This window comes from Mobula hypostoma, chromosome 1, assembly GCF_963921235.1.
Source record: "Mobula hypostoma chromosome 1, sMobHyp1.1, whole genome shotgun sequence".
Taxonomy (NCBI): Eukaryota; Metazoa; Chordata; class Chondrichthyes; order Myliobatiformes; family Myliobatidae; genus Mobula; species Mobula hypostoma.
Window position 1 is genome coordinate 47929081 of NC_086097.1, and position 144179 is coordinate 48073259.

The 144179-nt window shown below is 41.7% G+C and overlaps 1 protein-coding gene across 2 annotated transcripts; it reads left to right on the forward strand.

Annotated features, from left to right (window-relative positions):
* Positions 1-8092: 8092 nt before the first annotated feature.
* On the forward strand, positions 8093-108905 carry aspg (asparaginase homolog (S. cerevisiae)). 2 transcript variants are annotated; one of them, XM_063048044.1, is made up of 17 exons: positions 8093-8111; positions 9678-9966; positions 27859-27985; positions 35341-35452; positions 36540-36665; positions 41871-41954; positions 42066-42192; positions 49295-49407; positions 52118-52303; positions 56331-56444; positions 58615-58734; positions 61851-61946; positions 67019-67182; positions 73842-73928; positions 79325-79424; positions 79646-79711; positions 107984-108905. In XM_063048044.1, exons 2-17 carry the CDS (start codon positions 9693-9695, stop codon positions 108038-108040), a joined length of 1953 nt encoding a protein of 650 aa, XP_062904114.1. In that variant the 5' UTR covers positions 8093-8111; positions 9678-9692; the 3' UTR covers positions 108041-108905. The 2 variants fall into 2 exon arrangements, with proteins under 2 accessions (XP_062904114.1, XP_062904121.1); XM_063048051.1 differs by lacking the exon at positions 107984-108905 and adding an exon at positions 85538-86740.
* Positions 108906-144179: the final 35274 nt, after the last annotated feature.

Consider the following 144179-nt stretch of genomic DNA (forward strand, 5'->3'; position numbering starts at 1 on the left):
AGTCCTGACGAAGGGTCTCGGCCTGAAACGTCAACTGCATCTCTTCCTAGAGATGCTGCCTGGCCTGCTGCGTTCACCAGCAACTTTTATGTGTGTTGCTTGAATTTCCAGCATCTGCAGAATTCCTGTTGTTTGTGTTTTTAAAGCTGCTGGCACTCATACAAAATGATACGTGGACGGTAGCAAGGAGTTCAGCAGTCTCACAGCCTGGGGGAAGCTGTTTCCCACCCTAACAGTTTTTGTCATAATTCTACAGTACCTCCTGCCTGATGGCAGGCAGTCAAAGAGATTGTTGGACAGACGGGAGTGTCATGGTCTGGTCCGTGAAGTCTACATTCCGGTTCATGGTCCAGTCTGTGGACTCAGGACTCTGGATCTTCCAGCTGTCCCTTGTTTCGGTTGGGTTAATCATAGGCACCTGACTCCCATCTTGGGGCTTGGAATGTAAGTAGCCTAGGGGTTGAGTGTGGGCTGCTGGTTTGTCTTGTCAAGATCCCCTGGGAGCAACCTGCCGGAGGAAGGCTGGAGCAGCCACTTGCCATCTTTAGGCCGCGTTGGAGAAGCATCGCTTCATGGAGCCTTGCTGTCGGTAGTCGGAGCGGTCCTTGCGGTATGGATTCGGCCGTTTCCTGGGCCAGCTGAGGGGCCATCAGCCACTCCGAGATAGGTAGGGATCCGGCTGTTTCCATAGCCAGCTGAGATTGCTGGCCGTAACTGTGACTCAGAGCAACCCCAATGCAGAGATAGAACTGTCTGTCATTCTTCGGTGTTTGTCTCTTCTTGTCCTCGCCTCCGTGGGGTAAGTCAGGCCATTCTGCAGTTGCCCTGCGGGGGGATCTGTCTTGTCTTGTCTTTGCCTCTGTTGGGTAAGTCCGGCCATTCTGCCGTTACCCGATGGATGGACCTGTCTCACCTTGATGTGGAGATAAAGTTGAGTCCCGGTTTGTCTTAGGATAAGTCCAGGCTCTATTTCTATGTACTGTCCAGTCTCATGTTAGTGTCGTGTTAAAGGTGAGTCCTGGCTATTCAAAGGATAAATCCTGGCTCTATGTTAATGTACAGTTCCCAGTCTGTCTCCGAGCTCCAGCCTCCGAGTTATCAGCTTCCACATTCCAAGACCCCAGCTTCCAGCCTCAAGCCTCAAGATCCCAGCCTCAAGCCTCAAGCCTCAAGATCCCAGCCTCAAGCCTCAAGACTCAAGACCCCAGCCTCAAGCCACAAGACTCAAGACCCCAGCCTCAAGCCTCAAGACTCTAGACCCCAGCCATGTCCTGTCCTGTAGCCATGTCATGTCCTTGCCTAGTTCTGGGGTCCGAGCCCGAGGCAAGACCCAGGTTCTGGGTCCTTGTCCAGTCTCTGGCTCAGAGTCCAAGCACAGGCTCCTAGTTCATGGTTCCTTGTCCTGGTCCCGCTTTCCCAAACCCAGGCTCCTAGTCCATAGTTCCTTGTCCAGATTCCCTGTCTAGTCCTTGTCCTAGCCCAAGTCTGTGTTCTTGTCCCTGCTCCTTGTCTGTATCCTGTCACCTCCTACTCCAGTCAAGTCCTGTTCCTAGTACTTCAGTGTCTATGTTTTGCATTTGGGTCCGTTCCCAGCGCCCCCCCCCCCTTGTGTTAGGGAGGGATTATTGACAATGCTAGGGGCCCTGCATTCCTGATAAATATTTCAGAGAGACCCCAATGATCTCAGCAGTCCAAGTCAAATGCCTTGCAATTCCTATACCAGATGGTGATGCAGCTGGCCAGGACACTCTCGATGGTAAGCTTGTAAAAGTTGGTTAGAATGGGGGAGGGGGGAGTCTCACTCGCTTCATTCTCATTAGGAAGTGGAGAAACTGTGTGATTTCTTGAGTAAAGAGGTGGTGTTGAGGGATCAGGTGAGATCATCTATTATATGCACTCTCTAAAACTTGGTGCTCCTACCTCCCTTCATGGAGGAGCTGTTTATGTGTAGCAAGCAGTGGTGAACCTGCACCTTTTTTTTGTTTATCTCAACAAAACGTTGTTGATTCCAACCATGTTACTACACTGACGCTCGTTTTAAGATCAAAAAAGTCTACATTGAGGCATTCTTCTTGTCACAAAATGCCAAGAAAACTGTCATTGGAGAATCCCTAAATTCTTCTAGCACTGACTTAATGTCTTTTCAGCGTGGCTCTTACAAGAAACTTGCTGACTCTGCTTAGAAGTTGTTTGGAAGTTGTTCTGTTTTAGTCTTTCTCCTTTGCATTTACAGTATATTGGATGACTTTTTTAATTTTACATATCTTGAGCAATATGGATTTTCCCCTCAGAAATCCATGTATGTGATTCACAGTCTTGCCTCATCACTGAAATTTTCACTCTTGCTATAGATGCTGTCAAGTGAACTGAGAATTTGAAGCATTGTTCTTATTAATTTAAAAGACAGGCATTTTACTTCAAATTTAAAATGTTTGTGAATAAAGTTAATGTTTTTTTTCATTTTTATTAATTTTGATATATATTATGTAAATAAATAGACATCCGTTAGTCTCGTGAGACCATAGATTTGCGCCTTGGAAGGTTTCCAGGGTGCAGGCCGGGGCAAGGTTGTATGGAAGACAGGCGGTTGCCCATGCTGCAAGTCTCCCCTCTCCATGACACTGATGTTGTCCAAGGGAAGGGCATTAGGGCCAATACAGCTTGGCACCAGTATCGTCGCAGAGCAATGTGTGGTTAAGTGCCTTGCTCAAGGACAAAACATGCTGTCTCAGCTGAGGCTCGAAATAGTGACCTTCAGATCACTAGACTGATGCCTTAACCACTTGGCCATGCGTTGACACATATTACGTGGTGGCAGGGAAATCCATATTGGCCTTTAAGTGATTTTTACTGTTGCATTTTTGGGTAATTGTTCTTTTATGACCTTCTGCATTATGCTCATTGTCTCAATTTGTGTTCAATTATATCAAGCAAGGTTTTAAATTGTTGAATTAAAAAACAATTAAATGAACTATTATATATTCATCTAAATTTACAGACTTTATTTAATGAATATAAATAGACAATAGTTCACAATGAATCTGTGCATCATTGTTATAAAGCAGTGCAAAATTATTGCTCGCATTATACACCAGGGTGCTCTCTTCAGTTACCTGATGAGGTAACCATAGCCTTTGGCCAGGAGCAGATGTCATTAGGTGGTGCCCAACCTTCATAAAGTGTTTTGACTCATAACCACTACACTCTCCTGCTGGTGGTGGCCAAGCCACTGCCCATCTGCTCTTGAATTGCAGCTCAACTCCTCTCGCCTGCTCCATATCCAGCAAGAAGCACTTTCTGCTTCCACCCCCATCCTGCGAGCTGCTTGGTTCTTGATCTTTTCATCAAGACCCAGTGCAGACAGCAACGTCCATGCTGACCTTGCCGGAAACCCTCTATTTCCGATCTCCACTGGGAATAGCCACGTCAGCCATCCTTTGTCCCTGCACTCCTGGACTAAGGACTGGTACTTCAGGGCCTTCCTCTCATGAGCCTCCTTACATCCTTCCTCCCATGGTACTGTGAGCACCATCAGGATGATTTTCTTTGTACAGATAAATCCACTCTCTATTTGATGTTAGTTGATGAAGATTTGCATGCAATGGTGCATTTTGGAAGTTATGTAACAGAGAAGGAGGTGAAAAACTGGGAGGCAATACAAAGTGGCGGAAGATGGGGGAAGTGGTTTGTCATTGGCAGAAGACTCATGGATGAACTTCAGTTTATAATGGTGGAGTAAGAGCTAGTAACCAGTAGTGTGTTGCAATGATCTATTCTAGAGGGGTGACATGTGTACATGAAAGAGGGTTTCTGCAGAGGAGCTGAAGCTTGGATGGATTTTGGCTCATTTATGATGATGGCCAAGGACAGATATGGATAATTGTCCATGTTTGCTGGGTCAAGTAAATGGTCTCATTCAGCCTCAGGCTTTTGCCAATAATGAGAAGGGAGTTGGTGACTAGAGAACATTTTTTTTAATTGTGGAAATCTAAGACAGTAGTTTCAATCTTTGATATTCAGATAGAGGAAATTTTAACTCATCTGGTGCTAATTTTCAAACAGTCTTACCAGTGAGAGAGTAAGGAATGAAAAAGCCCAAAGACAGTGCTGAGTTGAGTGATGAGGAAGTTCGGGTTAGCAAGCTGGCTTGCAGTCAGAGTGGGTTACCAAACTGATGATTAGGTACACAGAGACAAGTGGAAGTGAGCCAAAGGGGGATAGAGGGTCTGAAGAGTACGAGTTATGCAGAATTGATCACAGCAACAGTAAACAATGCATTATAGTTAAAGATTACTATAAATTTGGGGGTGATGGTGAAATATTGGTCAAGCCATGAGCAGTGAAACCCTGGCAAAGAAACCTGACTGCAGTAAAAACTTTCCGATAGGAAAGTCATCAGCTCAGGAGTTGGCAGCTCTTCAGGAGGGTGGATTGCAAGCTAAACAAAGTACACAAAATTCTGCAGGAAATCAGCAGGCCAGGCAGTACCTATGGAAAAGAGGGAACAGTTGACGTTTAGGGCCGAGACCCAGATGATGCTTCTCTTGTTTGTGAAACTAAACAAAGTTCTATTACAATTTAAGCAACTGCCCAGCAGATACACGACTAAATAGCTGAGCATTGCATTTTTGCAGAACACAACAAAGCAGAGGATCTACATAATAAAGACCATAACTAGGTTACATAGAGTCGGACAGCTTGGAAACCGGCCCTGCAAATGATTCATGCCAATAAAGTTGCACCATCTAAGCTTGTCCTGTTCGCCGGAATTTAGCCCAGTGATTCACAACAGGGGCAGTTACATGTCCTAAGGGAGTGTTAGGGGAAATAGAATTTGTTGGGGGCATTCCAGATTCTTCGCGGGGGAGGGGGACATTAAGCTGCAACCTAACTTGAGGCACAAGACCTGACTGTTAGTAGAGCAGACTCTTCCAAAACAAAACGGATGAGGCACTGGAACATAAGAACCAGAGCTCTGTAGGTGGTGAAATAGAGCCAATTAGTAAACCTGCTGACCCCGAGGATTTCTCTGAGTTGTTCAAAGCGACCTTGGCTTCATATGTGTGGTCAAGAACCATCTTTGAGGATTACCAGACCCTATATGTGCTAACTGGAATAGTCTAAAGGTAGCTTGCCGAATACCAGTCCTATCCCAACTGACCCTCAGATTCCAATCTGAATCCCTGTCAATGTAATGTTCACTGTTGTGATTGTCTTCACCTTTGCCTCGCCGTTCCTTTACATGCTGCTACTGTCATTCCATCCATGTCAACAGACTGCCGTTGATGTTAACCGATAGGCATTCCCAGCTTGTGTTAATTTTAAATTTTAATTTAGCCCCATTAATGATGGATAAATACGTACAGTGCAATCTCTGTGTCCGAAGGCAGTGAAGCCTTGAATTTTAATCCTGCTAGGAAATAGAAACTACAGAAAGTGCATCAATAAAATGTTACATACCTGGAATGTGGTTTTATTCCATTCCCGTCAGATTAGTGATGCCCCATGTGTCTTATTTGTAATGCTGTACTGTCTAATGAAGCTATGAAACCATCAAAATAAAAGATACCCTGAAAAGGTTACTTATGGTATTACTCAGTTCCAAAAGCTGAAAGAAGCAAAATTAGTGAGACTTGGAGTATCAACTATGCACAGAGCTACAAAAAACTCAATTTGGGTAACAACTGGATGAGTCAACTGTGCGAGACAATGGAAAAGTTTATGAAGTGATTCTCTTTTGTTAAAAAGTTAAAAACAAGTGTCAATAGAGAATCAATCTACAATTAGCTCATACTGTATACTGAGGATAAAAGTATTGTGATTAGAAACATGATTTCTTGTGCAACAGATGGCGCTCCATATATGACAGGTTGCCATGCGGGTTTAATGGCATTTATGAAAAAAGAAATTTCAAGTCTGTTTGCCATCCATTTTGTAATTCATCATCAATATTTCACAGCCAAAAACCTCAGCCGGTGACCTTTTTCAAGCATGAATTTTGTAATATCTGCTATCAACAAAATTAAAGCTCATCCATTAAATAGAATATTTTGCCAGTTATGCCAAAATAATGATGAAGAGTTTGAATGCTTGCTTCTTCACACTGAAGTGCAGTGGCTGTCAAAAGGCTGCTGCTTAAAACATATATTTGACCTTTTTGACACCGCAGTTGAATTTTTGCTCAAAGTTGACAAGAGCTTGGGAAACAAGATTGAACTTCTATGTCGAGATGTGACATATCTAACCAATCTGTATGAGAAAATGAACATTTTGAATATGAAACTGCAGGGTGAGAATTTCAATTTAATCTAGGCAAATTGTGTCCATTTTTATTGAAAAATTGGAAATGTGTAAGCAAAACATTGGGAGAAGAATGTTTTCATAGTTTCCCCGCATGGAAAGTATGGCACTTTCTTTCACAGATGGTGATTTGCAAGAGTCCTGCTCACACCTTCAGTCACTGAAGAAGGAGTTTCAGAATGAATTCAAGGATTTGAACGATCTGGAAATACCTAACTGGGTAATTAACTAATTTCTTTGCAATGTGGAAACACAGGAAGAGAATTTACAAGAAGAAATAATCAAAATTTAGAATGATGAAGAAGAAAAAATACTTTTCAAAAATGGTGGCTTTTGTGATATGTGACTACATTGTCATACAAAGTTTCCTGGTTTTTGGAGAAGAGCCAAACTGCTCTTCATTGTATTTCCATCCTCCTACCTTGTTGAAAGAGGCTTCAGTGCAGTGAATCACATACTCACAAAAAACAGAAACCGCATGTACATTGTTACACGTGGGGACTTAAGGCTTTTGTTGTCACAACTTGAACCAGGGATTTCAACTCTTGCTAGTAACCATCAAGCTTAAGGATCACATTGATATTGAAGCTGCTGTACAGTACACATATGGTAGACATGTTTTTACTCTATGGGGGTGCCAGAGAGTATATCATGCCTGAGAGGGGTGTTGGCAAGTATGAAGATGCTTTATGGGGCTGTTGGCAAGTATGAAAGTGCTTCAGGGGAAAATGGGCTAAAAAAAGGTTAAGAAACATTGGTTTAGTCTGTAACTTTCTAAACCTTTCCAAGCCATAAGACACAGGAGCAGAATTAGGCCACTCAGCCTATTGAGTCTATTCTGCCATTCCATCATGGCTGATCCCAGATCCCCCTCAACCCCATACACCAGCCTTCTTGCCATATCCTTTGATGCTATGACTGATCAGGAAGTTATCAGTTTCCACCTTAAATATACCCATGGACTTAGCCTCCACTGCAGTCTGTGGCAGAGCATTCCACAGATTTACCACTCACTGGCTAAAAAAGAAATCCTTCTTACCTTTGTTCTAAAGGGTTGCCCCTCAATTTTGAGGCTGTCACCTCTAGTTCTGAATACTCCCACTATAGGAAACATCCTCTCCGTACAACTGCTCTATCCAGTCCTTTCAACATCCAGTAGGTTTCAATGAGATACACTGCCCCCCCCCCACGTGGCATTCTTCTAAATTCCAGAGCGTTCAGGCCCAAAGCTCCCAAATGCTCTTCATATGTTAACCCCTTCATTTCTGGAATCATCCTCGTGAATCTCCTCTGGACTCTCTCGATCCTTTCTGAGATATGGGGCCCAAAACTGTTGACATTTATCTGTCCAGCAATAATTTAAAACATATTATTGTACCTCCCTCTACCAGTTCTTCTGGCATACCACTCTTTGTGTAAAACAAAAGTTGCCCCTCAAGTTCCTGTTAAATCTTAGCTCTCACCTTAAACCTGCGCCCTCCAGTTACCTGATTCCATAAATAATAGAGAACGCTGTTACACAATAGAATAGCTACATAACAGAGAGCTGAATGTGTGATATTTAAGAACAGTATGAACCATAGGAACATCCAAGAACTGAATAGACAGTTATGAGATATGATAGGAAGTGAATGCAATTTGTGTCAACAAAGTTTTTTTTAAGTAGTTTCTGATTGGCTAAGTGTGTGGCAACTCATCCAATAAGAGGAAAGCAGTATTAAGTGGAGGGCTATTTTAGAGCCGCCGTTGTGCCAGTAGCAATTTTAGTGCAGTGATTCTGCATATAGCAAGAAGGCATAGGTGAGAAGCAGGTAAGAATGAGTGGGATTTTTGCTTTCCTATGGATCTGTGACTTTCGAATTAGTGTAGACAATATGGTAGTGTGGCTAGTGTAATTTTCCTGCTGCAGTATGTGGGAAGTCAGAGAGTCTCCTGTTGGTACAGTTGGATGCACTCTGGATTATCTGGGAGGCTGAGAGCTTTTGTAAGGTGATCATAACTCGGTGCAGGCTACAGTTAGATGTGTGACCACCAGGAGAAGTGAGGGGAGTAGGCAGATGATACAGGGTTCTGCAGAAGAGCGTCAATGGCTGAGAGGAAACCTGATAGAGGCTCTTAAATTGAGAGGCAAAAATAGTTTAGATCAGAATTTTTTTCCCCGGGTAGAAATGTCAAACACCATGGGATATGCTTTTAATTTGGGGGAGGGGGAGATTATAAAGGTGACATGAGGTGGAAGTTTCTTTTAATGCAGAGAATTGTAGGTGCCTGGAGTAGTTTGCCAGGGATAGTAGTGGAAACAGGCAGTTTGGTGGAAGTTAAGAGACTTTTACATTGGCACATGGATGTGAAAGGAATGGAGGGAAATGGATAATGCACCGAAGGAGGATATTTAAGATAAAATTGGTTTTATTTGTCACATTTAAGTGAAATGCATTGTGTGCGTCAAATCAGATCAGCGATAATTGGGCAGTCCGCTATTCTAGCGCCAACATAGCACGTAGACAACTGAAGAGCAAATCTGAAGATCCTGGAAATTAAAGCAACACACACAAAATGCTGGAAGAACTCGGCAGGCCAGGCAGCATCTATGGAAAAGAGTAAACAATCGATCTCGGCCCGAAACGTCGAATGTTTTATTCTTTTCCACATCCACAACTCACTAGCCATAACTGTACGTCTTTGAAATGTGGGAGGAAACCGGAGCACCCGGAAGAAACCCACACGGTTACAGGGAAAACCGGCAGCGACAAGAATCCTGACCTGACGCTGTGAAGTGTCGCGTTAACCGCTACGCTGCCGTGCCGCTTTATCTTGGCATACATTAGCATCAAATTCGGCTTATTATACGCCGAATTGTCTTTCTGGTGCAATGCACACAAAATGCTGGAGGAACTCAGCAGGTCAGACATCATCGATAAAAATGAATAAACAGTTGACATTTCGGGTCCTGATGAGGGGTCTCGGCTCGAAATGTCAAGTATTCATTATCTGCAGAATCTCGTGTGTTTGTCTTTCCGATGCTGTGTTGTTCTGTGAAGGACGGATTTAATTTGCAATTGAATGTCCTGTGTCAGAGCTGACTTTTTAAAAGAGAATTAGAAGCTTGGTGTATATTAGAGTAAGTTTTGCTGTCACAAACTATGATAAGAAACAGTATTACTTGAAAGCAGAATGAATATCTCGCGGTTTAAATTGACTCCGCGATATGTTAGAGACTAGTCTATCGTGAACAACAGATTCTGTGATACAGATTAGAGTTTTCTAAACACGGGATGTGTGTGCTCTGCACATAGATAAGGGGTGTGGCGGTTGTCTGTGACGTTGCGCTCTGGCTTGATTGGCTCTGCACACACCACCTCCTTTTCCTTCTCTAGATTGTCCTTGTGCTGATGGCGGAGACCGATGTCGTGCGAAGCTCGGCTTCGAGTTGTAGCATTTTGTCGCTCTCCAGCGCGCTGTCGAACACCCGGCTCGACTTGCTGGAGTCGGAGTGCTCCCCCAGCACCCTCAGCGGCTTGCAGATGTCTCGACCGGCTTCTAGCAGCCGGCTGCGCCGAAGCAGCTCCCGCAGCTACAGCGTGGAATCAGCGGACAGCCCAACCGAGGTTCGAGTGCTGGTGATAAACACCGGAGGAACTATTGGCATGATGTACCGAAATAATGGTGAGTACGAAGCCAGCAGGCAGATTTTATACACGCGTGACACTCCGCACACCATAAGGGATTGTATAAACTCCAATAATACTTAAGGAATTGGATAGAAAACGCTTAGAGCGGTTTGGGCGAAACAGAGACAAATGGGACTGATTCGGATATACGTATTCACCGGCGTGGACGAGACATTGTAGGGCCCATTGTCATCGGTGTATAACTTTCTATAACACCGACCAGAACACGAGGCCATTCCGCCCTTTGAGCACGAGCAATCAAATCGCAACTGACTTTATCACAGCAGCCTTTCCCTGCCCTGTTCCCATACTCTGATATGGAATAACGTCGACTATCCCTTTGCCTCAACAACTGCTGCTTATGTGATAGTTTCCTGTGCTGTAGATTCCAGCATCTGCATTCTACCTCTCGTCACTATCCCCATATCCCCCATTTGCTCCAGAGTCCAGAAAACTACTGGTAGTAGTTTTGAACGCACTGAAGCTGCCAAAACACGCCAGAGTTCCAAATTCATCATCCTCCGAGTGAATACATTTCTTCCCATTTTAGTTCTAAATGGTTGATCCCATATTTTGAGAGAATGATCCTGTAGTTCCGCATTGTTCCACCTACAGTTTCCTTTAGCCTGTATAAGAGTGTTGAGGCCTTTTTTTTTGTATCTTTCAGTGAGGTCACCGTTTTAGTCACCTGCATCCTAAACAACAGGGGACTTGATCTCTCCTCATTTTCTCGTGTTACTTTGCTAGGAATCGTTCTAGTGAATGTCCATTGCACACCATCTGTGGAAAAAATCTACAGAAGTGCTCCTCCCAAGCATATATCTGCTAATAGTAAAACTTGTGTATCCTTGTACTGATAACTTTTTAGTTGAGTTTAAAAAAAACTTTTTCACAATGTGCTCTGCCGTTTGTTTTGCTGTCTATGCACTCAGCTTGTCTAAATTCCCTTGAAGCCTCTTGGGAACCTCAGCTTCATCAAATAACATAAAACCATTTAATTTGGTTACATTGGACTAATTGTTGATCAGTCCAACACTGATCCCTGTTCTGTTGCACCAGTCACAGCCTGCCCACTTAAGGGTATGCTTAACCAGCTATCTTAATGCATGTTACCCCCTCCCCCCGACCCCATCTACTGCAATCTTCTTCACACGTCTCTGGTTTGACCGCGATTCCCTTCTGAAAATCTATGATGATCCTGGTCAATTGTATTATTTTCTATTGGCTGTGAGATCATACACTTTGTTCCAGATGCCAGCATTTTTTTTCCATCTACTGATATCAAGCTAACAAATAAAGTCCATTTTGGACAATAAGACAAAGGAGCAGAATTGGGCCTTTTGAGTCTGCTCCGCCATTCCATCATGGCTGATATATTATCCCTGTCAACCCGATTCTCCTGCCTTCTGTCTGACAAATCAGGAATTTATCAACAGCTGCTTTAAATGTACCCAGTGAATTAATGTACCCAGTCAATTAATTCCACAGATTCACCACCCTCTAGCTAGAGAAATTCCTCTTTCTGCTCTAAATGGCCATCCCCCTATTCTGAGACTTTTCCCTCTGGTCTTGGACTCCTCCACTATAGGAAACATCCTTTCCACATCCACTCTATCTAGGTCTTTCAATGTTCAATAGGTTTTTAAGATACCTCTCTCATTCTTCTAGCTCCCAAGTACTGGCCCTATACCATCAAATGCTCCTCATACATTAACTCTTTCATTCCCAAATCATTCTTGTGAATCTCCTGTGGATTTTCCAATGCTAGCACATTCTCTCTTAGAAAAGGGGTCCAAAATTGCTCACAATATTCCAAGTACTGTCTGACCAATGTCATGGAACCTTAGCATTACATCCTTGCTCTCGTAGTCTAGTCCTTTCAAAATGAATGATAGCATTGCATTTTCTTTCTATACCTGGGACTCGACCTGTCAGCTAAAGCTTTATGGAGTCCCACATGAGGACACCCAAGTTCCTTTGTGCTTCTGATTTTTGAATTTTCTCCGTATAGAGAATAGTTTGCACTTTTGTTCCTTCTACCACAATGCATGACCAAATACTGAATGCTATATTCCATTTGTCACTTAAACTGAGTCTTTTTGCACACCTTGCTTCCTCCATGTTATTGCCCTTCACCTATCCTTGTAGTGTCTGCAGACGTGGTCAGAAAGTCATCAATTCTGTCATTCAAATCACTGAAATGTAACTCGAAAGCTGGCCCCAACACAGACTCCTGCAGAACACCACTAGTCACTGGCAGCCAACTAGAAAAGGCTCCCTCTATTCTTTCTCTTTGCCTTCTGCCAGTTAGCCAATTTTCTATCCATGGTAGTATCTTTCCTGTAATACCATGGGCTCTTGTTTAGCAACCTCATGTGCCGCACCTTGTCAAAGGCCTTCTGAAGATCCAAGTACACAACATCCACTGATTCTCCTTTGTCCTGCCTGTTGTTTCCTCAGAATTCCAACATTTTTGTCAGGAAAGACAAAAGGAAAGGAAACCTATTGGCCTGTTTCATCCAAGTACCCTGAAATCTCGTTCTTAATAATGGACTCCCTGAAATCAGGCTAACTGGGCTATAAATTACTTTTCTTTCTCCTCTCTACTTAGAGTGGAGTGTCATTTGCAATTTTTCAGCCCTCTGGAACCATTTCAGTATCTAGTGTATTTTCTCCTTCCCTCTTCCTTTAAAATGTGGGATCATATTTTCTCTTCACCAATTTGGAGACCTTTCCAGAATTTATAGTATTTGAAAGATGATTGCTAAGCATTTACTATTGCATAGCCTTCTTTCTTTTTTAATCTTTTTATTAATTTTCAAGTTCATAAACATAATAACAATAGTGATACAAGGAGATTGGAATTACCTTATTGTTAATAAACATATACAAAAAAAAGACTACAAATAGTACAAGTGTAATAGACTTCCAAATTCTTGATATAGTTAATCCTGGAGAAAAAATAAATAAAAAGAAAAGGATATTGCAAAGAAAAACCCCAAAAAAACTAAAAAAAAGTAATGACTAAACTCAAACAAAAAAAGCAAACAGAACAAAACAAGGCTGAACCAATATATTAGATCGAATACATTCATTAATGTCGTCAACTCTGCTCCTCTATTTGTATATTCTAAGTTAATAAAAAGGATTCGGAAAAGGTCAGACTACATCATATGAAAATGTTGAAAAAATGGCTTCCAAGTCTCTTCAAATTTAACCGAAGGATCAAGAATGACACTTCTGATTTTTTTTCTAAATTTAAACATGATATGGTTTGGGAAAACCATTGAAATGTATTGGGGGGGGGGGGTTAGTCTCTTTCCAATTCAATAAAATAGATCTTCTGGCCATTAGTGTAACAAATGCGATCATCCGACAGGCTGAAGAGGACAAAGATCTATGTTCCATCATTGGCAAATCAAAAATTGCTGTAATAGGATGGGGTTGTAAATCAAAACGCAAAACTGTTGAAATAATATCAAAATATCTTTCCACAATTTTTCTCAGAGAGGGCAGGACCAGAACATATGAGTCAACGAAGCCACCTCAGAATGGCTTCTGTCACAAGTAGGATTTATATGGGAGTAAAAACGAGCTAGTTTATCTTTAGACATGCGGGCCCTATGCACTACCTTAAATTGTATCAGCGTATGTTTAGCACACATAGAGGAAGGGCTAACTAATTGAAAGATTTTTTTCTCATTTCTCTATAGGTAGGCCAAGTTGAACTTTCCTTTCCCATTCATTTTTAATTTTATCAGATATACCTGGCTGTATTTTCATAATTGTATCATAAATGGTGGCTATTAATCCCTTCTGATAAGGATTTAAACCTAAAATGTCTGATATCTAATAGTGTGTGAAATCAGAAAGGTAGGCAGTGTGGTATTTAAAAAGTTTTGTGTGTGTGTATGTATATGTATGTGTATGTATGTATGTAATTATTAGTTATCTAATCAATATAACTTGCCCAGATCATATTTTTTATATATATAAAAAAATATGATCTGGGCAAGTTATATTGATTAGATAACTGTTCAAAAGACATGAAACAGTTATTCAGAAATAAATTACGGAAACATGTTATACCCTTCATTTTCCATATCAAAAAGGCTTGATCCATAACTGAGGGTTGGAAAAAAATTAGATATAATAGGGCTTTAATATGAATTTGTTCAAACCAAAAAATTTACGAAATTGGAACTATATTCCTAATGTATGCTTAATTATTGGATTAACCAATTGTTTATTCAATTTAGAAAATACAAAGGGAAGTGACGTTCCTAAAATAGCAACCAATGAAAACGCTTGTACAGAGTAACTTTTGAGGTTTACCCATTGTGGACTTGGAATTATATCCCAATCTTATGTCCAAAATATTAACTATCGAATAGTAATTGCCCAGTAATAGAATCTTAAATTTGGCATTGCTAAACCACCATCTTTCTTGGACTTCTGTAAATATCTTTTATTTAACCTGGGATTTTTATTCTGCCATATATAAGAGGAAATCTTAGAATCAATAGTATCAAAAAAAAGATTTAGGAATAAAAATTGGTACTGCTTGAAATAAATATAAAAATTTAGGTAAAATCATTTTAATGGCGTTGATTTGGCCAATCAGTGATAGAGACAATGGGGACCATTTAGTGAGCAATTGTTTAACCTGACTAATTAACGGTGAAAAATTGAGCTTGAATAGGTCCTTATGTCTCTTAGCAATTTTAACCCCCAAATAAGTAAAATAGTAATCAATCTGAATGGGGATATTAGAGGAAGGTTTTTTGGGGATAATAGAGGAAGGTTTTTTACTCAGAGAGTGGTTGGTGCGTGGAATGCACTGCCTGAGTCAGTGGTGGAGGCAGATACACTAGTGAAGTTTAAGAGATTACTAGACAGGTATATGGAGGAATCTAAGGTGGGGGCTTATATGGGAGGCAGGGTTTGAGGGTCGGCACAACATTGTGGGCTGAAGGGCCTGTACTGTGCTGTACTATTCTATGTTCTATCTATAAATGGGAACCTGCATATTGAATGGAAAAAGTTCACTCTTACCAAGATTAAATTTGTAACCAGAAAAACTACTAAACTGAGCATGTAAAGATAATACTGCCGGAATGGATTTCTCAGGGTTAGAAATACGTAATAGTAAATCATCTGCATATAGTGATAATTTATGTATCTCATTACCACGGGTAATACCAAATATATTAGGAGAGTCACAAATAGCAATTGCTAACGGTTCCAGGGCAATATCGAATAATAATGGACTAAGAGGGCAACCCTGCCTAGTACCACGGAATAACTGAAAAAAGGGAGACTTTGATTATTGGTAAATACCGAAGCCAAAGGAGTAAGGTATATCAATTTAATCCAAGATATAAATATTGGACTGAAATTAAATTTCTCAAGCGTATTAAACAAATATGTCCATTGGACTCTATCAAAAGCTTTCTCAGCGTCCAATGAGATGACGTACTCTGGAGTTCTAGGTAAAGAAGTATAAACAATATTCATTAATCTCCTAATATTAAAGAGTAATGATTTCTAATAAATCCAGTCTGATCAACAGAAATAATTTGAGGTAATACATTCTCCAATCTTGTTGCCAATATTTTAGAAAAAATTTTAGAATCCTCATTCAGCAAAGATATAGGCCTGTAAGATGCACATTCAGTAGGATCCTTATCTTTTTTAAGAATTGGGGAAATAGAAGCTTGATTAAAAAGATTGAGGTAATTTACCTATAGATGCTGCATCCCTAAAGGTTCTATGTAACCAAGGAGAAAGTATAGTAGAGAAGGATTTTAAAAATTCTACTGTAAAACGGTCTGGACCAGGTGCTTTACCTGAATTCATTGAAGAAATAGCATTTTTTATTTCTTCTACCATAATAGGTACATCTAGTTTTATACGTTCATTGGGTGGTAATTTTGGAATATTCAATTTCTTTAAAAATTTGTGCATTAAAGTGGAGTCATCAGAAAATTCTGATTGGTATAGAGAGGTATAAAATTCTTGAAAGGATTTGTTTATCTCATCATGATCAACCGTTAGAGTACCATCTTTTTTACGAACCTTAACAATCTGGCATTTAACCGAAGCTGATTTCAGTTGATTAGCCAGTAGTTTCCCAGTTTTATCACCATGTATATAGAATTGACCCCTAGTTTTAATTAATTGATTTTCAATCGAAGATGATAGTAATAGACTATGTTCCATTTGAAGTTCGACTCTCTCTTTAAAAAGCTCCTGATTAGGAGTAATAGAGTATTTCTTCTTGATTTCTTTGATCTTGCCAACCAGCTTAAGTATTTCATCATTATTTCGCTTTTTCAGTCCAGCAGAATATGAAATAATTTGTCCACAAATATATGCTTTAAAAGTGTCCCATAGTACCCCACTGGAAATTTTTACATCTCCTTGTGATGTATCAGTTTCAAGACATTTTAACTTCAACTTTTCTAGTATTTCTGTTAAACTTTTCTTTTCCTCAGTCACTCTGGGCCCTTGATTCTCTGCATTTCTAGGACTGTTCTTCAATGGCTCCTTGCATATTTCCTTGGAAGTAAGTGGATGATTACATTGATTAACCAGTGGTGCAGATGGATTGTTAGCTCTTGTATTAGGAGGAATGCTGTATAACAAGAGTTATACAGCATTTAGGGAAACTCTGTTAAACCACACCTGTTCCTGGAACAATGCTGCCCATACTAGTTAGGAATGCACAGGAACATTCCCTTCAGCACACATTATGCCAAACTAATTAGATTATGATTAAATGTCTAAGCACACCTATCCCTTCTGCCTTCACAATGGTCATATCCTTCAATTTCCTGCATCTTTGTGCCTACCTAAGGGCCCCTTAAATGCCTCTATTGTATTTGCCTCCACTATTGCACTTGACATTGTGCTGCAGATACCAGCCACTCCTTGTATTTAAAAAAAAATGTATCTTACCCAATCAATCTCCTTTCATCTTGGTTTCTCACCTTAAACGTATTTCCTCTAGTATTAGACATTTCAACCCAGTGGGGGGGGGGGGTGGGATGTACTAGCTGCCCACTCTATCTAAGCTTCTATAATTTTATAAACTTCTAACCAGTCTCAACCACTGTTTTTGGGGAAAACAACCAACGTTTTTCTAACCTCTCCCAGTGTCCTATAATGCAGGCAGCATCCCTGTAAACCTCTGCATCAATTTCAAAGCCCCTATATCCTTAATTGAATGTAATAATATAGGGGTGGCCCAACTAGAGATTTATAAAGCTGCAATGTAATTTCTCAACTCTTAAACTTGATGCCTCAACATCACTCAAGATGGTGATATTGGCATGGGGGAATTTCGATCTGGAACTAACCCTTCTATAGCTGTTTAAACTTAGAAGATTAATAGTGATTTGGTTGAAGTATTTAAGAAAGGAAGTGGAACTGGTAGAGTAGAAAGGCCACTCATAATTGAGGCATCTACTTGTGGAATAAGTAGGCAGTTTCCAAAAGAACTACTCCATTTTAGTACCTTCTATGCGCAATAGATGGCAGAACTTCTGAAATCTCTTTAAAAGCCAGTTGATGCCATGGTAAATGCAGATTTTAAAATCTGAGATTGATAACTTTTGTTAAACACAAATGCTGAGGAATATTGAGCAAATGCACGTGCAGAGGCTACATAGGTTAGGGAAGAGGTGACATACTGAAACCTAATTTTATACAATTTCTGCCTCATAATGTTTTGTGAGCCTTGCAAATAATATCAAGGTGTTCCATGGTGTTCCTGAACAACTAGATAGAGTATGTTTCATTAGTTTTTACCTATAAAATATTGAAACTCTTAGTGGACATGGAGAGGATATTTCCTATAGTGGGAGAATCTAGGACCAGAGAGCACAGCTTCAGAATAGAAGGACATCCCTTTAGAACAGATGAAGAATTTCTTTAGCCAAGGGGATGGTGAATTTGTGGAATTATTGCCACAGCTGACTATGGAGGCCAAATGATTGGATATATTTAAAGCAGAGTTTGATAGGTTCTTGATTAGTAAAGACATTAAAGGTTATAGAACATGGAAATCTACAGCACATTACAGGCCCTTCGGCCCACAATGTTGTTACTTTGGAAACTGCCTAGAATTTCCCTACCCCATAGCCACCGATTTAACTAAGCTCCATGTACTTGTCTAAAGGTCTCTTAAAAGACCTTATTGTATCCGCCTGTACCACTGTCGCTGGCAGTACATTCTACCACTCTGTGTGGGGAAGAACTTGGCTCTGACACCCCCCTTGTATCTACTTCTAAGCACCTTAAAACTATGCCCCCTCGTGTTAGCCATTTCAGCCCTGGGGCGGCGGGGGGGGGGAAAACCTCTGACTATCCACACGATCAATGCCTCTCATACCTCTATCAGGTCACCTCTTATCCTCCGTCACTCCAAGGAGAAAAGACCAAGTTCACTCAACCTAATCTCATAAGGCATACTTACTCCAATCCTGGCAACATCTTTGTAAATCTCCTCTGCACTCTGTAGTATCCACTTTCTGCCTGTAGTGAGGTGAGCAGAAGGCCGAACGGGGCTGTGAGGGGTAATAAGGCAATAAAGTGATGGTCCAAAGGAACTAATTCTGCTCCAGTGTCTTTCGGTTTAATTTAGTAATGGGTAGTTCTAGGGTGAACACAAGATATTTAAAGGAAGGCAAATATTGTCTAAAAACTGTGCAAGGTAATATCAAATGAGAAGCTATTAAAAAAAACAATAGAAGCATAATGCAGTATTAAAATAAAATAACATACATCAAAGTTGCTGGTGAACACAGCAGGCCAAGCAGCATCTGTAGGAAGAGGTGCAGTCGACATTTCAGGCCGAGACCCTTCGACCAGTCTCAGCCTGAAACGTCGACTGCACCTCTTCCTACAGATGCTGCTTGGCCTGCTGCGTTCACCAGCAACTTTGATGTATGTTGCTTGAATTTCCAGCATCTGCAGAATTCCTGTTGTTTGCGTTAAAATAAAATAAACTAGGTGAAGCTCAACTCTTTCACAGTTTTTGTTAATCTGGTTTTGTATTCACTTGCCTAACTATTGATGAGACCCAAAACCAGGAGATGGAACAAAGCTGGAACTCGAGCTAAACCCTTGTTCAGTAAAACCACACAACTACAAAACTACAAAAACAACTACAGAAGTCAAACTCATCCCAATGAATGACTATTTGAATGGTTTATCTAAGAGCGTTCGAGGCATTGATACGATCAATAACCATCAGTGAAAGTCAGCCTAGAATTAGTTGTCAGCTGAGCAATAAACAATGGTGGTTTTGGTTTGCTGTAACACCTTCCTTTTGAATGTGGTTACCTGCAGGATTTGAGCCTGGGGTTGATGCGGGTTAGAACAGCTGGTGATCAGTCCTTTGTTAGTGGTCCCAGGCTGTTACTTCCTTGTCGCAATGTTGCTTATGGCTATACTGGCACTAGTGGATGGTTCAGTCGGGGTAGATTGAACCCTTCCAGGAGGAGATAAAGGTTCAGCTCTGTCTCTGCTGATCTGCCTGATTTCAGATCTCCCTCGTGTTTGCCTGATTAACTTGTTGGGCCTTTAGGAGTAGATGGCCACAACAGGCTGATGTGGCAATACCAGCAATTTCTGTCTATGATAAATCTGTAGAGCAATTTAACCATTCGTTTGACAATCTAACCTGGTGTCCAGGAGTCCATTACAATACTGTCTGTCCTGAAGTGCAGCTCAAGACATGAATGACTTCACCCTTCGACCAAGATCAGAATGGTTCCTTTTGTGCACCTGTCCATCTGTCTCGGATGTTGGACACTATCAGTATTGTATCCAACACCGTGTGGAGTTTTATTCCCAAAAGCACTTTGGCTGCAGCTCCCCACAGGCTTGGATGTGGTGTAGCTCAGTATGTCAACAGAAATGTGTTGAGAGCTTCGGTTGATGCTCCTTCCCCTTTTGATTTCAGAAGTGACTGAAAGTATCCACAACCTCTCTGCTTGGCTGTTGGACTGTGGAGTGAGGGGATGTGGATAACTCTGTTCTGGGACAATGTGGCAAACTGCTGTGAACTGAATTGAGTGCCATTGTCAGAAACAAGTGTTTCTGGCATGCAAAGCAGTTGACGATCTGCTACAACTGTTGAATAGCAGCGTCTGTCATTGTTGATTTCATAGGTAATACATCTGGCCATTTCAAATGGGTATCATTCAGGCCAAGGTCGGGACACCTGTTGACTGGATCATTCTTGTCAACATGTGCTCTACTCCATGGGCTAGTAGCCTGAAGTTCTGGCTGTGGATCGGCTCTACTCGGGTTCTTTGCTGCCACAGAGCACTGAGAATGGTGCTTGCACATGTATGTACCTTCTCTGCCTATCGTCTGAAATGTGTGCCAAGCATCTCCAAACATGTCCACAGTTGAATAATGTATTAGGTTGGTAGAAGGCTATGACCTTTTCCTCAAACTTGACTAGCCATCCTTCAATGAAGTATCGGGAAATGTGCTGAAGAAGCGGATCTGCAGCTATTTCTGCTCTGATCTTGTCAACCGTGACCAGAAGATCTTCAATGGCATCTGATACAAACTGGTGGACTTCACAATCAATTAAAATCGCTCCCCATCTCTGATCTCCACAAGGCAGCTCTCCGGACCTAGCATAGCATTGGAGCCTTTGATCGATTTCCAAACTGTATATCACAGGCTCCAACAGTTTCTGTAACACAAACAAGACAAAGAACAAGCAGAAGGCGGAAAGTAGTGACCATCATTCAATTTTACGAATAAATTTGCCAAAACTGGTAATGAGTGCTGGTGTGTCTCTAAAGCTAAATTAAGATCAGTTGAGAAGGCAGCAGATGGTCTCATAGTACCATTGGCTTTCTTGATGATCACTATTGGAGCTGCTCAATGTGAGTAGTTGACAGCTTTTTATCACACCAGCTTGCGGTACGTGATCTAGCTCTTGCTCCATGATTGGTAAGGCTGTGTATGATACCGATGTTTTGGGACAGAAGACTGGCTTTGCCTCAGGACGGAAATGGAGTTTTGCTTGCCGTTTGGTGCAGCAACCTAAACCTTGAAACATTTACTGCCTAGTGCTGTTGCTGTTGTATGGTGTCAAGTACTGATCGTAGAATGGCATGAACTGACTTGAGCTGAATTGCCAATGTCTTCATAGAGACTTCATCTAGAGGGATGCTCCAGAGATTAAGCTTGTCTATCTAGTGAGTTTGGATCAGGCTGCTTTGTTGGGTAACACGCACAGTTCACTTAGTTACCATTCAGCTTCCCCATGAGGTTCAGTTCACCAGTCAGTAGGAGGGTTTCACCCGGTTAAACTGCACATGGAATGATGAGTTGATTTGACTGGTGTGGACCTGAGAGCTTGCCATGTGTGTTTAGAAATGACGGTGATGTCTGATGCCATATTGAGTTGTAGTTGATAAATAAACACATTGATGTAATGCCTCCTGGGGATGAAATCAACTTTGAACATGACCATTAAATTCACTGTAGATTTTCGTGGTTTTTGAAACTTCCTGAACTTGTATTTTACTGGCGTAGATGACAGTGGAGGATGGCAAATGCTCCCTGTGTGACCATAAAATTGGTATTTGCTGCAAGTATTTCTTGTATTGGCAGTTTCTTCCATGATGCCATGCACCACAGTTCTGGCAAGCTGTGTTTATCTGCTTGGAGATGTGCGTGATGTCTGGGCCATTAGACACTGCATTGACCCTGGTCTGTTTGACCAGGTTGGAATCGTGTTTCAGGTTGATCAAATGCTGACATTCTTGAGTGGCAGCTTGAAGAGTCATACCAGCGTCTTGCTCCCGTCTGGCCAGGAGCTGTTGCAAATGCCTGCATTGCCTGGTGCCTGAAATCCACAAATAAAAATCAGACTCTTGAACTGCGATTCAGTCATGTTACCCAGCTTGAGCTTTTCACACTTGTGATTGATGATACCTGAATATGTAACAAACTCATTGGCATCATGCTTAACGAGTTTTGGGCTTTGGTAGCAAACACCGAAGAGATGACTATTCTCCAAAAATGCTTGTTAGCTATCAGACAGTTCCATCACATAAGTCGCACATGTTCTTGGGCAGAATTAATTTGAAATAATGCTCGTGTACAGCTGTACACAATTTTCAGAGCAAAATCCACGTCTTGCACAACGCAACTTGGTTGCGTTCAAACGCAACTCTCGAAGCAGCATCAAACTGAAAATTGGTATGGACGCAGCAACTGAATCATCTGAATTCTGTCCAGTGTTTGACATCAATGTCATTGGACTCACTGATAATCAAAACCTTAATGAGCAAGTTAACTTCAGCTGGGCTACCTCAAATTGAGTTTGCCTCTGTTGTATTGTGGCTAAGCCTTGCTGAAATTGCCATGTCGATATAATACAACACTTCACAGCCAATTTTGTGTTTGCTCACCTGTTACTAATGAAACCCAAAGCCAGGATTAGAGCAGAACCAGAACTCAAAATAAACCCTTATTCAGTAAGACCACCCAGGTTTCAACTCAAAAGTACGTACCAAAGCAGGACTATTTAAATGGTTTATCCAAGGCCCTTGGATGTTGAGAGGAATGAGGACCAATCAATGAAAGTCAGCCTGGGATTGGTTATCAGCTAAGTCCAGTCATTGGTTGTTTCAGCTCGCCATAACAGATTTTTAGCAGAAATTGTTCATTTTTGACTCCAGGAAAAAGTTGGTTGGCATCCCATTCTCAGAATGCAACCCATATACAGACATCCCACCTCTCCTGGAAGTTCCGGAAGTCTCCCGCATATTGATAGTGGCTCCCTGACGCCCGGAAATTATATACAATATCCCGGAAATCGATTTTTATTCCCCCCCCCCCCCGAGAGGGAGAGTGAGCATCCTGATAGGTCTACTTAGCACGAGGAGAGACCAGTCAGTTTTCTCTGTGTATGGACTTTACAGTCGACCTCAAAAATGATGAGTTTTGTCCGCTGCACTGTTTGCAACAGTGACTTTTCTATTGCCCATGGTGGGTTAAAATGTAAAAGACATTGAGGTGAGTTTAACAGGTGTCATTTGTTCATTAGCATAGCTGATGTTATTTAAACTAGCTGGCTAGTTGCTAAGGAGCTACTCTATTGATGTCCTACATGATGAGGCCAAACTCCCTGTAGACTTGCTTAAAGTTGTAATAGAATAAACATGATAATATAAGTACATATTTTCATGTAACATTTTCTGCATATACCCAATTTGGTTTACAGATTAGACAAAATCACAAAATTATTACATACACCCTTGGAGGTCGACCAGGGGGTGGGGGAGAGGGGGAATATGGGGTTGCGGGGGGGGGGGGGTTGCAAGGATTCTATCTCCCTGAAATGGTGGTGCTACTTCCCTGAAATGAGTTTTTGCAGGGTGGATGTCTGTATATATAATTTAATGACAGGCAATTTAAGCAAGCCATCGAAGATTTTATTGAAAGGTGTGTTAGTTTTAATGAAGCTTTCTTTTGTTTGCCATGCTATAACCTGCCAGGGTTATATTTTTAGGGATTTGTATTCAGGATTTTCAGGATTAATTGTATAAGATGCAAAAGCTATAAAAAGCCATATCTAGTTAAGGTGGTTTAAATATAACCTCGACCTTGAAATGTTGTATGATTGTTTTCATGCATCTTAAAATTCATGTGAAATCAAAAGGTTAAATAGAGTAATTTTTGTTAGTGGGGCTTTAGAGTTATTCCAGGAACTTGCCTAATTATGTCTGGGGGCATTTGATCCTGTGCCAATCTGTTTTTGCGCATCGTTCACATTGCACATGACTGCCTCTCAGTAATGCAATGGGCCAAGTAGAGTTACAACTCCAGGTGTGTAAAATCTAATCTTCTTGTGATATACAACTAAAATTCTTATGGCCCTTTATTTCCACATCCTGGAAAAGGTTTCACTGTTAATGTAATGGTCTCTCTCTGTACAGAAGCAGTGTTTGTGTTATGGTTAGAGATAACTGGTGCTTTGGAATGTGAGCTGTCCAATCAGGGGAGTGGGTATTTGTGCATCTGACACTGGTCTGAGGTGAAGAGAGAAGACACTGCAGAGAACTAGTAGGATTCGACCTGGTGGGGTCCTTGATTCGCTGGAGCACTACTGAGGATCGGTGAATATGATTTTCAGAAGAGTTGACTCCAACTTATGCACATTTGACTGTTTCATTATAATGAGCCCTGTTTTTTTTTTCCCTTTACTAACCCATAACATCCATTAAATATTTCTTCAATCATATGCAGTGTGCTATCTGTTATTTCTTGGCACAGAGATATAACAGGGTAACAAATCACACAGCATTCATATAAACCAGGATTTGGGGTGGGAGAGCCATCCCATTCTCATGGATTTACTGGGACCGGAGTGTGTATTCCCGAGATGTACCCGTATCAAGGAAACCAGAGTTTGATCAATATTTCCTGAACACTGATCAGTTAGGCTACTTTGTATATAACTATGAAGGCAGCCTCTCCAGTTCTCCAGACTTGCTGGGTTCTTTCTCTCCTTTTTCTCTACCATTTTATTATTGTAACCTGTAAGGTGATTTGAATCAAATATGTCTCCTGGACTAGAGAAAGCAAGATTTCCCGGTGGCCACACATTTTAATTCCACGTCCCATTCCCATTCTGATACGTCCATCCACGGCCGCCTCTACTGTCAGGATGAAGCTACACTCAGGTTGGAGGAACAGCACCTTATATTCCGTCTGGGTAGCCTCCAACCTGATGGCATGAATATTGACTTCTCTAACTTCTGTTAATGCCCCCCTCCCCTCACACCCCATGCCTTATTTATTTAATATATATTTCCCTCCCTTCTCTTTTTTTTCTCCTTCTGTCCCTCTCACTATAACTCCTTGCCTGCTCTCCATCCTCTGGGCTCCCCTCCCCCTTCTTTCTCCCCAGGCTTCCTGTCCCATGATCCTCTCCCTTCTCCAGCTCTTAGCTGTATTCCCCCCCCCCCGTCTTCTCCTATCATTTTGGATTTCCCCCTCCCCCTCCCACTTTCAAATCTCTTACTATCTCTTCTTTCAGTTAGTCCTGACGAGGGGTCCTGGCCTGAAACATTGACTGTACCTCTTCCTATAGATGCCGCCTGGCCTGCTGCGTTCCACCAGCAATTTTTGTGTGTCACCTAGACCGTTTCTTTCGAGCCCATGTAGGGATGTCAAATGTGTTCACCCCTGGTCAACAGCTCAGTTTAGGAAATCCCCACATGAATCTAAATTAATTCACAATTTGTGCTTAACTTGTGTGTTTAATTATGTAAACATAATGTTGACTCCAGACCATCAAGTTGGATTCAAAATGTTGCTATTCCTTTTGTAGCAGTCATCACCAAAAACACACTTAAATCTACAGTAACACGAGGAATTCTGCAGATGCTGGAAATTCAAGCAACACACATCAAAGTTGCTGGTGAACGCAGCAGGCCAGGCGGCATCTCTAGGAAGAGGTACAGTTGACGTTTCGGACTGAGACCCTTCGTCAGGACTAACTGAAGGAAGAGCTAGTAAGAGATTTGAGAGGGGGAGGGGGAGATCCAAAATGATAGGAGAAGACAGGAGGGGGAGGGATGGAGCCAAGAGTTGGACAGGTGATTGGCAAAAGGGATATGAGAGGATCATGGGACAGGAGGTCCGGGGAGAAAGACAAGGGGGAGGGGAGGAAACCCAGAGGATGGGCAAGGGGTATAGTCAGAGGGACAGAGGGAGAAAAAGGAGAGAGAGAGAGAAAGAATGTGTGTATATAAATAATGGATGGGGTACGAGGGAAAGTGGGACATTAGCGGAAGTTAGAGAAGTCAATGTTCATGCCATCAGGTTGGAGACTACCCAGACAGAATATAAGGTGTTCTTCCTCCAACCTGAGTGTGGCTTCATCTTTACATAGAGGAGGCCGTGGATAATTCCACATCCCTTTCCCATTCTGACATGTCTATCCATGGCCTCCTCTACTGTCAAGAGGAAGCCACACTCAGGTTGGAGGAACAACATCTTATATTCTGTCTGGGTCGCCTCCAACCCGATGGCATGAACATTGACTTCTCTAACTTCTGCTAATGCCCCACCTACCCCTCGTACCCCATCCGTTATTTATTTATACACACACATTCTTTCTCTCTCTCTCCTTTTTCTCCCTCTGTCCCTCTGACTATACCCCTTGCCCATCCTCTGGGTTCCCCCCCCCACTTTCCTTCTCCCTGGGCCTCCCGTCCCATGATCCTCTCATATCCCTTTTGCCAATCAACTGTCCAGCTCTTGGCTCCATCCCTCCTCCTCCTGTCTTCTCCTATCATTTTGGATCTCCCCCTCTCCCTCCCACTTTCAAATCTCTTACTAACTCTTCCTTCAGTTAGTCCTGACGAAGGGTCTCGGCCTGAAACGTCGACTGTACCTCTTCCTAGAGATGCTGCTGCCTGGCCTGCTGCATTCACCAGCAACTTTGATGTGTGTTGCTTAACTCTACAGTATTGAAATAGGGAATCTCCAGTTGCTCAAGTGATTGAACTATCTTCTCTCTGTTTTGGGCATGGGGTCTTCTTTACAACAGTTTGTCTTCAGAATTCTTGCTGAACTACACCCAAAATACTTCATTCTTATACACATCAGCTCTGTGTTGTCATGCTTTGATTCCGTTGGACTTGTGTGAGCCTTTCATTGGTTTTGTCCCAAGGCAACAGAAAGGAGAAGAGCAATAAAGTAATGCTAAGTAACTATTTGCCTCTGTCATTCCCTTGCTTCTCTTTGAGTCAGGGCAATTCTAATCGGTTACAATCAGTACGGGCCAAGCACTGGGCACTCAGGTTAATTTAATTCCAATACTACTGCCTTTCCTTACACTACAGTTCTCTTCCCAAAGAGCAGTTCATAAGCAATGTATTTGGAAATAATCTCTGATTTAGCAGCATTAGTAGGGACTTCACTCTGTTCACTTTCAGTTGTTCTGATCCAGCCATTCCTGAGCAGAGATACTACATGAAACATTTCACAAAATGGTTGCACGTGCAGGCTTTCAAAATGGCAGCCTTCATTTTTCTTACCAATTGGCAACAGCAAAGACATTTGTCTACTTCCACTGTCCTGGATGTACGAGGAGTGATTGATAAGTTTGTGACCTAAGGTAGAAGGAGTCAATTTTAGAAAACCTAGCACACTTATTTTTCAACATTGTCCCCTCCTACATTTACACACTTAGTCCAGCAGTCGTGGAGCATACAGATCTCTTCTTTGTAGAAGTTGTCATCTTGGACCTCCAGAAAGTGGTCCACAGCAGGGGTAATTGATAAGTTCGTGGCCTAAGGTAGAAGGAGATGAGTTACACAGCTCTCGTTACATGCACATGCAGGTCAACTCTGAGTGATTATGCAGAAAGTTTGAAGTTAATAACCCATCTCTTTTTACTTTAGGCCATGAACTTATCAATCGCCCCTGCTGTGGACCCCCTTTTGGAGGTCCAAGACACCGACTTCTACAAAGAAGGGATCTGTATGCTCTACGACCGCTGGACTAAGCGTGTAAATGTAGGAGGGGACTATGTTGAAAAATAAATGTGCTAGGTTTTCTAAAATTGACTCCTACCTTATGCCATGAACTTATCAATCACCCGTATTCCAGTTGGCTTTTACAGATTGTAATTTCTTCATGGCCTACAGTTCAAAATTGTCAAAGAAAATCAAAGAAAAACAATGTGTCAACCTGAAAACGCTATTAACAATTGTTTTGATAAGGTGGTTCTGTTTGTCAGACACTAATTATCTCAGCCTTCTGGAGTTCCTCAGGTATATTCCTCTTCATTTGTTGCCTTGGAATTAACCATCTTTCTTTCGTTTATCGTTAGTACTGGCACCAAAAGAAAATGCTTTTATCAGTGCTCTTCGAAAACAACCGGGCTTACATGATGAAGATTACGCTATAAAAACCAGGCTTTATGAATGTGATGTACCAGAAAATACTCTGGTGCTTCCGTAAGTAATTATTTATATGTCTAATTTAAATTTTAGGAAATGCTGATCTATAGAAACGTGGATAACAAATTGAAACTCTAGGCTCAGCAATGTTGGATGGATTTCTATTAACTTGGACCACTATGGTGCAAGTAGCCATTTCACAATACTCCATCACGAGATGTTTAGTTCCCCTTCCTAGGAGTTTAATGTGAAATATGGGCTGATACTTTAATGTAATATTGCTGGTGTTGGCAAACATTAATGGAGATTAAAAACATAACCATTATTGCAAAGTAGGAAATCTGGATGCCAGTTTCTGTAAATAGCAGTGATAATGAAGAGATAATCAGATTTTGGGTATTGCAATAAAATAGATATTTTCCAAGACCATGGGGATAATGTCACTGCTGTTCTAAAGGTTGGTTTTCATGTCCACTGTGACCATGGGACTGTGGGTTAAAGTCTCATCTGAAATTCAGAATCTGCAGTGGTAGTGCACAATCTCAGTACTATATTGAGAGTGTCAGCTTAAGTGTTTGGGCTCAATTTGCTAGAGTGGGACTTTATGCATAATCTTTTGACTGTAATGTGAAAGACCTAATAAGTAAGCCATAGCTCACTAAATTAAGTCTTGTGTCTGCAGCCAGTAAAACATTTATTTTAAAAGAAAACCTGCATGTGTGTGTACACTTGGTGGCCACTTTAATTATAAAAGAGTGGAACCCAGTGGTCTTCTGATGCCGTAGCCCATCCACTTCAAGGTTTGAAATGTTGTACGTTTGGAAATGCTCTTCTGCCCAAAACGGTTGTAACGTGGTTATTTGAATTACTGTTGTCCTTCTGTCAGCTTGAACCAGCCTGGCCATTCTCCTCTGATCTCTCTCATGTGGGGTGCTTTTGCCCACAGAGCTGCGGCTCACTGGATATTTTTCTTTTCTGTACCCTTCTCTGTAAACTCTAAGGGACTGTGTGAGAAAATCCCAGGGGATAAGCCGTTTCTGAGATGCACAAACCACCCCATCTGGCACCAACGATCATTTCCACGGTCAAGGTCACTTAGATTACATTTCTTCCCCATTTCTGATGTTTGGTCTGAAAAACTGAACCTCTTGACCATGTCTGCATGCTTTTATGCGTTGAGTTGTTGCCCCATGATTGGCTGATTTAGATATTTGTATTAATGCGCAAGTATACCTAATAATGTGGCCATTTGAGTGTATATATTTCGCCCTGTTCTGCCCAACAGTTTAATTCAGTCTGTGTCTCAAATTCAAATAAGTCAATTTTTTTCTTTTCCATTTGTAACCACATTTTGCTTCACTACTGTTTGCAAAGCAAAACACAGCACTTCTTTGTATCTGTGACTGGAAAATACTTGTTCAGAGCTGACCTAGGATTTGTGCTTCCTTCTCAAGTGAGCCAGGAACCCATAGTCTTTGACTTAAAGTCAAAAGTACTGCCTACAGCTGACAGAAGGAAATATCCATTAAGTGTTCATGCTTTGGGTGAATCATTGTACATTAAGGTGATTCTTTGTTAAAAATGCACAGAATTCTTTTAATGTTCTGGCGCGTATTCACTCAGCTTCCATCCCCAGAAATGGAATTAGGCAGTCGTTCCTGGTTTTGACACGGCCACAACTTCATTAACCCCAGGCAAAGCAAAATCCTGCAGTTTCCTCGACATTTTCACGTTATGCATTTTCTATGCAAAGAATACATTCTTCCTAATTAGAAGGTGGCTTTTGGTATCGCCTAGTCCAGGGTGCCTTAAAGGAGGGCAAATTAGTATGCAACCTTCAACCTTAGCTGGCCGTTGAACTCCATACAGTGCTTTCTCTGATCATATTGCTTTTACTGCATAAACAGCTATATAAATCATGATGACCATCTTGTTTCGAGAGATTATCTTGCATACATACCAATCAAATTCCAAGTTGGCTTAACAGAGCTGTGTCAGGTTATTGTCAAAACATTTGAATGTGACTGAAATTTAAAGTGCTTTCTCATTTATCACCAGGGCATATTAGTTTTCAATCTTGATGCCAAAGAAAGTATGCTAATCCACAGGGCACACATCAAATTCCAAATGGGGCAGAATTTGATTTGTGCTTCTAGGAAGGTTCCCTAAATTGGTATTAAATAGTCCAATTTGACTTGAAGGCCGTACTGGCGCTGACATGGCCAAGTGATTAACCAGTGGAGAAACAATGGAAAATGGTGATTAGTTTTAAGATGACTGTGAATAAGGACACGTATGGATCTTGCGCAAGATTATTAAGTTAGGGCAAGGAAAATTAAGAGCTCTAGGGAGAATTAATCAGAAGTAGCTGGCTTTGAGCAATTCAAGGATAAAGGAGGAAATGTGCTGAGAGAGTGGGGTCCTGAATGAGCATTTTGCATTGATATTAGTCAAAGAGGACATCAAAGTTCAGAGTAAATTTATTATCAAAGTACTGTACATATGTCTGTATATCCTACCCTGAGATTCATTTTATTCCAGGCGTTCGCAGTAGAATCAATGAAAGCTCGTCTGTCAAACAATGTTCAAAAGAAGTCGATCTGTGTAAGATGGGGAAAAAACCCAATAATGATTTTTTTTAAGTAAATAATATTGGGAAAACTTTGTAGAGATCTTGAAAGTGAGTCCGTAGGTTGTGGAATGGGTTCAGAGTTGAGCTGAGTGTGTGTGGTGGACAGAGATCAGAGCTAATACACTAGGGCATTTTGAGATGGATAAAGAGGGAGTGTTGCATTTCTTAGACAATGTTAAGTGAGTCAGATGTTTGCTGTATGCCCAGGTAATTGTATGCAAGTACAATGGGAAATCCTGCAGCAGCATCACAGGTATATCGCATCATATAAGCAACATTCACAGGAAAATAAGTTAAATGTTTAATCACTGTTTTGACAAACAGCACAGTTACAACTAAGTTCAAAGTGGTCATCGAGTTTGTTAAACTAGTGGTGATTAAGGTTTTGCTGGTTAGTTCAAGAACTGAATGCTTGATGAGCACTAGCAGTTCATGAACGTGGTGGTGAAGGATTGTTCTTCTCTCCCTCCTGCAAAAAAAAAAGTCATGGCCAGGATGGTGGGGATCTTTGGATATTGCTTTGAGGCATTGCCTTCTGTAGATGCTTCTGATGGTGGAAAAGGGATTCTTGTATTCCTGCAATTTGAAGTGCTATTCCAGATCATGATGCAACCAGTCAGTATTTGGTGACAAACCGAGCCTCTATCTCCTCCTGGGCTGGTGCACTTTCCTTGTGATTCGAATCTATGTGCTGGTCCGGCTCAAATGAGCTACCATGGATTTAAAGCTGACTCCAGACTGCTTGTTTTTCCCCAGAGCAGTCTGGTCCTGATGGGATATACCCCAGGTTATTGAGAGATTTCTGGGACCTTGACCAACACCTTTCTTTCCTTTGATGTCAGGCTGAGTCCCGGAAGACTGGCAACTACCTAATGCTGTCTAAAGCAAGAAGGGAAATGGGGAATAATCCTGGGAAATACTGTCCTTACATTAGAGGTATTTGGGGGTGGTGGGCAGCATATAGTGTAGTGACACTCACAACACGCTGGAGGAACTCAGCAGGTCGGGTAGCATCCGTGGAAACGATCAGTCAGCGTTTTGGGCCGGAACCCTTCAGGACTGAAGAGGGAAGGGGCAGAGGCCCTATAAAGGAGGTGGGGGGAGGGTGGGAAGGAGAAGGCTGGTAGGTTCCAGGTGAAGAACTAGTAAGCAGAAAGATAAGGGGTGGGGGAAGGGAAGCAGGGAGGGGATAGGCAGGAAAGGTGAAGAAAGAATAGGGGAAAACACAATAGGTAGTAGAAGGAGGCGGAACCATAAGGGAGGTGATAGACAGCTGGGGGAGGGGGCAGAGTGACATAGGGATAGAGGAAGGGAGGGGGAGGGAATTATCAGAAGTTGGAGAATTCAATGTTCATACCAAGGGCTGGAGACTACCCAGATGGTATATGAGATGTTGCTCCTCCAACCTGGGTTTAGCCTCATCATGGCAGTAGAGGAGGCCGTGTACGGATATATCTGAATGGGAGTTGGAAGCAGAGTTGATGTGGGTGGCTACTGGGAGATCCTGTCTGCTGTGGCGGACGGAGTGGAGGTGCTCGACGAAGCAGTCCCCCAATCTACGTCGGGTTTCACCGATGTAGAGGAGGGAGCACCGGATGCAATCGATGACCCCAACAGACTCTCAAGTGAAGTGTTGCCTCACCTGGAAGGACTGTTTGGGGCCCTGAATGGTGGCAAGAGAGGAGGTGTAGGGGCAGGTGTAGCACTTGTGCTTACAGGGATAAGTGCCAGGTGGGAGATCCATGTGGAGTGATGTGTGGACCAGGGAGTTGCGGAGGGAACGATCCCTGTGGAAAGCGGAGAGGGGTGGAGAGGGAAAGGTGTGCTTAGTGGTGGGGTCCTGTTGAAGGTGGCGGAAGTTGCGGAGGATAATGTGCTGGATCCGGAGGCTGGTGGGGTGGTAGGTGAAGACAAGGGGAACTCTGGCCCTGTTGTGGTGGTGGGAGGATGGGGTGAGGGCCGAAGTGCGGGAAATAGAGGAGATGCAGGTGAGGGCATCATTGATAACGGCAGAAGGGAAACCACGATCCTTAAAGAAAGAGGACATTTGAGATGTCCTGGAATGGAAAGCCTCATCCTGGGAGCAGATGCAGTGGAGACAGAGGAACTAGGAATAGGGAATGGCATTTTTGCATGTGGCAGGGTGGGAAGAGGTATAGTCGAGGTAGTTATGAGAGTCAGTGGGCTTGTAGAAGATGTCAGTGGACAGTCTGTCTCCAGAGATGGAGACCGAGAGGTCGAGAAAGGGGAGAGAAGTGTCTGAGATAGACCAAGTGAATTTGAGGGCTGGGTGGAAGTTTGAAGTAAAGTCGATGAAATTAATGAGCTCAGCATGGATGCAGGAAGCAGCACCAATGTAGTCATCAATGCAGTGAAGGAAAAGTTGGGGAGCAGTACCAGTATAGGTTTGGAGCATAGACTGTTCCACATAACCGACGAATAGGCAGGCATAGCTGGGGCCCATGCGAGTGCCCATAGCTGCACCCTTGGTCTGAAGAAAGTGGGAAGAGCCAAAAGAGAAATTATTAAGTGTGAGTACCAGTTCCACCAACTGGAGGAGGGTAGTGGTGATGGGGAACTGGAACTGTCCAGAAAGTAGCGGAGGGCTTTGAGGCCTTCTTGATGGGGAATGGAGGTGTATAAGGATTGGACGTCCATAGTGAAAATGAAGCGGTCGGGACCGGGGAACTGGAAGTTATTGAAGAGGTGGAGGGCATGGGATGTATCCCGGATGTAGGTGGGGAGGGACTGAACTATGGGTGACAAAATGGAGTCCAGGTAGGCAGATACAAGTTTGGTGGAGCAGGCAGAAACTATGGGTCTACTGGGACAGTCAGGCTTGTGGATCTTGGGGAGGAGGTAAAACTGAGCCGTGCGGGGTGTGGGAATTGTGAGTTTATCGGCTGAGGATGAAAGGTCTCAGGAGTTGATGAGTGTTGCTTTGACCCCAGCATCTGCAGAATATTTTGAATAGTGTAGTGATTAGCACAACGATTTACAGTACCAGTGACGCATGTTCAATTCCTGCTACTGTCTGTAAGTAGTTTGTATGTTCTCCCTGTGATTGTGTGGTTTCCTCCAGGTGCTCTGGTTTCTTTTCACAGGTCATTGTAAATTGTCCCATGGTTAGACTTGGGTTGCTGGGCAGCATGGCTTGAAGGGCTCATTCCGTGTGGTATCTCAATAAGTAATAAGTTGGAGAGGATTCTTAGTGACAGGATTTATTAGAATTTGGGAAAACATTGCCTTAAGGACAGTTAGTGTGGCTTTATGTGTGGCAGGCTCTATCTTGCTAACTTGATTTGAGTTTTTCAAGGATGTGGTGAAGATGATTGAGGTTAGTGCAGTGGATGTTGTCTGTATGGATTTTAGTAAGGTGTTTAACATGGTCGCACTAGGTCAGTTCATCCTGGAGATTAAGTTGCATTTGATCTGCAGTGACTTTGCCATTTGGATCTGAGATTGGCTTGCCAGAGAGAACGCAGGGTGGTCATGGTCATGGTTAATGGGACTTGTTCTGGCTGGTATTCCAGTAGAACTACTAGGACTTGATGTTTCAATCCCTATGGTAAGTTGGCACTCTCGATGTTGGCAGTGGGTTTGGAGTGGTGACAAGGAGGGAGGGTAGGTACGTCATCGGGGTCATCAGGTGGGCACCCTCCTCCTTTGACGTTTCGTTGATAAGCCCACGATGTCTCCAGAGGGTTCAACGCTGCTACCTGGTGTCCCAGATACACCCCCCCCCAGTTCCATACCCTCCTGTCTTCATCTCGCAGCCCAGTTGTTCTCTTTCCTTTTAATCCAAATCCAATTGCTGTGTTCTTCTGCTGCATTTGACAAGGATTTGGTTGCTTGTTGGAGGGAGTGACCCCTCACCCCCATCTTCTTCAATAGACTGGTCGTAGATGTAGCAACGAGTCCCCTGCATCCCACTTCTACAGGGAAAATCTTGGTCTTCCTGCCATTCCAGGCAGCTTCAGTTGTCAGTTCAGAGTACTTGGTCTTTTCCCTCTCATAAGCTTCTTCAACACCATCTTCCCATGGTACTGTCAATTTCACAACATATGCCAGCTTGGCTGTTGTGGACCACAGGACCATGTCTGGCCAGAGTGTTGTAGCCGCAATGTCTGGGGGAAACACAAGCTTTTTCCAAGTCCACGTCCATTTTCCAATCCTGAGCAACCTCCAGAATGCTTACACCTTTTGAAGTTGTGTGGTGCTCTGGAGGTTGACATATAATTGACTTGGATAGAAATGTAGCTTGGGTTATTGAATCCACAAATGATACAGGTTTGTAGTGTTGTAGGTAGTTTAAAAGATTGCTAAAATGTAGAGCAGGGTTTAGATCAGTTGCAGATATAGGATGGAGAAATCACAAGTGGAGTTTAATGTGGTCAAGTGTGAGGTATCAGTTTGATAGACCTAATGTAGAGTGAAAGTACGCAGTTATTGGCAAGACCCTTAATAGTGTGGATGTAGAGGGATCTCGGTGTCCAAGTTCATAGCTTCCTGAAGGTGGCTGTGTAGGTTGATATGTTGATAAAGTATGGTATACTTTATTATATTTTAAGCATTGAGTTCAAGAGTCAATAAGTTGCATTGCAGCTTTGTGAAACTCTGGTCAGGTTGCATCAGAAGGGATTAGTTTAAGTTGGTATTTACTTACTAGTTTAATAGCATGGCACAACATGAGCTGAGTTTCTTCTCCTGTGTATCATCAATGAATCATTATAGAGCGCATATATTTGTTAGAAATGAAGTATTGGTGTTTGTTTTGCAGTTGTACAAGGTCAAACAAAAGGATTGTGTACTCAGTAATTGAATATTCACCTTTGCTGGACTCCTGTAACATGACCACAGATGACTGGGCTAAAATTGCTCTTGATATAGAGGTAAGTTGAGACTTGAGTCGGGTATTTCAGAGAATTTTATAGGACCAATAAGTAGCAGAGGTTTAAAATTCCTGCATTGAGGGAATGATTGTCTTGGGGCAGATCTCTTGCTGTCTGACAGGAATTTGGCTCAAAACCTGGATCTGATCAGTTTCTGCTGTTTAAGCTCTGAGTGGGCTTTCTCTCCAAAACTGATGAAGTTATAGCCGCACAAAGGTAACCTAGTCTTGGGTCAGATTGCCTTTAGTCAGTAGAAAGCTGGTATTATTGGGATTGCGGTTTTATTTTTGTATGGTGTTGGCTTAAAACCACTTAATATTTGCAGACTTAAGTACTGATGTATCCTGCTTTTCTGTTCCATTTTCAACTTAAGTGGACATAATTCAACATACAATGATTCTGATTTGGGATTCTTGATTGACACAACAGGAACTGATGCAGGAGTGTTCCTTCAAGTTATCAGAACTGTTTCCTCTTAAATAATTTGTTATCATAGCATTAAGCTCATCAGTTTCCTGGTTTAAAAACAAAATCAGTGTGTTAACAGTTTAGTACTAGAAATGGCATGGAATTTCCTGGATGATTTGTTTAACATTTTCAAAGCTCTAAGGTAGTATTAAAAGTTATAAAATCATACATTGCTGTTGTTGGTCAATATTGCTGTCAAGAGCTTTGAATGTACCAGTAAATTTGCGAACGAGCTTGGGTTTCCAAATTTCCATTGAACACTTTGGACTATGAAGTGTTGGAGATTTCATCATTCCTGTACACTGGCCAGTGATATTGAAGGGTGGGGACAAATTAGACTTCAGAAAATCCTGCTTTGTATCAGATTAAAACACTTCAAGTGGGTAACATCAAGCACTCTAATTTCCTGTGCTAGTTCTGTCACTGCCCTTTCAGCAGCATGATAGGAATGATTCAAAATGCCTGGCATATAGAATAGAAGATATAAGTGAGATTTACACTGTTGAGGTGAAATTTGATATGTCTGTTCCTCACAAATCAACTTGCAAGCCATAGATCGGAAGCCAGTCTCATAGCTCTGCAGTTTTCTAAGCTTTGTTTTCTTTTTGTGTATTGCCAGGCTCGCTACCAAGAATACAGTGGCTTTGTGATTCTTCATGGAACAGATACCATGGCTTACACTGCTTCTGCCCTTTCATTCATGTGTGAGAATCAAGGAAAGCCCATCATCCTGACTGGTTCACAAGTAAGTTGTAGTGAGTCAGATCTTTACAAGGAAAGATGGTGATTTAGATTTCGCGTACTATGTTAAGAACAGTACTCCTGGAATTTGTATAGGTCTTTAAAAGGTATACAGTAGATAGAAATTGTTTAGTTCCTGTAGGCTTCTGACTTGGTTTAATTTTCAAGTGCCACCTTTATTAACATCCAAGGACACACCTTGTATTGGAAGAACAAACAGGTAGGCAGGGTGGGCTGGATCAGTTGATAAGAAATTAAATCACATCCTTGGAAAGAACTGGCATAGGACTGGAAGATGTAGAGTTAAGAAGCTACAAGGGTTAAAAACTCCTTGATGGGGAGTTGTATACAGGCTTCTGAACAGTAGCCAGGATGTGGGATATAAATTTAAACAGGAAATAGAAAAGGCATGTAATACGGGCAATGTTACGATAGTCATGGAGGATTTCAATATGCTAGCATATAGGAAAGCCAGATTGGTGCTGGATTCTAAGAGGGAATTTGTAGAATTGTCGAGTTGGCTTTTTAGAGCAGCTTGTGGTTGAGCCCACTAGGGGAAAGGCAATTCTAGACTGGCTGTCATGTAATGGACCAGATTAAATTAGGGAGTTTAAAGAAAAGGAGCCCTTGGGAGGTAGTGATCATAATGATAAAATTTACCCAGCAGTTTGAAAGGGAGAAAATAGATGTATCAGTATTGCAGTGGAGTAAAAGGAATTAGTGGCTTGAGTGAGGAGCTGGCTAAAGTTGATTGGCAGGGGACACTAGCAGGGATGGTAGTAGATTAGCAATGGCTGGAGTTTCTGGGAGCAATTCGGAAGGTGCAAATTGATGCATCCTAAAGAAGAAGAATTATTCTAAAGGGAGGATGAGGCAACTAGGTAACAAGGAATGTCAAAAGACAGTACGAAGGCAAAAATTAGCTTATAATATTGTCGAACTTGGAAGTTAGAGGATTGGGAAGCTTTTTAAAAGCCAACAGAAGGCAACTTTCGTAAAAGAAAAAAAAACAACACACGAACCACATTTTTTTCCAGATATAAAAGAATAAGGGGTGAGAGTGGATTCTAGACCACTGGAGAGGTAGTAATGAGGGACAAAGAAATAGTGGATGAACCTGATAGACTGATGTCTGTGGAAGACACTAAAAGAATGCCAGAAATTTGAGAGTTGGGGGCAGAAGTGAGTGTCATTACTATTACTAAGGAGAAGGTGTTTTGGGAAATGAAGATAAATAAGGCACCTGGATAGACCCCCCCCCCCCAGATTTCTGAAAGAGGTAGCTGAAGATATTGTTAGTAATCATCTTTTAAGAATTACTGGATTCTGGAATGGTATAGGAGATCTAGAGAATTGCATATGTGTCTCTCCACTCTGAGTAGGGAGGAAAGCAAAAGAAAGGAAATTATAGACCAGTTAGCCTGACTTCAGTGGGAAGATGTTGGAGCCCATTACTAAGGATGAGGTTCTAGTTACTTGGAGTCGCATAATAAAGTAAGCCAAAGTCAACATGGTTTCCTTCGGGGGGAAATCTTGCCTGACGTATCTGTTGGAATTCTTTGAGGAAGTAACAGGCAGGACAGTCAGTGGATGTTGTGTGCTTAGATTATCAGAAGGCCTTTGACAAGGTGCCACACATGGGGCTGCTTAACAAAATAAGAGCCCATGGTATTACAGGAAAAAATCTAGCATGGATAAAAGACCGGCTGATTGGAGGATACAAAGTGTCAGAATAAAGAGGGCCTACTCTGGTTGGGTACTGAGGACTTGTGGTGTTCTGTAGAGCCCTGTACTGGGACTGCTTTTCTTCCATATTATATGTCAGTGATTTAGATGATGGAATTGATGGCTTTGTGGCTAAGTTTGCAGACAAAGGCAGGTAGTGTTGAGGAAGCAGGGAGTCTGCAGAAGGACTTGGACAGATTGGGAGAATGGGCAAAGAAGTGGCAGATGAAATGTAGTGTCTGAAAATGTATGGTCATTCACTTGGGTAGAAGAAATAAAGGTATAGACTATTTTCTAAGTGGGGAGAAAATTCAAAAACCAGAGGTACAAAAGGATTTGGGAGTCCTTGTGCAGGATTACATAAAGGTTAACTTGCACGTTGAGCCAGTGGTAAGGAAGGCAAATGCAATTTTAGCATTCATTTCAATAGGACTAGAATATGAAAGTAAGGATGTAATGATGAGGCTTTATAAAACATTGGTCAGACTGCACAAGGAGAATTGTGAGCAGTTTTTGGCCCCTTAGCTGAGAAAGGATACGCTGGCATTGGAGGGAGTCCAGGGGAGGTTCGTGAGAATGATTCCAGGATTGAAAGGCTTAACCTACGAGGAGTGTTTGACAGCACTTGGCCAGTACTCGCTGGAGTTCAGAAGAATTTTGGGGGGGGGGCGGTGTTGGAGGAGGGTGGGAATCTTATTGAAACCTGCCGAATATTGAAAGGCTGAGATAGTGGATGTGGAGAGTGTAGGGCCAGTGGTGCGGCCACTGAATAGAGGGACATTCATTTGGAACATAGGTGGGGAGCCTGAGGGTGATGCATGTGTGTAATTCATTGTCATAGATGGTTGTGGAGGCCATGTCATTGAGTATATTTAAAACAGGGGCTGGCAGGTTCTTGGTTAGTCAGCATGTCAAAGGTTACAGGGATAAGGCAGGAGAATGGAGTTGATAAGGATAATAAATCAGCCATGATGGAATGGCTCAGCAGACTCGATGGGCTGAGTAGACTAATTCTTCTCTCATATCTTATTGTCTTATAATATGAAAACTTATTAATTTACCAAATTAGTAATTGAAATGCCAAACTTTTATTATATTAAGTTCAAATACTATCACGTAAGTGGATAATTAGACACTTCTATATATATAAAAAAAAAGAATTCTGGTATCAATAAAAGAAATAGACATTTTCCCATGACCTATGAAATTGCAATAAGCGTTCAGGAAACCAGTAATTCTAATTAATGGGCTTTCAGTGCTGTTAATCTGGATAAGGTATAGGAGGGGAACCTTGTTAGTTACTTTAATTGGGTTGAACTTTCAGCATGATGCAAATCCATCTGTCATTATGTTGATAAATCAAAATGCATTGAATTTTTCGGGGATTAAAATATCACATGCAAAATTCAAATTGCATGCTCTGCTTTTCTGTGATGTACTCCAAAGTGCAGGAGCCCTTCTTAGCATTGGATTTCATCTGCCACACTGGCACCATTCACTTAGCTCGTCGGTGTGTGCTTGAAACCTCTCCACCTCCTTCATACTTGTAATCCCCCCTAATCTTTTCAGGGCACAGATTTGCAGGAGCAGAATGGGTCAAAGTTTAACCATATTCCAAATGTTTTAAAATTTGTTATTTTGGAAACTAACTCAATTGAATCATGTAGAATTGTCTTGCCTCTTCCTACCTCTTTCTCCCCCCTCCCCAGCAGCATCTGCAGCCTTGTGGGGCCCATAAAACTCGGGTCTTCATTACAGTAGGCATCAGGCAGCACGGAGAAGGATGCAGTCAGTGACGACCCTTGGGCAGTGGATCCTAAATCCTACACCGACCCCAAAGCCCTTTTGACTGCTTGCTGCCATTGAAGGTCATTTGACTGCTTCTAAATGATGGTCAGAGACATTTTGAAATGATTGAAATATTCAGAAATTGTTTTAAAAAGTAAAATACAAATTAATGCAAAACATGAGTGATATCAGTTCATTGATAAAGTGGAGGAGGGAAAAAATTGTATGTACGTACATTTCAATCCGTGTCAGTGATCCCATTCAGGTAACAGGTAGAATCTGAAGGGTTTGGTGCAAAGTGCTTCTGGGGTCTCATCTTCGACCTGACTCCAAAATTGGTGTGAGAGGCAAATTATGCAGTCATTCGACTACAAAAGCACCATGCCAGCAGTCTGTTGGCAAAATGTTAGTATATTTAGATCAATTTTTACAACTCTTATTTGTCTGTTTAAAGACTTTAATTCTGTAACTTTGAATCTTGCATTCTTAAATGTGCCTGATGTTTGGCAATACTATAGCAGAAGTTGAAGTACCTGGATTTGGATACATTCTGGAGCAAGCTGGAATGAGGGCTTTAATAAATACTAATTACTGAATTTTATCATCCATCCCTAATGCACACAATGGAACACTCGCAGAGTTTTCTGATTTTGTAACAAGTGCAAGTATATTCATTTATGAAAGCTGAAAAAGATATTGACAGAGGTAGAACTTTTACAGAGAAAGAACAGGTAATGAGAAGCAGAAATTGATCCTTGGATTCTGTGGATGTCATGTGAATGCAGTTGTGAAGTTAAAATTCAAGCTGAATAGAGTTAAGTTGTTCTGTGTCCACCCCATTTAAATTTCACCTTGTCAGATTAACTTAAGTCCTTGACAATTTTCTCAGAAGGGAAGAGTATGTCCCTGTGCTTGCTGGCTGTCAGGATGTGCCCCCCGCCCCCACACTATATTGCCTGAAGCCCCAATGCTTGAGACTGCACTGCCTGACTCCAGGGTATGAGAGCCCAATGAGGTTAGCTCTGTGCACCAGGCCTGAAAGCAGGCCGAGTCCAGAACACTTCAGTCCGTAAGTATATTGGGAAGCTTTTTGGTCATTGAGGTTCTTTGTCACGAAGTGCATAACATACTGCCTGTTCCTTCTTGTCCATATCCTAGGGAATATGCAGGATTTTCCACAGTACCACATACACCTGCTCTACCCTATCAAAATAGACAGTTTAAGTGTTTACTTGATGGATACAAGCATGCAAAAGGAAATCTTAGACACAGATCCTAAAAATACACACCTTTATACATGTATGAGGTGGACAATATTTAACAATTGAAATATAACAAAGTACCAAAACATTAGTATTGGTTCTTGTATTCCTGGCCTTCTGAAATTCATATTTTGGTCAAATATTCCTTGAAGCTTGTCTGTTGCATCTATATCCCTGGACTTAGTCACTTATGAAGGATTTTATCAAGTGCCTTTTGTATGACCAGTGTCTTTTCTAACAGAGCAAAACAAATTCCAGCAGTCATTAGGTTGGCCAGTGCAATGCGGCAGGAGGAAGATAAAATGCAATGAAAGGAAATGGACTGCAAAGTTTTTTCAAAAAGAAATTAATTCACTCAAATTCAAGTCATCGAACCAGACTTTCTTTATCAATTTCCTTTAATCATTTCTGTTTTTAACATTGCATTGTTTTAGGTTCCCATCTATGAGATGAGAAATGATGGCCACGATAATTTACTTGGGGCGTTGCTGATTGCTGGCCAGTTTGTGATCCCAGAGGTAAGCATGCAGCTTCTGATGAAATGAAGGGTCCAGTCTGGTTGACTTGGTAATTTGAAAACTGATATTTTTACTAATATGCATTACTGATTTTTGTGTTAAATTATTTAGGTTGGTCTCTACTTTCAACACAAGTTGTACAGAGGAAATCAAGTGACAAAAATAGATTCTGCAAGTTTTTCTGCATTTACCTCACCAAATATGCGGCCACTTGTCAATGCTGAAGTAGAAATTAAAGGTAAATGCATTTGTTGTAGCCCAATTGTTTATCAAGTTTATGTACTCTGTACATAATTTTTAAATGTCAATTCCATATTGGGTGTGATTTAGTAATGGCATTATTTTTGCAAATGTGGAACACATAGAAAATCTTTGAATCGCTTGTATTATGGATTTGCTGAATGCAAGTAGCTAATGTTAATAAACATTAAAGTAACTAACTTAAATACCTGCCATTTTTTTTAGTAACTGGCAGAGTAAACTAGACAGATAGTCCAAGTGCATGCTGCATTTATTATTAGACAAAATGGACAAATTAAGCATATATTCATCATGCAGGTATATATTTTTGAGTGTGTCCCATGATACTTTAATTATGACCTAATTCGTATGAAATCTCAACTAGCCATCCATGACTAGTGCTTAATATAAAGAAATATCTAGTTATGTTTTATCAAGTGGTTTCATGATACAAAACTCAACATTCATTTGAGAGTGTAGTTCTCTAGGACTGAACCTCTCCAAGAGAATCTGCTGCTTACAGACTTTTCCTGATCCTCTTTCATTTCTCCTCTCAAGTTTTGTTTTTAAGAAGAGGAACTTTAGTTTATAACTTTTTGTGTTAATTTATAAATATGCAAACAGTTATTTAGCTGAGGAATTCACCTGGTATTAAGGTAGAAGTAAAGATGTAGTACATTAGAGTACACAGATATTATCTGGTGTTAGTAGGGTTTCCTTTTTGGAACAGGGTAACTGGAGAATGTACACTGTGGCTATTTTGTTAGATACATAAGGTACCCAATAAAGTGTCCAGAGTGTAGATAGCATACTGCAAAAACAACTGCATGACCACAGCAAGATCAACTATAGATTTTGTCCTTGACAGTGGGTTCAAATAACCTCTCCAAGCAGGTATTAACCTCCATCAAATATGAGTACTTAGCAGTCTATGGAAATCAAAATGTATATTTTAACTTGATCTAATAGTTTTTTAAAAAAAAGTCCATCAGTAAAAGGAAATGTAAAACAAATCTTCAAGAAAGGGAAGATAAATAAGAAATTGTTATCACTAACACATGCAGGGGAGTTATCTGAATTTAAAATAAATGCAGATATTAACAGAACTAAATGCTAAAACGGAAAAGTAACACCGATGATGGAAATCTGAATTTGAGCATGCGCTGTCTAAACAGCTGTACATGTGGAGCGAAGCAAATAATATTTCGGGGCAGTGATTTGATGACAGGTCATTAACTTGAAATATCAATTGGTTCCCTTTGTTCAGAGGCTGCTTGTTGTGCTAAGTGTCCTGAATTTTTCGGTAAATGCTGTGAACTATGAGCAGAAGGGTGGAGTACAGAAGATTTGTGTTGGATTCTATGCAAAGCTACAGCAGACATTAACCTCTTGTTTTTGGATTTTTCCTATACTAGTCCCACAGTTATGGACTGCTGCTATGATTGCAGAGTTGGCAGTTTTTAATAAACCCTTCCTTCCCTCCTCATCAATTAAGCCAGTGTAATATTTTTACTTTAATATTTATGTTTGTGGTCTTCTGCTGTTGTAGCCCATCCACTTCAAGGTTCAACATGTTGAGTGTTCAGAGATGCATTTCTGCACGACACTGTTATAATGTGAGATTATCTGAGTTACTGTCACCTTCCTATCAGCTTGAAGCAGTCTAGCCATTTTCTGACCTCTCTCATTAACAAGGCATTTTCAGAACTTCCGCTCACTGGAGGTTTTTTGTTTCTCGCACCATTCTCTGTAAATTCTTGAGACTTGTGCATGAAAATCCCAGGAGATCAGTTTCTAAGATACTTGAACCACCCCGTCTGATACTGACAGACATTCCACAGTCAAAGTCACTTGGATCACGTTTCCGATTCTGATGCTTGGTCTGAACAACAACTGAACTTCTTGACATGTCTGCATGCTTTTAAGCATTAGTTGCTGCAATGTGATTGGTCAATTAGATATTTGCGTTAATGAGCAGATGTACCTAATAAAGTGACCCCTGAATGTATATGGAACCAGTTAATAAATTTGAAACTGGTTATGACACTTAGAAAAACTAAGCTGAGCTAGATAGAAAAAATATCCTCTTCATGCCCTCAGCATTTCAAAACAATTTGTTCAAAGTCAGTGGAAAGAAGCAATTCTAAATCTTATTCATTTCCCTTAAAAAATCAATGTAGTTACTTTCTCTTTTCTGTGTAATGCCTTATTATTAAGCTACTTATTTTGTCACGTTGCTGACAAATTGATTATCAAATTTGAAGGCTGAGAAGACAGCAATTAAATTATAATCCCAAACTTTGTATCATAAGATTTATTTGTTTGAATCAGTTTTGGCAGATTTTTTAAATCTTGGCCACCGTTGGATTTGTAATTATCTCCCTTGCTACTCTCCACCCCAACATTCCAAAAAGTGTCTGTTTCCTTCTCCTTAAAATTGTGAATCGGTGAACAATGTGGAATTTTGGATTGCCACCTGTGGCAGAAAATTAAATCTCTTATTTGTTTTGTTCTCTACGAGGCTTCCTGTTTTCAAAAATGGGGAGTCAAATACTACCAATACATTCAATCTCCTTGGCAGCAAACTGCTTCTATTTTTTTTAAAGCAATTCACAAATTAAAGATAAAAGGCAGAGATCTTAAACTTGTGCACTGAAATCATTAGTGAACAGAATTACAATGACATTTATTTCAAAGCTTTATTTAGAAGGCATGGTTTAGGTAATCTCTTGTAATTGTGATCAAATTAAGTATGTTCTGTAATTGGATAAAATCCTAGAATTCGCATTTCTTTGCTATCAGAGATGATTGTCACAAAATAGCTTAATGGTAAGCCCAGAAATTGGGAAATTGCTTTCTGAACTCTCCACTCTGGAAATTGCACTAGCACATAATTCACCAAAAGTCATGCCATTGAAATACATGGACCTTGTGTAACCTGTAGTATCGAAACCCACTGAGTGTGCCAAAAGATGTTTAGATTAGTAATTTCTCAATGACTAGGTGCTTTGTCTATTGGTAACTGTTCTTTTTGGCCACAGAAGTTATGTATCACTGTCACATTTTAATTATTATTGGCAACTTTGAAAAAGTGAAGTACATTTTTAATAACTCCCTTTCTATCTCTCTCCTCCTCTCCTTTTATTTCCCTTTCTATATGATTTAGCTTTAGCTTACTTATTCCAAGTTCCACCTCCTGGTTGAGTCTAATTCTTAAGGCTAATGACTCAGCAACAAATATACAACTTAGTTTTAATTCCTCCCAGGTCTGATACAGAGTGCTGTAGCAAAATGAATTCTCAGTAAATTCTAATGCAAAAGCCAATAGTCTGTAGCAAATTAGTGTGTAATGAATGGCTTGAGCATATTATAAAATCCAAACTTTTATTTATACTCAAACATTTCTACTTTTTTGATTTGCTATTCATGGATTACTTTCATAGTATTATAAGCTTGGGTCTATCACAAACTTGTGCCAAGCCCTTCTCATAAACGGGATTCTGCTGATGCTGGAAACCTGGAGTAACGCACACACAGTGCTGGAGGAAGTCAACAGTCGGGCAGCATCTATGGAGAGGAATAAAAAGCCATGGCCCAAAACATCAGCGCTTTAGGACTGGAAAGGAAGGGGGAAACACCAGGATAAAAAGGTGGGGGGAGGGGATGGGTGAAGCCAGGTGGGTTTGAAAGGTAGAGGGCTGGAGAAGGAATCTGATAGAGGAGAATTGACCATGGGAGAAAGGGAAGGAGGGGCACCAGGGGAATTGATTGGCAGGTTGATGAAAGGGTTAAGAGGCTAGAGTGTGGAAAAGAAGGGGAAAGAGAAAGAGTTACCGGAAGGAGAAAGCTATGTTCGTGCCTTCAGGTTGGAGGCTTCCCAGACAGGATATATCCTTCCTGATGCAAGGAGACCAGAACTGCAAGCAGTACTCTGGATGTGGCCTCATCAGTACCATATTCAGTTGTCGCATAACCTCCCTGCTCTTAAATTCAATCCCTCCAGCAATGAAGGCCAACATTCCATTTGCCTTCTTGATAGCCTGCTGTACTTGCAAACCAACCTCTTTACGATTCATGCACACACACTCCCAAGTCGTTCTGCACAGCAGCATGCTGCAATTTATTTTTATCATTTAAATTATAATCTGATCTTCCACTTTTCCTTCCAGAGTGGATGACCTTGCATGTATCAACATTGTACTCTGTCTGCCAGACTGTTGCCCACTCACTTAACCTATCTATATATCTCTCTGCAAACTCTCTGTATCCTCTGTGCAATTTGCTTTTCCACTCAATTTAGTGTCACCAGCAAACTTAGATGCACTACACTCAGTCCCTCTTCCAAATCGTTAATGTATACCGTGAACAGTTGTGGGCCCAGCACCAACCCCGCAGTACGCTGCTCACCACTGATTGCCAACCAGAGTAACACCCATGTATCGCAACTCTCTGGTTTCTATTAGTTAACAATCCTCAATACATCACCCCCAACTCAATGCATCCTTATCTAATGGATTAGTCTTTTATGTGACACCTTATTGAACACCTTCTTGGAAATCCAAGTAAATAACATCCATCTGTTCCTCTCTATCCACTGTTCATTATATCCTCAAAGAACTCCAGTAAGTTTGTCAAACAGGACCTTCCTTTGCTGAATCCATGCTGTGGCTGCATGATTGATCCATTTCTTTAAAGATGCCTCTCGATTTCTTCTTTTATGATACCTAAATGATAGCATTTTCCCAACTACAGATGTTAAACTAACTGGCCTATAGTTACCTGCCTTTTGTCTACCTCTGTTTTTGAACAGTGGCATGATATTCACCTTCTTCCAATCTGACGGGACCTGCCCAGATTCAAAAGAATTTTGGCAGGTTGACTCAGTGTTTAAGAAGACATACGATGCATTGGCCTTCGTCAATCGTGGGATTGAGTTTAAGAGCCGAGAGGTAATGTTGCAGCTGTATAGGACCTTAGTGAGACTGGAGTACTGTGCTCAATTCTGGTCACCTCACTAGGAAGGACGTGGAAACCGTAGAAAGGGTGCAGAGGAGATTTACAAGGATGTTGCCTGGATTGGGGCGCATGCCTTATGAGAATAGGTTGAGTGAACTCGGCCTTTTCTCCTTGGAGCGATGGAGGATGAGAGGTGACTTGATAGAGGTGTACAGGATAATGAGAGGCATTGATCGTGTGGATAATCAGAGGCTTTTCCCCATGGCTGAAATAGCTAGCACGAGAGGGCATAGTTTTAAGGTGCTTGGAAGTAGGTACAGAGGAGATATCAGGGGTAAGTTTTTTATGCAGAGAGTGGTGAGTGCTTGGAATGGGCTGCTGGCGGCGGCGGTGGAAACAATAGGGTCTTTTAAGAGACTCCTGGATGGCTACATGGAGCTAAGAAAAATAAAGAGCTATGGGTAAAGCCTGGGTAGTTCTAAGGTAGGGACATGTTTGGCATAGCTTTGTGGGCCGAAGGGCCTGTATTGTGCTGTAGGTTTTCTAAGTTTCTAAATTATCACCAAGGCCTCAACTATAACCTTTGCCATTTCTTTCAGCACCCTGGGATGTATTCCATCAGGACCAGGTGATTGGTCTATCTTTAGGCCCACAAGTTTGCTCAGCACCACCTCTTTAGTGATAGCTACTATATCGAGGTCCTCACCTGGAAGTACTGTTTGGGAATGGAGGTGAGGGAGGAGGTGAATGGGCAGGTGTAGCATTTGTTACTTGCAAGGATGTGTACCAGCAGGGAGATTAGTGGGGATGGATAAATAGAGGAAGTGATTGTTCCCCATGGAAACCAGAGAGTTGGGGGGAGGGGGGCGCGGAAAGAGATTAAAAAAAAAAAATCACCAGAAGTGGAATTTCCTGGTGGTCAACCATTGTAATTCCAATTTGCATTCCTATTTCGACATGTTGGTCCATGACTGCTGCTTTTGCCATGATGAGGTCATTCTCCAGTTGGAGGAGCAAAGCCTCATTCTGTCTAGGTAGCCTGTCTAGGTGACCTATCCATTGGAGTTGGTGTGGCTTAATTGTGGTGGGAATGCTGTTGATGTTGGTCCTTTCCAGTACGCTGGTGTTACTGGGTCTGTCCTTCCAGCTGATCCTCAGTCTTGAAGTTCTTTGGCATTGTTTCAGGTCTTTCAGTTGTCTACTGTCGGTGGTCCATGATTCAGTACTATTGGAAGGACAAATGCTCTATAGATCAAATAATAGATGTGCAATTGCAATTGTTTGGATTCACTCAATGGAATCTGATGTATGAATATCTAATACAATGTACATGCAGTAATACCCATATACCTGGGTTATCCATCATGCTAAAATCAGGATGGTTTTCAATACCTCCAGAATTTCCTATCTCTTTATCTACTTGAGACTCATCTCACAGCATAGTTTCACAAAACTCAGCTTTGCCTTTTAGGAAGCTTTTGCTTGACTAAAATTTGTCTTTATCCCTTTGAGAAAGGGGACCAAACACTTCCCTGTAACATGCCTGATAATATGGTTGGCACAACAAAGGTTGCACTCTTGAAAGGAAATGATCGACGCCACCTCTTGGTCAGCTGAGCAATCAAAACAGTCCCATATTAATTTGTCTATCATGTTTAAAATGTAATATTTCAAGTACTGTAATAGTCTTTCCAAATGAGGTAATGAATAAATAATCTAATGTGTTAACAATCTTCAACTGCCTATGTTCAATGTTTCAATGCCAAGTGCTTGTAACTTGTGTGGAGAGGAACTTCCTCCTCTGTTCTCTAACAATGTTTAACTGTGACTCAGAACATCACCCTTGTACCTTTTCAAAGCCATTCACTTTCTTTTTGAAAATTTTGTCACGATCCCCCCCTCACCAGGAACTAGAATAAAACAATTCAAACACAGAATGTTTTTGGAACTTCCTGTAGCTATAATCCCTTTGGCTTGAGCTGAGTTGAAAGTAAAGGGCCAAAGGTGAAAAGACGGACTTACTGAAATAATCTAATTTGATTTAATTGTATTTTTTTCAAATTCCTTTCTTTAAACATGCTGTACTCTCCATGGAATAGAAATCAGTTTTATTAAACTGCAGTGAAATTGTTTGTTTCCTATAGTCAACTGGGATGATGTTTGGAGACCACGGTCAACTAAGAAATTTAGAGTTCACACTAACATGAATCGAAATGTGGGATTGTTACGACTCTTTCCTGGAATCACTGCTGCCACGGTAACTGCCCTCTTCTTGATGAATTAGCTAAAGACTCTTTTGATGGTCAAAGTGAAACATTAATTACTGATAAGAATATTGAATGGAAAAATTGTATATGTATAGTGGTATTTCCATAGGCGTAATGGTGGTGACATTTATAAATTATCTGGTTTGTTGGTAATATCAAGGTAAGGTATGAAATTCAACACCAAATTAATTCCTGGGAATATAAGGACAGTAACAGATGCATATGCAAGTGGATGGGCTGACAGATTTGCAATATTTACTAACAAAATGGATAAACTTTCAGCTTTGGGTCAAATTGCTTTCTGAAGTTATTGTGGAACTTGCTGAAGACAAGTTGATGTGAATAGATGTTGGAAATTTGAAACGAAAAGTAGAAGATGCTGGAAACACTCAGTCAGCGGCATCTACAAAAATAGAAAGTTAATGCTTCAGATTGATCCTTGTCTTTTCTGTTTAACTTACACTTGCATTATGATGTTGAAAAGCAGCTGATATTTTAGTTTCAAGATTTGTAAGTTGGGTGATACTCTATTGATCCCAAAGGAAATTACAGTGTCACAGTAGCATTACAAGTGCACAGGTATAAATATTAGAAGAGAAGTAGAAAGAAATTAAAAAGTTGCCACAAACAGTCTAACATGAGGTGGGGGGGGGGTGTCATCACTTTCCTGACTATAGATTGACTCTTAATAGAGCCAAATGGCTGAGGGTATAGCGCTCTTTGGAGCAGTGCAGTTGTCTTTGTTTCTTGCTAAAAGTGCTGCTCTGTTCAACCAAGGTGGCATGCAGAGGGTGAGATACATTGTCCAGAATGGCCAGGATTTTCTGTCGGGTCCTTTGTTCTTCCACAGCCTCCAGTGTGTCCAGTTTGACTCCTCTAATGCAGCCATCCTTTCTAATCAGTTTATTGAGCCTGTTGCTATTAGCTGTCTTGATGCCGTTGTCCCTGCACACTACTGCTTAGAAGATTCTACTGGCAGCAACTGACTGGTAGAACATGTGAAGGAGAGCCCTCCATACTCTAAAGGACCTCAGTCTCCTCAGGAAGTAGAAGCGGTGTTATTCAAAGACTCTGGTATTGTTTTATACAGCCAAAAACATGTTAAAAATTAATTAGACATTTTTAAATAGATTCTGTCCCGCAGCACTGTGGACAGAATTTTTGCAATAGAGCCAACTCCATTTAAGATTCTTTCTCGTTGAGATTTTATTGAGCTATGTTCTTTCTCGCACCCAGTAGCAAGTTACATAATCTCCAGTGGCTTAGACCTGGGGAAAATCTTTCTTTCTAAATTTAATACCCTTTTGATGCTTGGAGAACTTAATGAAGTGGGGATGGATTTTTATGTTTAAAAACTCTGTTAAGAGTGGGAGGGTTAATCTTGGGCACTTCAAGTAAGGCAGGAGTTTGGATCAGTACCTGGGTCTCTGTTTCCCAGTACAAGCAGAATTTGACCCAATTTCATTTGAGGAATGGGATTGGATGAAAGGCTTATTCTTATCTGTTTCCACCCCCCCCCCCCCCATTGGATTTGTGGACTGTCAGATACCTAAGGGATGGTCTCATGGGTACTTGGAAATTCCAAGTGACTATCAGACATTGTTGGGTGAAGAGGTAGCACGAGTTGCGACATTTCAGCTACATAATGGTCGGAATTGTTTCTCTGCCCACCCCTTAACTTTTTGGATAAATTAATTTTCGCACATTAATCTTTGACGATTCCACCTCCTAGTGGGTGTAGCGTGATTATAGTATGGTCATCAGCATTAAATGCAAGTTGACCCTCCAGTCGTTTGAATGACCTCATATTAGGGAACTAGATGCCATTCCATCACCCAAAATGACAAAGCTGGAACTTGTGATAAAGAAATGTAGGTATTTTAAATCTATGGATGCCATCCAATTTTCATTTACAACATTTTGAAGATAGTCAGATCACTGTTTTCTTCAAATGTCCCCACCATAGTTATGGGAAAGAAAGTTTGGATGTTCAGTATGCAGTTTACTGCTTTCCATAAAAGGTACATTTCTAGGCCATCCAGACATTAATTAGCATTTATTCAATAGTTCCATTTAATATCTGAGAACGTATACAATATACAACCTGAAATTCTTGCTCTTCGCAGACTTCCATGAAACAGAAGAGTGCCCCAAAGAATGAATGACAGTAAAAATGTTAGAACCTCAAAAGCCCTCCCCACTCTCCCTCCCACGCATAAGCAGCAGCAAATCAACGACCCTCCCCCACCTCCCTAACAAAAAAAACAACTCACTGATCGCGATGTTAAAGTCTACTGCTCTTACCCCCCCCCACCAAGTTCTCCAACGTGAGAATCAGCAGCAACTCCTTCCCCACCAACGAAAGTGAGCAATTTGCCAAGTACAGAGACCTCCGACAGCCGATCTGCTGTTCACAATACTTGTATTGGTATAGTTGAGTGCATTCTTTCAGATCCTATTGAGAAGGATGTGTGGAATCTTCTTGGGTGCCAGTTCTGAATAATAATTCAGAGTATGATGTAGATTATAGGATTAGCTGTTTATTAAGAGGAAAGGAGCAAATTTACTTCGATGGTGTGTAATTCTGTTTTCAAGAAATACATTAGTGGATAAGAGGAAAATTTAAGTTTTTGTAATGGTTAAGAGCTAATAAGAAAAAAATGTATTAAATTTGTGAGCTTTGCTGGCATTTGTTTACAGGTAAGAGCCTTTTTGCAACCACCAATGGAAGGTATTGTGCTGGAGTCTTATGGAACAGGCAATGCTCCAGATAATCGTCCAGATATGTTGGAGGAACTCAAGAAAGCTGTAGATCGTGGAGTCCTGATAATAAACTGCACTCAGTGCTTGCGAGGTTCTGTTACTGAGTCGTATGCCACAGGAAAGGTTAGTTGCTGATCTAATTAAAAATTTGTGCAAAGTTTTTTCAAGAATTTTTTGTTTATTCTAATGGATGGATTAACAATGCCTGAGGAATGCTGGAGTAGATGTTCTTCCCCATTGATCAAGGAATATCATAATTTGTTAATTTGTTGAATTAGAAAATGCTTCTCGGTATTATGTGTGTGTATGTATGTATGTGTATGTATATGTGTGTGTGTATATATATAGTGTGTGTATATATGTGTGTATGTATATAGTGTGTGTGTAATTTTTTTTTTGAAGTGAAATGAATAGATTTTCTGAGGTTATCACTACCAATTTTCCAAGTCTGGCCTCCATTTTCTGCTGCCACCTTCGGGTATATCAGTGCATAAAAACAGGAAGGTGCAACTGCAGATCCTGTAGCAAGTGAGGCTTTTTGGGTGGAAACGTACAACTGTAGCAGAAACAAGAGGCTTTTGTTGTCTGCCAGTAAATTGACAGTTAGTTGCAGGAATTTGTTCTTTTGCAAAATCTACTGCTAGTTTCGAGAAGTAGCATGACTATTGACCCCTGGGAACAAAGGCAGTTGGGATAAATGTAACTCTGCTTGCTTACATAGTCATAGTCATACTTTATTGATCCCGGGGGAAATTGGTTTTCGTTACAGTTGCACCATAAAATAATTAAATAGTAATAAAACCATAAATAATTAAGTAGTAATATGTAAATTATGCCAGGAAATAAGTCCAGGACCAGCCTATTGGCTCAGGGTGTCTGACCCTCCAAGGGAGGAGTTGTAAAGTTTGATGGCCACAGGCAGGAATGACTTCCTATGACGCTCTGTGTTGCATCTCAGTGGAATGAGTCTCTGGCTGAATGTACTCCTGTGCCCACCCAGTACATCATGTAGTGGATGGAAGACGTTGTCCAAGATGGCATGCAACTTAGGCAGCATCCTGTTTTCAGACACCACTGTTAGAGAGTCCAGTTCCATCCCCACAACATCACTGGCCTTACAGATGAGTTTGTTGATTCTTTTGGTGTCTGCTACCCTCAGCCTGCTGCCCCAGCACACAACAGCAAACATGATCACACTGGCCACCACAGACTCGTAGAACATCCTCAGCATCGTCCAGCAGATGTTAAAGGACCTCAGTCTCCTCAGGAAATGGAGACGGCTCTGACCCTTCTTGTAGATGGCCTCAGTGTTCTTTGACCAGTCCAGTTTATTGTCAATTTGTATCCCCAGGTATTTGTAATCCTCCACCATGTCCACACTGACCCCCTGGATGGAAACAGGGGTCACCGGTACCTTAGCTCTCCTCAGGTCTACCACCAGCTCCTTAGTCTTTTTCACATTAAGCTGCAGATAATTCTGCTCACACCATGTGACAGAGTTTCCTACCGTAGCCCTGTACTCAGTCTCATCTCCCCTGCTGATGCATCCAACTATGGCAGAGTCAGCAGAAAACTTCTGAAGATGACAAGACTCTGTGCAGTAGTTGAAGTCCACCACCCTTCAGTTCCTACCAAATGGCTGAAGTTTTTACACATGGATTCAGGAGGAACACCACCATTTAGTGGAGAATTGTTCTTTAAAACAACAACAAACAAACATCTGGGTTAATTTAACTGAGTTTTCAATAATCTCTCCAAGTTGCTATTATTTATGCACCTCTTTTTAGTACACAGGCATATGATGTACAGAATATATTTCACTGTGGAATTGCAGTCCATTCCTATATTCCAATTTGCATAGTACAAGTGATTAGATACCTGAAAATGTAATGCCTTAACCAATCGTCTAAAGGCTGCAAGATGTGGAAAAGCATAGATTGTTGCAAATTTGATAGTTGGACATGTATATATTTTTTTTTTCCTGATTTTGCTTCAAGAGATGAAATGATGCATCAATTAATCCAAACAGAAAATCTGCAGATGCTGGAGATCCAAGCAACGCAAAAAACTGCTGGAGGTACTCAGCAGGCCAGGCAGCATCTATGGAAAAGAGTAAACAGTTGACATTTCAGATGAAACCCTCCAGGACTGGAAAGGATGGAGAAGTCAGTAAGAAGGTCGGGGGACAGCATGAAGAAATAGAAGGTAGTAGGTGATAGGTGAAATCAAAGGAGATGAAGGGCTGGAGAAGGGAGAATCTGATGGGAGAGGGTTGAAGATCATGGGAGAAGGGAAAGGAGCACCAGAGTGAGGTGCTGGACAGGTAAGGATATAAGGTGAGAGAGGGTCACATCTACCCTTAAACCACCTCCTTCACCACCACTCAGGGCCCCAAACAGTCGTTCCAGGTGAGATGACACTTCACCTGCGAGTCTGGGATCATCTGCTGTATCCGGTATTCCTGGTGTGGCCCTCCTATATTGGTGAGACCCAGCATAGATTGGGAGATGGCTTTGCCAAGTTCCCAATGTTCTGTCTGCCCAGAAAAAGCAGGATCTCCCTGTAGCCACTCATTTTAATTTTACTTCCCATTCTAACATGTCAGTCCATGGCCGCCTCTACTGCCACAATGAGGCCACACTCGGGTTGGAGGAGCAACACCTTGTATTCCATCTGGGTAGCCTCCAACTTGATGAAATGATCGTAGATTTCTTAAATTTCCAGTAATTTTCCCCCATCCCCACCCCCCGATCCTTCACTATTCCTGTTTCCCTCACCTTGTCTCCTTTCCTGCTCATTACCTCTTTCTGTTGCCTTTCTTCCATGGTCTTCTATCCTCTCCTATCAAGGTCCCCCTCCTCCAGCCCTTTATCTTTCACCAATCAATTTCCCAGCTTTTTACTTCACCCCTCCCCCTCTTCCGATTTCACTACCTTGAGCTTCTGCCCTGCTCTCCCCACCCCCATCTTCTTGCTGTGACTTCTACCCTTCCTTTCCAGTCCTAAAGAAGTTCACGGCCCGAAATGTCGACTCTTTACTCTTTTTTTGACATAGCTCCTGCATGGCTTGCTGAGTTCCTCTGGCATTTTGCATGTGTTGTATAAATCAATCCAAATGCTTTTTATCAGAATTGTTAATCATTAGCTCACTCAAAATGAAAGGAGCATTCAGTAATCTGCCAATTAAGATGCAAGAGTACAAATAGAATGTACTTCTGCTGCTGACTAACCTGGTAATTTAGTGATGGCTAGTTGAATAGTTTGTTTTCCTTGCATCTATTTTACTATTGCCTTCTAAACGCATTAAGTACTTATTCTAGATGATTTCAAACAAGATACAATAAAGCACTAATTTCAAAATGATACCAAAATCAGTTCAACTTGTACAATATTTTGAATTGGTTATTATAACAGTAAATTATGTTCTAAATATTGAGTCAAATTTGGCTTTGATTGCAAACTAACCACTCAGAATAATTCAGTCATGTTCAAGGTAAATTTATTATCAAATTACCTATACAGTATGTCACCATATACAACTCTGAGATTCATTTCTTGCAGGCATACTCAATAAATCCATAGTAGAATCAATTAGAGACAGCACCAAGTCCAGAAGACAGTAAACTGCAAATGCAGAAAGAAAAGTGGTAGTAATTTAAAAAAAAAGGCAATAAATATCAAGAACATGTGACGAAGAGTCCTTGAAAGTGAGCCTATAGGTATGGAAACATTTCGATGATGATTTGATCCTTTGGTTCAAGAGCCTGATGGTTGAGGGGTAATGACTGTTCCTGAACCTGGTGGTGACTCCTAAGGCTTCAGTACCACCTTCCTGATGACAGCAGCGAGGAGGGAGCGTGACCTGGGTGGTTCTGCTTTCCTGTGACAACAGTTCATGTAGATGTACTCAATGGTGGGGAGAGCTTTATCCGTGATGGACTGGGCGGTATGCACTACATGTGTAGGATTTTTCACTGAATGACGTTGATGTTTCTTTACCAAGCTGTGATGTAGTCAGTTGCTATACTCTGCATGACACATCAATAGAAGTTTGTCAAAGTTTTTAGATGTCATACCAAATCTTGTTTAAATTTCGGATGTCAGCTGAATGCATATTCTGAATGTATAATTCCATGACATTTAAATTTCAGGCTCTAGCTGATGTAGGGCTTATTTCTGGCTATGATATGACACCTGAAGCTGCTTTATCAAAATTGTCTTATGTACTGGGCAAGACTGAACTGAGCATTGAAGAAAAGCGCAAGGTAATGTATAGCAATGAATTGTGTAGCATTTACAATCTTCCTAGTATAATGTTCTTGCACAATTCCAGCAATCTAAATTTGAAGCTGCACGGGGAGTGGAGAGAATGATTGCATCCTCGCTAAAGGATTGCCACAATCTTAGTGCTTTACCGAAAGAATGGTCAGTGTCCCATTGGCTGAATTATTTCCATTTCATTCCTCTGATGAAATTTATTGTCTTTTATTGGGATGTTCTGAACAATTTGATGTTAGGAATTTGGCATACCGTACCTATTCACACACAACTACTCAGGGTACTGGAACATAAATACACTGTCTCTTTAAGGGACTTGTGTGAGAAGACTCCTATGTGGATTGAGGAGCGCCACAGTGTAGTGGTTAACGTGACTCTGATACAGTTCAGGTCATCAGAGATCAATTCTGGCACGGTTTGTAAGGAATTTGTACTTTCTCCCCGCGACCATGTGGGTTTCCTCTGGGTGCTTGGTTTCCTCCCACAGTCCAAAGACATACCAATTAATTGAATGAATGAAATTTATTTCGGTCAGTACAAACATAAAAAGCATCATTTTCAACGATGATTTCATAGGACAAAATTACAACAAAAAAAAACAGATATTCTTTAAAACAGACCGAAAATTAGTAACTTAATTGATCGTTGTAAATTATCTTGTGATTAGGTTGGGGTTAAGTAGGTAGGTTGTTGGGTGGCATGGCTTGTTGGGCCAGAAGAGCCAGATCCACAGTTTACTCAATAAATAATACCCTGGATTTTCTTAAAATGGTTTAACGGCAACATGTGCTTGCAAATCTAAAACATAGTAAATAGCCTCAAGAAGTTTCGCGGAAGCACAATGAAACAATATTTGACTCCGATTTTTGGAACAGCAGGAGTCAGAACAAAAGTGGGTTTTAAGAAGCCATGGTAGAGCTTGGAGGAGGGATTCTCGGAGGCTTACATCACCGGCATCAGAAGCCACAAATGCCTGTCTAGAGCAGTTGCATTTGATTAACGTGACTGGGGTGTTGTAGGGCAGAGGAGAATACGAGTGAAAGGCAAACTCATGAGGAATTGGTAAAATAAGAATGAGAGTTTAAAAAAATAATGTACTGGGAACAAAGGTAATTAACATACGAGGTTGATGTGTGAATATGCTTTGGTAGGCTTGGAAACTGCCAGCAGAGGTAATGAAAGAAGAATGTTCTGTATTACTAGCTGGAAATATTTAACCATGTTATGAAGGTTAAATTTTACTTGGTTGATCTTTTCTGTGTAGCAGTTAACCTTTGCAACACCTGCTGTAAGTTGAGCTTCAATTCCTGCCATTGTTGGTAAGGATTTTGTATTTCTCCCTATGTCTGCATGGGTTACTTCTGGGTGCTCTGATTTCTCCCACGTTCCAAAGATGTACGGTACTGTGCACAAGTCTTCGGCACACGTGTATAGCCAGGGTGCCCAAGACTTTTCAACAGTACTGTATTTGCCAACGTGGACTGGAGAGTGAGTCTGTAAATCTGGCGGGAGCAAAGGATGTTGGGAATGGTGAATGTAGAGTGCCAAAGGTGAGGTGTGGGACAGGTGGCAGAGGTGTGCCAGGGAAGGGGGTGGCATGGGTGCAGACAACGCCAGCACTGAGACACCAGGAAAAATCATTTGATGCCAAACACTTGGTATATCAACAATTGCAGAATGTTTCTCTGGTATTTCCTGCTCCCTCCACTCTCAATGATGCTTCCCTTCTCCCTGCCCTCTTCCCACTCAGTCCACAATGGACATCCGTATCACAATCTGGTTCATCATCACTTGCGTGTCATGAAATTTGTTTTGCAGCAAATAAGTATGTCTGTTTGTCTCTTTTACACAGTACTGTTGGAGTTGGTAAGTACTGGGCATGCTACATTGGTGCCAGAAACATGGCAACACTTGCAGTCTGGCCTCTGCAAATTCTTGATGCAAATAATGCACTTAACTGCATGTTCTTTGAAACATGTGACAAGGCTAATATTAAAAAATATCTTTATAATCTTTAATGCTCAGGCATTTTAAAAGTTCAGGTACTTTAAAGACTTGATCACTGGCATTTGATTGCTCCGAATTTGACAATTTGCCTTACTATATTAATGAACTTTTTATCCTTGAACTAATAGAACTTGTTCTGCTTTATCCCAGATGCTGTCTGAAAATCTGAGAGGGGAAATGAATACAAAGTTTGGTGAGGCAAAGATTTCTCTCTGTGACAGCCAGTTTATTCAAGCCATAGCTAAATCTCTTGGAATCAGTTGCAAAGCGGTAAGTTTTGAAAATGAGAGCTCATGATTAGGTTTCATACTTTATTTCGGAAACACTAAGCTATTGTATTTTCTTTCTGCCAACATCTTGGGTCTCCCTCAAAAAGAAAACCTGAATTGGTCAAAAATGTACAGTGGCATGCAGAAGTTTGAGCACCCCTGGTCAAAATTTCTGTTACTCTGAATAGCTAAACGAGTAAAAGATGACCTGATTTCCAAAAGGCATAAAGTTAAAGATGACACATTTCTTTAATATTTTAAGCAAGATTACTTTTTTACTATCATCTTTTATAGTTTCAAAATAACAAAAAAGGAAAAGGGCTCGAAGCAAAAGTTTGGGCACCCTGCATGGTCAGTACTTAGTAACACCCCCTTTGGCAAGTATCACAGCTTGTAAACACTTTTTGTAGCCAGCTAAGAGTCTTTCACTTCTTGTTTGGGGAATTTTCGCCCATTCCTCCTTGCAAAAGGCTTCTAGTACTGTGAGATTCTTGGGCCGTCTTGCATGCACTGCTCTTTTGAGGTCTATCCACAGATTCTCGATGATATTTACGTCGGGGGACTGTGAGGGCCATGGCAAAACCTTCAGCTTGCACCTCTTGAGGTAGTCCATTATGGATTTTGAGGTGTGATTAGGATCATTATCCTGTTGTAGAAGCCATCCTCTTTTGATCTTCGGCTTTTTTTACGGATGGTATGATGTTTGCTTTCAGAATTTGCTGGTATTTAATTGAATTCATTCTTCCCTCTACCAGTGAAATGTTCCCCATGCCACTGGCTGCAACACAAGCCCAAAGCACGATCGATCCACCTCCGTGATTAACAGTTGGAGAGGGGTTCTTCTCATGAAATTCTGCACCCTTTTTTTTTCTCCAAACATACCTTTGCTCATTGCGGCCAAAAAGTTCTATTTTAACTTCATCAGTTCACAGAACTTGTTTCCAAAATTCATCCGGCTTGTTTAGATGTTCCTTTGCAAACTTCTGATGCTGAATTTTGTGGTGAGGATGCAGGAAAGGTTTTCTTCTGATGACTCTTCCATGAAGGTCATATTTGTGCAGGTGTCGCTGCACAGTAGAACAGTGCACCACCACTCCAGAGTCTGCTAAATCTTCCTGAAGGTCTTTTGCAGTCAAACGGGGGGTTTTGATTTGCCTTTCTAGCAATCCTACGAGCATTTCTCTCCTAAGGTTTCCTTGGTCTTCCAGACCTCAACTTGACCTCCACCGTTCCTGTTAACTGCTATTTCTTAATTACATTATGAACTGAGGAAATGGCTACCTGAAAACGCTTTGCTATCTTCTTATAGCCTTCTCCTGCTTTGTGGGCATCATTTATTTTAATTTTCAGAGTGCTAGGCAGCTGCTTAGAGGAGCCCGTGGCTGCTGATTGATGGGACAAGGTTTGAGGAGTCAGGTTATTTATAAAGCTTTGAAACTTGCATCACCTGGCCTTTCCTAACAATGATTGTGAACAAGCCATAGCCCTAACAAACTAGGTCTGAGGTCCAAGGCCCTAACAAGCTAAGGTCTGAGACCTTGGTAAAAGTTATCTGAGAGCTCAAATCTCTTGGGGAGCCCAAACTTTTGCATGGTGTTCCTTTCCTTTTTGTTCCCACTCTAAAATTGTACAAAACAAAAATAGTACTCTATTCTTGCTTAAAATATTGAAAAGAATGTTTCATCTTTAACTTCATGACTTTTGGAGATCATTTCATCTTCTAGTCACTTAACTATTCACAGTAACAAAAATTTTGACCGGGGTACCCAAACTTCTGCATGCCACTGTATACATTCAAAACAATATCTGTAACAATTGCATCCGGACTCTTGCTCTGCATCGTTCCTGACAGGACCATGCTTAATTTAGCACATTTGCTGCCAGTGTTGACTAAAGAGCCTCAAGTTGCATGCCCCATGATACAGCAAGCAAATTGAGGGGGAGCAAAATTCCTATTTTGCACAGCCTTGACTGTAGACTGTCCTAACTGATCCTCTGGTGTGCAGGTTTGGGGCACTGATTCTCCTCCTCACAGGGTCTGGATTCAACATTGTGGCTGCACTGTCGGCCTCCACTGATGCTGCATAATCCACTGAGTATGTTTGTTGCTCTGTTTTAGATCTTTGTTATCATAACGGATTCTGAAGATTAGTTCTATTCAAATGTGTTATCACTTTGGACAAGGCAAATTTTTCGCTTGGCTTCACAAGTGATGCGGCTGTGCGTTTGCTGACATACCTGCAAGTTTGAGCATGCCTCTGCTAAAGTGATGTCAGTGGTGTCACCACCCCTTTGAGTATCTCTAGTTTTAAACACTGGAAAAAACACTCTCTAATTGTTATGGCACACTGAGAAAATCTGAAGTTTTATTAAGTATCTTCATTGATTGCCTAGTTGCTGTTCAGATAAATCCAATGTCAGAGTGTCCTCTTAATGATAAAAGCAGCCATCCACTGTGATATGGTCCTACTTGTACTAGAGTATTCATGTGATAAATTAACCTGAATGTTTGCCAGTGATTATGGCTTGCACTTTGAACTGCAATTATATCCTCAAAGATGAAACTGTGTGCCATGAATCATTTAATGATTGATCCCAGAAATTATCACTAACTGTAGGAGTGTTGACAAAAATCGACATGAGTGTAATTACTTCTAATGTACACTCTATTCCCAAAGCCAACAAATGGTGAAGTCGCAAATGGAAAAAACCCCGCCCCCTCAAAAACGTAAGATTTAACAAGTGACATATATGGCAAACTTAACCCTTTAACAGTCTGAGTGAATTCTTCTAATAAAATTCAGGAGTCCCTACACAACTTTGTATTCTAGTATAAATTAATTTCTTTATGATGTTCAGATTTGAAAAGGCTCTGGTCTATGCCTAGGTTGAGATGAGTATTGTACCCTGAATTTTAAAACTGACCCATTTGTGTTCTGAATAGATTTTTTTTTAAAGACTAGGCATTGTTCCTTCAATTTTACAAAAATGAGATGATTGGGAAGGGAGAAGTGGGAGGGCATTGAGAGCCAACACTGTGCTGGAGGATTGTTTCAAATGAAAGGATATTTACTCTTTATAATATAATAACTTCTTTGTTTTCTTTTAAAACAATAGGAATTGGAGGCTATTCGAGATTCCCTAACCCCTTCTTTGGCTTGTGCAGCTGCAAAGACTGGTGATATAAATGCCTTGGAAGCTATAAATGACATGGTAAGGCGAGGAAATGAAGCCTGCACTTGCTAAGAATTAGAAACAAAACACAGTGCTGGAAAATTTGGTAGATCAGCCAGAGTGGAGAAAACAGAAAATACAATTCCTGCTTGGAGTTCCTGTTTGATTGATGTGCTGTGGATTGGCTATTAGCCTTTGTTTACAATGAGTCCAAAATTCAGATCAATGGAACCTAAACTAGGTACCTGGCTGCGACACTGCCATAACAGTTGAAATTGATTTTTGACATGTTGTTATGGTCATACTATTTGTTACACTCTCAATAAATGGGAAAACTTAATGGGTAGTTTTATTCGATTGCACAATAACATCATCCAACGGGTGTCAAAAGTACACTTTCTCATTGTGCTGGATTCCTCCCCCAGACAGACACAAAACAGAGAAATATGGGATCCATTCAAAGAAAAGATCAAATACACAGTGTGCAAAAAATGGACAAATCACACAAATGGCAAAAATAAAAGCAAAAAAAAACGCACAATATAAGATATCAAACACATCCTTGAGGCAGTCTAGGAATGTTCGGTTCAGTTTAATTTAGCGGTGTCGTTCAGTAACTGCAGGCTGCAGAGCCAGCCTGCCCAGATCAAAATTGCACATAATAGTGAGGAAAAAAAAGAAGTAACCAGAAAAGCATGACGTGCACCGCATAGTCCAATCCACAAACTGCATCGATTAAACCTTGACCAAGACTCAAGACTTTGGCACCTTCCTCTGGCAGCAGTGAGACAGTGCTGAATACTCATTCACCTTTCGCTCTCACGAGGCAAACTTGTTTATTTCATGTGGAAAAATACAAGTGAGCAGAAGGTTATCAGAAATAATACCTAAAGGTCGTTTCAGAATCTAGAGATCAAACTTTTCTCTAACTTTGGAAAAGAATTACAGAAATCACACTACTGGCAGCTGGTTTTGCCTGGCCTGCTGCGTTCACCAGCAACTTTGATGTGTGTAGCTGGTTTTAAGTTGTGTTTAACTTCACAAGAAACAATCTTTCAGTTTATTTTAAATGACATATTGATATTCTCGTTGACTCGTGGCATCACATGGAAGGTCTTGTGTTTAGGGAACATATACTAGATACATTATTTTTAAAATAAGCTGGTAATTCCATTTGGAACAGCTCTGCACTTCAGAATGATTGGGATAATACTGACATATACGGACCTTCAAAACGCATCTGATCTTTAAAAGGACAAATTATGATTAACTAGTTTTCCAGCTATAAACTATTAGTTTTAGTGTACAGATTGAGATAAAGAAGTGTAACACAAAATGCTAGAGCAGTGGTTTCCAAAGTAGTTGATATTGACCTCCCCCCTCCCCCACCATGGGGAGGGGGAGCAAGGAAATTCTGAGGGGGTGATAGAAATAAAGGGTGTTGGGGGGGGTGAGGGTGTTTGGTCACAAGGTGGCAGCTGAGGGATTATAGGCTTAATTTAAGAAATTACTTATTGCAAACATTTGATCCTCAGATTACATAATCATCTTATCTCTTGCTAACCCACTGTTGGGGTTTGCTTGAAGTGTGTTATAGTGGGTGAAAAGCAATGTGGCGCTTCTGTATATGGCATATCATAAAACCTGGACTGAAGAAATTGTGACATTCACTACTGTGGTACAGTGTTAGCTAGTACGACTCCCATACTCTAATCACATACTGACTCCGTTCATGTGAATTATGGTGTGCCCTTCAATGGGGTGATGTTCAAAATCTACCCTCTTTGAATGGTCTTGACTGCATTTCTCTAGAACATAGCCCAACCGGGAGATTGCTGCTCCACTTCAGGCAGAGAGTTGGCTTTTACCTGAGCTATTATGATGTGATAACTTTTCCCTTTATTGATTACAGCACTTGATGTTGGACTTAAACAATAGGCAATTGAACATGGTCATTAATCCATACCTAAAATGGCCGAAGCAGACCAACTGAAAGTGTAGACAGTATAGTGCGGAGTATCTGAAATATGGATTTGTACTAGCGCCCGGCAACAAATGGCAGCCAAAGTGTGAGTTGTGTGGAAGTTCTTTTCAAATGAGGCAAAGAAACTGTCCAAGCTCCTTGACATTTGAAGAGAATACACTGATAAAGCAAACAAAACTTGGCTTGTTTTCAGTTATTTCGTGAAAACGTTCAGAAATAGAAAATACTTTAAAACATGTATGCCAGAACATAATAACAAAGCAGTACTTGTTCATTACCAAATCTGGAAAGCCCCATACAATTGGACAACTGATTCTGCCAACAGTAAGGGAGGTTCTGTGCATGGTTTTGCGTAAGTCACCAGAGCAAATAATTAAAGCTATTCTGCTCAGTGACAACTCTGTTCAAAGATGAATAGATGAAATGTCTGAGAATGTGGAAGAGACTATGCAACTGCTTGTTGTTCCTCTTCCCACCTTGTGGCATATCGGATGCTCAACCCAACAGGGATGGAAATCATGCAAGGAGCCAGCAGGATTCAAACCCAGGACTACTCACCTCAATGTCCAGTGTGGATACCACTACACCACCGATTGCCAGCATACTTGGGATAACAAAATTTGCTCTGTAGTTGGATGACTGATCTTTGCCAGGCAATGAATCTTTACTTCTTGACTATGTTTGCTTTATAAAAGATGAAAGTGTGGTTCTAGAGTTATTTACAGGAGGACTAGAAACAGATACAAAGAGGGAGTCGATATTTTAAGTTGAGCGATCAGGATGCCACTGTGGGGTTATTACTTCCTGAAAAGCTGTACCTAACATAATTTGTAGGAAATAAAATCAAGTCACATGCTCGCAGTTCTTGACTATTTTGAGATCTTTGTGTTAAGAATATAGGACAGTTTGAATGCTTGCTATTGCACACAGAAATCAGATGGCTCTCAAAAGGAAACAGACACTTCAGCACTTTTTTAAACAGATAAAATTTTATGAAGACTTGAATGTTTCATTCAGTAATCAACTCAAGAACATTAAGTATGACATTGCTAATTTCTCAGAATTATTTGCAAAGTTTAATGAAGTCAATTTTCAATTGCAAAAAAAATCTTATCAAAGTCAAATCAATTGTCTCCACATTTCTGTCCAAGTTAACCCTATTTATTTAAGTTCAGTATTGGCCATCATGACCTCTTCCAATTTCCAAGCCTGTATATTGGAAGAAAAAGAGAATACGAGACGATCTACTACTATGCTACTCCACCTGGATGAGCTGCATAAAGACATGTCAGATTTCAGGATCTTCTCTCAGGCAGATTGGGTAATGAGGAATTAACAAGAAGGATGGAGGAAGAACTGATCTTGCTGCAAAAGTATTTTGAGCTGAAAGTTTTTTTAAAAAAAAGCCATATCAAGTTTTTTATTGCAGAAAGAAATCTCAGCACTGCCCTGCACTGTTTAGAAAGGTCAAGATGTACTTTTTGCTTTTTCAACATCATATTCAGTGGAGCACTGTTTCAGTGCAGTTGCTCACCTTCTTTCAAAGCAACAAAACAGATGGTAAATTGGATCTGAGACCCTGAGTGACATTCAATCTGATGTTGAGAAGCTGATATCACTGTACCAAACCCATCATCTCATTGAAAGGTGAAAAAACAATGAAGTAGTGAATCGTTGGACTACCGATGAAATGTATTCGACGTTTCGGGCCGGAACCCTTCGTCAGGACTGTAGAGGGAAGGGGCAGAGGCCTCTGCCCCTTCCCTCTACAGTCCTGACGAAGGGTTCCGGCCCGAAACGTCGACTCATCGTTTCCACAAAATCCACGGATGCTGCTTGACCTGCTGAGTTCCTCCAGCTTGTTGAGTGTTGCTTTGACCCCAGCATCTGCAGATTATTTTGTGTTGTTGATGAAATGTATTTGTACCTTTTAAATAGATTTGAATAACTTTTGCAATTATTTGTCACTGTTTTGAATTTGCAGTTCCTATTTTCTTTCACTGTACATCAAAAATCAAAATTCTTTATAATTTTTATGAAGGGGCACTGGGGAAGTGATTTGGGAACCAAGGGGGGCAGTATCCCAAAAATTCAGGAATTACAGCAGAATTGAGTTCCTCCAGCATTTTCTGTTTTACTCTGGGTTTCTAGCACCTGCAGAATCTCTTCTGTTTGTGATCAAGAAGTTAATAGCTGGGCCTTATTTGTGCTTAAAGGAATTGTACGATCTCTAATATTCCATCAGACATGGAGTACCGCACTAATGTTCACTCTCTAGAATCATGGGTAGAGTTAGTGGTAAACCTGAATGCTGTTTGAACTGTATCCTGGTGTATTAGCATGTCAAAAGACTAGCCGGACTTTACAATGGAAGCATGTGGGGCAGGAAGTTTCCTTTTAAAGGCTGATTATGACCTTACGTTGAACACTTTATGGTGAGAATAATAGAATTGGCAGAGGGTTTACTTTGTAGCTGACTGCTTCAATGTTCAATGAGCAGTGACTGGAACAAGTCTTGAGGAAACTGCAGCTTTTTTTCGTGGATAATTTACAGCTCACTTAATTATTACGTCATTTCACATTTATCTGCGGAATATAAATTGTTACATCTAGACTATTCATTTTGGAGCTTTGCTCTGCTACATTCGTTTTATATTCCAGCAGCAGCTGGCTTTAACTGAAAGAAGACTTGCATGTTATTTCAACTTTGTGCTCAAGATCTTTTGATCTACTTTCTGTTCTTACTTGCCATCTCTCTCCAAAGGCAGGCAGTGTTGCAGGTTGTGTAACCTTGAGTGGACAGTCTGTTCATCATTTGGTTCAGCTCAATCTGTGCTCTTGCCTGCTGATTAGCAGCAATTGGGTGTTTAAAAATCAGAAATCAAAGATTAGAAGAATTAGGGTGGGAAGATCTGTGCCAGCTTTGCCCAAATTTTCCATTTCAATTTGGGCATTATGAGCAGTTTTGTATTGTTATGGAATCAAACCTATCATCAGTGGAATTGGTTACAAAGCCACTTGACGGAAGTAACATTTGCCATCTAGTCATGATTAATATTTTAAACTGAAGTATCAATGAATGTCTTATGCTAGGAAATTTGCAGCATCTGTTTTTTTTTTAAAACAGGGTGGGAAATTGTCCAGTGCAGATTATGATGGGCGCACTCCCCTGCATGTGGCAGCTTGTGAGGGTCATCTACAAGTTGTGCAGTATCTCTTGGAACATGGAGCCACTGTTTATGCTCAAGATCGTTATGGCAATACACCATTAAAGAATGCAGTGAAATTCAGGTACATAGGGCTTCATTCATTAACCTTTTAAATCTTAAGGTCCTCGTCTCTGCTTTCAAAGACCATGGGCAGGAATCCCTTTTGCCGTAATTGGACACAGAACCTTGTAGATGCAGTCAGGAAAGACAGCTGCACCTGGGAGGAATTGTCTTTTGGGTAAATTTTAAATGTTGATGCTCTTCTGTTGAATGGATCCTAAAGATAACACTGCATTACTCAGAACCTGGCAATTCTGGTGCCCCAGCAAATGTTTATCACTAAAACAGTTTCATTTGGCCATTTTGTATTCCGGTTTGTGAAACTTTGGTTCCTGCTGTTTCCCTACATCACAAGCTACATCAAAGTAGTACCTTGGCACTGAGGTGCTTTGGAACATTCCGAGGTATGAAAAGGCTCATTATAAGTAACATTTCTTTGAAGAATGAGGAGGTTTCTCCATTATTTCATTGTTTCCTTTTTAAATAATGAACACTTAATTAATTTGGAATTGGTTTATTTTTGTCACGTAGAAAAGCTTGTCTTACATACTATTCATACAGATCAGCTAAGGTAGTAAAACAATAGAATGCAGAATAAAGTGTAACAGCTAGAATGAAAATGCATTGTGAGTAGATAATGGGGTGCAAGATCAAATAGTAAGTTACCTGTGAGGAATAGGAACAGGAATTATGTCTGTGAAGCCGTTGTTCTGTGCTCCGTGTCAGATGTGGGAAGTTCGGGAGACTCCCAACCTCCCAGGTGGCCACATCTGCACCAAGTGTGTTGAGCTGCAGCTCCTTAGGGACCAGGTTAGAGAACTGGAGCTGCAGCTCAATGACCTTTGTCTGGCCAGGGAAAGTGAGGAGGTGATCGAGAGGAGCTATAGGCAGGTAGTCACACCAGGGCCTGGGGAGACAGATAAGTGGGTAACAGTCAGGAGAGGGAAGGGCAGGAGTCAGACACTAGAGAGTACCCCTGTGGCTGTCCCCCTTAACAATAAGTACTCCTGTTTGAGTACTGTTGGGGAGGGATGATCTACCTGGGGGAAGCAACAGTGGCCGTGCTGCTGGCAGAGTGTCTGGCCTTGTGGCTCGGGTAGGAAAAGGAAGAGGACGGCAGCAGTAAAAGGAGACTCTACAGTTAGGGGGTCAGACAGGTGATTCTGTGGACGCAGGAAAGAAACATGGATGGTAGTTTGCCTCCCAGGTGCCAGGGTCCGGGATGTTTCTGATCATGTTCATGATATCCTGAAGTGGGAAGGTGAACAGCCAGAGGTCGTGGTACATATTGGTACCAATGACATAGGTAGGAGTAGGGAGGAGATCCTAAAAACAGGCTACAGGGAGTTAGGAAGGAAGTTGAGAAGCAGGACCTCAAAGGTAGTCATCTCGGGATTACTGCCTGTGTCACAGGATTGTGAGTATAGGAATAGAGTGAGGTGGAGGATAAATGCGTGGCTGAGGGATTGGAGCAGGGGGCAGGGATTCAGATTTCTGGATCATTGGGACCTCTTTTGGGGCAGGAGTGACCTGTACAAAAAGGGCTGGTTACACTTGAATCCCAGGGGGACCAATGTCCCTGGCAGGGAAGATTGCCAAGGCTATTGGGGAGATTTTAAACTAGAATTGCTGAGGGGTGGGAATCGAACTGAAGAGATGGAGAAAGGGGTGGTTGGTTCACGAATGGAGAGAGCTTGGAGACAGCGCGAGAGGGAGGATAAGCAGGTGTTAGAAGGAATGCGCTCAGACCGATGGTTTGAGATGTGTATTTTAATGCAAGACCAAAGCAGATGAGCTTAGAGCATGAATCAGTACTTGGAGATATGATGTTGTGGCCATTACAGAGACTTGGATGGCTCAGGGGCAGGAATGGTTACTTCAAGTGCCAGGCTTTAGATATTTAAGAAAGGGCAGGGAGGGAGGCAAAAAAGGTGGGGGCATAGGTCATGGAGGGATTGTCTACTGATCATCCTGAGTCTCTGTGCATGGAAGTTAGAAACAGGGAAGGGACAATAACTCTACTGGGTGTTTTTTATAGACCACACAATAGTAACAGTGACATCGAGGAGCAGATACGGAGACAGATTCTGGAAAGGTGTAATAATAACAGAGTTGTTGTGGTGGGAGATTTTAATTTCCCAAATATTGATTGGCATCTCCCTAGAGCAAGAGGTTTATATGGGGTGGAGTTTGTTAGGTCTGTTCAGGAATTTTTCCTGACACAATATGTAGATAAGCCTACGAGAGAGGCTGTACTTGATCTGGTATTGGGAAATGAACCTGGTCAGGTGTCAGATCTCTCAGTGGGAGAGCATTTTGGAGATAGTGATCACAATTCTATCTCCTTTACCATAGCATTGGAGAGGGATAGGAACAGACAAGTTAGGAAAGTGCTTAATCGGAGTGAGGGGAATTATGAAGATGTTAGGCAGGAACTTGGCAGCATAAATTGGAAAATGTACGGCAGAAATGTGGCAAATGTTCAGGGGATATTTGAGTGGTGTTCTGCATGGGTGTGTTCCAATGAGACAAGGAAAGGATGGTAGGGTACAGGAACCATGGTGTACAAAGGCTGTTGAAAATCTAGTCAAGGAAAGAAGAAAAGCTTACGATGGGTAAGTAAATTTGTCGATGGCACAAAGGTGGGAGGTGTTGTGGATAGTGTGGAGGGCTGTCAGAAGTTACAGCGCGACATTGATAGGATGCAAAACTGGGCTGAGAAGTGGCAGATGGAGTTCAACCCAGATAAGTGTGAGGTGACACGCAAAAAAAATTGCTGGTGAATGCAGCAGGCCAGGCAGCATCTATAGGAAGAGGTACAGTCGACGTTTTGGGCTGAGACCCTTCGTCAGGACTAACTGAAAGAGATAGTAGGAGATTTGAAAGGGGGAGGGCGAGATCCGAAATGATAGGAGAAGACAAAAGGGGGAGGGATGGAGTTAAGAGCTGGAAAGTTGATTGGCAAAAGGGATACAAGGCTGGAGAAGGGAGAGGATAATGGGATGGGAGGCCTAGGGAGAAAGAAAGGGGTGGGGTGAAAAAAGACAAGATGGGCAAGGAGTTATAGTGAGAGGGACAGAGGGTGGGGGGAAAAAAGGGGAAAGAAAATAATAATAAATAAGGGATGGGGTACGAAGGGGAGGTAGGGCATTAACGGAAGTTAGAGAAGTCAATGTTCATGCCATCAGGTTGGAGGCTACCCAGACGGAATATAAGGTGTTGTTCCTCCAACCTGAGTGTGGCTTCATCTTGATGGTAGAGGAGACTGTGACGAGACTTCACAGAAGTGTGAGGTGGTTCATTTTGGTAGGTCAAATATGATGGCAGAATATAGTATTAATGGTAAGACTCTTGGCAGTGTGGAGGATCAGAGGGATCTTGGGGTCCAAGTCTATAGGACACTCAAAGCTGCTGCACAGGTTGATTCTGTGGTTAAGAAGGCATACAGTGCATTGGCCTTCATCAATCGTGGGATTGAGTTCAAGAGCTGGTAGGTAATGTTATAGCTATATAGGACCCTGGTCAGACCTCACTTGGAGTACTGTGCTCAGTTCTGGTCACCTCACTACAGGAGGGATATGGAAACTATAGAAAGGGTGCAGAGGAGATTTACAAGGATGTTGCCTGGATTGGGGACCATGCCTTATGAAAATAGGTTGAGTGAACTTGGCCTTTTCTCCTTGGAGTGGCGGAGGATGAGAGGTGATGTGATAGAGGTGTATTAAGTGATAGGAGGCATTGATTGTGTGGATAGAGGCTTTTTCTCAGGGCTGAAATGGCTAGCACGAGAGGGCACAGTTTTAAGGTGCTTGGAAGTAGGTACAGAGGAGATGTCGGGTAAGTTTTTTACGCAGAGAGTGGTGAGTGCGTGGAATGGGCTGCCAGCAATGGTGGTGGAGGCGGATATGATAGGGTCTTTTAAGAGACTCCTGGATAGGTACAAGGAGCTTAGAAAAATAGAGGGCTCTGGGTAACCCTTGGTAATTTCTGAAGTAAGTACATGTTTGACACAGCATTGTGGGCTGAAGGGGCTGTATTGTACTGTGGGGTTTCTGTTACTATGTTTCTGTTTCTGTCTCTCATTTGCCCCATCTGGTGCAATTTTCCCTATATAGGAAATGTGATCGGGTATTCTCAGAGGCAGAGAGAGTAAAGGGGAGAAATAGAAAATATTTCCCTTGTTCTTTTAATTCCAGTCCATATTGGCTCTTTTTCCATCAGTCAGACAGCAGGCACTGGGGCAGGGACGTGATCTTCAGCCTTCAGGGGTGATGTATACTGCAAAGCCAGTGATGTGACGAAAAGTCAACAGCAAAAAGATCAAAAGAACACAAAATGCCATTGTGCAGGGCAATCTATTTATTAAATCGTTATAATTCTGGTCATTCAGATTCAGAATCAGGCTTATTATCACTGGCATGTAACGTGAAATTTGTTAACTTAGCAGCAGCAGTTCAATGCAATGCGTAATATAGCAGAGATAAAAATATAAATAAAATAAAACAATAAACAAGTAAATCAATTGTGTATATTGAATAGATTTTTTAAAATGTGCAAGAACAGAAATACTATATATTTAAAACAAAAAGTGAGGTGTCTAAAGTGTCAATGTCCATTTAGGAATTGGATGGCAGAGCTGTTCCTGAATCACTGAGTGTGTGCCTTCAGGCTTCTGTACCTCCTACCTGATGGTAACAGTGAGAAGGGCATGCCCTGGGTGCTGGAGGTCCTTAATTGTCAGGCCTGAACATTGAGTTGGATCAGTGTACAGTAGTGTGATGTTCTAAAAATATCACTATAAGGCTTCCAAAAGTAGAGTTTATGGGTTATAAAGTGCCTTAAGGGCATTCTGAATTTCTGAGAGGAACAAATGTGTGCTCTTTGATAGAACGATGAGCAACTGTAGATTCTTTTTGCATGCAATACAGTGCCTACAGTTCCTTGCAGGAAGGATTTTCCGATGTTAAAATCACTTTTTTTTGGTTCATTTTCTCTCAGTAAAGAGCCATACAGGTAAAGTCCATAGGAAAGAGGGTAGTGGTAGAGGGTCGTTACTCTGACTGGAGGTCTGTCACCAGTGAAGTTTCACAAGGATCAGTCCTCAGATCTGTTTGTGATATACTTAAATGATTTGGATAAAAATCTAAAGTGGGCAGACTAGTAAGTTTCCAAATAATATAGAAATTGGCAGAGTTGTGCGTAGTGAGGAAGAAGGTTCAAGATGCATTTATTATTAAAGTCTGTGCATAGTATACGACTGAGATTCACCTTCTCCAGACAGCCACAAAACGAAGAAGACTATGGAACCGTTCAAAGAAAACAAAATTGAAAAGGATTTAGCAGGATATCGATCAGTTGGAAATGTTGGCATAGTGTTCAATTGGGACAAGTGTGAGGTGTTCTGCTTTGGGAAGTCAAATGTAAGCAGAAAGTATACATTTAATGGCATGACTGTTCAATACGTTGATGTACAGAAGGGTCTTGGGGATGCAAATTTGAAGCTGTCAAACACAGGCAGATAATGTGGTAAAGAATACTTTTCTTCATCAGTTGGGCTGCTGAGTATGAAACCAAAGTCGTGATGCAATTGTAAGTATATAAAATTGTGAAAGGCGCAGATTTTTTGGGTATATGGTCGGTCTGTATCCCAGGGTGGAAATGTCAAATATTGGAAGGCGTAGGTTTAAGGTGAGAGGAAGAAAGTTTAAAAGTGATTTACAAGGCAAGTTTCTTTTTGTTTTTACGGTAGGTTCTTGGAAGAGGTGGAAGCAGACACTGCAGTAACATTTACTTGGCATTTTGCGGCATTTACTTGGGTGCATGACCAAGCAGTGGATTGGAAGGATATAGACTGTGTGCAGGCAGATGGGATTCATGTCATGATAGGCTCTTCCTGTGCTTTGTTTTCTGTCTGTCTAAATACTGTTTTTCTGATCTATTGTCAGTGTTATAGCGTGTGTGTTTATGGTAAGAGCAGGAACTGAAAACTTTTTATTCCAGGAAATTCACTGTTTAAGGAATGTCTCAGATCGGCCATGCTTTCATGTGATGACACGAGGTGGAAGGTCTTGTGCAAAAGTAATTTTTCTGATGTAATAATCATGAGCAATATGCCTGGCATTTAGCTACCCTGACATTTTCCAATTGAATACCAAAAAAAATTAGGGGGGGGGTGGAGGTCAACTGTGGTCATTAGCAGCTAGTAGTACTTCCTGCAATCAAGAGTTTCTGTCCCTTACGGGATATGAAAGTGAATCCTAGATTCTTAGCTAATTATCACCCTCTAGTGGTGCCCTTAAGGATTGCTAGTTATGCAGCTTCATGACCAGTAGGAGATGCAGTTCATAAGCACGTTAGGGCAAACAGTATTGAGCTTGGATCAGAAGATTTCTAGTTCAGTATTTCAGTACCAAACGGAATTCAAAACAAATAAGTCCCCTGTCTAATTTAGTTTAAGCCTAATTCGTACATAGATTGGGCTAAGCTTCTCCATTGCTAGCATTAGAAGTCCATGTTTTCAGCCGATAAAATGCATGCAACAGAAATTGTATGTAAAACTCTCTATCCCCTTCACAATAGAAACTTATGAAATGGTGCTGTAGCAGGTCTCGCTGGACTGAGAACACTTTTTGTAAAGGATTAGTTCTGTTCTGTTGAATGTTTTGTTTCTGTCTTCTACAGACACCATGACATCATCAAGTTACTGCGGCAGACTGGAGCCCATTTCTCGAAAATGGAGATTATAGACGTGGGAACTGACTTGTGCAGGTAAGTGTGTGATCTGGAATTTTGCCTGGCTTGCTGAGTATTTCCAGAATTTTCTGTTCGGATTGGGTGACCACCTGTGAAGCAGTTAGAAGGAATGACTGAAGCTCACTAATGGCATCCTATTCTCGCCCACTCTGACCTATCTCGCCTGTCTCCTGCAGAGCGATGGTAGTTTAGTGGCTAACAACTCTGTTCTAGTGCCTGCAACCTCCAGTTCGATTTCTCTGCTGTCTGAAAGAAGTTTGCACGGTGCCCCCCCATGACAGTGTGGGTTTCTTCTGGGTGTTCTGGTTTCTCCTCTCATTGCAAAGGGATACCATTTAGGGTTCCTAAGTTGTGGGCATGTTATGTTGGCGTCAGAAGCATGCTGATACTTGTGGGTCCCCCCACATGTCATATCCTCCGCTGTGTTGGCCAATGACACATGATTAATTTCATTGTACGTTTCATTATACATGTGACAAAGCTACTCTTGATATCTTTAGTCTTTGATACAATGACACCCACTAAGCGTGAGGCACAGCACCTTGTCTTTGTGTTTGGGCTCACTGCAGTCCCCTCGGTGCAAAATCAAATTCTACAGCTTGATTTCTGTCTGTCTACTGTGTTATTGACTCAATTTGTCTTCGCCCCTTAACATAGTCTAATTTGGCAATGCTGACCTCACCTTTTCAGAGATTTTCTTTGTCCAATTATTTTGCCCCCTCCCCCACATCCCCTGCAAGTTAAAAGTAAACTTTCTCAGTTCGTGTGAAGGATTTTTGATTGAAATGTCTGTTACTCTTTTTCTACAGATGCTCTCTGATCATTGAGTTTTTCCAGAATTTCTATTTAACATTTGTGATTTAAAGAACGTAATTTGTATATTGCAGAGATATCAGTAGATGTGCTTCCGTTCATGTATAAAACCTTTTAGCCATAACTGTCAAGTGAAGATTTATTTATTTTCTCCAACACTGGACCAGAACTTGAAAGTTAAATTGCTGGTGATTCAGTAATTTAAATGCCAGTCCGGTTCAGGGTCAGGGTATTAGTTATAAGCAATGTACGTTTTAATTTTTTTTTGGAATTGCATCAATAGTTGCTCCTGAATCAGAATAGTATTGATCAGCTCCATCTTGATCAGTTCAATTCTTCAGTGTTTTGGTTTTGGCCTTGGCCTTGACAGGGAGGTATAATACAGACTTTCACTTCACTAAGAGTATGCATATAAATTTTGCTGATTATGTTGGTAACTCAAACGGCAAGTTGAATACTTAGTTTCATTTTCTGTCATCAGAGAAAAGCTAGCTTGCCCTTGGGTCATTGGTGGAATATAGATGAGTAGATTTGTAAATTTTAGCTGTTTGTTCCCCACCTGAATATTGGGACCTTTGCAGCTTCCCTTTCAAAGGCCCTTTAGGTGGCACTCGACAGACTTCAGACAACCACCTTAACCAACAGGTAGCTGTCTGAAATCTGCTAGGTGCCATCTAGAGGGCCTCTGAAAGGGAAATTACAAAGATGTACAGTACCTGAAATATACAAATCCAAGCCTGGTGATCAAGTGCAAATGAGAGAAACGAGTGTAGTTGTCCTGCAGTTTGTGCCAGATGGTGAGTGGGCTTGTCAGTTGCCACAGCAGAAAAATTGCTGTAGATCCTGTTGGAATGACTTTTCCTTCTCAAGAATGCTGTGACCTACTGCTGGCCCATGTTTGACAACCGCCCATTCTGTGATTGACTACAAGAAAAATAAAAAGAATGTTTCAGGGTGGGGACTGCTGTATAAATAGAACAATTCACTTATTCACTTTTTAACCTTTGCACTGTTGGTGGAGCTTGATTTGTTACTTTGGTTTGAGAAGACAATTTAATTTCATATTTCTCATATTTCATAAAACAACTGGGCCATTTGGGCAATCCAGTTTGTGCTGTTTTTGTGAGCAACCACAACAAACCCATTTGCCTACTTATTTGCCTGCAGCTTACTGTCTCATGTATGAATATTAAACAACCACCCTGATCCTTCACCAGCCTTCTACACCAGAGGTAACTTAGTTGCCAATTAGCCCAACAATCAGTGTACCTTTTTGGAATATGGGTGGAAATGAGCACCTGGATGAAACTGATGCAGTCACACGTTCTGCATCTTTGAGTTGTCACTTCAAATCCATAAGAGAATTTTCTTTCCAGTTCCTTCTAAGCAATGAATTTGCCTTTAAGTAATTTTGCGGGTCTTTTAGGTTCAAAGTTAAATCACATTGCAATGTTAATTAGTAATGATTGAGTATAGGTGTGATAGAAATGTTTAACTTTATTTGCATATGCCAAAACTTGGCTTGACCATTTTTGGATTTGGTTCATTATTGTCACATGATCTGAGAGACAGTGAAAAGCTTATTCTGCATAGTGTTCATACAGATCAATTTGTTACATAGTACATTGAAGTTCGAACAAGGTAAGACAATAACAGAAAAGAGGATGAAGTGTAAAGGCACATAGAAATTGCAGTGCAGGTAAACCAAGTGCAAGATCATAACTTGTATAGTTGATGTCAAGAGTCCATCTTATCTCCCTAGGAAACCATTAGGTAGTCTCATAACAGTGGATATAAACTGCCCTCAAGCCTGACTGGTACAGTACATGCTTTCTGGATTTTGTATCTTGAGTCTGATAGAAGAAGGGACGAGAGAGAACGTCTGGGGTGGATAGTTTCTTTGATGCTGGCTGCTTTACTGTGGCAGTGAAGGATGGACGGTCCATGGAGGGGGGAGGCTGGTTTCTGTGTGCTGTGTCCACGACTCGCTGTAGTGCCTTGTGGTCACGTGCAGAGCCGTTGCCATACCAAGTCATGATCCACCCAGACAGAAGGCTTTCAATGGTGCATCGATGTAAAAAGTGGTGAGGGTCCACAGGGACGTGTCAAATTTCTTTAGCCCCTGAGGAAGTAGAAGATTTCTGTTGGGCCTATTGTAAAGATCGAGAAATCTTGACATTCTGTAAAGGTCTGACTTGTAATTACTGAGCTGAAATCTGAATTTGTAAGCTTAATTTATCATTTAAGCCTCAAAGGGGTGTCTCTTTGACTTGAATCTTTGCGTGTGTGGTGATCTATTTTTAAATTTATTTTTAAAACCCCTTCTAAGCAAAATGCTGTCCTCTATAATTCATGTTCAACCTGCTTTCTTCACATCTTGGTATTGGCTGGTGTTGTTGTGTAGCAAGGTAGAATGAAGCTCCGGGTGCTCGCTTATGAAACATTTATTTGCATTTAACTGTTTAACTGAATTAAAGAGACTTTTTTTTAAAGGGGAACGTTGAGCAGTTTAACACAGTGCTTCTGTTTGAGATGCTTTGAATAATTTTGTCCATAATTCTGCATCTTTTCACTGAAATTAATTTTGTGATTCAAAAATTGGCTGTGTGAAAATGGCAGCATTGTTTACTTTTAGTAGTTCCCAACTTCCTCGTGGGGGGAAAAGTGGGAAAGTAGAAATGAGATGATAACAATGCCAAAATGGAGCCAATGATCACCACATTGAGGAAAAAAATGCTCAGTTTTCTTCCTAATGACACTGATGGAATCACATTGTTTCCTGCTTGATTCTAACTTGATCCTTGTTTAAAACAAAAAGATTGCTTTGACTTCAGTACTCCAGGAGTTGCAATAAAATGACTCAATGATAGGCCAGGTCATCAAAATGCTCTCAAAACACTTGAAATAAATTAATCAAGAAAATTAATTTATCATTTATTTATCTTTCTGAAGTGGTAGATCAGAATTGTGAACATGCAAGCATCACCAAACTTAAAGCCCTGTTTAGGTACTGTAGCTGGTGAATTGGTTTTGGTATGGAAATTGGTGGATTTGCTTGCAGTTTTGCTGTGAACATCTTGCTGACTATGTTGGTTAGGGGTGTTGTCTGCAAAATTGAACCCGCCAAGGCAATTCAAGAACAGTCTGCTGCATCCAGAACTTGGGTCCTCCAGCTTAAGTAGTGTGTGCGCACGTCTTCAAGTCTTTGCCAACTTGTTCACTGAAGCAAATGGGACAATGGGCCTTGTACCTCTGTAAAACATCTTACTCACAATAAAGGTCCATGATGAAATTCTGGGAAAGATGGACCATTTTCCAAAGCTCAGGAGCTAATGTTTCACACAGGCATGTATTGATAATGAAAAATGAACTGCTGGAGGAACTCAGTGGGTCAGGCAGCATCCGTAGAAGCAGAGGAGTGGCCAGTGTTTCAGGTTGAGACCCCACATTGGGACTGAGAGTGTAAAAGGAAGATGGCTAGTATAAAGAGTGGAGACTAAGCAGACGTGCTCTGTCTGTACTGCCATCATGATGTACTGCTTGTAAGTCATTTCAGCTCCTCTCACCTTGCCCTGTTTGTCCCCAGCAATCTCTACTGTTAAGATGAGGCCAGACGTAAACCGGAGCATCACTTCATGTTTTGAGTGGTTAGTCTATACTCGTCAACTGCTGGCCTCTGTAGCTATCTTCACCGTCTCACTTGGCTTCATTTGTCCATCAACCCCTCTTCATCTGGATCTACCTATTGTTTAACTATTCCTACCTTACTCTGTACGCTCACCATTTGATACTGGCCATCTCCCCTTTACACACTCAGTCCTGAAACAATAACTCCAGCAGAATTTTGTTCTGGGTTTCAGCATCTGCCATCTCTTCATAAAATTGCCCATTGCTTTCAATGTGCCTGTAAAGCCTTCAGATGTCTGAAGAAAAGTAATCTTCATCTTCAAACACAAATCATCTCAGCTCACAGTATACTGAGCAGATTGAAAATTTTCAAGCTTGCCTCAAGAATGTGTAACATCTTCCTATAACACATATGAACGAGCTAGAGTTGAAAAGAGCCTGTTGTAACATTTTTTACAAATTTGCCTGCTGTCTTTGAAGGAAAATACTTCTTAGAATTTGACATGGAGTTTGATTGTTCACTGATTTTTTTTTTTCCCCTAATATCTCAGTGTATGCATTGTGCTATCAAATTTTAGTGTCTTGATCGGGATACTTTTATTTTAAGTGGATCTCACATGGGACATTTTATCTCTTTAGTTATATAATGAAGAACTTTTAACAAAGAACAATACAGTGAAAATATTTTAGTAATGGTAATCTTAACGTTATTTTTAAGATCACATTTACCTTTTTCATAATTAATTCTCATACCCAGCACTTAAAATGTTTTCTTCCTGCTTCCGTTTTGTCTTTGTCATCCATTTTTACATTGTTGACGTGAGTGATCAGGTCCAACATAATTACCGAGTAGGCAGTAGGTTGAAAGTTTAAAATATTTGACAAGAACAAAGTGAGCCCAGCCACTGATATGTTACTTCTGTTTTACTACCCATGTGAGAAAAATGTAAAATATTGTTTGTTCTGACCAGTTTGGCTGCAAATTGTGACATAAAAGGACTTCAGGCTTGGGAGCTCGCAGGACTTGACTTTAAGCAATCCAGCTACGATGGACAAAATCCTCTGCAGGTGGTAAGTAAAACTGTATTTGGGGAGAAACCAGAGGAGAGTTGCATTAAAAATCTCAGGGCTGACATTCCTCCCAAATGAGACATACATGATGCTTCAGCATTCTTGCCTGAGCTGCTCATTAGCTTCTATTCAAAAATAGCTGTTGGCACTTTCATGATATGAATCACATTTTTCAGCTGGGTGAAGCTAAACTGCATGAATGTTTCTGCCTTTGCCTCTAGGCTTTGGCTGCTGGGAATGAAGAGGTGGTTGCATACCTTCAATCAAGACTCCAGCAAAACACACTGGTAAGAGTTGTGTAAAATTAGTTCAACCATAATCAAAAAATCTAAATTATAATATTATAATAAATCTGACTTTTTTTTTTACCTTGAGCAGTCTACGTAGAATATCCCAGGGAAGTGCAGTAAACAATACACCATGTAGTAAGCATCTACAAGCTATAGCTTTATACATCTTTTCCCTTTTGGAATAAAGTCCTGCAGCTTGAGTCAACTTTAGAAGCCAGCTAGATCAGTTTCAAGCCACGCTGGGGGACCTGCATTCAACTTCAAGCAGTTTGTTTCTAAGAGACAGTGAAGAGGGTGTTAAGCTGGCTAAAAACTTCAAGGTGGAAAATATATTTTATAAAAAGAACATGTATGGAGGTAGTGAATGAGCATGAAAATAATTCTCAAAAGATTTCTTGATCAGTTGGATCAAGGATAAAATCTCTCTTGCCTTCTGTTTCTCTTCATTGCTCTGTTCTTGTTGAAAGATGACCCTTCCCTCTTGTTCACGATGCTCATTATCTTCTGCTTCTGAATGTAGTCTAAAAGAATTTCTTACTGAACTGTTTTTCTCCTTTATCACTCATCTCCATAATGTGAATATTAAACATTATTGCTTGGTCTCAATTTCTGGACCATAATATATGGAATCATAACTTATGAATGCCTATATTTGAAAGAAAATTTGTTGTACAGGCTTTGGATTGGTGGGTGACCATCTGGTGAAATAAGGGAGTTGGGTCCCCTGTGGCCATTCTCCTTGGCAATAAGTTTGGCTCTTTGGCTACTGTGATGCTGGCTGGTTGTGCAGTTCATCAGGGGAGGATGAAGTCAGGCAAAGCAATAGTGATAGACTTGTTTGTTAAGGATATTCTGTGGCATAAGACATGCCGGGATGGTGTGTTGCCTCCCAAGTGTGGAGTTGAGGATGTCTCTGGCTGCAGAAACCTGGTCAGAGTGGAAGGACTGAGGGGAAGGTAGATGTAAACAGGCGGCAGCGACAGTGTAATAGACACCATGAGATAAATGGTTTGAAGTGTTTATTTTAATGCTAAGTGAACTATGGGTAAGGGTAATTAACCTAGTGTATGGATCAGTACATAGAACTATGATGTAGCTTAGTGGAGATTTGGCTGAGAGCAAGTCTAGAATGGATGCTTAATGTCACAGGGTTTTGATGCTTTAGAAAAGCTGGAGAGTGAATTAAAAGGTGCAGGTATTGTCCTATTAATCAGGGACGGTATCACAGCTGTACTCCAGAGGGGCAGAGGGGCATAATGAAGACTCATCCACTGAGTGGACTTTTTGGAAAAAAAAAAGATGGAATCACTCTGGAATTGTCTTAATCGATTCTTTCTCTCTTCCTCCCCCCCCCCCCCCCATAGAGACTGGGACATTGAGAAACAGATACTAAGGCAGATTAGGGAAAGTTGTGAAAACAGGATTGTTGTAGAACAGGGGTTCCCAACCTGGGATATAGACCCCTTGTTTAATGATATTAGTCCACAGCATATAAAGGTTGGGAACCCCTATTGTAGAAGGTTCTCCTTCAAAGAGCAGGGTTTCCCTTCCTTGTCCACTGAAACTGCCATCCCCTGTATCTCCTCCATTTCCTGGACATCCACTGCCCAGAACCGATTCAGTAATGAGGTGAGTGAAGCTGGTCAGGAGCCTGGTAGTTGTAGTTTTGCACAACATTGTGGGCCAGTGGGCCTGTTCCTGTACTGTACTATGTTCAACCCTTACTTTCATTCTTGAGAAGAACAATAACTTTTCTCCATCCCACTTCCAGGTCTTGGGATGAAGCAAATTTATTGGTCCAAACAAAACTTAAAATTGTATCATAATTAATCTAGATGGCTATTGGGTAGTTTTCCTTTAGATATTCTAAGCAAGTGCTTAGTGTGAGTGTGCAAAATCTGCACAAAACTTTAAACTTGTTTAAGAATGAGTAGCCAGCTATTTTAACTGTGAATTATTTCACTTCAAAGAGTTGCGAAATTGACTTCCATCAATGTAACTTCAAACTGAACTTTTGATTAGGCTGAAACGTGTTTGTGCTTTGTGGTTTGAAAATGTGCCCATTAACTTAATTCTTGACTCTAATCTGATAAATCAGGAAGGTGCCTTGCTTCTTTTAAAAACTTCTGTTTAAGCTACAACTTTCTCCCCATTTGTGAGCAGCCTACCAAAGACAGGAAATGCATATTTTTCTTTATTGATACGATACAGGATCTGTGGTATGAGATACAGGTCAGGACAAACCTGATGAGCATGATGCTTTTCAAATCTATACAGTGCCCAACCCAACTGCAGAATTGCTTTAACGTTCCTAATAAGTGACCACGTTCTTTATGAATATGGGCAGGATGGTATGGGATGTCTTGGGTGCTGGTGGTGGGGCTTCCTTTGTAAATCTGGAGCGAGCAATCACCACGTCCTGAGTCTGTTTTTCCTTTTGAGTGTCCTTTGTTTTTGGAAAGAAACTGTTTTTTAAAAATTAGCTGTAGAAAAGCTGCATGTAACTGCGGCATGTATCATAAGCAAATATAAAGAAAATTGAGGGACTTCAAGAAAATTATTAGGTTTGAAAACAAAATTTGCTAGTAAATATCTTGTGACAGAGCTTCAGTAATGAATCCTTACTCAGTATCCACGTAGTTGCAAGATTACATAAGCATTTAATATCCAGATGCTTAGGGAAGTTTCTGACTACATTGAAACATAACTATCTTTAGATAAAGAAACTTGCTTTATCGATGGAAATGTTGCCTTGATGTTTTTGCAAGCTTCCTGTTTTTCTATTTCTACTGAAAGTATTAAAGTAATTGTTTAATGGAATCATTATCTAGTTAGTAATTATTTGAAACATTGAGAGTGAATTGAGAAGAATCTTAAAGTAGATGAAGCAAAGCAGTGATAGACTACGGGAGCTGGCTTGAATCTTTTTGTCTCTTTTTATTGACTTAGCTGCTTGCTGCCCATAGCTCCAATGATATTTAAACCATTGAAGATTATAATGGGTGTAAATTAATTATCAAAGAGTCAAATTGAAATAACTGGCTTTGTCTTTAGAAGGTAAACGATGAAGTAATGTTGAACTTGTATATCTTGTAAACATCTGTTATCATCACTTCTGATGTATTTTTTTTTAAAAAGTGGAAAGGAGGTAGTATAGATTTACTAGATGTACTAGACCAAGGAGACTGGGTCTGAAGAATGGCAAATGAAGTTATTGAATTAAACTGAACCATTGAATTAAAGATTACAGATTAACCTAATAGAAAACTTAAAAGTAAAAGAAAAGTATTGTTTTCTGTAAAGGAATAGTTATTTTCTTTCGCCAAGAAAATTACATTTTTGCAAATTGTCAAGGAGTTTAGTATTAATCTTTACAAAGAGGATAGTTGATATTCTCTGAATTGGAAATTAACTTATTTGAGGAGGGTGTATTAGGATGTGGAGAAACAGAAAAAAGGGATAAAACTCAGCAGCTAGGGCTGAATGGCCTATGTATTGTAACTTAAAATGTGGCAATGTAGCATAGTGGATGAACCATATTGCTCAGTTTGCAATGTGGTTTTCCACCACCAGCCATTTAGAAGCAGATTCTTCTGTCTTGAACTCTGATCCTTGTTTACACTCACTCCAGACAATTTGTGGAGCTGACGGACTGGCACTTCATTTGGATATGAGACTGCAGCTGTTATAGTGTGGAACAAATCAGGCTGAATAGCAGCTATTGGCGGGTGTAAAAGAATTGTCAACAGTTGTAGGACCTTGCATGGGAATTGGCAGTGGGGAGAGATGATGGATGAGGAGCAGAGCAAGGGTGAGACAGGCTGGTTGGTCATAGATGCACTGAGGAGGAGAACGAATGGTGGGCAGATGGTTCTAGTTTGCCAAGTGGAGGGAGGGGAGAGAGAAATTGAAGACATGCTGAAGGGTAATGAGAGGGTACGGAAAGTACTGGAATCTGATAAGGAAGGAAGGTGATAATGGGACATGGGAGGCAGTAGATACTAAGCTGATGGAGAAGATCCTGAGAGGCAGGATTTATGAACATTTGGAGAGGCATAATATGAATTGGAATAGTCTGCTTCGCTTTGTCAAAGGCAGGTCGTGCCTTACGAGCCTGATTGAAGCTTTTGAGGATGTGACTAAACACATTGAAGGTAGAGCAGTAGATGTAGTGTATATGGATTTCAGCAAGGCATTTGATAAGGTACCCCATGCAAGGCTTATTGAGAAGGTAAGGATTGTACGCTCTAGTATCAATTGTTTAGTGACAATAAAGTAAAGGAGGCATGGGATCCAAAGGGACATTGCTTTGTGGATCCAGAATTGGCTTGCCGATGAAGGCAAAGAGTGGTTGTAGACTGGTGATATTCTGCATGGAGGTCGGTGACTAGTGGTGTGATCTGGGACCCTTTTTGTGATTTTTTTTTTTAAATGATCTGGATGAGGAAGTGGAGGGATGGGTTAGTAAGTCTGCTGATGACACAAAGGTTGGAGATGTTGTGGATAGTGTGGAGGGCTGTCAGAGGTTACAGCAGGACAGCAATAGGATGCAAAACTGGGCTGAGAAGTGACAGATGTTCAACCCAGATAAGTGTGAGGTGGTTCATTTCAGTAGGTCAAATATGATGGCAGAATATAGTATTAATGGTAAGACTCTTGGCAGTATGGAGGATCAGAGGGATCTTGGGGTCCAAGTCCATAGGACACTCAGAGCTGCTGCACAAGTTGATTGTGTGGTTAAGAAGGCGTACGGTGCATTGGCCTTCATTAACTGTGGGACTGAGTTTAAGAGCCAAGAGGTAATGTTACAGCTATCTGGTCAGACCCCACTTGGAGTACTGTGCTCAGTTCTGGGCACCCCACTACAGGAAGGATGTGGAAACTATAAAAAGGGTGCAGAGGAGATTTACAAGGATGTTGCCTGGATTGGGGAGCATGCCTTATGAGAAAAGGTTGAGTGAGCTTGGCCTTTTCTCCTTGGATAGATGAAGGATGGGAGGTGACCTGAGAGGTGTATAAGATGATGAGAGGTATTGATCGTGTGGATAGTCAGAGGCTTTTTCCCAGGGCTGAAATGGTTGCCACAAGAGGGCACAGTTTTATGGTGCTTGGAAGTAGGTACAGGGGAGATGTCAGAGGCAAGTTTTTTTACGCTGAGTGCGTGGAATGGGCTGCCAGCGATGGTGGTGGAGGCAGATACGATTGGGTCTTTTAAGGGATTCCGGAATAGGTACATGGAGCTTAGAAAAATAGAGGTCTGTGGGTAACCCTAGGTAATTTCTAAAATTAGTACATTTGGGACGGCATCGTAAGGGCCAGTATTGTGCTGTAGGTTTTCTAGTTTTCTGTGTTTCTGTGAACCTAGAGCAAAACAAACTGACGGAGGAGCTCTGTTAGGTAGCATCTGTGGAGGGAAATAGACAGTCTGTTTCAGATTCAGAACCTACCTCAAGAGTGGAGCATCTTGCCCAGATAAAGGGTTTCAATCCATAGCATTGGTGTCATGATTCCTGGAAATGTCTGACAACTATGCATTCAAATCCCTGACTAGCCAGCTACACATTGACACTAAATGTCTTCAGCAGGATTACTCCAAACTAGCAAGCTATTTGGTTGCAAGCTGTTTTTTTTGTTCAGACAGTTGGAGCATTCTCACTCTGGAGATCTTGGAAGTTAACCATTCCCTTGATTGCCTTAGTGCCACTGTGTGTAGGATGGAATGCAGAATACGAGATAGACAATGTTTGTTGTAGTATTGAGTACAGCAGAGCTTCCTGGTTATTGTGTTGAGTGAACTCAAGCCTTTTCATACACAATTTTTAGTGCTATCCTTGAATACCAACCAGTGACCTGGGCAAGGCTGAAGTTTGCAGGAACCGGATTTCACAGCACCTTGGAGTCTGCCCACAGTTGGACGCGGTGACTACTGCACATTTGCAAAAGACAACAGTTTATTTTAAAGAATAACCTATTGTAAGATTCATTGGTAGATATATTTGAAACAATATTATCCCTCCACCTCCCATGGAACAATGAAAAAATTACTTTGTACGGCTTTTGATCCAATAATGCATCATTGTTACTTAAACTATGTGCTTAGTGAATTGATTTGTGTTGTTCAACTCTTTGCTTCATTGTTTTGCTGGATTTGTGTTTCGCTGATTGTTGAGCTGCAGAAGAAGCAGTCATCTTGTGATTTTAAAAATTCATTGTGATCCTACCCATAATGGTAATGAGTTTATTCAAATTTGCTGCTGCTATGATTACTGATGACTTGAAAGCAACTGATATCATTGAAAGCACCTTTTGCAATTTACATTTAATTCATTAATCTGCACTTGCAAGTGTGACATTTCATTCCCTTGTACGAGGGATTATATCTGAAAGGTTAGATTAAATAATGCAAGATATTGTGCATGCTTCTGCAGGTTCAGTCAGTCATGAGTTAATTCACTGGCAGCAATTGACAGCGGTAGAAATTAGGAAGTAATCTTGAGAGGAGTGATCAATGCATCTTGCTGCTATAAATACACACAGGTATAAAGGTAGGGGAGCTAAAAATAAATATTGTTGCAGGTAATGTCTTCCGTTGAAAGTTATTCCTCCAGATTCGTTTTTTTTTTAAACAGTTCTATGACTAAGTATAACACTTTTCTCCTAAAATTCTAATAATTTTGTAGAACTGGGAATAGTTCTTTAATTTTGGATTGAATTGTGTCCTGTAGGGCTTATCACAACGTCTGAACAATTCCCCCTCAATGGATTTTATTTTATCACTGATTTCCACAATATTACCTTGTCTAGGATTAAGTCTACGTACATTTTGTTCATTTTGCTATTCCCATTTAGCCCAATTTTCAGTTTAAGGAGCAGCCAATGTTACAGACACACCAAAGGTTTTGAAATGTATGTGCTTTTTGCCTTTATTATCATTGACTTGCTCCATGGACATTGTATTTGTACATCATTTGCTAATTTAATTTTTGTTTGCTTGACAAAGTGTTAAATAAAGTGCCATTTAAGACATCAATTGTTTATGCCTCTGCATTTCTTGTACAATCCATATTACTGCATTTTTAAGCTTACATTCCTTTCAAGACTTGTTTATTTATCCATTAAAGATTTTTAGTTAGGGGCAAATCATGAATTGATACGATGGTTCTATTAAGTTTATTCTGAAAAGTTGTAAGAGACAAATTGCATAAATATCATGGACAGTATTAGGTATTTTAGAGTCTGCTTCATAACATCATGTTTCACTGAAGAGATTTTGTATTAAACTTCAGCAATGATTAAGCTTTAAAATACTTAATGAAAAGTTCAGTATGCTTCCTCAAGCAGTAACTCGTAATAACTAAGTAATTCATAACAAATATGGAATTATTTGAACAAAATATTGTCCAAACATTAGCAATAGCATTCTGCTGCTTTAATGGGACTTCAAGTTCAAGTCTGCCTGAGAAAGCATAGATGATTTTGACTTCATCTGAGAGTGAACCCTCCCATTCCTTCACTATTGCATTAGGAGGTTACCCTAGATTATTGCGCTCAAGTATCAAGAATGAATCTTGAAGACTCAACATTCTGACTCAAATTTGAGTGGTGCCTACCCTTGGATCACAATTGACACATTTACATTGAGACTGTGTTTACAAACATCTGGTATTTGGAACACAAAATAATCTGCAGATGCTACCAGCCTTCTCCTTCCACCGTCCCGCCACCTTCTTTATAGGGCCTCTCTGCCCCTTCCTTCTTCAGTCCTGACGAAGGGTTCCGGCGTGAAACGTCGACTGATCGTTTCCACGGATGCTACCCGACCTGCTGAGTTCCTCCAGTGTGTTGTGAGTGTTACTTTGGTATTTGGAACCCCCAATCATTTGAAGTGTTGGGAATTTACTTCCCACATTAAATGATATCGCTTGATCGAGATTTGATCCTCCTTACTGTGGTACTTCACACTGAAGAGGTGATGTTAACAGCTGATGCTTAAAACCAGTGACTTGCTTATTTGTGCTGGGATTTTGTGATGTGAATATCATTTTCATCAACCAGTGTGCTGCCTGCTCCAAATAAAACTTCAGCTCTCCAGTTGTGGGCTTAGTCACTGATCCACCCTCCAGCGTGGACAAGATACCCAGGTCTGGAACAACTTTAACAACACTTGTGTGTTCTTGGAGCTATCACAGTGCAACTCAGAATCACACTGCTGGAGTGCGCATCAGTGATTCTGCAAAGCACCATTATTTGTGTGCCATTCAATACCATTGAGCGTTCCACACTTTCTCTATAATCTGTCCATAATTTCACTTTGCATTACAGGATTTAAGATTATACATTGCCCGAGATTTCAATCGTGCAGAATATCTTGTGTTTATGGGTCAGGTCACAGATCTCTCGGTGGGTGAGCATCTGGGGGACAGTGACCACCGCTCCCTGGCCTTTAGCACTATCATGAAAAAGGATTGAATCAGAGAGGACAGGAAAATTTTTAACTGGGGAAGGGCAAATTATGAGGCTATAAGGCTAGAACTTGCGCGTGTGAATTGGGATGATATTTTTGCAGGGAAATGTACTATGGACACGTAGTCGATGTTTAGAGATCTCTTGCAGGATGTTAGGGATAAGTTTGTCCCGGTGAGGAAGATAAAGAATGGTAGGGTGCAGGAACCATGGGTGACAAGGGAGGTGGAAAATCTAGTCAGGTGGAAGAAGGCAGCATACATGAGGTTTAGGAAGCAAGGATCAGATGGGTCTATTGAGGAATATAGGGAAGCAAGAAAGGAGCTTAAGAAGGGGGCATGAGAAGGCCTTGGCGAGTAGGGTAAAGGAAAACCCCAAGGCATTCTTCAATTATGTGAAGAAAAAAAGGATGACAGGTGTGAAGGTAGGACCAATTAGAGATAAAGGTGGGAAGATGTGTCTGGAGGCTGTGGAAGTGAACGAGGTCCTCAATGAATACTTCTCTTCAGTATTCACCAGTGAGAGGGAACTTGATGATTGTGAGGACCATATGAGTGAGGTTGATGTTCTGGAGCATGTTGATATTAAGGGAAAGGAGGTGTTAGAGTTGTTAAAATACATTAGGACGGATAAGTTCCCAGGGCCTGATGGAATATTCCCCAGGCTGCTCCATGAGGTGAGGGAAGAGATTGCTGAGCCTCTGACTAGGATCTCTATGTCCTCGTTGTCCACAGGAATGGTACCGGAGGATTGGAGGGAGGCGAATGTTGTCCCCTTGTTCAAAAAAGGTAGTAGGGATAGTCTGGGTAATTATAGACCAGTGAGCCTTACGTCTGTGGTGGGAAAGCTGTTGGAAAAGATTCTTAGAGATAGGATCTATGGGCATTTAGAGAATCATGGTCTGATCAGGGACAGTCAGCATAGCTTTGAAGGGCAGATCATGTCTAACAAGCCTGATAGAGTTCTTTGAGGAGGTGACCAGGCATATAGATGAGGGTAGTGCAGTGGATGTGATCTATATGGATTTTAGTAAGGCATTTGACAAGGTTCCACATGGCAGGCTTGTTCAGAAAGTCAGAAGGCATGGGATCCAGGGAAGTTTGGCCAGGTGGATTCAGAAATGGCTTGCCTGCAGAAGGCAGGGGGTCATGGTGGAGGGAGTACATTCAGATTGGAGGATTGTGACTAGTGGTGTCCCACAAGGATCTGTTCTGGAACCTCTACTTTTCGTGATTTTTATTAATGATCTGGATGTGGGGGTAGAAGGGTGGGTTGGCAAGTTTGCAGACGACACAAAAGGTTGGTGGTGTTGTAGATAGTGTAGAGGATTGTCAAAGATTGCAGAGAGACATTGATAGGATGCAAAAGTGGGCTGAGAAGTGGCAGATGGAGTTCAACCTGGAGAAGTGTGAGGTGGTACACTTTGGAAGGACAAACTCCAAGGCAGAGTACAAAGTAAATGGCAGGATACTTGGCAGTGTGGAGGAGCAGAGGGATCTGGGGGTACATGTCCACAGATCCCTGAAAGTTGCCTCACAGGTGCATAGGGTAGTTAAGAAAGCTTATGGGGTGTTAGCTATCTTAAATCGAGGGATAGAGTTTAAGAGTCGTGATGTAATGATGCAGCTCTATAAAACTCTGGTTAGGCCACACTTGGAGTACTGTGTCCAGTTCTGGTTGCCTCACTATAGGAAGGATGTGGAAGCATTGGAAAGGGTACAGAGGAGATTTACCAGGTTGCTGCCTGGTTTAGAAAGTATGCATTATGATCAGAGATTAAGGGAGCTAGGGCTTTACTCTTTGGAGAGGAGGAGGATGAGGGGAGACATGATAGAGGTGTACAAGATAATAAGAGGAATAGGTAGAGTGGATAGCCAGCACCTCTTTCCCAGGGCACCACTGCTCAATACAAGAGGATATGGCTTTAAGGTAAGGGGTGGGAAGTTCAAGGGGGATATTAGAGGAAGGTTTTTTACTCAGAGAGTGGTTGGTGCATGGAATGCACTGCCTGAGTCAGTGGTGGAAGCAGACACACTAGTGAAGTTTAAGAGACTACTAGACAGGTATATGGAGGAATTTAAGGTGGGGGCTTATATGGGAGGCAGGGTTTGAGGGTTGGCACAACATTGTGGGCTGAAGGGCCTGTACTGTGCTGTACTATTCTATGTTCTATGATTTTAGTTTAATCATGCATTGCCTACTCCAAGTTTTAGGCATAATGTTGGGGCAAGAGCTGGACAGTAAGTAAAGCATTGTTTAGCAGCATTTGTAACCATATTTCACCTGGTGAACCAACTTAAAAGTAGTCCTGCACATTACTTGAAAGCTCAGCAATGTGCCCATTCCTCTTAAATCAGTCTTTGTTTTTTTTTAAAGTTAATCCTAAATTCATGCAATCCTGATTTTTGTTTTGTGAAGTTAATTTGTATTGATAAGATTCAAATTGAGCAATAATGATTTGTTAATCTTGAGTCTTACAACTTTTGTAATGAAGAGACACACAACGTTGGAGGAACTCAGTGGGTCCGATAGCATCTATGGAGGAAAATGGACAGTCCAGATTGAGATTCTTCATCAAGACCAGAAATAAGGGAGAACCAGTATAAAAGGATAGGGCATGGGGCTGGAGCAAGAGCTGGCAGATGATAAGTGAATTTAGATGAAGGCAGAACATGGGGAGGTGGTGAGGGAGAGTGTGAATAATGGAAGAAACTGGGATGTTGTAAGTGGAAGTAACAAAAATATCTGCACAAGATGGAATCTGATCAGAGGAGAGTGGATCATGAAATATAGGGAAGTTGGGGATGAAGGAAACCGAAGGAAATGATGTGTAGGCAACTGGCAGAGAGAGTCCGAGGGAATGGGTTAGGGGAAACCAAAGAGGGTGCAGAGGGTGTGGTTACTGGAAATCAGAGAAAACAATGTTCATGCCATCAGGTGGGAGACTAGCAAGGTGGAATATGTGGTGCCATTCTTCATCTGTATCTATGTTCAACTTGACAATAGAGGAGACTGTGGTGGGGCATGTCAACGTGGGATTTTAATGGTCTTAAGCAATGGAAATGGAGTTAAGATGGCTGCCCACTGAGAGATCCCGGTTTTTAATGGTAGATGTTGCACTAGCACTCACAAAGTGGTGACCCCATCTCCACCGGGTTTCACCAATGTAGAGGAGGCTATACTGGAAGCACCAGATGCAAATAAATGGCATTCAAATATTGTGCTGCTTCAGCAGGAAGGACTGTTTAGCCTGTATGGTAGTGAGGAAGGTAGTATAGGGGCATGTGCAACGTTTAGCATAATTGCAGGGATAAATGCTTGGAGGGTTATCAGTGGAGAACTACAAGTGGACAAAGGAGTCAAGGACAGTGATTACCGCAGAGAGGGAGGGTGAGAGCGATGTGCCTGGTGGTGGGATCCCACTGGAAATGGCAGAGGTTGTGGAGAATGATGAGTTGAATGTGGAGGCTCATCGGATTGTGGGTGAAAACAAGGGGAAACCTGTTGTGTGATTTGGAAGAGCTGAAGGTAGATGTGCAGGTGCAACTAGTGTTTCAGGTTGTTTTATATTTCAATGCAAGAAAGGCAGATGAGCACAGAGCACGGATCAACACATGGGAGATATAAAATGCATGCCAAAAGGCGATGGTACAATAGTCATGGGGTGGAGGGGAGACTTCAATATGCAGGTAGATTGAGAAAGTCAGGTTGGTGTAGGATTCCAGGAGGGAGAGTTTCTAGAACTCCTACAAGACGGCATTTTGGAGCAGCTTGTGGGTGGCCTATTAGGGCATCAGCTATTCTGGATCGGATGTTGTGCAGTAAACCGGAATTGATCAAAGAGTTTAAGGTAAAAGAACGCTTAAGGATCAGTGATAAAAGTGTTATATCCCAATGCATGGGGTATAAGAAATAAGGTGGATGATCTTGTTGCACCAGTACAGATTGTCAGGTATGATGTTGTGGCCATCACTGATTTGTGGCTGAAGGATGTTTAGAGTTGGGAACTGAATGTCCAAGGTTGCACATTGTATTGGAAGGATATTAAAGGGAGGCAGAGGGGTTGGCGTGGCTCTGCTGGTAAAGAATGGCATCAAATCGGTAGAAAGATGTGGCATAGGATTGGAAGGTGTTGAATCCTTGTGGGTTGAGTTAAGAAATTGCAAAGGTAAAAGGACCCTCATGGCAGTAACATACAGGCCTCCCAACAGTGGCTGGGAGGTGGACCACAGATTGCAACAGGAAATAGAAAAGGTGTGTCAAATGGGCAATGTTATGAAAGTCATGGGAGATTTCAACATGCAGGTCAATTGGGGAAAATCAGGTTGGAAATGTGTGAGATTGTCGAATGCCTACCAAGTGGCATTTTAGAGCAGTTAGTTGTTGAGCCTATTAGGGGATAGTTATACTGGATTGATTGTTATGTAATGAACCAGAGTTGATAGGGACCTTAAGGTAAAAGAACCCTTAGAAAGCAGTGATCACAATATGATTGAGTTCAACATGAAAATTGATAGATAGAAAGTAAAGTCTGATGTAACAGTACCTTAATGGAATAAAGGAAATTACAGTGGTATGAGAGAGGAGTTGGCCAAAGTAAATTGGAAGGAGATGCTAGCAGGGATGACAGCAGAGCAGCAACGATGTGAGTTTCAGAGAAAAATTAGGAAGTTGCAGGATAGATGTATACCAAAAATGAGGAAATACTCAAATGGCAAAATAGTACAACTGTGGCTGACAAGGGAAGTCAAAGCTAATGTAAAAACAAGAGAAAGGACATACAACTAAACAAAAATTGCTGGGAAGACAGAATTGGGAAGCTTTTAAAACCCTACAACGAACAACTAAAAGAATCATTAGAAGGGAAAAAGATTAAATATGAAAGTAAGCTAGCAAACAATATCAAAGTGGATAGTAAACGCTTTTTCAAGTATATTAAATAAATGAGAGATGAGAGTGAATATAGGACTGCTAGAAAATGAGGCCGAAGAAATAATATCTGGGGACAAGGAGATGGAAGATGGACTAAATGAGTATTTTGTATCAGTCTTCAGTGTGGAAGACACTAGCAGTGTGCCAGATGTTGAAAGGTGAGTGAAGAGAAGTGAGTGCAGTTACTATTACAAGGGAGGTGCTCATAAAGCTAAAAGATCTAAGGGTACATAAGTCACCCGGACCAGATGAACTGCACCCTAGGGTTCTGAAAGAGGTAGTGGTAGAGATTGTTGAGGCATTATTAATGATGTTTCCAAAATAATTGGCATGGTGCCAGAGGACTGGAAAATTGCAAATGTCACTCCACTTTTTAAGAAAGGAGGAAGGCAGCAAAAAGGAAGTTATAGACCAATTAGCCTGACCTCCGTGTTTGGGATGATGTTGGATTCAGTTGTTAAGGATGAGGTTATGGAGTACTTGTAGGACAAACTCAGCACGATTTGCTTAAGAGAAGATCTTGCCTGATGAACCTTTGGAATTCTTTGAGGAGATTACAGGTAGGATAGATAAAGGGGATGTTGTATATTTGGATTTTCAAAAGGCCTTTGACAAGGTGCAACATGTGAGGATGCTTACCAAGTTAAGAGGCCATGGTATTACAGGAAAGTAACTGACATAGTTACAGCATTGGCTGATTGGTAGGAGGCAGCAAGTGGGAATAAAAGGATCCTTTTCTGGTTGCTTGCCAGTGATGACTGGTGTTCTGCAAGGGTCGGTGTTGACCACTTCTTTTTATGCTGTATATAAATGATTTAGATGCGGGAATAGATGGCTTTGTTGCCAAGTTTGCAGCTGATACGAGGGTTGGTGGAGGGGCAGGTAGCGTTGAGGAAACAAGTAGGTCGCAGAAGGATTTAGACAGATTAAGAGAATAGCAAGAGAGGGGCAAATGAAACACAATGTTGGAAAAAGCTTTGGTAGAAGAAATAAATGCGCAGGCTATTTTCTAAATGGGGAGAAAATCCAAAAATCTGAGATGCAACGGGACTTGGGAGTCTCTGTGCAGAACTCCTTAAAGGTTAACTTGCTGGTAGAGTTGGTGAGGAGGGCATGTGTCACGTTAGCATTCACTTCAAGAGGTCTAGGGTACAAGAGCAGGAATATGATGCTAAGGCTTTATAAGGCATTGGTGAGGCCTCACTTGGGGAATTGTGAACAGTTTTGGGCCCCTCATCTAAGAAAAGATGTGCTGGCATTGGAGAGGATTCAGAGGAGGTTCACAAGGATGATTCCAGGAATGAAAGTATTGTCATACGAGGAACATTTGATATCTCTGAGTCTATACTCGCTGGAGTTTAGAAGGATGAGGAGGGATCTCATTGAAACCTTTTGAATGTTGACCGGTCTAGACAGAGTAGATGTGGAAAGGATGCTTTCCATGGTGGAGAATTCCAGGACAAAAGGGCACAGCCTCAGGATAGAGGGACATCCATTTAAAAGAAAGATGTGAAGAAGTTTCTTGAGCCAGAGGTGAGTTCAGTTACTGTTTGTGGTAATTTGTGAAATTTATTGCCACAGGCAGCTAGGGAGGCCAGGTCGTTAGTTGTATTTAAGGCAGAGCTTGATAGGTTCTTGATTGGACAGGGCATCAAAGGTTATGGGGCAAGGCTGGGCAGTGGGGCTGAGGAGGAGAAAAATGTGTTCAGCCATGATTGAATGGCAGAGCAGACTCGATGGGCAAAATGGCCTAATTTTGCTCCTATGTCTTATGGTCTAAGTGATCATAATATGATCCAATTCACCCTGAAATTTGAGAAGGAGAAGCTAAAGTCAGATGGTTCAGTATTACAGTGAAATAAAGGAAATTAGAGGCATGAGAGAGGAGTTGACCAGAATTAATTGGAAAAGAGCAGTGCCAGGAATGACAGCAGAGCTGGAATTTCTGGAAGCAATCGGGAAGGCACAGGATATATACATCCCAAAGAGGAAGAATTCTAAAGGCAAGAAGACACAACTGTGGCTAATAACGGAAGTCAAAACCAACTTAAAAACCAAAGGGAGGGCATATAATAGAGCAAACATTAATGGAAAGTTAGAGGATTGGGAAGCTTCTAAATGCCAACAGAAGTCAACTAAGTAGTAATTAAGAAGGTAAAGATGGAATACAAAAATAAGTTGGCCAATAATAAAGAAGATGCCAAAAGTTTTTTCAGATACATGAAGTGTAAAAGAGATGCACGAGTGGATACCAGACCACTGGAAAATGATGCTGGAGAGATATTAATGGGGAACGAAGAAATGGTCGAACTGAATAGGTATTTTGCATCGGCCTTCACTGTGGAAGATCTTAGCAGTATGATGGAAGTTCCAGGTGTCAGGGGTCATGAAGTGTGTGAAGTTACCATAACTAGAGTAAAGGTTCTTGGGAAACTGAAAGGCCTGAAGGTAGATGTCACCTGGACCAGATGGTGTACACAGCAGGGTTCTGAAAGGAGTGGCTAAAGAGGTTGTGAGGCATTAGCAATGATCTTTCAATAATCACTAGGTTCTGAAAGACTGGAAAATTGCAAATGTCACTCCACTAAGCAAGAAGGGAGAGGCAGAAGAAGGGAAATTATAGGCCAGTTAGTCTGACCTCAATGATTGGGAAAATGTTGGAGCCTATTTTTAAAATGTGGTTCCAGGGTACTAGGAGACACATGATAAAATAGGCTGTAGTCAGCATGGTTTCCTCAAGGGAAAATCTTTCCTGAAAAATCTGTTGGAATTCCTTGAAGAAATAACAATCAGGAGAGACAAAGGAGGATTAGTTGATGTTGAGCATTTGGATTTTTAGAAGGCTTTGACAAGGTTCCACATGTGAGGCTGCTTAACAAGTTATGAGCCCATGGTATTACAGGGAAGATTCCAGCATTGATAAAGCAGTGGCTGACCTGCAGGTTGCAAAGAGTGGGAATAAAGGGAGCCTTTTCTGGTTGGCTGCCGGTGACTAGTGGTGTTCCACAGGGGTCTCTGTTGGGACTGATTCTTTTTACGTTATATATCAATAACTTGGATAATGTAATTGATGGCCTTGTTGCCAAGTTTGCAGACAAAAGGTGGAGGGCTAAGTAGTTTTGGGGAAATAGCAGGGTTACAGAAGACAGATTAGGAGAATGGGCAAAGAGGTGGCAGATGGAATACAGTGTCGGTAAGTATATGGTCATGAGATTTGGTAGAAGAAATGAATGGATTGACTATTTTCTAAATAGAGAGAAAATACAACAATCTGAGGTGCAAAGGGATCTGGAAGTCCTTGTGCAGGATTCTCTACAGGTTAATTTACAGGTTGTATCTGTTGCGAGGAAGGCAAATGCGATGTTAACATTCATTTCAAGAGGACTAGAATATAAAAGCAAGGATGTAACTTTGAGACATTAGAAAGCACTGGTGAGGCCTCACTTGGAGCATTGTGAGCAGCTGTGAGCCCCTTATCTTAGAAGGTGTGTACTGAAACTGGAGGGAGTTCAAATGAGGTTCTCAAAAATGATTCCAGGATTGGATATCTTGTCATATGAAGTGTATCTGATGGGTCTGGGCTTTATTCACTGGAATTTAGAAGAATATAAGTATTCATCACCCTTTAATATGACACACCAAATCATCACAATTTGTTTTAGAAGTCACATATTAGTTAAATGGAGATCTATTTTTGGGGACCTGTGAGTCAGTATCCTTGCAAAAACTACACCATGAAGACAAAAGAACACTTCAAGCAACTCTGTGAAAGGTTATTGAAAAGCACAAGGCAGGAGATGGATACAAGAAAATTTCCAAGTCACTGAATATCCCTTGGAGTACAGTTCACTCAATCATCCAGAGATGGAAAGAATATGGCACAGCTGTAAATCTACCTAGAGCAGGCCATCCTCAAAAACTGAGTGACCGTGCAAGAAGGAGACTAGTGAGGGAGGCCACCAAGAGACATGTTAACTCAGGAGGAGTTACAAGCTTCAGTGACTGAAATGGGAGAGACTGCACATACAACAACTGTTGCCCAGGTGCTTCACCAGTTGTAGCTTTATGGGAGAGTGGCAAAGAGAAAGCTACTGTTGAAAAAAAAACTCACATGAAATCTTGGCTAGAGTTTGCCAGAAGGCATGTGGGAGACTCTGAAGTCAGCTGGAAGAAGGTTCTATGGTCTGATAAAACCAAAATTGAGCATTTTGGCTGCATTGTGCTGTGGGGATGCTTCATTGCAGAAGTCAGTGGAAAGCTTGTAAAGGTAGAGGGTAAAATGAATGCAGCAAAATACAGGGAAATCCTGGATGACAACCTGATGCAGTGTGCAAGAGAACTTCGACTTGGGAGAAGATTTGTTTTCCAACAAGACAATGACCCCAAGCATAAAGCCAAAGCCACACAGGAATGGCTTAAAAACAACATAGTTAATGTCCTGGAGTGAGCAAGTCAGCGATCAGAGCCCAATCAAATTGAGGATTTGTGGCTGGATTTGAAAAGGGCTGTTTGCTCATAATCCCCATGCAATCTGACAGAGCTTAAGCAGTTTTGTAAAGAAGAATGGGGGAAGATTGCAGTGTCCAGATGTGCAAAGCTGATAAAGACCCATCCACACAGACTCAAGGCTGTAATTGCTGCCAAAGGTGTATCTACTAAATACTGACTTGAAGGGGGGGAATACTTATACAATCACCCTTCCAAGGGTCTCAGCTCGAAATGTCGACTGTACGCTCTTCCATAGGTGCTGCCTGGCCTGTTGAGTTCTTCCAGTATTTTGTGTGTGTTGCCTGGATTTCCAGCATCTGCAGATTTTCTCTTGTTGCTTATGCAATCAATTATTTTATGTTTTATATTTGTAATTAGTTTAGAACACTTTGTAGAGATCTGTTTTCACTTTGACCTGAAAGAGTCTTTTTCTGTTGATCAGTGTCAAAAAAAAAGCCAAATTAAATCCACTGTGATTCAATGTTGTAAGACAATAAAACATGAAAACTTCCAAGGGGGTTAAATATCAAGGGGCATTGTATACCAATGATCTAGATGATAATCTGGTGAACTGGATCAGTAAATTGGTGGATGACCCCAAGATTGGGGTCATAGTGGACAGCAAGAAAGGCCATCCTGGCTCGCAGCAGAATCTGAATCAGCTGAAAAGTAGGCTTAAAAATGGCAGATGGAATTTCATGCAGACAAGAGCAAGGTGTTGCACTTCGGCAGGACCTATCAGGGTAGGTCTTACGCAGTGAATGGTCGGGCACTGAGGACTGTGGTAGAGCAAAGGGATCTTGGAATACAGGTACATAATTCATTGAAAGTAGCGTCACAGTTAGATAGGTTCGTAAAGAAAGCTCTTGATGCATTGGTCTTCATAGATCAAAGTACTGAGTACAGGAGATGGGATGTTATGTTGAGGTTGGCAAGTGACTGACAAGAAATTATCGAGGTACCTGTAGGAGTCAGTGCGGTAAGTAATACTATTAATTTCCCAACTTATGTTAACTTCTTCCCCTTGTTCCTTTTGTTTTTGCTTGTCCCACCATCTCCACCACCTTTGCTCTTTCCCCTTGCCGCCATTTCGATCTGCCCATCACCTACATGTTCCTGCTTTTGATTCATTCCTCACATCGTTTTATTCCATGATCCACTGTCCTCTCCTATCAGATTTCACCTTCTTCATCCCTTTGTCACTCCACCTATCACCTCTCAGCTTCTTGAATAATTTCCACTCTCCCCCTCCCTCACCTGGATCCACCTATTGCCTGCCAGCTCTTGCTTCACTCCTTTCTGCCATTTTTTAAATCTGCCTCTTTCCTTCCAGTCCTGATGATGGTTCTCAGCCCAAAATGTTGACTCTCCATTTCCTTCAATCGATGCAGTCTAAACTGCTGAGTTCCTCCAGCATTTTGTGTGTTGATCCAGCTTCCAGAATTGGCAGTTTCTTTTGTGTCTCCTGAATGAAAGAACACAGATTGACTTCCAGATAATATAAACAAACTGAGTAAGTGGCTACCAACATGGCAGATGGAATGTAATGTGGGAAAATGTGAGGTTATTCATTTCGTGGAGGAAAAAAATGCTAGCTGTTTTTTAAATGGTGAAAAATTGGGAAATCATAATGTTCAAGAGAACCTGACTATATTTGTAAACAAATCCAAGAAAGCTTAGATGCAGCAGGCGTGGTACCTCGAGATCATCAGCACTGAACTTTGAACTTTGAACTAGTTCCAGCACCAAATCACTGGCAGAGTTTGTGAAAAAAAAACAATAAACCTGGCTTGAAAGTACCATACTGGACTGAACTGAGGTACAAGCAGGAAGCATCTGAACAGAGATTTCTTGTGTGTCACACACACAAAATGCTGGAGGAATTCAGCAGGTCAGGCAGCATCTATGGAAAAGAGTGCAGTTGACGTTTCGGGCCGAGTCCCTTCAGCAGGACAGGGGGATAAAAAAAGATGAAGAGTCATTGTAAGAAGGTGGGGAGAGGGGAGTAAGAAACACGTGAGACAGTGAATTTCTATATTGATGCAAACTTTCTGAGACTATGCTCAACAGATTTCAAGAATTGTTGACGAATGTGCTTTTCTGACTTCTCATCACTAATAACTGAGAGATGTCCCCATCTCTGATGTCCCATGGAATTCATGAAGCTCCTAACAACTGCAGGGAATCCAAAAGTGGAGAGATATCATACAGACAATATCATAAAATGCTGTTACGGGGCAGACTATGTTCTGGGGCTCGGCTAACAGGATCTGATAGGCAGAACACACAGGCAAAAGCTCTCTGTTATTAGGTATCTCTCTGCAGTCAATGTCTTACAGATCACTCATCTGCCCTGTTCTGATTAGTGCTATAATTTATCAGCCAATTTGTGTGCATCCTCAACAAAGCTTGTCAGTGGGGCATGTTGAAACTGCGACTATGCTGTAATGTTTAATTCAGATAGCTGAACTGAACTGAAGTTCAGGTATAGCTGAGGCCTGAAAACAGAATTAACTTAATTGTTACTCTTTTAAAATGTCAGTTCAACTTACCTGACTGGGGAAACAGGTACCATTTATTCTTATACAGGATGAGCTCTTGAAAATGTCTATGCATTACACGCCCATGTGCAGGTGAGCATACGTGTGCCTGGTATTTTCATGTTGCAATGACTCCAGTTTTCCTCTTGTGTTTGGGATTAACAGTTGCTGATGATAGATTATGGAACTCAAACATTAACTGTTCCTCTCCTCTCTCCACAGATGCACCTTCTGTATTACTGTTAGAATTCCATGAGTTTGGAAAATGTAATTGCTAAATTAGTAAGAAATCTGTTTGCCTATTAATCTGATATAATGTTTTTTTTTCACATTTTTAACAAAAGGAATAGAACTGAATTGAATTGACCTTATTATTTACAAACTTTCTTCGTATATTCTTCGTACACACAAGGAGTAACAATCTTTACATTATGTCTCGTCTAACTGTGCAATGTGCAATTTATAGTTAGTTAATGGCTCCGTCTGTCTGAGTAGACAATGGATGCACCCCAGGGTGCAGAACTGGGCAATGAATATGAAGATCCTGGGCTGCCCAGACATCAAGATCCCCCTCTCGGCCTCGCGGATGTGGTCCAAAGGAATGCAAAGCAGTACATTTGGCATCAACTTGGCTGCAGGAGCTGCCGGGAGGTGACGTGATACGTCATCCAACCGCCTTAGGGGCTCCACTCCGGATTTGTGTAGGGTTTAGTCCTTAGCCTTCTCTTCTCTCGAAGATACCCACAAGGCAGTGGGATCCGTAACCCTGGATAGGGGCCCACACTGGGTACTGTCAGCTGGAGCCAGCTGAGCCCGGGATTCATGTAAATCAGGGTCGTCACGCCCTGTAGTAGTGACATATGGAGTCACTACCCACTACCTCTTTTTATAATAATTTATAATAAATAGTATGTACAACAGGATAGTCAATATAACATAGAAATACAGTTGTGTCAGCATGAGATAAGCAGTCTGATGGCCTGGTGGAAGAAGCTGTCCCAGACCGTGTTGGTCCTGGCTTTCATGCTGCGGTACCGTTTCCTGGATGGTAGCAGCTGAAACAGTTTGTGGCTGGGGTGACTCGGGTCCCCAGTGATCCTTCGGGCCCTTTTTACATACCTGTCTTTGTAAATGCCTTGAATAGTGGGAAGTTCGCATCTATAGATGCACTGGGCTCTTATGTTTGGGATATGATCAGGAAGAGTGAAGGTGGAGAAACTAATTTGCACTTAAAAGGTAGAGCTGTAGTGAAGTGCTCGGAGAAGTCTAGGACAAGGACAAAGATATTACTATATAAGGACATGAGATATTTATGGGCATCGATGGGGCTAAAGAAAGCTGTAACATTTACATCCTTCTTATTAATGGATATAGAATAGGTTGGTGTGATATTTGGTCTGAATATGCTTAAGATGTATGATACTTTCTCCTTTGAGATGAAAACCTTTTATTCACTCATAGGATGTCATTGTTGCCGACAAGTTGCGAGTTGAGCTATTCGACTACCTTGGAGAAGGTGTGGGTGAGCAGCCTGCTTGAACTACTGAGGTTTCCCACTGTGCTCTTGGGGAAAGGAGTTCCAGGGTGTTGGCTTAATAGATGCAGTTTACTGGAAGTACAGCAGCATGAAGACCTTCAGTTATGCAGAGAGGCTGGAGAAGGCAGGAAAGAAAAGAAATGGAAGATTTAATAGAACTATGTTATGAGGGGTTTTGATGGTGTAAATAAAGAGGAACTATTCTACAGAAGCCAAATTAATAATCAAATGGAAAGAATATTTCCCCATTTCTTTTCTGAAGGATGATGTAGAGATCTAGAAGGCCGGATCTGAAGGTCATTGAACAGAACTCAATTTATACTTCTACAGGTTATTTCTATGTCAACCCTGGTCTCACCCTGTTGTGTATTTAATACTTTGGTAATATTTGAGTAATCTTGTTGATTAAGCATTCTGGTTTGTACAATTCACTACAGGTTATATGTAAAAATACATGAATTGCATAAACCATGATGCTACCCCATGCCTCGCTTAAAGCAATGAAGGAATGAAGACTCGCAAACAAGAGAAAATCTGCTGGTGTTGAAAATCCAAACAACACACACAAAGTGCTGGAGGAAATCAGCAGGCCAGGCAGCACCTATGGAAAAGAGTACAATCGACTTTTCGGGCCAAGACCCTTCATCAGGACTTACATCATTTTGGACTCCCTTGCTTTTCTTCCAATTAGTTTAATGCTTTGAAGTTATAAAACGTAACAGTGGCAATGAGATATTTTTACAATAAACCTGAGATGGCCATCGACCTATTGAAGTGCAGCGAGGAATGGTCGAGAAAAAAATGCACAACACAGCATGTGTAGAGAGGGTTGAGTTAAAGAAAAAGCAGAAATGTCTGGCTACATCAGAAAGATAGGCATCTTCGATTGCTCAATGGATACTTACTCACATATACTGAACAAATTGTACAGTATTTTAAACCAAATGAAATAGCCAATAAGAAACAAGTACCAATTTTTGCTTAGTGCTTGGGTTGAAAGGCATACAGTTTGCTTTAGAGTTTGACTGCTCCAACATAACCAGCAGAAATGTGCTTTGCAGATGTCATGAAAGTAATGCAGGAACATGTAGAACTGAAACCATTGTTGATTGCAGAACGCTTTAGGTTTCATAAGTGGAATCAGAAGGAAGGGGCATCCATTTCAGTGTATGTGGCTGAATTGAAGAAATTGTCTGAGCATTGTTAGTTCAGTGATGAACTTAATGATGCACTGAGAGATTGTTTAGTTTGTGGAATCCTACAAGAAAGCATTCAAGATGGGTCCTAACTGAAGCGCAGCTCACATTTAAAACAGCAGTTGAAATTGCTGTATCAATGGAAACAGCAAACAGAAATGCAATCGAGTTGCAGTTAGGAATGAAATTGAGTGTGAACAAAATTTGCAATGAATAAACAGAAACCTGCCTAGCCATACAAATTGTGTTACCATTGTGCAGGGCTCACATTCACCAGTCCAATGTAGGTTTAAGGATGAAATTTGCAGAAAATACAACAAAGTAGGTCATATACAAAGAACATGTCAGGCAGGCAAAAATAAATGGACTCACATAGACGATACAAAGATAAAAAAGTCAAGTTGCAGTTTCTAAAAGAGCACTAACCTGCAAGCTGTTGATGAAAAATCTGATAATGATGCGAGTGATACAAGACCATGTAGCCTTAAGATTTACAATGTGAAAACTAATAACAGACAAGCAATATAGTTTACACCAGAATGAATTGGACACTGGCTTGACTCTTTCAGTCCTTTCACAAAATGAGTTTGGACATCATTTAAAAGATACTAAATTGAAGCCTGCAGATATCCAACTGAGAACCTATAGTGGAAAAAAAATAACTCCTTTGGGAATGACGTTTGTAACAGTGAAATACAATAACCAACAAACCACATTGGGCTTTTATGTGGTAAAAATAGGAGGGCCAACATTGTGATGATATGAGTAGCTGAGACAACTGCAATATGATTGGAGATCCATCTACAATTTGCATGCCACATCTCTGGCAATAAAGACAACTGAAAGCAGATTAAGAAAGGTACTGGATGATGGCATGGCAGTATTCAACCATCGTTTTGGAAAACTCAAACATATCAAAGGTAAAAGAGTGTGAATTCTTTCAACCAAGTACCACTTACCTTTGATGCACAAGAATTACATAAGTGTGCTGAGAAAATTCAGGCGGTGGTGGATTGCCCCAACACCAAAGGACATATCACAGTTGCTGTTCTTTTTAGAATTTGTCAATTACCATAACAGGTTCCTGCCAAACCTGGCTACTGCACTCCACCCCTTGCATGCATTACTACAGATCAGGATGAAATGGCAATGGACGATGCAATGTGAGATGGCTTTCCAAAAAGCAAAGGAAATGGTGATGTCAGACACTGTACTCAAACATTATGATCCACATTGTCCAGTGAAGCTTGCCTGCGATGCCTCAGCTGATGGTATAAGCACAGTCAGGTCAGATGTTATGAGTGATGGAAATGAATGCCCCACGGCCTTTGCATCGTGTTTCCTTACCACTGCTGAGAAAAATTATGTATGAGTTGACAAAGAGGCATTGGGTCTGGTGTCCATTTTCAATCCACAGATGGGCTCTGTTTCTTGGAGGACATAATTACAAGATTTAATTCAAGGGGATGACTAATCATGGAAATGCTGTTTACCCTGGAAAAAGAAATATCAAAAAATTTTACAAAAAAGTTAACTCCTCTTGATGTATTCTTCCTACTACAAATTGAAAGTCTCCATATTATGGCAGAGATGATGCAAAGGGAAAGCAGACAAGACCCCCCACTGCCTCAGGTCTACATGGCCACCCAAAGTGCCAGTTCTCCTATTTTTACCAGCATGAAAGCAAGGGATGTGCCCTTGATGGAGTCGCCATACATGGAGATTGAGGTTGTACCATCCAAGCTGAGAGCTAAAGTGTTGGTGGAGCTACATGCTGATCATCTAGGGGTGGTAAAAATAAAAGCAATGGCTCAAAGCTTTATCTGGTGGCCTGGGACAGATCAGCAATCGAGCAGCTTGCCATGCACTGTTCGGGATGCCACCATGTCCAGAAGATGCCAAGAACAGTGCCTCTCTATCCCCGGGAGTGGCCTGCAGAAGATTCGTGTGGATTTTCCCAGAACATTCGTGGGCACAGCTTTCCTTGTAGTAGTGGATGCAGCTACAAAGTGGCCAGAAGTGATCCCAATAGCATCCCACTACAGCCTCGCTCACTGTTCATGTGTTGAGAAGCCTCTTCACAAGGACTGGTGTTCCAGTACACTTAGTCAGTGACAATGGACCCCAGTTCATTGTGGAACAGTTTCACTCATTCCTGAAAATGAATGGAATAAGACATTGCATTACATCTGCACGATACCACCCAACTATAAAAGGCTTGGCAAAAAGTTTTGTCCAGAGTCTAGAGAACACACTGCAAACCATGTCAGGGGAACACACTACATGATCACTGAATTAGAAGTTCTCCCATTTCCTTTTTGCATATCGCAATGCAGCACACTGCACAACCAACAATTCACCAGCTCTGTTGTTTCTGGGCCATCCCTTGCACCCACGCGTGGATCTCCTCAAACCTAATCTCAGGAAGAGTATGCAGGACAAATAGCTGAGGCAAATTGAAGACTACTCACACAAAGAGGTTCAATGTTTCACTCCTGCTGAGGGACTATAAAGGTGATCAAAAGATGGTACTGGGAAGGGGTTAAGGACAGAACTGGACCAGTCCCCTACTCAGTGGAGATTGTGCCTGATATCATCTGGAGATGACACATTGATCATTTGAGGAGTCAATTGTTAGAGATGGAAGGTGGCTGCCACTGTCAGAACCACTTCCTGCAGTCTCAGAGCCAATTCCTACAATTACTACGGAGGAGGCCCCAGAACCTGAGATTGTTTCACAGCCACGAGTCTCACCTGCCAAGCATAGTGATCCCCCTTGTCAGGAAAGGCATTATCCAACAAGAGTAAGAAGTCCTCCACAGTGAATTAATCTTCAGGCTTGAATGGGACAATTTAAAATTTACTATGCTGTGGATGTCTGCATATAGTAGCTGTATTATATAGTATGCTGTGCATATAGTTGAGACGTGGTCTCTATTGAGTTGGAGTTTATAGCTAAGCATAGGAGTTGTGTATATAATATTTCAATAATATTTGAGCAATCATGTAAATATTTTGTTGATTAAGCATTCTTGTTTATTAATTCACTACGTTAAATGTAACAATATGTGGCATATGGTTATGTAATATAAACATAACACACCCTATCAGAGATATCTCCTTTGTCTTATCCATCCCTCTGCCAATCTCTCTCTGCAAATTACAGCTGTTTTTCCTATTTCCAGATTCTGATAAAAGTCCTTTGACCTGAGATGTTAACATTTCTTCTCTTTCCACAGATGCTGTCAGACTGTTTCAAGCTTTGCTGTTTTCTGTTTGATATTTAATGTTAGAAGTTTGAAATAATGAGGCTAGCAAGGGGAAAGGAGGTGATGGCACACTCGCTCCCTTATCTCAGAATGTGGGTGATGCTGAGAAAGTGCTGAAGTTTCTGGGACACAATTCTTTATGTTATTTGAATTAATTTGACTATTCAGTAATGGCACACAGAGTAATACAATGCAGGAGGAGGCCACGTGCACATTCTACCTGCTTAAAATACTATAGTTTAGTTTCACTTCCCTGCACTTTCCTCATAACCCTGCAAATTTTCTCTTTGACATATTTATATACTTCCTTTCTGAAAGTCAGTATTGAATCTGCTTCTGTTGTTCCAGCCAGTGCTTTCCAGATCCCCCCAGGTCACTGAAGTGGAAGGTCGATCCCACCTTCCCATGATCCTATCCTTGTGCCAATGATCGCAACAAAATAACTGAACTCTCATTTTACTTGCTTTAACTGTTCATCTGCATGAGCCGACAAGTTAATTATCACTGTGGCACTTCCCCTTCATGGAACCACATCTCAGTGCACTTCTCCATCAAAAGCCACACTAAAAATTCACCTTTTAAACCTTTCTTGTTGCTCTGGATTACCACTGAGATTCTTCCCCACCTCTGTGCAAAATTTTCAGAACTTTATAGTCAAGATATTTGTGACAAATTACAAATACATTCAGCCGCCAGGTAATTCAACTCAGGCAACGAGCTCATCCCAACAAAGTATTCCACTGTCACCTAACACAAGGTAATATAGGACACCTGATCTTTATGAGTTTAATGGGGTGTACATATGCGTGCAATGTCTTTCTATATTCACATGGTAAAATATTCTTAAATGGTATGACTAAGATGAATGGACTTTAGTGCTTTGCTCCTGCTTACACGGTAGAAACAAAGGCCATGTTCATTAGTCAATGCATATGGGAAAAATGTACTTATGAGTGATCACACTGTCCTTATATACCAGATCCATTCTCACATTAACTGGAAATACAATATAATGAACAACAGCTTCTAGCTTGAGCTAATAACACAGCTTATCTGTTTTGCCTGTGCAATTTTAGTGAATTGTAATTTGAATTTTCTCTGTCTAATTATCATGCCTTGTGTTGAGATGGCCTCTAAAAATTCCTGGTTACTTTTTTTTGTTTCAGAAAATAAATGATGATGTTCAGGAGCAATCCTGTAGAAAAAGAACAATTTAAAATTCACACCTTAAAAGCAAGGAATAATCGCAAGACATTTAGTTGCACTTAAACTGAGGGAGATTTGAAATCTAAAAGTAGACCATTAAATGTATTGCTTCTGGTTGTTTTTGGTAATCTTGTAGTAACAGTTATTTTCCCACATCTCCATTTGCCAGCTGATGTATATTGTATTTTCCCTTAGTGCCTTTTAATTTTCATTGCTAAGGATGCATTGTTTACCCTTCTGCATATAATTCATTGCTCTGTAGAGATGTGTGCTCTGCTGCTGATGGCTAGGCAACACTTCATCCATTACACTCTTTATGGCGTACGGCAAGTTTTCAGATGGCACTTCTGCTCATCTGGTACTCCTGAATCTCACCACCCAGGTCCCAAAAACCTTTCTTGAAGCTGCAGCTCTTACCTCAGCAAGGTTAGAAGCCAGAACAACCAGCACTAAATCATAAGAAAACAATTTGTTTTGCTTAATCATAAACCATGGAACATTATTTCAATGAAGCAATGACTGCTTAAGGAATCTCTGCTCGCAAAGAAAATTCAGTTCAAAGTCATTTGCATTCTGAAATTATAAATATGGTTGTAAAACAACTATTTATAGTCCTACAATTTTATGATTTATTGCAGGACAATGAGGAGCTTTCATTCCACTCTGTTGCCGGCAGATCGCCTTGGATACAGTAGTCATGAGTGGTGATTTCCAACAAGTTTACTTTTTCACACATCATAAAGCTGAAGAAATAGAGTTCCAAATTACCTTTGGTGTTTTTACTTTTATAAGAAAAAAAGTATATTGGAACATTAAACATTACACAGAGGATAAAAGAGAAGTAGATAGTTTTACCACAGCTTGGACCACTGCCACCGTCTTTGCCCAGCTCTGCCCAGTTCTATCAGTCTGCCAGCTAGCTTGGTCTCTACTTCTTATTCATTTGTTCCATGATTGGAGTCAAAATCTATCAATAAAGAAGTCAGAACTTTTTTTTTTTATTTTGCCTTAGAAACTTGTTAAAGTACCAGGGGCAGTAATGTGTTATGAAGCAAACAATTTTCTATTCTACTTTAAAACAAAACAAGAAGAAAAATTAATGGAGAGGTTGCAAACTCAGAATGTTGCATCTGTTAGCTTATAGGTAAGCACCTAAGCATAAAGAGTGATGTATTGTCCCAATTTTTATCAGGTGGAATAGGTTTCACAAGTAGCTTTCGACAAGTATAAAATGGCGGCATAATTTCCTTCAGACAATTATAAAGGTCAGGAGGATATTAGGTGGATAACCTGTGCTATTTTTGTACATATTCCAGTTGAACCAATGTGTTTTGGTAGCCCTGAGATATGCTTTACCCATTTCATTTATCCTTTGTACTAAGTGTACCAACTTTCTGACAACAAATCAGGTTATTGCATATAATGCAAACAACAGGAATTCTGCAGATGCTGGAAATTCAAGCAACACACATCAAAGTTGCTGGTGAACGCAGCAGGCCAGGCAGCATCTATAGGAAGAGGCGCAGTCGACGTTTCAGGCCGAGACCCTTCGTCAGGACTAACTGAAGGAAGAGTTTGTAAGGGATTTGAAAGCTGGAGGGGGAGGGGGAGATGCAAAATGATAGGAGAAGACAGGAGGGGGAGGGATGGAGCCAAGAGCTGGACAGGTGATTGGCAAAAGGGGGTACGAGAGGATCATGGGACAGGAGGTCCGGGAAGAAAGACAAGGGGGGGGGGACCCAGAGGATGGGAAAGAGGTATATTCAGAGGGACAGAGGGATAAAAAGGAGAGTTTTGGTCACCAACTGTACTCGTGTCTGTATTTTTGTGTTTCGGTAGCTTCCTCAAGTCATAGCCATAGTCATAGTCATAGTCATACTTTATTGATCCCGGGAGAAATTGGTTTTCGTTGCAGTTGCACCATAAATAATAAATAGTAATAAAACCATAAATAGTTAAATAGTAACATGTAAATTATGCCAGGAAATTATGAAATAAGTCTAGGACCAGCCTATTGGCTCAGGGTGTCTCACCCTCCAAGGGAGGAGTTGTAAAGTTTGATGGCCACAGGCAGGAATGACTTCCTGTGATGCTCAGTACTGCATCTCGGTGGAATGAGCCTCTGGCTGAATGTACTCCTGTGCCCAACCAATACATTATGTAGTGGATGGGAGACATTGTCCAAAATGGCATGCAACTTAGACAGCATCCTCTTTTCAGACACCACCGTGAGAGAGTCCAGTTCCATCCCCACAACATCACTGGCCTTACGAATGAGTTTGTTGATTCTGTTGGTGTCTGTTACCGTCAGCCTGCTGCCCCAGCACACAACAGCAAACATGATAGCACTGGCCACCACAGACTCGCAGAACACCCTCAGCATCGTCCGGCAGATGTTAAAGGACCTCAGTCTCCTCAGGAAATAGAGACGGCTCTGACCCTTCTTGTAGACAGCCTCAGTGTTCTTTGACCAGTCCAGTTTATTGTCAATTCGTATCCCCAGGTATTTGTAATCCTCCACCATGTCCACACTGACCCCCTGGATGGAAACAGGGGTCACCGGTACCTTAGCTCTCCTCAGGCCTACCACCAGCTCCTTAGTCTTTTTCACATTAAGCTGCAGATAATTCTGCTCACACCATGTGACAAAGTTTCCTACCGTAGCCCTGTACTCAGCCTCATCTCCCTTGCTGATGCATCCAACTATGGCAGAGTCATCCGAAAACTTCTGAAGATGGCAAGACTCTGTGCAGTAGTTGAAGTCCGAGGTGTAAATGGTGAAGAGAAAGGGAGACAAGACAGTCCCCTGTGGAGCCCCAGTGCTGCTGATCACTCTGTCGGACACACAGTGTTGCAAGCACATGTACTGTGGTCTGCCAGTCAGGTAATCAAGAATCCATGATACCAGGGAAGCATCCACCTGCATCGCTGTCAGCTTCTCCCCCAGCAGAGCAGGGCGGATGGTGTTGAACGCACTGGAGAAGTCAAAAAACATGACCCTCACAGTGCTCGCTGGCTTGTCCAGGTGGGCGTAGACACAGTTCAGCAGGAAGACGATGACATCCTCAACTCCTAGTCGGGGCTGGTAGGCGAACTGGAGGGGATCTAAGTGTGGCCTGACCATAGGCCGGAGCAGCTCCAGAACAAGTCTCTCCAGGGTCTTCATGATGTGGGAGGTCAATGCCACTGGTCTGTAGTCATTGAGGCCGCTGGGGCACGGCATCTTCGGCACAGGAACGCGGCAGGACGTCTTCCACAGTACAGGAACCCTCCGGCTTTGAGCACCCTGGTACTGACACCATCCGGTCCTGCAGCTTTGCTTGGGTTGAGACATTTCAGCTGTCTTCTCACCTGTTCAGCTGTGAAGCCCACTGTGGTGGTTTCGTGTGGGGAAGGGGTATAGTCATGAGAGCACGGTGGGAGACTGTGAGGAGGGGTAGGAGGGGAGAGTGGAATATGTGTTGGTTGGGGGCCAACAACAGATGGCTCATGTGGGGGATGGGCAGGGGCCACAATGTCAAATCTGTTAAAGAACAGGTTAAGTTCATTGGCCCTGTCCACACTGCCTTCAGCTCCTCTGTTGCTAGTTTGCCGGAACCCAGTGATGGTCCTCATCCCCCTCCAGACCTCTCTCATGTTGTTCTGCTGGAGTTTCCACTCAAGCTTCCTCCTGTACCTGTCTTAAGCCTCCCTGATCCTGGCTTTCAGGTTCCTCTGTATTGCCCTCAGCTCCTCCCTATTTCCATCTCTAAACGCCCTCTTTTTAGCATTCAGGATGTCCTTAATGTCCTTTGTCACCCATGGCTTGTTATCTGAATAACAAAGGACAGTTCTTGTCGGAACATTGCAGTCCACACAGAAGCTGATGTAATCAGAGATGCACTCTGTGAGCCCATCAATATCCTCTCCATGTGGCTCACAGAGTGCCTGCCAATCTGTCACCTCTAAACAACCCTGGAGCACCTCATAAGCCTCCTCCGACCATTTCCTCACTGTCCTCGAGGTTGCAGGTTTACTCTTCAGCAGGGGCACGTAGCAGGGTTTTAGATGCACCAGGTTCTGATCAGACCTTCCCAATGGGGGGAGGGAAGAGGAGCTGTATGCATCCTTAACGTTAGCGTACATCAAATCCAGAGCCCTCTCCCCTCTGGTTGTACAGCTCACATACTGCGTGAAGTTGGGCAGTGTTCTAGCCATGGTAACATGGTTGAAGTCACCCGAGATGGTAATGAGGGCACTCGGGTGCTGGGTTTGTAATCTGGCTATGACAGTGTAAATGATGTTACACGCCGATGCTGGGTTGGCAGAGGGAGGGATGTACACAACAACCACAGTTGCATGCGAGATTTCCCTTGGCAAATAATATGGCCGGAGTCCAACAGCAAAAAGTTCAATATCCGGGCTACAAACGCGTTCCTTGATCGTAATGTGCCCAGGATTGCACCATCTGTTGTTTACCAGAACCGCAAGCCCCCCTCCTTTACGCTTACCGCTCTCAGTGCAATTCCGGTCAGCTCGAACGGTCTGGAAGCCCTCTATGGAAACGCTTTGATCGGGTATGTCCTCGTGCAGCCACGTCTCAGTGAAGCTCTCGGAAACCTTTTATACGACATTTTCATGTAATCTGACCTTTCTGAATCTTTTTTCTAAACTTCAATTATATGATGAGAGGAGCGGAGTTAACGACATTATTGAACGTGTCTGATACAAGCTGTTGGTCTAGCCCTGTTTTGCTTTTTTTGGGTTTTTTTTTCTTTTTTTCTTTTGGGGTTTTTTTTGTTTATATATTTTTTTTCTTTTTATTTCTTTTTTTAATGATTAATTTCATTATGAGTTTGGAAGTCTTTTATATCTATGTTACTTAAAATTCATTTTATATATGCGGATGAACATTATTCCAATCTCTTTGTACTAACTTTGTTATTGAGTTTACAATTTTGAAAAATTAATAAAAAGATTTAAAAAGAAAAGAAAGACACTGCTCTCCTGAAATGTTCCCTGACAAGTGCCGTCAGTTCATCCATTTTATTCTCCAGCGATCTCACATCTCCCATGATCAGAGAGGGGAGACACGGCTTATAACTTCTCTTCTCCATAAGCCTCTGTTGTCTCGACCCGGCCCTCTTCCCTCGCCTTTTTGATCCCCCTCTGCATCCTCTGTGTATTTTCCTCCAGATTTCAGCCGGGATGTCCGCTGCTCTGTTCGCTAAACCGGCGGGCATGAGCGCAATCAGTTGGTCCCTGGAATAAACAATGCGACCATCCTGCTGCCATGCTAACGAGACGTGTCCAAATGTAACTATTTCCAGCGCTAAAAAAAACAAGTAAAACTCTCTCCACCAGCATGTTAGAGAGGGTGCAGCTTCAACGTGTTACCGTGAGAAACAAATACAAGTGAAAAAAATAAAGTGAAGAATAGGCAACACATTAATCCCTTTTTTCAATGTTTCAATATCAGAATGAAAGCCTTAGTATTTTATAAAAAAATAATCTTGTTAATCTTAAGATTAACCAAGATTTTAATGAATGGCAGAAGAATCTAGGAGGACTGATGACTTTCCCCGCTCCTATTTCTTAAGTTTTATTTTTCTTGCATGTTATTCATGAAATAAGGTTCAATTGATGTTAATATTCGAAAGACTGTTCTCCTCCAACATTAATTTTTAATCATATATCTGACTACTTGGGTCAAACTAAAAAGCAATTGTTTCCATTTTCTTCCATCTAAGTAAGATCTGATTACAAATCGTTTCCCTTTTCTTATTTCCCTTTAATGAAAAGTAGCTATTTCAGATCTGAATATATTGAATCTATCTATGAGAAGCAATGAATCTTTGCAAATCACGAATAGAATTCATGACTGGTTTGAAAAAAGACATTGGCCTAAGAGATTAACTCTATGTTTCTCCCTGTTTCCATGTCACCTGCCTTTAATGATTCCAACACTACATGTTTCATTAAGGTTTCTAGAAACCATACCACAATGCTTTTTGTTTTGGAGAGATTTTTTTCCCTTTTGAATTTGATATCCTCAGAAGGGGTGGTTCTATTGTAAATGAGTCATTGCTCATTCAAAGAAATAATAACTCATTATTTCAGAATCAGAAGACAATCCACAGTAGACGTGATACAGATGAAAATCTGCTGCATGACTCTGAGAAGCTCCAAACCACAATAACAGTTGACTATAAGTTGTGTTACTGTTTGACAAGGATAATTATTTGCATAATTGCAACCAAATATATTAAAATATTTGTCTTTCTTCTTTGCAGGCTTGACTAAGCCTTAGTGTTAGTAGCAACATTCACTTGATAATTCCTTTTGCCTTCTATGACTGTGATTGTTCCAAATTCCCCTTCCATGTTTGTCATTTATCTTGCTGGTTAGTACTTACATAGGTTTCAAGCAACTTGCCAAACTTACCCAACAGTAATAATATACTTCCACAGGCTGTGGCTGGAATGATTTTTGGAACATGCAAATATGACCTAAGAATTAAATTCACCTGACATCCGCTCCAGAAGTCTTTCTCAATCATTTCTGATACCTCCCTCCCCTTTCTCAATCATTCCTGACACCTCTCTCCCCTTTATCAATCATTTCTGACACCTCCCTCCCCTTTCTCAATCATTTCTGACACCTCTCTCCCCTCTCTCAATCATTTCTGACACCTCTCTCCTTACTTGATCTCTCTGTCTCCATCTGTCGACTGCTATCTTTTATAAACTTACCTATATCCATGGTTATTTTGATTATCTCTTCCCACCCTGCCTCCTGGAAAAATGCTATTCCTTTTTCTCATTTCCTTCATCTCTGCCGCATCTGTTCCCAGCGGAGGCTTTCCTTTCCGAAGATGTCCTCCTTTTTCAAAGAGCGGGGTTTCCCTTCCTCCACCATTGACGCTGTCCTCACCCACATCTCCTCTATTTCCCAAACATCTGTGCTCACCCCATATTTCCATCGCCTTATCAGTGATAGAGTTCCTCTTATTCTTGCCCACCACACTATGAGCCTCCACATTCAACACATCGTTCTCCACAACTTCCAACATCTCTAAAGGGATCCTACCACCAAACATGTCTTTATCTTCCCCCCCAACCCAACTCCACTTTCTGCAGGGATTGCTCCCTCCGTGATTCCCTTGTCCATTCATCCCTTCTGAATAATCTCCCTCCCAACCCTCAGCACTGCAAGTGGCTAAAGTGCTACACCTGCCTGTTCACCTCCTTCCTCACCTCCTTACAGGGCTCCAAACAGTCCTCCCAGGTGAGGCAACACTTCACTGGGGCCACCTATTGTGTGGTCGACGCAGCCTCTTCTACGTTGGTGAGACCCATGGTAAACTGGGGGACTGCTCTCTGCTCCATCCACCAAAAGCCTGTGGCCAAACATTTTAATTCCAATTCCCATTCCTATTCCGACATGTTGGTTCATGGCCTCCTCTTGTGCCACAATGAGGCCGCCCTCAGGGTGGTGGAGCAACACCTTGTATTCTGTCTGGTTAGCCTCTGATCTGATAAAATGGATATCGATCTCTCCTTCCAGTAAAAAAAATCCCTTCCTCTCTCCTCTTTTTTTATTCCTCACTGTGGCCTCTTATTTCTTTCACCTGCCTATCACCTCCCCCTGGACTACCTCCTTCTTCCCTTTCCCCTGTGGTCCACTCTCCTCTCCTATCAGGTTCCTTCCTCGCCAGCCCTTTACCTTTCCTACCCACTGGGCTTCCCCTCCCCCACCTTTTTATTCTGTTGTCTTCCCTGTTTCTCTCCAGTCCTGTAGAAGGGTCTGGGCCCAAAAATTCAACTGTTTATTCATTTCCATAGTCCCTCTTCATCATCTTGCGTGTGTTGTTTTGGATTTCCGGTACCTGCAGAGTTTCCCTTGTTAAATGATATTACAGGCCACTTTTAAGTTGAATTTCATCCATTTCTTCAAAACACTGCAACACTGTCTATGTGAATAAAATATGTATTTAAATGTGCTCAAGAGGCATTCAAATACTTAAAAAAATTATATTTTCCCAAGTGCCTAACATTTGTCATAGAGTCATGGAGCTATAAGTCACTACAGAACAGTAAATGACCCTTCAGTCCATCTAGTCCATGCTGGCCTGGTCTGCCCAGACCCACCTATATGCATCTAGACCATAGTCCTCTGAACCTCTCTTCTACATATACGTATCAATTTCTCTTAAATGTTATGACTGATCTTGCATCTACTGTTTCTGCTGGCAGTTCTCTCCATACTCGCACTGCTTTCTGAGTGAAAAGGTTTCCCCTGGATTCCCTTTAAATACTTCACCTTTTGCCCTAAACTTATGACTTCTGGTTCTAGTCTCACCCAACCTGAGGGGGAAAAGCCTGCAATCACCCACCCTATCTATACCCCTCATCATTTTGTATACCTCTGTAAGATCTCTCCTCATTTTCCTGTGCTCCAGTGAATAAAATCCTAACCTATTCAAACTTTCCCTATAACTCAAGCCCTCAAATCAAGGCAACATTCTTGTAAATTTTCTCTGCGTGCTTCCAAGCTTATTGATATCCTTCCTCTAGGTAGGTGACCAGAACAGCACACAATACTCCAAATTCGGCCTCACCAACATCTTATAGACCTCAACATACATAACATCTCAACTCCTGTACTTAATGCTCTGATTTATGAAGGCCAATGTGCCAACAGTTCCCCAGTGATGCCACTTTCAAGGAATTATGGATCTGTATTCCCTGCTCTCTGTTATACCGCACACCTGAGTACCTTACCATTCACTGTATAAGCCTTACCCTGGTTTCTCCTCCCAAACTGCAATCCCTCACGCTTTTCTGCATTGTCTGAAACACATATTGTAACTGGAACAAAAACAGACATTCCTTCTCCGAGGATCATCATCTTGTCGTGGTGGAGAGGTTTGTGAGTTTCTGAGATCTCTGAGAGCAATGCCGGCTGGACGTTAGTTCCTGGAAGGGTCACCCATGGAGATAAGGTCAGAGGGGAGGTTCCATGCAAAGAACAATCAAACCAAGACCTCAACCGCTGGTAGATGATGATACATCACAATAGTAGTGAAAGCCGATGAGGAAAGCTGCAGCAGTGAAGGGTCCACAGTCATCTTACATGCCATGCCGCGGGGCCCAGATCCCGATCGAGGACCATGCAGCGACTACCTGTGTATCAGTCTCTCCATGTTAAACAAAGTCACGCATAGGGTTCTCCATTAAGGTAATAACCCCTTGGGAGAACATCATACTCAGCTTGAGTGACAGCACTACTACTAAAGATCACTGCCTGAAAATGAGGAAATAACAGTGTTTGTTTCTACTCATCTTCTCAGTTGAACATTGATCCTGGGAGAGTTTACTGTATCAAGGAATTTTTCCTGCAAGTGACGGCTTCAGAATATGTAATTTTATTGTTGTAAAACATTCACATAAAGTTGTATGTTGACTTCATAACATTCTTGTCAATGTGTTTCTATCTGTAGAAGGACTAAATGAAATTTAAAATGTTTATAGTTTCTTGAGAATCATTAAAATGCTAATCAAAATATGTAAACTGAAGAATCTGAAATGAAGCCAAATTATTGTGGCTACGTTCCATCAATAGGATGAATTTTCACTGTTAAATTATGTGAACCTAAGAAATAGTGTTTAGTGAACTTCACACAAGAATAGCTGCTCTTTGCCTCATTGTGTTAGAAGTGTACATATTGGGAGAATCCAGGCACATTCCAAATTTTATGAAGAACTCCATTTGAATATTATGCATGTAAGTATCATACACTATATTTTCATACAAATATGCTAGAGAGAAGTCCACGGATACTGGCCTACACCTCATAAAGGCAATCTAATTTATTGGTTGATAGCTTTAAAACAGAGAGCAACTAAATGGGGCAATAGACTATCTGTGAAAGGAATTCAGCAGGTCGAGCAGCATCTGTAGGAGGAAAGGAATCATCAACTTTCCAGGTCAAAACCATGCATCATGTGCACCTCCTCCAACCTTGTCAACTGCGTTCAATACTCCTGACGTGGACTCCTCAGCACTGTTAAACCAAGTGCAGTCTGGGTGAGCAATGTGTGGAGCACCTGTGCTTCTGAGCTCCTTGTAGCTTGCTCTTACAATTCCCCTCCCCATTCCCACTCCGAGCCGTCTGTCATCAGCCTTCTCCACTGCCAAGGTGAGGCCCAAAGCAAACTAGAGGAACAACACCTCATCTCCATCAAGGCAAAGTGTAAATCAATAGTATGAATTTTCCAGGTTCGCATAACCCTATCTCCTAATTTCAAAGCCCTCCCCTGCTTCTCTCCCTCTCTTTCTGCAGCCCCTCATCACCTATTTTCATCCTCTCCCCTGGTCCCAATCCACTTAATTCCTGCATACTTTACCTATTGGACTCCTTCCCCCTTTCCCATATGCTTTCATCTGCATACTCCTCCCAAATTCAACCCAGGTAAGTATGAAGTGGTTCATTTTGGCATCAACCCAGATAAGTGCGAAGTGGTTCATTTTGGTAGGTCAAATATGATAGCAGAATATAGTATTAATGGTAAGACTCTTGGCAGTGTGGAGGCTCAGAGGGATCTTGGGATCCGAGTCCATAGGACGCTCAAAGCAGCTGCGTAGGTTGATTCTGTGGTTAAGAAGGCATACGGTGTATTGGCCTTCATCAATCATGGAATTGAATTTAGGAGCCGAGAGGTAATGTTACAGCTATATAGGACCCTGGTCAGACCCCACTTGGAGTACTGTGTTCAGTTCTGGTCGCCTCACTACAGGAAGGATGTGGAAACCATAGAAAGGGTGCAGCGAAAATTTACAAGGATGTTGCCTGGATTGGGGAGCATTCCTTATGAGAATAGGTTGAGTGAACTCGGCCTTTTCTCCTTGGAGCGATGGAGGATGAGGGGTAACTTGATAGAGGTGTATAAGATGGTGAGAGACATTGATCGTCTGGAGAGTCAGAGGCTTTTTCCCAGGGCTACCACAAGAGGATACTGGTTTAAGGTGCTGGGGAGTAGGTACAGAGGAAATGTCAGGGGTAAGTTTTTTACTCAGAGAGTGGTGAGTGCGTGGAATGGGTTGCCGGCAACGGTGGTGGAGGCGGAAACCATGGGTCTTTTAAGAGACTTTTGGATAGGTACATGGAGCTTAGAAAAATAGAGGGCTATGGGTAAGCCTAGTAATTTCTAAGGTAGGGCCATGTTTGGCACAACTCTGTAGGCCGAAGGGCCTTTATTGTGCTGTAGGTTTTCTATGTTTCTATGTTCTATGTAAATTCTATTATTATTTTCCTTACTTATCAGGTCCCAGCACTGGTAGTATTTGTGTTCCTGCTTTTCACCCGTCCAGCAGCCTCCACCTTCACCCTCCTCTCTCCTCCTCCCACTGGCTCCACCTGCCTCCCAACTCCATCCCTCCTCATCCCTCCCAGGTTCCATCTGTTTTATTCTTCACACCTTTCCTTGGTTCACTAATCACCTAAAGGGTCCCCCCCCCCGTTCCCTCTCACCCCGCTCCTCTTTATACCAGCTACCTTCCCTCTCCATGCAATGTCCTGATATAGGATTGCGATCTGAAACATCAACAATTCCTTTCCCTTGCAAATACTGCTCAACCCACTGAACTTCTCTGGCAGATTGGTTTTGCTTCGCAGCACATGGAGGCACAAAAGATTCTGTACTAGCCGTAAACTTAGAGCAACATGCTCAAGATGCTGGAGGAACCCAGCAAGCCGGGCAGCATCCATGGAGGGAAATAAATAGTCGGGATTTTGGGGTGAGACACTTTATCAGGATGATTTCCCTCTGTCGATGCTGGGTTGCTGGGTTTCTCCAGCGTTTTCTGCATGTCGCTCAAGGCTCATGAGAACTGTTAAACAAGGAGTAAGAAAAACTGGCTAAACAACAAATTCTCAGGATGATTGGCCTCATATTCCAGAGGTTGACGCTCGGGCTCCAACTAGTCATAATCTGTGTTCATTTCACTGAGCAAGCAAATGTACAACATTTCAAAGTTTGTTGGTGACACAAGACAAGTGATGAGTGTTGGAGATGTCAAGAAAGTTTCACATGGTTATATACAAGTTGAGCGGGGTACAAAGGCAGATGGAATACATTGTGGAAGAATGTGAGGTTATCCACTCTGGTACAAAAGAACAGAAGCATTGAGTATTTTTAAATGGAGAGTAATTGGGAAATGCTGATCTTCTAGAGGACATAGGTTTCTTTGTGCATAAGTCACTGTAGGCTTATATTCAACGAGAAACCTAAATTATGCGACAGCCTTCGGCGCACACAGTTTCAGTATCAGAGTAAGGATTACATGACTTTGGGAGTATTGTGTTCAATGAGAGTATTGTGTTCAAAGTTGGTCTGTTTATCTAAAAAAGGCATTCACTTCTTATTGAGGGAATGTAGACTGAATCCTGAGAGACTGAATTCTGTTCCTATATCTTATGGTCTTACCATCTTATGGTAAATCTGTCAAATGAGGAAAGACGGAATAGATCAGGCCTCTGTTCTCTAGTGTGGAAGACTGAAAGACTACCTTCCTGAACACACACAAAATTCATAAAGGACACAACAGCTAGATACAGAGCTGGTGTTTCTGCTTGCTGAAGAGCCCAAAACTGAATGGTCACTGTCTTACAATATGCAGCGGGCCACTTAGAACTCAAATGAAAATAAATTTATTTCAAACAGAAGCAGTTATACAGAAACCTAGAGCAACATAAAATGCTGGAGGAACTCAGCAGTTTAGGCAGCACTATGGAGGGGAGTAAGCAGTTGATGTTTCAGTCGAGACCCTTCATTGGGACTGGAAAGGAAGGGCTAAGAAGGTGGGGGGGGGGTGAAGGAGTACAAGCTGGCAGGTGATAGGTGAGACCAGGTGAGCAGGAAGGTAAACACGAGAAAATCTGCAGATGTTGGAAATTCAAGGAACACACACAAAATGCTGGTGGAACACAGCAGGCCAGGCAGCATCTATAGGAAGAGGTACAGTTGACGTTTTGAGTCGAGACCTTTAGTCAGGACTAACTGAAAGAAGAGATTGTAAGACATTTGAAAGTGGGAGGGGGAGGGGGAGATCCGAAATGATAGGAGAAGACAGGAGGGGGACGGATGGAGCTAAGAGCTGGAAAGTTGATTGGCAAAAGGGATACAGAGTTGGAGAAGGGGAAGGATCATGGGACGAGAGGCCTAGGGAGAAAGAAAGGGGGAGGGGAGCCCAGAGGAAGATGGAGAGCAGGCAAGGAGTGATGTTGAGAGGGACAGAGAAAGAAAAAAGGGGGGGGAATAAAAATAAATAAGGGATGGGGTACGAAGAGGAGGTGTTAGAAAGTTAGAGAAATTAATGTTCATGCCATCAGGTTGGAGGTTATCCAAACAGGATATAAGGTGTTGTTCCTCCAACCTGAGTGTGGCTTCAACTTGATAGTAGAGGAGTCCATGGATAGACATATCAGAATGGGAATGGGACATGGAATTAAAATGTATGGCCACTGGGAGATCCCAAGATATAGGGTGGGAAGAGGAGTACCTAGTCCAGGTAGCTGTGAGAGTCTGTAGGCTTATAGTAGACATCAGTAGATAAGCTGTCTCCAGAGACAGAGACAGAAAGATCAAGAAAGGGGAGGGAGGTGTTGGAAATGGACCAAGTAAACTTGAGGGCAGGGTGAAAGTTGGAGGCAAAGATAATGAAGTTAACGAAGTTAACGAGCTCAGCATGCGTGCAGGAAGCAGTGCCAAAACAGTGGTCAATGTCGCGAAGGAGAAGTGGGGGACAGAGCAGAAAGGTAGCTGGGCGGGGTGGGGGTGGGGGGGATGAAGTCAATGACTGGCAAGAAGGAATCTGATGGGACAGGAGATTGGACCATAGGAAAAAGGGAAGGGGGAAACCAGGGGGAGGTGATAGGCAATTGAGAAAAAGACAAGGGGCAGGAGGGGAGAGGGAATGGGGAATTAAAAAAGAAAAAAGGGGAGGGGTGGAGAGAAATCACGGGAAATTATAGAAATCGATATTCTTGCCATCAAGTTGGAGGCTTCTCCGGCGGAATATGAGGTGTTGTCCTCCAACCTGGGAGTTCCCTCATCATGACAGTAGAGGAGGCCTTGGCCAACATGTCGCAATGGGAATGGGAAGTAGAATTAAAATTGGCAGTCGCCGGGAAATTCCGCCTTTTGCGGCGAATGGAACAAAGGTGCTCGACGAAGTGCTCCCCAATTTGTTTGCGTGGTATTGAATCTTTGAAATTCGCTACTCCGAAGCACTTAAATCACATTGTTATGAATATTAGAGGTTTTCAGTCTTTCAGTATCAAGCGCCCAGTTAAACTTGTCGCTCCCTCTACTAATGCAACAACTAGGTTTTGCTGTGGAGCGTGGGTTGCGAGAGCTGGGAGAAAGATCCAGGCTCCCAACTTCCTGGCCCCAAGCTGCCAGTACAGCGGCTCCCACGGGCGTCCCTTAAGTCTATCCCCCAGCTCGCGAGTCCATGCATAAAGAATAGGGGTTTGAGAACGCCCTATTCGACACCGGTGTACGTCCCATGCCTTCTGCTCTACACCCTGACCCCACTTGTATAGGTGGGTGGGGTGTTCATTAGTCAGACCTAGCAGACTCTGAGCTCAGCGAACCGGATCAGCAGTTGGATGCCGTGCGGCCGGGCGCTGGTGACAGGTTTTGGCTTCCCCACACCCTTCCCCAGGAGAGAATCTGCAAGAGGTGATGCAACCTAGAAGAACTGGTAAGTCAGGAGAGGACTTCATTCCAGCGAGCTCTGCCGCTCCCGGTGAGCGCTATAAAACGGAGCTGCGAGCTGCCGGTTTTGCAGAGGAGCCGGGGCCACGGGGAAGTGCAGGCACTGCCCTGCTCTGGGAAATGGGAACTGGTGAAAAAAAGGTTAGTGGGTGCTCGAGTTGCAATAAACTTGGTCCGCCGAGACTTTTGCAGCTGCCGGCGACTGCTCACAGCAACTGGAAGCCAGGGATGGAGCAGCTGAGGGCAGGTTGAGTTGCTAGATTTATTTAAGGTGAATAACCATCTTTCCCTGAACTTGTGTTAAAGTTATTTTCCTTCTCTCCCTCTACCAGCGGTCCACTTTCTACCTCCCGGCCGGACCGAGAATGAAGAAGCGACTCGCTCTCCACGGAAGGAATAGGGTCGGGGAGGAATGTCCTGGTGTTGTCGATCGGCAAAAAGTCCTCCGGATGCAGTGGTTCTAAGCAGTTCAACAGTTTTCTACCGACATTGTGAAATGTTTAGGACCACTTGATCCGGAGGACACTGTCCTCCGACTGTGGACCTCTGCAGAGGGATGGAAGCTGCACCGGCGTGGCTGTGGATTCGGAATTTCTGTCTGCGTTGCTGGATTTGCATAAATGTAAGCCTGGTTATAGTTTGTTTACAAGAAGCAGGCGAGCCAGTGGCAGCCACAAACACATACATCATTGTCTGTCTGCTTTGTAAACGTACTTCCGTGCCCCCGACGCCCAGTTGGTGCACTGAAGAGGAGCCACTTGGTTAATAGAGTGTTTTGTAAATCATGTAAATCCCTTACAGGGGAAGCGGCCGCTCAGTCCCCGTGATTGCTGGCTTTTTCAAAGCGCATTCGTGTTCGGCGCCACACGCCGCTCGTTGTCCCAAAACCCTGTCTGTTCCTCATCCGTGCAACTGTCCAATTTCTTCTAAAATGGTTGTTGGCAACGGCATCCACTCCGGTAACCGGGCATCATCTGGAATAAGCCGGTGTAGCAAATTATCGGGTCGATTGGATGTTATAATATCTAAACAAACTTTTATTTCCCCCTTTTACACGTCCCATAGTAGTATGCAAATACTGTATCCAGTGAACCCGGCGAGTTTTAAAGCAGCGGGAAATCTACAAGTTATCCCGCTCCGGCCACCTATCGGCCCGTGTTTCCGACCCCTGGTTCTCCTGCCTCCATCCAGCTCCGGCTACACACCTGGTCGACAGTCCGTATCCCGTCCCCAGCTGTGTATCCCGCCTGCTGTCTGGACGCACTCCTGAACTGACGAGGGAGTCCAATGCCGAACCGTCCGCATTTTGGAACAGTCGAACGCCAGATTATCTGTACCATTTCGGACCTCCTCCTTGGGTAGAGTGTGCATGCCAATCCTTGAGCGGCGAACATTCCCTCCAACTCCTCTCTGAATATGTTAACAATAGTTTCAAGTCTCTGAATTCCGAGACACTTGTCAGAGAAAATAGTTTTTGTTTGCTTTTCCAAGCCTTATTTTGTCACCCTGGAAACTTCCATCACATAAGCACTGTTAATCGTATTCCAGGATTCCGTCATTCCTGGCAGCTTGCTGGTAAACGATCCCTGCACCTCTTCTAAGGCCTTTTTTTTTAACTTTCCCAAATCACCATGCGGAAGCAATGCTCCATCTGGGCCGATTCATAAATTTCCATCTTCCCCTTGTGTTTAAAAGCATCATAAGAAGATACTAATTGTGTTGGCATGTTGGTCTGATTACTGAAGTAGCGAGTAGCTGGCATTTAAACAAATAGAAACATAGAAACATAGAAAATAGGTGCAGGAGTAGGCCATTCGGCCCTTCGAGCCTGCACCGCCATTTATTATGATCATGGCTGATCATCCAACTCAGAACCCAGCCTTCCCTCCATACCCCCTGACCCCTGTAGCCACAAGGGCCATATCTAACTTCCTTTTAAACATAGCTAATGAACTGGCCTCAACAGTTTGCTGTGGCAGAGAATTCCACAGATTCACCACTCTCTGTGTGAAGAAGTTTTTCCTAACCTCGGTCCTAAAAGGCTTCCCCTCTATCCTCAAACTGTGACCCCTCGTTCTAGACCTCCCCAACATCGGGAACAATCTTCCTGCATCTAGCCTGTCCAATCCCTTTAGGATCTTATACGTTTCAATCAGATCCCCCCTCAATCTTCTAAATTCCAACGAGTACAAGCCCAGTTCATCCAGTCTTTCTTCATATGAAAGACCTGCCATCCCAGGAATCAATCTGGTGAACCTTCTTTGTACTCCCTCTATGGCAAAGATGTCTTTCCTCAGATTAGGGGACCAAAACTGCACACAATACTCCAGGTGTGGTCTCACCAAGGCCTTGTACAACTGCAGTAGTACCTCCCTGCTCCTGTACTCGAATCCTCTCGCTATAAATGCCAGCATACCGTTCGCCTTTTTCACCGCCTGCTGTACCTGCATGCCCACTTTCAATGACTGGTGTATAATGACACCCAGGTCTCGTTGCACCTCCCCTTTTCCTAATCGGCCACCATTCAGATAATAATCTGTTTTCCTATTTTTGCCACCAAAGTGGATAACTTCACATTTATCCACATTAAATTGCATCTGCCATGAGTTTGCCCACTCACCCAACCTATCCAAGTCACCCTGCATCCTCTTAGCATCCTCCTCACTGCTAACACTGCCACCCAGCTTCGTGTCATCCGCAAACTTGGAGATGCTGCATTTAATTCCCTCATCCAAGTCATTAATATATATTGTAAACAACTGGGGTCCCAGCACTGAGCCTTGCGGTACCCCACTAGTCACCGCCTGCCATTCTGAAAAGGTCCCGTTTATTCCCACTCTTTGCTTCCTGTCTGCTAACCAATTCTCCACCCACACCAATACCTTACCCCCAATACCGTGTGCTTTAAGTTTGCACACTAATCTCCTATGTGGGACCTTGTCAAAAGCCTTTTGAAAATCCAAATATACCACATCCACTGGTTCTCCCCTATCCACTCTACTAGTTACATCCTCAAAAAATTCTATGAGATTCGTCAGACATGATTTTCCTTTCACAAATCCATGCTGACTTTGGATGTGCAATTATGTGGAGACTTCTATCAAGTTTGATTGCTGGTAGGCGCTGAACTGGTTGAAGACGGCGGTGACATTTGGTACACTATGCGGGCCTTGTTTCAGAATTTTATAGTCAATGTATGCATGTACAATACAACTCTGATATTCGTTTTAAGATTAGGGAGATATTTATTTTTTAAAAAAGCATTCGTAATTCCTGCTCCCAATGGATATTCAGAACTTCAAGAAGTAGATGATATTAATACAGGAACGGATTGAGCTATTCCTCCAGGTTAGTTTGTCGACACTGGCTGCAGACTCTCACACATGAATATTAACTGTCTGAAAAAAGTGCCTGGTATTGACAAGGTCAATATCCCAGATGACTAACTCGGGAAGAGGGTGTGAGATAATGGCTGCCGAGGTTTGCATAGTTGTGTTCTATCCCTTCCAAAATTAATTTCCTGAGAATTGTTTAAAAGAATTAACATGATTGTTGCAACCTGAACAATTTGTTTTGATTTTCAAATTACATTAAACTCATAATAATAAAGAAAAGGATGTTCTGTGAATTATATTAGCAAGCACACCACACTGGATCAAGTTAATTCAAAAGCCTCTATCCTAACTTGCAGTCAGTCCAGTCCTGGTCACCAGTGCTTGTCCGCAAGTGATTCTCAAGATCAAGTTCAAGTTTAATTGTTATTCAACCGTACACATGTATACAGCTGGATGAAGCAGCATTCCAAGAAGTATTATCAAACAAAAACTGATACAGAACCTCAAGGTGATATTTGGGTAAATAATTAAAAGTTTGAGCAAGAGTGAGTGTTTTAGGGATTGTCAAAAAAAGAAGCAGAACAGTAGAGGTTAATGTAAGGAGTGGTATAACTATAATATTTAGTTAGCTGAAAGCACAGATGTTACTGGTAGAACAATTAAATTTGGGGAAAATTGCAACAGAAGAATGGGAGGCGAGCAGAGGGTGGGGTTAGGAATTAAAGTATTGCTTTACCGAATACCTGTAAAGTTACAAGCACAAAGAATGGACACATGGGATGTTGCAAATTCAGCAATGAGTAATGGAGTTCTGGGAAATCATGAGGACAATTACAGACCCTTGAAGTAGGAGAATAAATATTAAAGTGTAGACTGAGGGTTTGACTACCAAAGTTGCAGGATGTGGTTACAGGAAGTAGTTGCATGATGTTACAGAAAGTGAAAGAGTGATTATTTCTGACAGTGTGGATATGTGGCCAAATGAACTTTGTGGGGTAAAACAAGCACCAAAATAGAAAACAATGATTCAGTTCTTGAAAGATACTGGGGAGAAAATGACTGCAGAGCAAAGTCTTTGACAAGGCAATGGCTTTGTTCTTCCAGTATTTCACTGAATGAAATTCCTGCTCAATTAATGCTAATTGTCGGGAAGCATCCTGACAGTTTGAGAACAGGAGGGAGAGAGAGTAGCACTGAGAGAAAACTGAGTCTTCTACATGCAGAAGCATTCATTGTATCTTGGATGATTGTTCTAACAGGCAGCATGGAGATGAAGACTCAAGGTGAACACATGGAACCTGTGTTTTTGGCCACAGTTGGTTCCTGGACCACCTAGACCTTGATTTTAAAATTCTTGTCTGTGCTTTCAACTCCCTTCCCTGCCCTTTGCCTCTCCTCTCTCTACTCTGCACCCACTTGACATCCCTCTCAACCTCCCATTCCAGACCCTTGCTGATCCCTGATTTTTATTGCTCATTGATTAGTGTGGAAATATTGAGCAGAATGACTCTATATTTTGCAGTTCGGGAGACAAAAGAATCTAATCTCTCTAATATCTCTATTGCAGGGCAGGGGTTGGAATGAGACAAGCTGGAAGTGAGAATAGAGTTTTAGGATTAGCTTTGACTTCGTAAGCATGAAATGAGGAGGGTTGTGTGTCTTTGGAATTCTTCACTCCAAACACATCGGAATTTCACATCATACAGGGATAAAATAGATTTTTGGATTATGGGATAATCAAGGATTAGAAAGAACAGATAAATGTAAAGGTTTAAAGATTAGCTTTATTTGTCTCATGAACATTGAAACATAGTGATAGGTGTAATTTGCATCAGATAGTGAGGATTGTGCTGGGCAGCCTAGGAGTGTTGCCATGACTCTGGCGCCAGCATAACGTGCCCACAATTCACTAGCCTAAACCATCTGTCTCTGGGATGTGGGAGTTAATGAGAGCAGCTGGTGGAAACCCATGCCATCACAGGCAGAACGTATAAAGTTTTTACAGGCAGTGGTGGGATTTGAACGCTGAATGGTGATTGCTGGGCTTGTAATAGCATTGTGCTAACTGCTACCACGCTGTGCTATAGGCAGGAAAGTGGAGCTAAGCTTAAGGAATATAATTCCAGCAAATAGTGGAGGAGGGCCGAGAGGCCTGCTCCTCTTTCCTGTGGACACCTGTGCCCAGATCTAGAATTCTCCCTAAATGTCTTTTTCTGCTCCTTTACCTCTAGCTATTAGCTTGAGTTTTTGATCAGTGGCACAAATATGTTGCTTGTCTTCAAATTATACCCAAATCCTTAGGAACAATGTAATCATGTTAAATCCATCAATGCCTAATTCCATAGTACATATGACTTAATGCTTGCAATGTTCCAATGAATTTTGTCCTTCCTGATACTTTTATTTTGTCTGTCTCTCACTCTATGGATAAGACGTTACATTCTGATTTGTGTATTCAATGGCACGTATTGGGATTGGCTGTATTTGGGTGTTCTCTGACATTGCAACAATGTTCTCTAAAAATGAAAGCATTCCTCCACCAAAGCAAATGGAATAGATAGCTTTCTGTGCTGAGGGAATGGGGTTTGAAAATAGGCAGGCTTTCTTTTTTTTTTGCAATTCTACAGGGTGTTGGTGAGGCCTCACCAGGAATAATACACACAGATTTGAGTTCCTTTCTTAAAACAAACGTATCATAATGGAAGCAATATAAAGGACAAACATCGGGCGAATCCCTTGGATGAGAATGAGATTCTACCAAGGAAGTCTAACTAGTTTTGCCTGTATACCATAGAGTTTAGAAGAAGGCGTGGTGACCTTATTCAAACATAAAATATCCTAAGGGGGATAGACAGAGTAGATGTTGGGACGATTCCACCAGTGGAGAGTCATAGAATCGTAGAACATTACAACACAGAAAGAAGCCCTTTGGCCCATCTAGATAATGCCAAACTTCATCCCATTGACCTGCACCCAGCCCACAGCCCTCCATGCCCCGTGCCTATCCAAATTTCTCTTTAGTAGAGCCATAGAATCATAGAGAAGTACAGCACATGAACAAGTCCTTCAGCCCATCTAGTCTGTGACAAACCATTTAAGCTGCTTCCTCCCATCGATCGGCATTGGGACCATAGCCCTCTATACCCCTACCATCCATGTACCTTTCCAAACTTCTCTTAAAACTTTGAAATCGAGCTTAGATTCATCACTTGCGCTGGCAGCTTGTTCCACATTCTCACAATCCACTGAGTGGAGAAGTTTCCCCTAGGCTCTCCTTACAGTTTTCACCTTTCACCTTTAACCAATGACCTCTTGTTGTAGTCCCACCCAGCCTCAGTGGAAAGAGCCTGCTTGCATTTACTCTATCTTTACCCCTCATAATTTTGTATACCTCTATCAAATCTCCCCTCAATCTTATATCTTCCAAGGAATAAAGTCCTAATCTAAATCAACACACACAAAATGCTGGGGATATTTAGGAAGTCATGCAGCATCTATGAAAATGAATAGATAGTCAACGTTTCGGGCCAAGACCCTTCTTCAGGACTGAGAACGAAGGGGGAAGATGCCAGAATAAAAAGGTGGGGGGAGGGGAAGGAAGTTGCTGAAAGATGATAGGAGAAGTCAGGTGTGTAGGAAAGGTCAAGGGCTGGAGAAGAAGCAATCTGGTAGGAGAGGAGAGTGCAGCATAGGAGAAAGGGAAGGAACAGGGGACCCAGGGGAAGTAATAGGCAGGTGAGATGAGGAATAGAGGAAGTGGGGGTGGGGGGATTTGTTTATTGGGAGGAGAAATCGATATTTATGCCATCAATTTGGAGGCGATCCAGATGGAATATGAGGTGTGGCCCCTTCACCCTGAGGGACCCCTCATCTTGGCACAAGAGGAGGATATGGTCCAACACATTAGAACGCAAATGGGGTCAGAACTAAACACCTTGAGCCTCTCTGCTCCAAATGCTACAGTGGGACTTCCTGGTGGCCAAACATTTTAATTCCAATTCCCATTCCCCTTTCACTTTTGAAGGCCTCCTACTTACCAAACACAGGTTTGTGAGAAAGCAATCTCTCCCAGTCCACACTTGCCAGATCCTTTCTGATACCATCAAAACTGGCCTTTCTCCAATTTAGAATCTCAACCCATGGACTAGACCTATCTTTTTGCATATTTACTTTGAAGCTAATGGCATTATGATTGCTAGATGGAAAGTATTCCCCCACACAAATTTCTGTCCTCTGCTCTATCTCATTCCCTAATAGCAGATCAAGTATCACACACTCTCTTGTTCAGATTTCTATGGACTGATAAAAGAAACTTTCCTGAATACATTTGACAAATTCTATCCCATCTAGTCCTTTCCAATATGGGAGTTCCAGTCAATATATGGAAAGTTATAATCACCTACTGTAACAACCCTATGTTTCTTGCAAGAGTCTGTGATCTCTCTACAAATTTGGTTCTCTAAATCCTTTTGGGTAGTCTGTAAATAGCCCGATTAATGTGATCATAGCTTTCTTACTCTTCAGTTCCACACCTAATGCCTCATTAGACAAGTTCTCCAGTCTGTCTTGCTTGAACACTGTAGTGACATTTTCTGTGACATGTTGAAATCAAACCTGCATCCACCACTTCTGCTGGCACTCATTCCATACCCTTACTACCCTCTGAGTGAAGAAGTACCCCCTCATTTTCCCTTTAAACATTTCACTTTTCATCCTTAATCCATGAGCTCTAGTTCTAGTCTCACCCAATTTCAGTGGAAAAAATCTGCCTGCATTTACCCTATCTATACCCTTCATAATTTTGTATAGCTCTATCAAATTCCCCCCAATCGTCTATGTTCCAAGGGCTAAAATACTAACCTATTCAACCTTTCCCAATAATTCAGGTCCTGAAGTCCTGCAACATCCTTCTAAATTTTCTCTGCACACTTTTAATATTATTGATATGTTTCCTGTAGACAGGTGACCAGAACTGCACACAAGTCTCCAAATTAGACTTACCAAAATCTCATACAACTTCAACATAACATCTCAACTCCTGTACTCAGGACTTTGATTTATGAAGGTCAATGTGCCAAAAACTTTCTTCATGAACCTATCTACCTGTGAGGCAACTTTCAATGAATTATGCATCTGTGTTTCCAGATCTGTCTGTTCTACCAGACTTCTCAGTGTCCTAGTCATAGTCATAGTCACAGTCATACTTTATTGATCCCGTAAGTTCTACCCTGTTTCATCCTCCCGAAATGCAACACCTCACATTAAATTCCATCTGCCATTTTTCAGCCCATTTTTCCAGCTGGTTCAGATCCTGCTGCAAGCTTTGATTGCTTCCTCACTTTCCATTGAGCCTTCAGTCTTGGTGTTATTCGCAAATTTGCTGTTGTAGTTTACTACTTTATCACCCAGATCGTTAATATAGATGACGAGTAACAACAGACCCAGCCTTAATCCCTGCAGCACACCACTAGTCACAGGTCTCCAGTCAGAGAGGCAACCATCTACTACCACCCTCTGGCTTCTCCTGCAAAGACAATTTCTAATCTACTTCACCTTCATCTTGAATGCCAAGCGACTAAACCTTCTTGACTAACCTCCCATGTGGGACCTTGTCAAAGACTTTCCTAAAATCCATGTAGGTAACATCCACTATCTTGCCTTCTTCAACTTTCTTGGTAACTTCCTCGAAAAACTCGATAAGATTGGTTAGATCTGACAATGCTAATGCAAATTTAAAATCAGCCAATCAAGTGGCAGTAACTTATTGAATAAAAAGTGTGCAGACATGGCCAAGAGGTTCAGCTAATGTTCAGACCCGAACCTGAACCCTAATGCATTATACACACACACACACACACACACACACACGCAGAGTACCTAATAAAGGGGCCACTGAATGCATAATCCCATTAATGTGGTCATCTCTTTCTTATTTCTCAGCTCTGCCCATACAGCCTTACCGGTGGTGTAGTTGCATCTGCATTAGACTTTGAAGTGAGTGGTCCTGGGTGAGTGAACCAGGCTGGCTCCTTGCACACTTTCCATCCGTGCTGGGCTGAGCGTGAGCTAGCAACTCGACCTTGTAAAACACAACAGACGAAGCTGCTAAAGAAATGGCAGGTTGCCACCTGATGCGCCACAAGGCTCAGAGAGGAACAACACCAACAACCATATAGTCTTAGTCGACGAATTCTCCAGCTCGTCCTGCTCTATGCTGTAAGCTCATCCACCTCACCTACTATGCTCCTCACAACTGAAACTATTAGTCCCACCATGCTCGATTCTGATTCCGATCTTTGTATGTAGGCTTAACAACATCTTTCCCCACAACCACTCCACTATCCGGCCCCAGTCCCCTGCAACTCTAGTTTAAACCTCCCAAAGTATCACTAACAAGGATATTAGTCCCTCTCCAGTTCAGGTGCAAACCATCCCATTTGTACAAGTCCTACCTTCCCTGCAAGAGAGCCTAATGATCGGAAAACCTGAAGTCCTCCCTTCTGCACCATCTCCTCAGACACATCTTATCTTCCTATTTAGGCCTCACTAGCATGTGGTACAGGTAGCAATTCGGATTCACAACCCAGGAGTCTTATCCTTTAATTTAGCACCTAATTCCCTGTACTCACTCACTAGGACCTCGGCACCCTACCTGCATGTGTCATTGCAACAGATGTGGAGCACAAGCTCTGGATACTCACCACCCACCCCCCCCTCAAAATGTTATGGACTCAATCCGAGATGTCGCGACTCTGTAATCTGGGAGGCAACATACCATCCAGGAATCTCGTTCTTGCTTGCAGAACCATCTGTCTGCCCCGAACCGATGAATCACCTATCAGCCTTGCATCTCTCTTCTACACCCTTCCGTTCTGCATCACAGAACTAGCTAACCAGATACTGGACTGCCATGGCTTTCTTCTGCTAGGTTGTCCACCCAACATGTGGCAGCAACTTAATGCATAAAAGCGTGGAAACATGATCAAAAGGTTCAGCTGTGAATTGTTATTAAGGGGAATAGTCACAGGGGTGCCTTCCATTAGCTACCTATCCCATCTGTGTCCTGCGCTTTAGGTGTATTCTATCCCCCTTGCTTCATTCCCTTCCCATTTACATCCATGACACTTCACATGATCTAAATCTCCTCAACATATTTCAATTTCCTGGCCCTGATCACTTTATTTTCACCATTGATATCCAGTCCCTGTACACTTCTACCCCCAACAAGAAGGCCTTAAAGCTCTCTGCTTCTTTCTCAGGTTAACCAGTTCCCTTCCATCACCAACCTCCTCCGAATGGCAGATCTGGTCCTCACCATCAACAATTTCTCCTTTTGCTCCTCCCATGTTCTCTAAATTCAAGGGGTAGCCGGTAGCACCCTCATGGGTCTGCCTTTTTGTTAGCTGTGTAGAACAGTCCATATTCCAAGCCATCCCCAGTAATGCCCCCTAACTCTTTCTGTGCTACATTGATGACTGCATTTTTGCTGATTCACGAACCCATGCTCGAGCCCATCATTTTCATCAACTCTGCCTCCAACTTCCACCCTGCCTTTAAATTCACTTGGTCCATTTCTGACACCTCTCTCCCCTTCCTCGATCTCTCCGTCTCTATCTCTGGAGACAAAATGTCTACCAACATCTTTTAAAAACCTACCAACTCCCACAGCTATCTTGACTATGCCTCTTTCCACTGTGTCTCCTATAAAAATGCTAATCTCATTTCTTAGTTCCTTCAACTCCACTGTATCTGTTCCCAGGATGAGGCTTTTTCCCCCAGGATATCAGATGTCCTGTTTCTTCAAAGAATGGGGTATCCCTTCAATACCCAATCCAGTACAGCCAATCCCCTAGTGGGCTCAACAACAAGCTGTTCTAAAAAGCCATCTCGCAGACATTCTACAAATTCTCTCTCTTGAGATCCAGTGCCGACCTGATTTTCCCAATCCACTCGCATGTTAAAATCCCCCACAATTATCATAACATTGCCCTTCTGACAAGCCTTTTCTATTTCCTGTTGTAATTTGTAGTCCACATCACTGCAGCTGTTTGGAGGCCTATAAATAACTGCTATCAGGGTCTTTTTACCCCTGCGATTTCTTAGTTCAACCCATAAAGATTCTGTACCTTCCGAACCTATATCACCTCTTTCTAATGATTTAATATCATTTCTTACCAATAAAGCCATGCCGCCCCCCCCCCCACCTACTTCCTATCCTTCCGATACACCGTGTATCCTTGGATGTTCAGCTCCCAGGGACATGCATCCTTTAGCCACGTCTCAGTGATGGCCACAATATCATACCTGCCACTCTGTAGCTGTACGACAGGATCATCCACCTTATTCCTTATGCTGCGTGCATTCTTAAGTATAACACCTTAAGACCAGTATTTGGTACTTTTCGCTTTGATTTCACTGCAACTTTATTGCATTGCAACTCATCCCAATGGCTACAAATTTGCCCCACCTCCTGCCTGTCTTACCTGACATCTTTACTGCTCACTATCTTAGATTTATTTCTGTTTTCCCCTTCCTCCACTCTATCATTCTGGTTCCCATCCCCTTGCCAAATTAGTTTAAACCCTCCCTAACAGCTCAATTAAACTTTCCTGCCAGGATATTGGTCCCCTTCGGGTTCAGGTGTAACCCGTCCATTTTGAACAGGTCATACGTCCCCCAGAAGAGATCACAATTATCCAAGAATCTGAAGCCCTGCCCCCTGCACCAGTCTCTCAGCCACGCATTCAGCTGCCTGATTCTACTATTCTTGCCCTCGCTAGCACGTGGCACAGGTAGCGATCCCGAGGTTACTACCCTGGAGGTCCTGCTTCTCAGCTTCCTTCCTAACTCCTGGAAATCTCTCTTCAGGACCTCCTCCTTTGTCCTATCTATGTCATTGGTACCAGCATGTACCAAGACAACTGGCTGCTCACCCTCCCCCTTTAGAATATTCAGGACCTGATCCGAGACATCCTGTACCCTGGCACCTGGGAGGTAACACACCATGCGGGTATCTCTATCAGGCTCACAGAATCTCCTGACCGTTCCCCTGACTATGGAATCCCCTATGACTACCGCATTCCTCTTCTCTCTCCTTCTCTCCTGCACAACAGCGCCAGGCTCAGTGCCAGAGACCCGGTCACCGTGGGCATCCTCTGTCAGGTCATCCCCCTCAACAGCATCCAGTACAAGATATTTGTTGTTGAGGGGGACAGCCACAGGTGTGCTCTCCACTATCCGGGCATTTCCCTTCCCTCTCTTGACAGTGACCCAGTTTTCTGACCCCTGTAGCCTAGGGATGACTAGGCTACATTCAGCTCCAGCTCCAGCTCCATTTCCCTAATGCAGTCTGTAAGAAGCTGCAGCTGGATGCATTTCCTGCAGATGTGGTTATCACGGACACTGGAGTTCTCCCTGTCTTCCCACATTCTGTAAGAGGAACATTCCAGCGGCCGTTCTGGTATTCTTACTGCTCTAATTGCACAATAAGAAGGAGGGAGTAGAAAAAAAGGCACTTAACAGAATCTTAGCCTTTACTTCTCTTTGCCAAAGCCTTAAGCTCTCCACTCTAACAATGTCCACTCCCACAGTGGCCACTCCTCTTAAACCTAACTTCTTTTCATACACCCTTGCCAAGTGCCTGGTCACCCAATGACCTCAAGCTCCTTAAATGTTCCGACTGGCCCTACTAGATTTTTTTCAAATTTCATGCTTACAATCCACAAGGTAACAGCTTTCGCAATCTCAAGCCCACTAACTGTCCCAAATAGCGCCAATGGTTTTTGTTAAATGTTAAATGTTTCTCAAACATTTACTCTACCAATATCCCTGCAAGCAGGTTTGCGAGAGCTGTTAGGGAAAACTTTCTACTCTCAAACCACGATGACTTTTGGAAGGTACAGATTTCAGGCTAAGTTCTACTTGAATCAGAAAAGACAAGATTCATTGAATTCCAATGTCTGCGGAATTTAATATTCTTTACTCATGGCATAGAAGTGAATACTACCCATTCTTCAAAATGTGCAGGAGAGAAAAGCTTTACAAATGAAATATTAGATTAGGCCATGTCAGAGATCAGAGTGGATTTCTGACAGCTGCAGGAAGAAGGTGGGCACTTGTTAGAACACAACGCAAAAGTTATAGTTAACTTATAGGATATGAGCTTCATAAATGATGGTTTCTTTCCTCTGGGAAGAGATGTTGTGGAGACACATGAAGTGGGTGTGATAGGCTAGGATCTATCATCCACAGCGTTAATTAGTTATTGGAAATTCTCCTGTGTTTAGGCTAGGGTTCAACAGGCAGGTTGCTGGGCGGTGAGGCTTGATCACGTTGTATCTTTAAATAAATACACTGAGTAACCTGGAAGATGAGGAAGAGAGAAATACCAGCAATCATGTTGTGGCAGGAAGGAATTCCATAATTTGGTTTACCATTGGAATTCTGTGTTAGTCAGAAAATTGAATGGAATGTTGTACCTCAGGTTGATTGAGTACCAGCAGGAGGAGGGGCCAAACCAGTTATTGTTTTCCATTTGGGAGGGGATAATGTAGGTAGAAATAGATATGACAGATATTAAATGGAAGGGACTAAAAGGAAGTGAGTGAAAGATTTTAGCCCTGGTATTTAATCATGTTGATGGTTAGATAAAACATCCCAGTGGAAAGTAAAAAAAAAAAAGAGCACTTAACTGAGCTTTTTGCTGGGGAACAAAAGCTTTGGTTCCTCAAATAGTACAATTCCTTAATGAATGAGGGAACCTATATAATCCAGGCAGATTGAATTTACCATCACAGCTAGACTGGATGTTGAAGAGGGTTTTTGGCACACTGGCATTCATCAGTAAGGGCACTGAGTATAGAGTTTGGGAGCTTATGTTATGGTTCTAGAGACACTGGTGAGGCTGGTCAAGAAAGTTCAGCCGCTTGGCATTCAAAAAAGGTAGGTAAATAGGATTCGACAGTAACTTTGCAGAAGAAGCTACTGAGGGGCAGTAGATGGTTGCCCTCTGGATAGAGGCCTGTGATTAGTGTGCACTGCAGGGATTTCTGAAGAGTCCATTGTTGTTTGCCATCTATATAACTGGATCACCAAATTTGCAGATGTAATGGACAGTGAGGAATGTTATCAAAGCTTGCAGAAGGATCTACATCAGCTGTAAAATTGGGCGGAAAAATGGAAGATGGAATATAATGCAGACAACCGTGAGATACCGCACTTTAGGAGGATGAACCAGGTTAGGACGCACACAGTGAACGATAGGGCACTGAGAAGTGTGGTAGAACAAAGAGATCTGGCATTACGTATCCATAATTCCTTGAATCTGGTATCATAGGTAGATAGGGTCATAAAGAAAGCTTTAGTCATATTTGCCTTCATAAATCAAAGTAATGAGTGCAGGATTTAGGATGTTATGATAAAGTTTACAAGACATTGGTGAGGCCTAATTTGGAGTATTGAGTGCAGTTTTGAGCACCTACCTACAGGAAAATATCAATGAAATTGAGAGGGTACGGAGAAAATTTATGAGGATGCTGCTGAGACCTGAGGACCTGAGTTATAGGGAAAGGTTGATCAGGTTAGGACTTTACGCCCTGGAGTGTAGGAGAATAAGGGGAGATTTGATGAGGTATACCAAATTATGAGGGGTATAGATAAGGTAAATGCAAGCAAGCCTTTTCCACTGAGGCTGAGTGAAACTAGAACTGGGGGATATAGGTTAAGTATGACAGGTGAAATATTTAAGGGGATCATGAGGGGGAGCTTCTTCACTCAGAGTCTGGTGAGAGTGTGAAATGAGCTGGCAATGGAAGTGGTGGATGCACTTGCTTTCAATACTTAAGAGAATCTTGGTTAAGTAGATAGATGAAAGAGGCATGGAGGTCTATGGTCCATGTGAGGGTTGATGCAATCAGGCAGAATATCAGTTTGGAATGGATTTAATGTGATTGGGTGAAGGGCCTCTTTCTGTGCTGTAGTACTCCATGACTCTACTTAAAAATATGGCAGATGAGAAACATTTTGCGATGCAATAAATTTGAGCTAACAAAATTACAAAACTATTGTTCTATCATGAGGCTGCATGCTCAAAATATGCCATTACAGTGGTTTCAGTCAGTAGATTTCTCAATGGACAATGAATCCATGAATGCTACCTCACTATTTCTTTTGGGATACAGTACATACATCCCAAAGAGGAAGAAGTATTCTAAAGGGATGATGACACAACGATGGCTAACAAGAGAAGTCAAAGCCAACATAAAAGCCAAAGAGAGGGCATCTGATAGAGCAAAAATTAGTGGGAAGTTAGAGGATTGAGAAGCTTTTAAAAACCAACAGAAGGCAAGCAAAAAAAGTTATTAAGAAGGTAAAGATGTAATGTGAAAGTAAGCTAGCCAATAATATTAAAGAGGATACCAGAAATTTCTTCAGATACATAAAGTGTAAAAGAGAGGCCAGAGTGGATATCAGAGCGCTGGAGAACAATGCTGTAGAGGTAGTAATGGGGGACAAGGAAATGGTGGACAAATTGAACAAGTATTTTGCATCTTTCTTCACTGTGGAAGACACTAGCAGCCTGGTGGAAGTTTCAGGTGTCAGAGGTCATGAAGTGTGTGAAGTTGCCATTATTGGAGAGGACATTTTTGGGAAACTGAAAGGTCTGAAAGTAGATATGTCACCTGGATCAGATAGTGTACACCCCAGTGTTCTGAAAGAGGTGGCTGAAGAGATTGTGGAGGCATGAGTAATGATCTTTCAAGAATCACTAGATTCTAGAACAGTTTGGGAAGACTAGAAAATTGCAAATATCACACCACTCTTCAAGAAGGGAGAAAGGCAGAAGAAAGGAAATTATAGGCCAGTTAGTCTGACCTCAGCAGTTGGGAAGATGTTGGAGTCCATTATTAAGGATGAGTTCTCAGGGTATTTGGAGGCATGTGATAAAATAAGCTGTATTCAGCATGGTTTCCCCAAAGGGAAAATCTTGCCTCACAAATCTGTTGGAACTCTTTGAAGAAATAACAAGCAGGATAGAAAGAGGAAAATCGGTTGATGTTGTGTACTTGGATTTTCAGAAGGCCTCTGACAAAGTGACACATATGAAGCTACTTAACAAGCTATGAGCCCACAGTATTACAGGAAATATTCTAGCATGGATAAAGCAATGGCTGATTGGTAGGAGGCAAAGAATGGGAATAAAGGCAACCTTTTCTGGTTGGCTACCAGTGACTGGTGGTGTTCCACAGGGGTCTATGTTGGAACCTATTCCTTTTACATTTTATGTCAATGATTTGGATGATGGAATTGTAGCTTTGATACAAAATTTGCAGATGATATGAAGATAGGTGGAGGGGCAGGTAGTTTTGAGGAAGTAGAGAGACTACAGGAGGTCTTAGACAGATTAAGAGAATAGACAAAGAAGTGGTAGATGGAATACAATGTTGGGAAGTGTAAAGTCATGTACTTTGGTAGAAGAAATGAAAGGGTAGATAATTTTCTAAATGGAAAGAAAATACAAAAAACTGAGGCACAAAGGGATTTGTGAGTCCTTGTGCAGGATATCCTAAAGGTTAATTTGCAGGTTGAATCTGTGGTGAGGAAGGCAAGTGCAATGTTAGCATTCATTTCAAGAGGACTACAATATAAAAGCAATGATATAATGGTGAGGCCTCACTTGGAGTATTGTGAGCAGTTTTGGGCCCCTTATCTTAGAAAGGAAGTGTTGAAATTGGAGAGGGTTCAAGGAAGGTTCACAAAAGTCATTCCAGGATTGAATGGGTTGTCATATGAAGAACGTTTGATGGCTCTGGGCCTACATTCACTAGAACTCAGAAGAATAATGGGTGACCTCATTGAAACCTATTGAATGGCGAAAGACCTTGATAGAGTGGATGTGGAGAGGACGTTTCCTATGGTGGGAGAGTTTAAGACCAGAAGACACAGCCCCAGGATAGAGGGTCGTTCTTTTAGAACGAAGATGAGGAGGAATTTCTATAACCAGAGAGTGGTGAATCTGTGGAATTCTTTGCCACAGGCAGCTGTGGAGGCCAAGTTTTTATGAATATTTAAGGCAGAGGTTGATAGATTCTTGATTGGTCAGGACATGAAGGAATATGGGGAGAAGGCAGGAGACTGGAGCTGAGAGGAAAATTGTATCAGCCACAAGGAAATGGTGGAGCAGACTTGTTGGGTTATACAGCCTAACTCTGTTCCTATATCTTATGGTCTTATAGTCTTTTTATGTTTTGCTCTTTATTTGTACATTATTTATTTTCATTATTGTAATTGACAGTTTTTAATTTTCTGTTCCAATATACTGCACCCACAAAACAATAAATTTCACCACATATGCCAGTGATATTAAACCTGATTCTGGTTTGTGAAATTGCTGATTAATTCAGACAGTGTTATACAATTAGAAGGGTAAGAAAATGACTAAAGCGCCCAATAATAGGTGACTTAATAGCAATCTGTTGATGTCAAACTGGTGAAATATCAGGGTACCTCAGAGTGCCGAAATGCATAGTAATTGCTTTGAGGAATTCGCATAGGAAGCAAACAAAGCATAAAAAATAATATTTTAAACTATTTAAAAAATATTATTCAGAATGTGAAAGAAATTTAAAGTTACACATGAGATTACAGCAGTACCTGAACTATTGTAAATTTTTAAAAGGAAAATGTTATTTTAAAATCAATTATAGCTTGAAATGGTTATTTTAGGAAATCATAATCCAAAACATGTAAGATAAGATTTTTAGGGCAAGGTTGGACAGCATTTTTTTCTTATTTATTTACTTTTAGCCAGCACAAGGCCAAATAATCTATCTGATCTGTAATGAATGTATAAACAAATTCAAAACTTCGTTCTTTTTTGTTTTATCTGCAAATTTTATTCAATACTTTTAGATTCATTGAAAGTTAATAGAAAACAGCTGATGATCCATCATTTAATAGTCTATTTGCATTTCTAATGATCTTCCAAATGTCTGGTTTTACTTTAATGTTATATGTCTCCAGATTGAAAGAAAATATATTTTAAGTGTTCTTTCCTAAAGTAATACAGCTATAGAAATATCTGATTTTTAATTAACTTATTTAGTGATTAGAAAACAGTGGTAGCATAATTTAAAAATAACATGCACAGGAGAGACTGCAGGTGCTGGAAATCTGGAGCAGCACACACAAAAGAAAGGAACTCAGCAGGTCAGGCAACGTTTGTGATCAGTTGATGTTTGGGCTGTAACCCTTCATCGGGGCTGGAAAGATAGAGGGACGGAAGGCAGAATAAAATGGTGGGGGGGTAGGAGGTGGAGCAAGAGCTGGTGAGTGACAGCTTAATCTATGTGAAGGGGGAAGGTAGAAAGGTGGGGCATGGGGAGAAAGGGAGTGATGTAAGAAGCTGTGAGCTGATAGATGGAAGAGGAAAAAGGGCTGAAGAAGTAGGAATCTGATGGGAGACGGCAGGAAAGGGAAGGAGGTGGAGATTCAAAGGGAAGAAGTTGAAGGTGATGGGCATGTCACCTGAGGGTGGGGAAGAGGAAAGAGAAAGGGTAACTGGACGAGAAGAATAAGAGAAAACAAAATGAGAGGGAGAGGAACAGAGGGGAATGGATACCAAAACTTAGAGAAATAAATGTTGATGCCATAAGGTTTTGCCCCTTAAATCTGTGTCTTCACTGTGGCAATAGAGGAGGCAGTGGACAGACCTATTAGTGTAGGAATAGGAAAAGAAATTGGAATTATAATGGTTGGCCACCAGGAGATCATTACAATGAACAGATGTGGCTTCCTTTACACTGGTGAGACCCAACGCAGATTGGGAGAATCACTTGTCGTGCACCTTTGCTCTGTCTGCCGTACAGCCGGGGTTCCCCTTCCTCAACCTTTTATTCTGGCTTCTGTCCTCTATCTCTTCAGTCTTGATGAAGAGTCGCAGTCCAAAATGTTGTCTAATAATTTCCCTGCATTGAATTTGTCTGACCTACTAAGTTCCTCCAACATTTTGAGTGCTTTATTCCGAATAAAATAACAGCTAATTTTAATTCTTAAATCTTGCACAGCTTAAATAAACAAATGAATTAATGACATCCTTATAGGTGTAGTGAATTGTATTAGAATTAAAAGGTATTCAAATACCGTATCATCTGTTCACCTTAGACCTGCTTCTTTCAACAATTTGTCTCTTGTTCAGAGAATTATGTTCTTACCCATGACAGAATGTAGGATAATGGAGTGAATGATTCAAATTGTTACCAATAACATATGCTCTGGAAGTGGAATGGGATTTATCACTGGTGTCTAATGTTGAGTATTACTTTAAAAGACCATGTAATAAATTCTCAGCTTCTTTATCTGGTTGTAATGTGCTGGATTGTGTTATCCATCCATTATAGAATTTGCACAATTTTTATTACACTCATTTCAATAGAATGAGAATTGGGCGGGTTCCACAGAGAACAGGTGGAGCACAAAGCTAGAATACCAGTCATATTGGAACGAAAAAGTCACCACCTTTACGTCATATACTATTTGTATTTATTAAGAAATAGAATTAAATGAAATCCAACAGGTTATGATTAATTTACAACAATTCACTTCACTCACAAAACCTAAAGATCAGTTACAAGTCTGAAAGCTCTGATGGTTAATACTGGGTCAACCCATCATAACTCACAGAATTCTTAAGCATCCTGTAGCCAATCTGTGGTACATTGAGAAGAAAAAACATATGAGTGGTAAACTCTTTTTTAAAAATATGAACTGTGAGAAAGAACATTTAAAATTTGTGTCTTTAAAATAGTCAAAACTACAGTGAGAAAAGTATTAAAAGAGTCAAACAGATTCTAAAGTTTTGTTGATTTTCATTCAGAAATTCTAAACTGGAATTGACCACAGCATACGCCAACAAGTCACACATCTACATTTAGTTTACTTCCTTCTCCAAGGATTGGCACCTTGTCGTGGTGGAGAGGCTAGCGAGTTCCTGATAATCCTGAGTTTAGCAATCTGGTGCTTAGCTTCTGCTAGGGTCACCCATAGTGGTAAGGTCAAGCGGGAGGTTTCAGGCAAACGGCAACCCAAACAAGACCCCAGTAGTGCAGCTGGCAGAAGACAATGACACACCACATCGACAGTGAAGGTGGAGGAAGGCTGCAGCAAAGGAAGGTCCTCAGTCATCTTGTATTCCAGGCCACTGGACCCCGACTCCAATCTGTCAAGGGCCGTGTGGTGGCTGCCTGTGCATTAGCCTCCCCTACGTTAAACAAAGTTACGCACAGGCGTTCTCCATTAAATAAATCCACCAAAAACCCCTCGACTCAAGCAACCACACTACATTGGTAGAAATCTTAATCAAATATGATTGCAAGGACACATTTGCGTAATTTTTGCTTTATTTTAAATAAATAGGATACAAAATCTGATTTACAAAGGCATGTTTAGTCTTGTTTTCACACACTACACAGATTTGTAGGAGTCCTTAAAAGGGAACAATAAATAGATCATTGAATTGTCAGAGAGTTAACATTAGGTTTGCTCTGCCCCATTAGTTTCGTTGATACCCATCCCAGTATATCAGGTTTTTCCACATACTTCATGCTGGTAGCTGTTGTATTATCGTAAATGTTATACCATTGTCTGGTTGAGATGGAACTATGCTGTTAGACGCAAGTACACGTTTCAGACAAAATTGAACCACGTCACTTTAATAAAGTGCACAAAAGAGATTCTGCAGATGCTGAAAGTCAAGAGCAACACACACACACAAAATTCTTGAGGAATTCGGCGGATCAAGGAGCATTTATGGAGAGGAATAAACAGTTTGGGGCTGACATCCTCCATTGGGAGTTGTTCATGCGGTTTGTGTGTGTGTGTGTTACTCACTGGTCTGCTATGGTCTATATATTGAATAGACATGGCACCATTCAGTCAGCAGATGTGGTGAAGCTGGATGGGTAAGCAGACTGTTGAGCTGTAGATCAGAGTCTGGGTATGTAATCAACAAACAGTAGCCTGGAAAACAAGTCATAACGCGTTGGCACTAGATAAGTGAAGTGAAAGAAATAAAAATCCAGAGCTTGAGAGACACAAATGCTGATTTTGAAATAAAAGAACTAGCAATGGTGATTGTATTGTAAAATCAGCAACAATACTCGTACAGATCCGGGGCACAAGGATTGTCACTGTAACAAAGGTCGTTGCCAGGCTGGGTTAAACCAGGGCTGTTAAGGCCAAGTTCTGTATCTTTAACCCGTGGACTACCAAGAAACCCATAAACTGGGCGGACCCAAGTGCAGAGGAGACCAAAGATGAGGATGGAGTTGAACAAAGAATCTTTACTTGAGGATTGGTTTGTAGCGAACACAGGCTAGGCCTCAAGAACCATTACATACAGGTTAGGTAAATTCAAAACTGAGCATAGACAAACAAGACAGAGGGAATTCAGTGGAGAAACAAAAGAAGACACAGATGTACTGATAACTGAAACAAAACAGGTGAAAATAATCGACTAACAATCAGGGATGGAGGAGTATTGGAACCTGGAGGATGCTGGCACCCCCTGGTGATCAGGATGAAGCATGACAGGACCCCACCACAACGTACAGCCAGCACCTGATGTTCCAGGGTGCTTCATATGGTGATTCAGAAGTCCCTGATCAGGGCCAGATTCAGGATGTCATGGGAGGGAACCCACAATCTTTTCTCTGGGCCATAACCCTCCAAATTCACCACGT

Bases quoted from the DNA above. Each gene is read 5' to 3' on its own strand.
- aspg (XM_063048044.1), top strand. From the start codon at position 9,693: ATGGCGGAGACCGATGTCGTGCGAAGCTCGGCTTCGAGTTGTAGCATT. The intron at 49,408-52,117 runs GTAACTGCCCTC...ATTTGTTTACAG, and splicing joins CTGGAATCACTGCTGCCACG to GTAAGAGCCTTTTTGCAACC. The intron at 79,425-79,645 runs GTAAGTAAAACT...CTTTGCCTCTAG, and splicing joins GACAAAATCCTCTGCAGGTG to GCTTTGGCTGCTGGGAATGA.